Source organism: Rhinopithecus roxellana, chromosome 13 (assembly GCF_007565055.1).
Source record: "Rhinopithecus roxellana isolate Shanxi Qingling chromosome 13, ASM756505v1, whole genome shotgun sequence".
Lineage (NCBI taxonomy): Eukaryota > Metazoa > Chordata > Mammalia > Primates > Cercopithecidae > Rhinopithecus > Rhinopithecus roxellana.
The window spans coordinates 133,005,809-133,129,353 of record NC_044561.1 but is presented as its reverse complement, the minus strand read 5'-3'; the positions used below and the strand labels follow the sequence as shown (position 1 = coordinate 133,129,353).

General features: G+C 53.9%; 3 protein-coding genes across 3 annotated transcripts; all 3 read left to right on the top strand.

The window, feature by feature from the left end:
• Window positions 1-3,151: 3,151 nt before the first annotated feature.
• LOC104665962 (trafficking protein particle complex subunit 10) lies at window positions 3,152-27,482 on the top strand. Its single transcript, XM_030914893.1, has 10 exons — window positions 3,152-4,603; window positions 6,050-6,191; window positions 8,709-8,867; window positions 9,598-9,827; window positions 11,392-11,492; window positions 13,486-13,612; window positions 15,640-15,810; window positions 19,936-20,113; window positions 24,274-24,468; window positions 24,787-27,482. The coding sequence occupies exons 1-10, from the start codon at window positions 4,109-4,111 to the stop codon at window positions 25,023-25,025; spliced, it is 2,037 nt and encodes a 678-aa protein (XP_030770753.1). The 5' UTR covers window positions 3,152-4,108; the 3' UTR covers window positions 25,026-27,482.
• A 1,242-nt stretch (window positions 27,483-28,724) lies between these two features.
• PWP2 (PWP2 small subunit processome component) lies at window positions 28,725-52,367 on the top strand. The gene is made up of 21 exons (XM_010367931.2): window positions 28,725-28,918; window positions 30,464-30,576; window positions 35,139-35,233; window positions 35,560-35,659; window positions 36,010-36,153; window positions 36,608-36,743; window positions 37,035-37,261; window positions 39,117-39,260; window positions 40,063-40,133; window positions 40,627-40,763; window positions 41,568-41,716; window positions 41,850-41,997; window positions 42,171-42,321; window positions 43,386-43,566; window positions 45,757-45,904; window positions 47,134-47,242; window positions 47,985-48,050; window positions 49,011-49,229; window positions 49,327-49,477; window positions 49,637-49,711; window positions 51,787-52,367. Exons 1-21 carry the CDS (start codon window positions 28,901-28,903, stop codon window positions 51,959-51,961), a joined length of 2,757 nt encoding a protein of 918 aa, XP_010366233.1. The 5' UTR covers window positions 28,725-28,900; the 3' UTR covers window positions 51,962-52,367.
• Window positions 52,368-54,692: 2,325 nt separating this feature from the next.
• Window positions 54,693-66,432, top strand: GATD3A (glutamine amidotransferase like class 1 domain containing 3A). The gene is made up of 7 exons (XM_010367934.2): window positions 54,693-54,915; window positions 55,179-55,231; window positions 57,117-57,230; window positions 58,222-58,341; window positions 61,274-61,366; window positions 63,972-64,128; window positions 65,543-66,432. Exons 1-7 carry the CDS (start codon window positions 54,775-54,777, stop codon window positions 65,669-65,671), a joined length of 807 nt encoding a protein of 268 aa, XP_010366236.1. The 5' UTR covers window positions 54,693-54,774; the 3' UTR covers window positions 65,672-66,432.
• The last annotated feature ends 57,113 nt before the right edge of the window (window positions 66,433-123,545 follow it).

Here is a 123,545-nt window from a genome sequence, read left to right as displayed (position 1 = left end):
ACGAACGAAGAAAGAAGACGGAAGAAGAAGACGAAGAAGAGACGAAAAGGAAGAAGGAACGAAGAAGATGCGAAGCCGCGCGACGAAGACGCGACGAAGACGTACTCTAAAGACGACGGAATACTATAATGATGCTATCGTAGTTTATTATACGCGTCGTCTTAGGTAGCCTCCTCCCTCATTACTACTCCTCCTTCAATCCTCCCTCCTCCTCCTCCCTTCCTCCCCTCCTTCTCTTCCTTCTCTTCTCCTTCTCCTTTCTTCTTCTTCTTCTTCTTCTTTTTTTTTTTTTTTTTTTTTTAGACAGAGTCTCGCTCTGTTGTCCAAGCTGGAGTGCAATTGTGTGATCTTGGCTCACCTCAACCATCGTCTTCCGGGTTCAAGCAATCCTCCTGCCTCAGCCTCCCGAGTAGTTGGGATTATGGGCACCTGCCACCATCCCTGCTAATTTTTTGTATTTTTAGGAGAGACGGTGTTTCGCTCTGTTAGCCAGACTGGTCTCAAACTTCTGATCTCAGGTGATCCATCCACCTCAACCTCCCAAAGGGCTAGGATTACAGGTGTGAGCCACCACACCTGAACTTTTTCTTCATTTTTTAAGACAGAGCTTTTTTTTTTTTTAAATAGCATTATTGTGATATTCGCAAACTACGTAATTCACTCATTTGAAGTTTATAATTCAATGGCTTTTAGTCTGTTTCAGAAATGTGTGCGACCGTTGCCACAGTCAGTATTGTTTTGTTTTTTTCTTTTTGACAATCCTTCTCTGTTGCCTGGGCTGGAGGACAGTGGTGCGATCCCAGCTCACTGTAGCCTCAACCTCGCAGAGTCGAGAGATCCTCTTACTTTGGCTTCCTAAGTGGCAGGGACCACAGGTGTGGTAACCACACCCGGCTATTTTTTGTCTTCTCTGTCACCCAGAGAATCATGCAGTGGCATGGTAGCCCACTGCAGCCTCTGCTTTTTGGGCTCAGTTGCTCCTCCCGCTTCCACCTCCCGTGTAGCTTGGACTACAGGAGCACACCACCATGCCTGGCTAATTTTTGTATTTTTAGTAGAGACAGGGTTTTGCCATATCGCCCAGGCTGGTCTTTAACTCCTGAGCTCAAGGAATCTATACACCTAGGTCTCCCAAAGTGCTGGAATTACAAGTGTGAGCCACTGTGCCTGGCCACCACAGTCAGTTTTGAAACATATTTATCACCCTAAAAAGAAACGCCATACTTAACCCTGCCACCCCCTTCCTACAGCCACGAATCTACTCTCTGTCTCTCGAGATTCCTATTCTGGATGTTTCATACAAATATAGGTGGAGTGTCCCTAATCTGGAAATCTGCAGTGTTTTAAAATTCAAGACTTTTTGAGGGCCAGCATGACTCTCAGAGGAAATGCTTATTGGAACATTTTGGAGTTTTAGATGAGGCTGCTCAACAGCGTGTCGTGCAAACATTCCCAAATCCACAACCGTCAGAAATGTCGAACGCTTCTGGTCCCAGTCGTTTTGGATAAGGGATACTCACCCTGTAGAATCTGTCAACCTAAATAGCACACATAGGGAGTCTCTCTCCAAAAGGGCGTTTATTTGGAAATAGGGCATTGCGATGCGATATACGGGCCAGAGTAAACTGTGTGCATATTCAGGAAGGGGCTTTAAAGGGAAAACGAGGATGACATCACTGGTTTGGGGTGGTGGTTCTCGGCTGCAAGGATCAGCGGGGTGATGCCAGTCAGGGTTGGACAGCAGTTGCTGAGCAGATGTCTTGGTGGAAGAGTGTTTCGTATAAGGTTGCAGTGGCCTTTCTGCAAGGCTGTGGTGTTTGCAGACTCGCTGTGACATTTTTTGTTACCAGGCATTCATGCATGAGAGGCCTCCGTTCATGGCCTTCTCTGGCTCTATTAGTCAAGGTTTTGTTGTTGTTGTTTTTTAGCACAAGTGACTCCCTTTTGATTCTGACAACTTTCACACGTGGTCCAATGTGTGGTGGTTTGTGGCTGAGTTCTTGACTGACCGTCATGTTTTCGCGGCTCATCTGTGTTGTGGCCTGTGTCAGTGCTTCCTGTCCTTTCATTGCTGAATCCTCCAAGCTCCAAGCCAGTTGTCCTACAGGCTGGCCTGCCTTCTGGAATTTGTCTCAGTGTTTCCTCATAGGAGCATCTAAATGGAAGTTAGAGTCACATTAATTGTTTTGGAAAATATACTTGTAGATGATGCTGTATGGTAAGATTAAATTTATTGCGAAGCTGAGCTCCTCACCTTAGTTTTGAAGTGTGCTTATTTAAGGTGGTTACTGTGTTACTCTACTCGGGCTAACATAAACAACAGGCGTTTACTTTCTCACAGTTCTGGAGGCTGAAAGTCTGCTATCAGGGTGCCACAGGGTCGGTTTCTGGTGAGGTCTCCCTTCCCTGCTTGGAGACAGCTGCCTTCTCGCTTTGTCCTCACATGGTGGGAAAGAAGAGAGAGTGAGCTGTCTGATGACTCTTCTTAAAGGACAGTAAGCTCATCATGCGTGCCCTACCCTCACAATCTCATCTAACCTCAGGCACCTCGCAGAGCCGGGTTCCAAATACCATCACACAGTCTCATCTAACCCCAGGCATCTCACAGAGCCCAGTTCCAAATACCATCACACAGTCTCATCTAACCCCAGGCACCTCGCAGAGCCCGGTTCCAAATACCATCACACAGTCTCATCTAACCCCAGGCACCTTGCAGAGGTGCCTGGGATTAGATACCAGATACCATCAGGTTGGGGGTTAGCGCTCAGCACATGCAAGTTGGGGAACACAGTAGTTCAGTCATAGCCATGACTAACTGCTTGAAAACCAGTTTTCCTAGAAGTTTCAGGGTCAGGTTGATATGGTTATTGACTGCTGGCGTGTATTCATGTATCGGCATCTGCGGCCTGGTGTGGTGGGGTGGCTGACACCGGTAATCCCAGCACTTCAGGAGGCCGGGGCAGGCAGATCACTTGAGGTCAGGAGTTTGAGACCAGCCTGGGCAACATGGCGAAACCCTGTCTCTACAAAAAGTTAGCCAGGTGTGGTGGCGGGCACCTGTAGTCCCAGCTACCCAGGAGGCTGAGGTGGGAGGATCACTTGAGCCCAGGAAGACTGGGCTGTAGTGAGCCAGGATGGTGCTACTGTACTGTTGCCTGGGCGACAGAGCGAGACCCTGTCTCAAAGAAAGGGGGAAACGAGATCCATCTGGTTGGGTTTCTCAGAAGCATCATGACATTAATTTGGCTTTGTAGAGTCTTTAACATGCCCAAACTGATTGTTGGTAGAGCCATGACCACATCTGCTGCTTTGTATTTGAGACTATTTGAGTTGTGATTTTCCTGCCAACGTTCCTTGGTATCCCTATATGAATAAAATATTCCACAATTGTTTACTGTTTCTCATGATCGGTGGCATCAGTCTTGGCAAGTCCTTTAGTTGATGAATATTTAATAAATACTTAACTGGTCAGTTCTGCAGCCTTGTGGATTTTCTAGACAAAACTAGGGTACTTACAGTTTGGTCAGAGTGAGAAGGGCCCAGAGAGAGCATTAGGCTCTCACTTCAGCAGCGACTGACCTGGCTGGTAGCTACCGTCCTGAGCCTGGGGCACAAAGGGGTCCTTGTTTAATCGGCTGACTTTGTAGACTGGCAAACACCTGGGGTTTATTTCCACATTACAGCAGGGCACTTGGACATCTTCACTGAGCATGTTTTTAAGTAGGTGAGAAAATATTGGAATCTCTTGAAAATAGCTCTAGAAAGTAGACTATTTACAAATCTTAGTTTGGAATTGAGAGGTAGTTTACCTGTATTTCTCTTAGGTTTGTCAAAGCAGACTTGAGAAGATTAACTTCTGTACATTTTATGATTTCTAGGCATTACGTAGGTATTTGTTCATATTTTGCTTTTGACACAGTAACTTTTGGGGGGTGTGAAGATGGCAAGAGGCTGGGCTTGGCTGTTCTGCACATCACTGCTGCTTGCTCCAGTACGCTCTCAGTAATCTTACTGTGTCCACGGCCTGCTGCTGCTTACTGCCAGGAAGTGTGACTTGGGGAATAAGTTATGATAATGTCTGTTTACAGGTCATAAGATAGTGCTACCCATGCAGTCCTTTGCACAACTGCGAGATCTCCATTTTGATCCCTCCAATGCCGTGGTCCATGTGGGCGGTGTTCTGTGCATTGAGATAACCATGTACAGCCAGATGCCTGTGCCCGTTCATGTGGAGCAGATTGTGGTCAATGTCCACTTCAGCATTGAGAAAAACAGCTACCGGAAGACTGCGGAGTGGCTTACCAAGCACAAGACGTCCAACGGGATCATTAACTTTCCACCCGAGACCGCACCTTTCCCTGTATCCCAAAACAGTTTGCCCGCCCTGGAGCTGTATGAGATGTCTGAGAGAAGCCCATCTGATAACTCCTTGAACACGACCGGGATTATCTGCAGAAACGTCCACATGCTCCTGAGAAGGCAGGAGAGCAGCTCCTCTCTAGAGATGCCCTCGGGGGTGGCTCTGGAGGAGGGGGCCCACGTGCTGAGGTGCAGCCACGTGACCCTGGAACCAGGGGCCAACCAGATAACCTTCAGGACTCAGGTATGCGTTCAGGGTGGGAACTTGACTTTCAAGTTTGTAAAGAAGGGCCATGGAGCTTGCAAGAACTGTCTGGAGTGTGGTGAGAACTGAGTAGAGTCCTTCGCTCTCCTAACCCTGTTTTTGTCTCTATCTTTATACAAAAACACACTGATGTTTTCTTTCGTATCTATACAATTTTCTGACAGTCGATACATTTTGAGTGAAGTTCTTAACATAGATATTTGTTCTTAGATTAAGTTAGCTTTTTAACTCATTGGATTATTGGATTCAGTTAGCTTTCCCCCCTGGGTATGAAAATATACACCCTCATTTGTTAAAATGAGGTTTCGGCCGGGCGCAGTGGCTCAAGCCTGTAATCCCAGCACTCTGGGAGGCCGAGACGGGCGGATCACGAGGTCAGAAGATCGAGACCATCCTGGCTAACCCGGTGAAACCCCGTCTCTACTAAAAAATACAAAAAAAACGAGCCGGGCGAGGTGGCGGGTGCCTGTGGTCCCAGCTACTCGGGAGGCTGAGGCAGGAGAATGGCGTGAACCCGGGAGGCGGAGCTTGCAGTGAGCTGAGATCCGGCCACTGCACTCCAGCCCGGGCGACAGAGCGAGACTCCGTCTCAAAAAAAAAAAAAAATGAGGTTTCAAGAAGGTGGTACACTTTCCCACTCAACCTTATTTTCCCTTTGTGGCTGGCTGGGTGTCAAAACTGGTGTTTCTCACCCACTCTAACGTGAAGTTTTCTCTGACACAGGATGTCCTGTAAGTTGCACTAACCTAACAGGATTTGGCCTGTGGAAAGTACAGCTGTTTGTCACGCTTTTAGTCTAGAGCAGGGCTTAAATCTCGTGCTGAATGTCTAGTAAATACACCCGTCAAAGAAAATGCCACAGGCCGGGCGCAGTGGCTCACACCTGTAATCCCAGCACTTTGGGAGGCCGACGTGGGCGGATCACGAGGTCAGGAGATCGAGACCATCCTGGCTAACGCGGTGAAACCCCGTCTCTGTTAAAAATACAAAAAACTAGCCGGGCGAGATGGCGGGCGTCTGTAGTCCCAGCTACTCGGGGAGGCTGAGGCGGGAGAATGGTGTGAACCCAGGAGGCGGAGCTTGCAGTGAGCCGAGATGGCACCACTGCATTCCAGCCCGGGCGACAGAGCGAGACTCTGTCTCACACAAAAAAAGAATGCCACAAATACAGTTTATAAAGTTGAAAATACCTTATTAAAGTTAAATTTAAGCATCAGTTACTCAGAAAATCATGAATTGGGAGATTCTGAGGGCCTTCTGAAGAGTCCCTCAAAGGTTTGGGCACAAGAGCAGGGGTCCAAGAGGGAAGGAAGTACAGGCCTTTCTGTAGTTGAGAGAGAACACTGCATACAGCACTACCGCAGGGAGCTCCTAACTACAAAACTGGGTTGACGTGGTTTCAGATGCCTGATTTTTTGACTCTAGGCCAAGGAACCTGGAACATATACACTCAGGCAGCTGTGCGCCTCAGTGGGCTCCGTGTGGTTCGTCCTCCCTCACATCTACCCCATTGTGCAGTACGACGTGTACTCGCAGGAGCCCCAGCTGCACGTGGAGCCGCTGGCTGGTGAGTGGGGTCCCCGGCCCTTCAGGAGGTGCGCTGCAGGGGCGATTCTGAGGAGACCTGCTGAGATGCCAGGCTTCTCGTAGTGTTTAGCTGTGTCTGCCTTTAAGAGGTGTTTCGGGTAACATAATGGGAAATTTGCCTGGGAACTAGCTGACTGCCTCTTTTGTTTATCTGAGTATTTGCTTTCCTATAATTGCTTTTTCATATTTAATAAACATGGTGTATCTGAAAATAAGAAACATAGAAGAATTAGCTCTGAGAGTGGAAAAAAGAAACTCAAAGTATTTTTTCTATTGGCTCCCTCAACCTAATAATCAGTGCAGAGGACTTCTGGACCTAAATGTGCAGGAATTTCCCCCTGCCAGCAAGCAAGCAGTCAGCCCTGCAGCGGGGTCCTGCAATTCTGTTCTGACCCTGTCTACTGGAGCTGGCGTCAGACATCACAGGGTGAGGGCTCAGTCCCCAAGACAGTCCCCCGCTTCCCATGCCAGCCGCCAGCCCAGGGTTCTTTTACTTGTGCTTCTGACCGACTAGCTAGAAATCAGGGCTCCCACAACCCCCGTTCAGGGTTTGAAGAATTTGTTAGAACAGCTCACAGAACTCAGGGAAGCACGTTGACTGGATTATTAGAAAGGATATAGATGAAGAAGTGCGGAGGGTGAGGTATGGGGAAAGGGGTGCAGAGCTTCCACGCCCTCCCTGGGTGCCACCCTCCAGGAATCTCCATGTGTTCAGCTGCCCGAAAGCTCTCCAGATCCTGTCCTTTGGTTTTTATGGAAGCGACATTACACAGGCACGATCATTTACACCACTAGCCACTGACGAGCAAGTCGACCTTCAGCCCCGCTTTCCTCCCTGGAGGTTGGGTGGCGCTGCTGAAAGGCCCCACCCTCTCATCCTGCCTGGGTCACGCTGGTGGCCAGTCCCCATCTTGAAGCTACCTTGGAGCTGCCAGCCTCCAGTCATCTCATTAGCCTACAAAAAGACATCACTTCGGAGATGGTGAGGAATTCGGGAGCTAGTGCGCCTGGAAATGGGCTGAAGACCACACGTGTATTTCACAGGGTCACATTAGCCAAGTAGCAGCTCATGTCTTTCATACGTGTGTATATAATTTCCTGCTTAGAAGTACGTCTCAAATGCTAAACACTAGATTTACTTACCTATACTCAGATCCCAGCACTTTGGGAGGCCAAGACTTTGAGACCAGCATGGGCAAGCCAGTCGGGGCAGGGATGACAAAACCCCATCTCTACAAAGTTAAAAATGAAGTCAATTAGCCGGGTGTAGTGATGCGCCATGGCCTCTAGTCCCAGCTGCAGGCTGGAGCCTCAGCTTCCTGACCCAGGAGTTTGAGGCTGCAGGGAGCTCTGATTGCGCCACTGCTCTCCAGCCTGGGTAACAGAACAAAACTCCATCTCTTAAAAAAAAAAAAAAGTTTTCCTTTGAAAGGGATGATTAAACTTGTCCATCTGGTATGGCATTTGAGAAACTCAAAGCTATTGTCCTTTCTGATAAGTTCTAAAATTGGAAGGAGTTGCTGTAAACAAATGATTGCAGAACATGTGGCAGCTGAACAAGAGTGAGTGAATGTCTCCTGTGTTCAGGAACAATTTATTTATTTGCCTGTTTCTTCTGTTTGGAAGAAAAAATCACAAAGAGCATCTTTCTGTTATTCCCCCATTCTCCCTATTTTTCCGCATTTGTGCCTCTTGCGTGGCCACCAGCAAAGGCTGTCAGATGGGGGGGGGACACAGCAGTCGGTCTCTCCAGTGATTCTTCCATTGGAACATTGTGTAGAGAAGCTGAACTTGATTCCCGCAGGGGAGCTGAAGCACTAGCCAGCAGGCCCTGCCCTCCCCATGGCCCAGCGTCTGCAGTGCCAGGCTCATGGCCTGGCTCCTGCTTCCCGCCTAGTGTCCGCTGTCTCTGTCCACTCTCCCCCCAGTCCTGGTATCTTGCCTGCCTTCCCTGCGACAGGATTCTCAGAGGCCTCAGCTCACTCCTGCCCCTCACTGCTGTCTGGGAGTGAGGGGGGGGGCACCTGACTGCTGTCTGCTCTTAAGCCAAAAGCCTGTGGCCTGAAGCTGAAAAAGCCAGAGAATGTCTTGAATATTTGAACAGCACCAACACAGTCAAGTTTTGTTTACAGTCTTTTCTTAAGCTTCATTATCTGATTCTCTCCTACTGCTTATTGGCAGGCAAATTTTGTGACCCTCGGAGACATAGTCATGATCATAATCCCTGACTTGCTAAACCAAGATGGGGATAAGACTCCTTGACTCACAGAATTCTTTTTTCCCCAGCAAGGTTCTCCTTCAGCCCTGTAGTCCACATCATTGACATGAAAAGTGAGGGCAGAAGGGAATGGAAATAGACGGAATTCATGGAGATCCCAAAGGAGCAAATCTTTCATAGTAAATAAAAGAAACAGAGCCCCTTTTCACCCCATTGTAGGCCCTGAGTTGCTGTCTTCTGGTTGGCAGTGGTGCTGAGCCGTGATCTCTTTTCCTTTAGATAGCCTTCTGGCAGGCATTCCTCAGAAAGTCAAGTTCACTGTCACTACCGGCCATTATACGATAAAGAATGGAGACAGCCTGCAGCTCAGCAATGCAGAAGCCATGCTTATTCTTTGCCAGGCGGAGAGCAGGGCCATGGTCTACTCCAACACGAGAGGTGAGGTGCCGTCCACCCAGGCCCGAGGAGGACACCCACCTTGCCCTGCGCTGTGTGGGTGTGAGGGTGAGCCTGGCCTTGCTGCCGTCCTGCTGAGTGCCCCTCAACAGTGTCTGGAATCAGTGTTCCATAGCACTGCGGCCTGGTGCCCGTGCTGGGGTCCCATTTGAGGTGGTAAACCGGCAGTGGTTCACACGCTGAGTGGCCGAGCAGTGCTTGCCTGATGGAGGATAGGAGATGTGGCGTCACGTTGCACAGCGATGCCTGCCAGACCCTGTCCACCCCGGGCTGGCCCTGCTCCCGAGAAGCAAAAGCAGAGCAGCCCTCGTGGGTGCTGCTGAGAGCCCTGAGCACTCCATCCTCCCAGCCCCAGCCATGAAGAAGGGGAAGGGGAGGACCCTGCTCCCCTGGGGGTGGGGGTGGATCTGCAGATGAGACGGAACAGGAGAAGGTCATGCAGGGACATACGTAGGGCTTGGGTGGTCCCCGTGGGAAATGTCCTTTTCCTGTCTTCAGCTTGTGAGCAATGATGGGTCTGGGCTTCTGCCTGCCGGCTTTCACACTGGGCCGCTCTCTCCTAGGGGCTTTGTTCTTGGGTTTGCCTGCCAGGTGCTCAGGAGCGGGAGAGGTTGAGCAGTGGCCTCACTGCTGGGCCATCACCTGCTGTAAGGAAAAGGACAAGTGAAACCGAGAGAACCAGCTTTGAAGTGACTTTTTCTGTCTTTCGCAGAACAGTCTTCTGATGCCGCGCTCCGGATTCAGTTCTCTGACAAGGTCACGAGCATCAGTCTGCCTGTTGCGCCTGCGTACCATGTGATCGAATTTGAACTGGAAGTTCTCTCTTTACCTTCAGCCCCAGCACTCGGAGGGGAGAGTGACATGCTGGGGATGGCAGAGCCCCACAGGAAGCATAAGGACAAACAGAAAACTGGCCACTGCATGGTTACCACAGACCACAAAGTGAGTCGGGGCAGTGGAGGAGCTTACTTAGCTTGTGGGGCCTCCCCGCCTGCCCACCAGCTGGGAAAGGCGATGTAGCGATGCCTGCTGGTAGCCTGACTCCTTCCGATTCCTGACGCCCTGGCCGTGTGGTTAGCAGTTCTGTGAATCACCCTTTCTTAGATAAGGGGTGCATTTTTTGCAAGGACAGAGGCAAGCCAGTTCTACCTTTCCCTTTCAGTTCCAGGGGCCAGGGAGTTTCCTGTAAGAGGTATAGGGCAGGCCTAGGCATGAGGGGCATCAGACTTGGGTCATGTCTCTTTGACCAGTGACGAGGCCAGAGGAGGACTGTGTCATGTGTGCCTCGGTGTCTGTCCACTGAAACATCATAAGCTCAGCCAGGGAGGAGCTGTCTCGTTTTAGGCTTTGGTGCTGGTACTCGTTGACAGTTACTTGAGAAAGATGTGATTTCGGTCCCAGATCCACAGGAAATCAGCTCATGGAATGTGTCACTACATCATATTACTCAGGGTGTGCCCAAGTCTTGTAGCCCAGAAATGAATCCTGAGGGCTCTGAAACAGCCCGAGGGTCGCAGTAGATGCCCAAGAGCAGTGGGGGAAAAAGGGCAAGGAGTGCCATCTTGCCGAAGCACGAAGTTACCAGACAAGTTGACACCTGAAGAAGAATGTTGTAATGTTCAGTTTTTGAAGATACCTGAGGAAGTGTCTTTCCCTTAACTCACACAGACGTTCACCATTCGCGAAGGTGGCGCTCAGCTCAGCAGGAACGTGCAGCACTGGTGGTACCTGTGCTGTGTGCCCGAGTATCCCGCTGTTCCCTGGCACTGGCGGCACCTGTACTGGGTGCCCGAGTATCCCGCTGTTCCCTGGCGCTGGCAGCACCTGTGCCGTGTGCCTGAGTATCCCGCTCTTCCCTGGCGCTGGCGGCACCGGTGCTGTGTGCCGTGTTATCCTGCTTTTCCCTGGCACTGGTGGCACGCACACTGCGTGCTGGGGTATTCACCTCTTCCCTGTGGGGAATAAGGCTTGAGACTTGCCTCATTTCTGCCCTTAAGGGATGTAATATCTTTGTCCTCCCTGTGCCCCTAAACTGATCTGGTTTTCAGTTACATATTCAGCCTCACGTGGATTAAATGCTTAGATAACTCATTAAATATGGAGTACTCATTGACTAATGTCATCTGGAAATATATGACTGAAAGCACTGTGTCAAAACCCTGTGCACATTGAAACATGGCTCTGTGGTCCTGCGTTTATGGGAGCAGCAGGTGGGTCTGCTGCTTAGGGGACGGCTGTGCTCTTCCGCCATTGAGATGATTCTGGTGACGGGTGCACGTCTTGCCAGTTCTGTGCTCGCTTCTCTTGTCTGTAGACATAGTGTCCTATTTCTCGTTGGTTTGTGTATGTGTTAGGTAAGGCTTTGCTTCCTGGAGAACGAGTGGTTGAAGCCATAATAAAATAACTAGGGTGTGGGCAGGCACTGCAGGTGTCTCTGGGCAGCAGTGGTGGTGGCTGTGCTGTCCGTCGGGCGAGTGGTCAGAGTGTCTTTATGCTTCCTCCTCAGGTGTCGATTGACTGCCCGTGGTCCATCTACTCCACGGTCATCGCACTGACCTTCAGTGTGCCCTTCAGGACCACGCACGCCCTGCTGTCCTCAGGAACACGGTAACAGAGGCGTGGTGTGCAGGCCCTGGCTGGTTTCCCAGGACTTTTCTAAGTGGAGGTTCCTAATGTTCAAAGCTGGCCTTCGTGATGACAAAGGATGTCTTCTAATGTGACCACAAGGCCATTGTTCGTCTCTTAAAATTCACAATTCCCTGGTATCCTGTGACACCCAGTTCATATTCAGATTTTCCCAACTGTCTGAAAATGACCTTTTATGGTTGGTTTGTGTGACTTGGGATCCAAAATCTCCATCAGACCACTAGACCTCTGTTCATCCTTTCTTCCCTGTTTTCAAGCCATCGACTTGTTCACACGCAGGCCAGGTTTCCTCTGGAGGCCCACCTTTCTGGATCTGGCTGGATTTGTTTAATTCTCGTGTCCCTGTATCTCTTGTCAATTGCCTACAACCTCTAGAACAGGAACTTTTAAGCTCAGCATGAGTGACATTTTGGGCCAGATAACTCTGTTGTAGGGGCTGTCCTGTGTGCTGTAGGGTGTTGAGCAGCACCCCAGGCTCTCCCATGAGATGCCAGTAGCACTCCCCACCCCCAGGTGTGGCAGCCAACGATGTCTGTAGACACTGCCCAGTGTCCTCTGGATGGGGCGGACTTGCCTCGGTGGAAAACAGCCGCTCTAAAGGCTTGAGTAGACTCCGATTCTGCTTTGAGGCAGGCGGGGCTGTGTGCTTCCTATTGACTGCACTGGGGGGCCCACAGTGTCCAGGTGCCCCACCTTAGTGACGGTGCTAGCGTTGATCACTGGGCTCGGGATGCTGGCCTGGCCTCTCACCGCAACTTTTTATCCATTGATGATGATTGGATAATTTGGAAACAAAAATGTCAGAACCATGTTTAGAATGGAACATTATACTAGCAGCTTTTCTTCCCCTTCAAATCACAGCAAAAGGAGCTGTAGATATTAATGGTTAAAAACATCAATAATCTCTAAAAGAACCTTATTAAAAAATTATTTTTCATCTGGGCACGGTGGCTCACGCCTGTAATCCCAGTACTTTGGGAGGCCGAGGCAGGCGGATCACGAGGTCAGGAGTTCAATACCAGCCTGACCAACATAGGAAAACCCCATCTCTACTAAAAATACAAAAATGAGCTGGGCATGGTGGTACGCACCTGTAATCCCAGCTACTCCAGAGACTGAGGCAGGAGAATTGCTTGAACCCGGGAGGTGGAGGTTGCATTGAGCCAAGATCGTGCCATTGCACTCCAGCCTGGGTGACAAGAGCAATACTCTGTCTCAAAAAATAATAACTTATTATTATTTTTCAAAGCTTTGCATGTAATGGAAATGGAGATAAGCCCCGCCTTTCATCTCTCAATGGAGAGTCTTCACCTCTAATGAGGAGGGCCGCTGCTCTCTCCCTGTGGCTCCCCACAGGCCAGTGAGGGTGACCAGCCATGATCACTTTATAATAAGGCTGGTCAGAAACTATATTCTTTCTTCCATTTCCTCACAGAAATCGCCTCTCTAAAAATGTTTATTTTATTTGTTATTTTTTTGAGACGGAGTCTCGCCCTGTCACCAGACTGGAGTGCAGTGGCACGATCTCAGCTCACTGCAACCTCTGCCTCCTGGGTTCAAGCGATTCTCATACCTCAGCCTCCTCAGTAGCTGGGATTACAGAATTACAGACACGTGCCACCATGTCTGGCTAATGTTTGTATTTTTAATAGAGATGGGGTTTCACCATGTTGGCCAGGATGGTCTCGATCTCCTGACCTCATAATCTGCCCACCTCGGCCTCCCAAAGTGCTGGGATTACAGGCGTGGGCCACCGTGCCCAGCCAAAAAGGTTTATTTTTTTCTGACACTTTTCGGTGTGAGATCTGAAGGAGAAACATACGCAACAACGTAGCTTGCTTTGCTTTGCTGCTTTTTTGATTCCCCAGACAGAGAGGGTCTCCTTAACAAAGCTAAGATATATTTAATAAAGTTCTTACATATCAAAATAATACTTCTTGTTTTTCCGCTTTAGGAAATATGTTCAAGTTTGTGTCCAGAATTTGTCAGAACTTGACTTTCAGCTGTCAGATAGTTATCTTGTAGATACCAGTGATAGCACCGACCTGCAACTAGTACCACTGAACACGCAGTCCCAGCAGGTAAACATTGTGTAGACCTGAGCATCACTTCTCAACAGAGAACCAGAGTGTACGGAAATGACGTAGTATGTGTTGCGATCGAGCCTTGAGATAGAACAGCTACACTGCTGATGAGTAAAGGCTCCTGTGCAGCTCCTCCGGCTGCCCTGAGGCTGGATCGGGGCTTGCTGCTGAGTAAGTGGGTGGCTGGATGGATGAATTCTTCTTTTTAGGCGAATTAAATCTGAAACTGGTCCCACTCTATGCATAGATGTGTGCAGGTACAAGCTTCTGTTTGAACGCACTGTTGATTGCATGGGCACTGCTCCACTCTGCCCGGAGCGTGATGCCTGCCAGTGCCAGAGCGATGGTGCCTGACACGTTGGTGCCTTTGTAAAAGAGCCATGCTCGTGCCTGCATCTGGACCTTGCCTTTTCTGTTTATGCCTCGCTGCCTGGCTGAATCTGGACCTTGCTTTTTCTGTTGATTTTTCACGTATGTTTTTAGGCACTAAATGCTGAGTGTTTAGAGCTCGAAGGCTTTCTTAATGGATGTCTGAATCTTCAGCATTTTCAAAGGATTCTCCCCCACTAATCCTTCAGCTCTTTCAGATAGTCCTGGAGCTTGTCACTGTGCTTTTAGGTGTGGATTCTACATGTAATAGCGGTGTTCAACCCATACATCAGGTTGTCCTGGTTCCTAAAATAATTTAAATATAAAATAATTGGCTGGATATAAAGACTTACTTTTTATTTTATTTTTTAAATTTTTATTTATCTTTTTTTGAGATGGAGTTTTGCTCTTGTCACCCAGGCTGGAATGCAATCGCGTGACCTTGCCTCACTGCAACCTCTGCCTCCTGGGTTCTAGTAATTCTCCTGTCTCAGCCTCCCGAGTAGCTGGGATTACAGGCGCCCGCCAACACACCCAGCTAATTTTTGTATTTTTAATAGAGACGTGGTTTCACCATGTTGGTCAGGCTGGTCTTGAACTGCTGACCTCAGGTGAACCACCCACCTTGGCCTCCTAAAGTGTTGGGATTACAGCCGTGAGCCACCACCTCTAGCCAAGATGTACTTTTTAATTAATTGATGATCTATTCCCCTGTTTTGGTGCTGCATGGGATATACTATATATTAATTAATATCCATTAATATTCTTTGGGCATGGTGGCTCACACCTGTGATTCCAACACTTTGGAAGGCCCAGGTGGGTGGATCACTTGAGCTCAGGAGTTTGAGATCAGGCTGAGCAACATAGCAAACCCCCATCTCTACAAATACAAAAATTAGTCAGGCATAGTGGCACACACCTGTATTCCCACCTACCCAGGAAGCTGAGGTGAGAAGATCTCTTGAACCTGGGAGGTTGGGCTGCAGTGAGCTGTGATCGCGCCATGACACTCCAGCCTGGGTGATAGAGTGAGACCCTGTCTCTAAAAAAAGGGAAAAAAAACTGATGGGGCGCGGTGGCTCACACCTGTAATCCAAGCACTTTGGGAGGCCGAGGCAGGTGGATTGCCTGAGCTCAGGAATTCAAGACCCTCTTGGGCAACACGGGGAAACCCCGTCCCTACTAAAATAAAAAGAAAGTTAGCTGGGCATGGTGGCATGCGTCTGTAATCCCAGCTACTTGGGAGGCCGACACAGGAGAATCACTTGAACCCAGGAGGCAGAGGTCGCAGTGAGCCGAGATCATGTCACTGCACTCCAGCCTGGGCAACAGAGGGAGACTCCGTTTCAAAAAGAAAAAAAAAAAAGTGAAGCTACTTTTTAATCTCATATGATATAAAACTTATGGAATCATACAAAATTAAAGATTTACCAATTTTGTACAATCTTCTGCTGGGACAAGGCCAGGCAAAGGGAGTCAGGACAGGGACAGGTGCTGTGGGGCCTAGAGCAGCGTGCAGAGGCGTGCTGTGAGGCAGAGGCCTGCCCATGGTGTCTGCTCCGCACCCTTCGCATGGCGTGTGTTTCTCTGCAGTGTCTGTGTTGTCTTTGCGGTTATGGTGCTGTGTGAACAGTGACCCCCGACTCTCTTTCCAGCCCATCTACAGCAAGCAGTCGGTGTTCTTCGTCTGGGAACTCAAGTGGACAGAAGAGCCTCCCCCTTCTCTGCATTGCCGGTTCTCTGTTGGATTTTCCCCAGTTTCTGAGGAACAGCTGTCTGTCTCCTTAAAGCCGTATATTTATGAATTTAAAGTGGAAAATTTTTTTGTAAGTGATGTATTGTTTTGGGAGGGTGGGGTGGAAAAATGAAAGATGGCATTATGTTCTTTATCATCTGAAGAACTGAATAGACAGCTTCTGCCAACATAATGAAGGAACAGCTGGAGAAAAACAGGTGTTGGGGTAGTTGAATCATCGACTGTCTTTATTTTAGAACCCCAGGTCCTTCTCGAGTGACACATCTGAGATGCCCACACTCCTGGGGGCGTCTCTAAGAGGAGTGTTTGTCATTTGGAAGCCCCAAGACTCCTTTTTTTTCTTTTTCCCTTTCTCATGTTGACTTAGTAACTCCCTGGAAATATTTCTTGGAGTCATTTCATCTTCAGGGGCATTGCTTTCTAAGGCATATCTCTAGTTTTTCAAAGAAAAGCTAAAAACTTGCTAGCTGAATATTGTGAAGATTTTCTTAGAACTTGTGCATCATGTTTTAGAAGCCAATTTGAGTGTGGAATGAAGAGTAGCCTTGAGCTAGGTGAGTAGATAGAGGTGTGTGCTGTGTTCCTTTAGGGAGATTATTCGACTTAATGTTTTGCAATTTTGTGATACTTCCTTTTCTTCTCTTTACTGTTTGAAATTGTCAAACCATGTTGATTTGAAGTGTTTGTCTTTATAGTTTTGATATTAGCAGTTTTTTTCTATCTTCTTCCAAACAAGACAAATTGTTTTGACCTTCATGTTTTATATAATGCCTTATTTAATACATTTAAATGAATAAATAAAATCACAAATTATTAAATAAATAATAGTGTATATTATAATAATAATTTATATATAAATAATTTATTTATGAGACAGGGTCTCACTCTGTCGCCCAGGCTGCAGTGCAGTGGCACAATCATAGCTCACTGCATGCAGCCTGGACCTTCTGGGCTCATGATCTTCCCACCTCAGCCTGCCAAGCAGCTGGGACCACAGGCATATGTCACCACACCTGGCTCATGATTTTTATTTTTATTTATTTATTTTTTTGAGACAGAGTTTTGCTCTTGTTGCCCAGGCTGGAGTGCAATGGCACGATCTCAGCTCACTGCAACCTCTGCCTCCCAGGTGCAAGCCATTCTCCTGCCTCAGCCTCCCGAGTAGCTGGATTACAGGCATGCACCACCACACCCAGCTAATGTTTTGCATTTTTAGTAGAGACGGGCTTTCTCCATGTTGGTCAGGCTGGTCTCAAACTCCCAACCTCAGGTGATCCACCTGCCTTGGCCTCCCAAAGTGCTGGGATTACAGATGTGAGCCACTGTGCCCGGCCAAAGTACAGGTTTTTTTTGTGTGTGTGTGTGTGTGTGTGTGTGTGTTTTTAATTTTTTAAATTTTATTTTATTAATTGTTTTTTTTTTTTTTTGAGACAGAGTCTTGCTCTGTCTCCCAGGCTGGAGTGCAGTGGCGCAATCTTGGCTCACTGCACCCTCCACCCCTCTAGGTTTAAGCAGTTCTCTGCCTCAGCCTCCGGAGTAGCTGGGATTACAGGCGCGTACCACCAGGCCTGGCTAATTTTTTGTGTTTTTAGTAGAGACAAGGTTTCACCATCTTGGCCAGGCTGGTCTTGAACTCCTGACCTCGTGATCCACCTACCTTGGCCTCCCAGAGTGCTGGGATTACAGGCGTGAGCCACTGCGCCCGGCCCAAAGTATGGGTTTTATGTGACCATATCTATTCAATTCTCTTGGTAAAGACCTGAGTGGAATTTCTGGGTCATATGGGTAACTCTATGGTTAGCTTTTTGAGCAACTGCCAAACTTTTCCCAGAGGGCTCTGCATTCCCACTAGCAACATAGTGGATTCCAGCTGGGACCCAGAGAGTCCCAGCTTCTGTGTGTCCTGCCAGCACTTGTCTCACTGTGTTTTGGGTTGTGGCCGTTCCAGTTGGCGGGTGTTTTCCCAGTGGCTAGTGATGTTGTGCTGCTTCTCGTGGGCATGTGGCCCATTTTTCTGCCTTCTTTGGAAGGATGTCTGTTCAACTCCTTTCCCCGTGTTTAAATGGGGTTATTTGTTTTTTATTATTGAATTGTAAGTTCTTTATATATCCTAGGTACCAGGTCCTTATGCATGATTTGCAAATATTTTCTTCCATTTGTTGTCCTTTGAAGCACAAAAGTTTTAAATTTTGATGAAATCTAATTCAACTCTCTCTTTTATTGCTTGAATTTTTTGCTTTGGACCTAGAAAATCATTCCCTTTGGTCAAAAAGATTTTCTCCTGCATTTTCTTCCAAGATGTTCGTAATTTCAGCACTTATATTTAGGTCTGTGATCTACTTTGACTTAATTTTTGTGTATAGTAAGAGGTAGGGTCCAAATTTGTTCTTTTCAAGTGACCCATCAGGTGTCCCTATCCCATCTGTCATAACGATGCTTTCCTCCCTGTGGGGTGACCCTGGCCTCGCTGTCAGAGACCAGCTGGCTGTAAGCGCTCGCATGTCTCTCTGAAGAGGCTCCGCGGTTCTGGTCACTGTGCCTGAGCGCCAGGTGCTGCCAGGTGAGGCCCCTGCTGCTCACCCTGGGCTGTGCTTTCTCCCAGCCACTCTCCTTCCAGATGCAGCCGAGAGGAGTGTTCAGGCACACGCAGGTCTCAGCACACCCCACTTTGTCCTACTGCAACTCTGGGTGTCCTTCAAGCCCTTAGGCCAATCTGCATTCTTTGCTGGATTCAGAAACATTCACACTGTGCTCCAGCCAGAAGCTTCTCAGAAGGAGGAGGTGTTTCAGGGGGCCTCTAGCACAGCATTCCACTGCTTCCGTTCCCAGGACCTATGGGTATCCGGGCCCATGGCAGGCATTTTGGCATCTGTGTATTTGGGATCCTTTCTGCCCTGTGGCTCGAGAACATCAGGAAGTTCCAGCATGACCCCTCTTGAGACTGGTGGGAGTTTGTCCCATGTCTGAACAGAGGTGATTGGGGATTTGGTAGGAGATCACCTAGAAAGGCCGCTCTCGGGACTGCTGTTTAGGCTGTGAACTCCCAGCAGACGACTTCATCTTGGCCTCAGACTCCAGACAGACACCTCTTAATATATTGAAATATCTTCTTTGAACGTTTTACAATGCCAATAGAACACTTTTAAGTCAAGTTGTACTGTATTACACACATGCGCGCGCGTGCACACACCCGCTTCCCTTCAGAAGTGGAGCTGCGTGAGCCCTTTTTTCATCTTTGCGGTGGCGGATGAGTTGTGATTGTTTGCCATGGGTGGTGGTAGAATGTTAAGCGTGTTTGAATAACCACTGAGAATAGGTTGATTATGGAAAGAAAACATGGACAAAGTAGATTATGGACTGAATTGGGTTATACCAAGGAATTCCTGTTGCTTTTGCTAGTTGTAATAATAGCTTTGTGTTTTGGTAAGAAAAAGGCCTTAGTGTTTAGTAATGCATACTGAAGTAGATGGGGCAAAATAACAGGTTATCTGAAATTTGCTTTATTTTTTTATCTTATTTATTTATTTTTTTTGAGACAGTCTTGCTCTGTCACCCAGGTTGCAGTGCAGCAGCGTGATCTCAGCTCACTGCAACCTTTGCCTCCTGGGTTCAAGGGAGTCTCCTGCTAAGTAATCCAAGTAGCTGGGATTACAGGCACCTACCACTGTACCCGGCTAATTTTTGTATTTTTAGTAGAGATGGGATTTCACCACGTTGGTCAGGCTGGTCTCAAACTCCTGGCCTCAAATAATCTGCCCACCTCGGCCTCCCAAAGTGCTGGTATTACAGGCGTGAGCCACCATGCCTGGCCTGAAATTCGCTTTAAATTACCTCAGGCAAATACAGAAATGTACATGGCTCGATCGGTGATGCTGAGGCATCAACATGCTGAGATCTCGGGATCCGGGTGATAGGCGGCTGGAGGGTCGCTGTGCTATCCTTTCTTCCTGCAGTTGGAAATGTTCATAGTTTGAAGAAGGATGTTAAGGTTGGGGGTGTAGGACTTCCGAAAACATTACATCTCCCATGGGAATTGTTGAGCGTGAGTGGCCACAGTTGCTCTAAGGCCAGCCGAGCAGATAAGTGTCTTTCCTCAGCTCTCCAGGGTCTGCAGGCAGCTCTTCTTTTGCCCTAGTTGCATTTCTTGAGAACAGTTAGGTACATTTCCTTTCTTTTCTCTCCCTTTCCTGCCCAGACATTATACAACGTGAAGGCTGAGATCTTTCCCCCTTCGGGAATGGAGTACTGCAGAACAGGCTCCCTCTGCTCCCTGGAGGTATCGATCACGAGGCTCTCAGACCTCTTGGAGGTGGACAAGGATGAAGCACTGACCGAATCTGATGAGCATTTTTCGACAAAGCTTATGTATGAAGGTAGGTGGTCTCGAACCCATGGGCTGAAGCGGTCCTCACGCCTTGGCCTCCCAGAGTATTGGGATTACAGGTATGAGGCACTGCACCCAGCCCATCTTGCATGTTGAGTGGCTCTTTTACCCAGGCATCATAGCATGACACCCTGTGCCGTTAGTCACGTGAGAAGCATGGCTTCCTGAGTTGTGCAGATCTTCCAAATGGGGGCACCTCTTGTTTGACAATATTTTTTTAAAATCTGCATTTGTGATCTCTCAGGGAGAGCTTGGAGCATCAGGACTCTTAAGCTCACAGTGGCAAGTGTAAGTTTTCCAAAATTCTGATTTTTGCTCAAAGTCTCAGATGGCATCATTGGCAGCAAATACTCATGTTGTTTTCTTTGAAGTGACAGGCTTACATCATTCATTTTTAATCAAACGTCTGCCAAATACCCAACACTGAATAACTAGCTTCCCCAGCACTCTTGCAAGTGGAAAGGGCGTTCTGTGAAAACAGCGGCTATTTCGGCTCACAGCACCGAGCGCTCCCCACGTGCTTTCCCTGAGCCAGCTGTCATTCTGCAGCAGAGACCCAGAGAATGTCAAGAACACAAGCACTCAAGAGTGGAAATAACTCAAATGTCCTTCAGCTTGAGAGCGGTTAAACAAACTGGCACATCTGATTCCTCCTCAGCAATGAAACAGAAGGGACTGTTGACACACGTAGTGCTGTGGTTGGATCTCAAGGGCATTGTACTAAGAAAAAGCCAATCCTATAAGGAGGTGTACTGTGTGATTCCATTTCTAAATGACACCTTCAAAATGCCAGCCGCAGAAGGAGGGCGGGTCAGTGTTGCACAGAGCAGCAGGAGGCCGTCCTCTGTGGTAATGGAGAGTTCTGGGCCAGGGCCGCTGTGGTGGTTACAAGAATCTACACATGTGACAAATGCCATAGAATTAGACCCAAAGAATGCCTGCAAAAGGTGCTGAAATCCAGTGGGGTTTGCAGCCTGATTCATCCTGTAGTGAGGTCTACGTTCTGCTTCACTCCATATTGAAATCCAGTGGGGTCTGCAGCCTGGTTCACTCTAGTGAAATCCAGTGGGGTCTGCAGCATGGTTTGCTCGGTAGTGAAATCCAGTGAGGTCTGCAGCCTGGTTCACTCTAGTGAAATCCAGTGAGGTCTGCAGCCTGGTTCACTCGGTAGTGAAATCCGGTGAGGTCTGCAGCCTGGTTCATTCTGTAGTGAAATCCAGTGGGGTCTACAGCCTGGTTCACTGTATGTTACCAATGTCAGCTTCCTGTGTTACATGAGATGGCACAGTTGGGTGAAGCTGGTGATGAAGGTTTGTGACCCCTCTACTATTTTTACAACTTCTTGTGAGTCTATAAACATTTCACAATTAAAAAACAAAAAAAGTGTACTCAGGAGCTGAATTTAATAAAATGAACACTTTTGACTACTTTGTGAAGCGTGGCATTTTGTTTTGGTTTTTTGCTGTGAGTTCATGGCAGTGATCTGGCTCCTGAGTCACGCCATTGTGGTTGCCCCAGCAGCACCGAGGTTAGCAGCGTGGAAAGGCAGGAGTGTGAAAGCTGTGAGCTTGCGGGTGCCCTGAGAGCCACACTCTGAGAACCGTCACTCCATTGCCTTCCTCCGGACACTCCTAGGGCCTCTGTGTGTCCTGTAGTAGCCCCTGTCCTCAAAGGTCTGCCATTCCTACCTACCGGATGTCCATCTCCCTGAGCCCTTCTCTGCTGCTTATGGCCTTCTGGTCACTCACTCCCCCTGGGCGGTTGCTCGGTGTCCTCATGATGGGAAGCTGTGACCTCTTTGCCAGGCCAACTACTACTGGATGGCAAAGATCCTGTCTTGCTTACTGGATGGCAAGGATCCTGTCTTGCTTACTTTCATTTCATATCTCCAGGGCTGGTCCCAGTGAATGATCACTTAGGTGTTTGAATTGCATTGAATTACATGAGGGTTGTTTTAATAATCAGTGTTAATAATAACACCTGCCATATATTAAGACACTACCATGTCCCAGGAGTGAGACTAAATGCTTTACATACAAGGGTTCTTCAAACAAATCACGGAAGATACATTATGAAAAAACTATGCATGGATTTCAATACTTTTTGCACCAAAATAAGCTCCTCCTCACTGAGCAGGATCGAGTTTGAGGCACTAAGAAGGAGAAGACGTCAGTTTAAAAGCGCCCCTCTCAGAGCAACGTGAATTCTGCTAAAATTAAATCAGGAGCCAACACTGGCCGGGCGCGGTGGCTCACGCCTGTAATCCCAGCATTTTGGGCAGCCAAGGCAGGCGGATCACCTGAGGTCAGGAGTTCGAGACCAGCCTGGCCAATATGGCGAAACTCCATCTCTACTAAAAATACAAAAAATTAGCTGGGTGTGGTGGTGTGCACCTGTAATCCCAGCTACTTGGGAGGCTGAGGCAGGAGAATCACCTGAACCCAGGAGTTGGAGGTTGCAGTGAACCGAGATTGTGCCATTGCACTCCAGCCTGGGCAACGAGAGAGAAACTAACTCCGCCTCAAAAAAACAACAACAAAAAAAAAAAACATCAAATTTATGGTGAAGCTTGGGTGGAAGAATGGTGAAATCATTGATGCTTTATGAAAAGTTTATGAAATTCTTTGGACAGTGCCCCAAAGAGTTAAGTAGTTTGCAAATGGATACCTTGTTTTAAGAAGGGACGAGATGATGCTGAAGATTAAGGCCACAGCAAGCAGACCATCCACATCCATTGTCAAGGAAAGAATTCACCTTTTTCATGCTCTAATTGGAGAGAACTGACAATTAACAGCAGAAATGAGAGCCAACACCGCAGACATCTCAACTGGTTCAGCTTATGCAATTAGGACAGAAAGGTGAGCAAACGTTCCACTCAGTGGGTGCCAAAACCCTAACACCCAGGTCCACGGCCAACCAGAGCAGAGCTTCCCATGGAAACTTCAAACACATGGGATCAAGATCCTGAAGCATTTACTCAAAGAACCTTAACAGGAGATGCAGTGTGGCCTTCCCAGTACCATTCTGAAGACAAAGCAGACATGGCAATGGCTACCAAGAGGTGGGGTGGCCCAGCCAGAGCGGAAGCAGACCGATCAAGAGCAGAGGCCACAGCAACAGGTTTTTGGGATACTCAAGGCATTTTGTTTATTGACTTTCTGGAGAGTCGAAGGACAACATCATCTGTGTGTTATGAGAGTGTTTAGAGGAAGATAGCAAGAGCTTTGGTAGAAAAACCCCTGGGGAAGCTTCACCAGAGAGTCCTCCTCCACCACAACAATGCTCCTGCTCATTCCTCAAACGAGCCCAACTTTGCGAGGGTTTCTATTGGAAATCATGAGGCATCCACCTTATGGACCTGATTTGGCTCCTTCTGACTTATTTTTGTTTCCTGATCTTAAAAAGTTTTTAAAAGGCACCCATTTTTATTCGGCTAATAATGTAGAAAAAGACTGCCTTGACATGGCTAAATTCTCAGGCCTCCCAGTTCTTCAGGGATGGACTAAATGGCATTGTAAGCAATGACATCCATTGCTTACAAACATGTCTTGACTTTAGTGGGGCTTATGTTGAGAAATAAAGCTTATATTTTCTATTTGCATCTTTGGATTCCATTTTTGCGTGAACTTTTTGTAGTTCCCTCATACATACCTCTTTCCATCCTTAAAAAGCAGCTCTGTGAGGCTGGTGGTGTTCTCCCCACTATACAGAGGTCATCGAGCCTGGAGGCCTTGGGATGCTCTTCTGAGTGGCAGAGTTGGCTTCAGACCCAGTGGTCTTGGAGACTGTCACTTACCAGACAGAACTCATTTAACTGCCAAAGTAACCATACTTTGGAAGATGACACAAAAATTTGAAATCAAAATTAATTCATTTATTAACCTCACAGGAAAAATGCCGTTTTCTGTACATGTCCAGCATAATTCATTCTAATCCAGAACGAATTGAAGTTGGACTCAGTGAAATAGGTGTTGTCACCGTGAAAGTGCATGGCTATATCTTCAGGTGCAGCTACAAGGCACTGGGCTCTGTGTCCGCGGTGTTTTGTCAGACACCGTTGGGTGAGAAGATTGGGTAACGATGGCTGTGACTCTCGCCCAAGTACTTGAAGGCCCGTCCTGGGTGACACAGCGCTTCCTCTCGTTGCAGTTGTCGACAACAGTAGCAATTGGGCAGTGTGTGGGAAAAGCTGCGGTGTCATCTCCATGCCAGTGGCTGCTCGGGCCACTCACAGGGTCCACATGGAAGTGATGCCGCTCTTCGCGGGGTATCTCCCTCTGCCCGACGTCAGGCTGTTCAAGTACCTCCCCCATCATTCTGCGCACTCCTCCCAACTGGACGCTGGTAAGGACTTTTTAAGAAAAAGTTTACCTTCAGTATTCGAGCAGGTGATGACTTTGTGCGAGAGCTGATACGCTTGTGAGTGAGCAGGTGTGAGAACTGGCGGCATGTTTTCAGTGCCAGGAGAAACTGGTACCAGAAACCTCGTCTGCTGTTAGAATCTCAGGCACTGCTCTGAAATCAAGCCTCTGTGCGCAGAGTGCTCTGTAAAGGGGCAGCGTCGGGTGGCATTCTGCACATTCAGCCTGGTTCCATGTGGCTTTGCCAGTCCCCAGGTGAGTGTGGGCACAGCTTGGGTCTAACTTACTGTGTGTTTTGCAGACAGCTGGATAGAAAATGACAGCCTGTCAGTAGACAAGCACGGGGACGACCAGCCAGACAGCAGCAGCCTTAAGAGCAGGGGCAGCATGCACTCAGCCTGCAGCAGCGAGCACAAAGGCCTGCCCATGCCCCGGCTGCAGGCACTGCCGGCCGGCCAGGTCTTCAACTCCAGCTCAGGCACGCAAGTCCTGGTCATCCCCAGCCAAGATGACCACGTCCTGGAAGTCAGTGTAACATGACAGCGCTGGGGTGAACACATGCCATGGCCCAGCTAGGAGTGCACTTTATGGGACTGTGACTGGACTCTTCTCCGTTCTGGCTCCAGCCAGACCTTCAGTGGTCCTGCCTGGCTGTGGGGACGTCAGAGAGCATCATCATGCAGCTGGCCAGCGAGTTCTGTTGTTGTTTTCATGCCGCCTGTGATCTCACATTCCTGCTTTTCTCACCCCGTCCCCATGCTGGTGTCCCACGCCACTTACTCAGAGCTCCAGCCTCCCTCCCCCTACCTCACACGCTGCTCATGAAAGTTGCCACCCATGCTGTCTCCACGAAGCAGCCTCTGTCTGCTGGCTCTTTGTGGAAGGCCATTTGTCTTTCAGGTAGACACTCAGCAGGCCTTGCATTCTTAGTGACATGTGTGTGCCTTTCTGGTCACACAGCTGCCCAGGTTCCTGATCGGGGTTTATTTGTGTCCCCTAAGGGGTAAAACAGCCGTTTACCGCAGATCCTCTCGTTGTGCTTTTCTAGAGTAACACCCTTCTAGGGGAGGTGGGTGGGGGGAGGGAGGGATCATAACCCCTTCTGTGCCTTGGGATGCCGGAGCTGGGGGACCTGGAGGCCCATCAGCCGGAGCCACGTGAAAGGTACTGAAGAAAGCTGAGACCCGGCTGTGAGGAACTCCTCGGCGGTGAGGTGGTTTAGGGATAAATGTTTCTAGAACCCTGTGGTCCCCTATAATGTTGATAGAATATCATATGCACTGGGAGTTAAATATGTATTTAATTTAATGATCATTATATATGTGGGGGTTAATACGTTTTTCTGTCCCTTTAAAGTCTTTACATGTAATTGTAGCTGTATAATCATTATTTTTCTTTTGCACCTTAAGTCTTAGAAATTAAGATGTTCCATCGTGAGGATGAGAGAGGTCCTCAGTGGGTTTTCAGTCTGGTTGTAGGGAAGGACTCAAGTCCTGGAATGTCCTCCGCTGGTCTACTGAGTTGCAGTCACACTGTTCCAATGGAGTATTTGCTTTCGGTTGTAAATTTAATTGTACATATGGTTGATTTATTATTTTTAAAAATACAGACTAACTGATGTAATGTTTATGTGTAAGTTGCACCAAAAATCAAGGACAAAAATAAGTGTGTTTGTTTTTACAGGTGTGAAAGTCACAGCTTGTAAATAAGTGTTGTACGTATTAAACCTTTTCCAGCTCTCCAAAGCGATGTATTTTTGTACATATGAAATAGAGTACTCTTAATTTCCTGGGCAAGCGTGCTTGGAATTGAACTTGACAAGATTAGCGCGAGCAGATAGAATCGGGTCCAGCAGCGAGTGGCCCTCGTGTGAATCCCCGTGGATATGCAAGTCGTGGAGAGAAGGAGCACCGGGTTCCCGCCCAGCACGGTGCTTGCGGGAGGCAGTGGGGCGTGGGAGGAAGGAGGCACAGACTGGGGAAACGTGACAGCTGTCATTTCCAGTATTCTCTGTGTTATCTTTTAGCTCATTCAATAAATAAAGGTGATGTGATTTTTTTTTTTCCTTCTACGTCTTTTTCATTTGTAGAAATTGGAGACATGTAAAGAAGATAAATAATTGTGTATTTAAACTTCCCAGAAATTTATCTTCCTCATGTGCAGTTTAAAACTAACAAACTTGGTCAAACTAGTTAGCAAATTAGAACTTCAGAATCTAATGATAGTTTAGGGTTTCTAAAATAAGGTTTTTTTATCGTAAAAATTGATGATTGCCCTGCATTTCTACCAAGTCCTGTGAATAAAGAGATGGGAGATTTGATTCTGTCAGAAGAGCCTGTAATCCGTGTTGTCAGCCTGGGAGGCTTCCCCAGTCTATAATGTAGCTTTCCCTCTTACCCTTTCTCTCTTACCTTCTGGAAGAGGGAATGTGATTAAATGTTTTATTTATTACTCTCTGATATTCTTGTATCTAGTTCTACTCCTAGGATGAAATTATCCAACTTCACATATATTTAGAGGAAGAAAGTGAAGGAGAAATTTAAAATGTTTACAGTGCTTTCTTATTGCCTGAAAATGGAATGAAATCAAATTTATCAGTTTTTTCCCCCAATTACCCAAAAGATCTTTTGCAAATTATGTTACATGAATGCTTCTGCCTCTTTAAGACAAAGAAGGTTACCCAAAATTGTCATTTTTTTCTTAATGTTTGTCATAAAAGTCCTAAAAGAGTAACTGTAATTGGATTTTTATTGTTTTATGTAAAGTAAGGTCTATGTGTTTGAGACAAGCTGGTTTTGTTGATAAAGATGTAAGAGATGTTAAATAATTGTGAAGCCGGATATACAATGTGTATCTAAAAAGCAAGGAATTTGCAGCCATTTTACAAATATCTGTGGAACATGTAAATACTGTGAAATGGAAAATAAAATAAGTTATAATTTTTGTGAATTTCATGGGATGTCCTATGATTGGAAAAATTATAACTTCTGATTCTAATGTGGAAATTGTATTTAATCAGAAAATGATTTTACCTACAACAGTTCCATTGTCAGCACAGCCCAGGAGGGTCAGATTCCTGTATTAATTACTCTTAGTGGAGAAGTTAGATATCCTATACAGAATTAGCAGAAAAAATACAGGCTTCTATTCAAATTATCTTTAGTGCTTAAAATTAAGTTTTACAATGAAATCAGATACTCTAGGTTTGTATATAAAATGAAAAGCTATACTACTTTTTATAAAAGGGCAAACTGGGCTGATCTAAATGTTTTACTCTCAACTGTGTTCTTTAAATCCTACCTGGTTTTTAAATTTTATTTTTCATGAAAATGCTCCTTTCTCTACATTTACTCATCCTTTATACATCAGGCTGTAAGACTCCCAAGCATTAATACAATGTGTTGGGACTTTGTGACTGGAAAAGGTGACAAGTTGGTGACTTTGACACTGCAGGTATTCCATTTTCATGGTTTACTATGAAAAGTCATTTTTCATATTATGTAATATATTGTTACATTAAAACCATTGTATTAAGACTTTAAAATGTAAGCATTGTAATTCTGAAAATACACGTTTTAAGAAGAAACTGCTGTTTTGCACTGGATCTTTTGCTGTGACATGGTGTGACAACAGTATGTAATGTGAAGATTTTCTTGTTTTACCTCCCTAGTCCTTGTTCCTGACTCTTGGCATAGATTATTTGCTTTTTGGGAAGCATTCGGAATTTTTTTTTTTTTTTTTTCTGAGACAGTCTTGCTGTGTTGCCCAGGCTGAAGTGTGATGGCGCGATCTCTGCTCACTGCAAACTCCGCCTCCCAGGTTCAAGCCATTCACCTGCCTCAGCCTCCTGAGTAGCTGGGACTACAGGCATGCGCCTCAGTTTTGTACTTTAGTAGAGACGGTGTTTCACCATGTTGGCCAGGCTAGTCTCGAACTGCCGACCTCAGGTCATCCGCCCTCCTCAGTCTCTCAGGCGTGAGCCACCGCACCGGCCAGCATTCGGAACTTGATTCATAATTCCTTACCCAGTAGCTCACAAGAACGAAGACATTTGGGTGTGCAGGGCTCTCGGATGTTGTGGACGCTGCTGTGCCAGGCTGGGCCTCGGTGCGGAGAGCGCCCTGCAGCGTGGCTCCGGGCTGTGGGCGGGGCCCGGAGAAGGCCCCGCCTCGGGAGGGGTTGGGCCGCTTGCGTTCAAACTCCGCCTCCGAGCCGGGCGAGAGCGAGACGGGTCCTCCGGCCTCCTGGGGCGCTGCGGACAGTGGTGCGCGGCCCCGCCCCGGAAGCGCTCGCTGTGGGCGGTGCGCGCCGTCTCTTCCCGGAAGTGCGTGCTGTGGACGGTGGCGCGCGGACCCCGGGAACGGTCTCTGTGGGCGGCAGTCGGCTTGAGCTGCGGCGCACGTGCGGTGGCAGTGATGAAATTCGCCTACCGGGTGAGCGCGGGCGGCGGGCGGTCTGTTCGATCGGCGCGGCTGTTCCGGTGGACGGCACCTGGGCTGGCGCAGGGCGGGCTGGGGCGCGTGGTCTGCTTTCGCGGCGTCTGGCCGCGTGGGGGTCGCCGGCGGTCTGCGCGCCCGTGGCCTCGGGGATGCCGGGCTGTGGTGGGGCTCCTGGGAGAGCTGGGACGGAGGCGCCGACGGCTCCTCGGAGGGAACAGGGACATTTGTCGGGGTCCCGGGGTGTTTTTAATCTTAGTATGGCCCCGCCCAAAGGCTGGAGTTGGTGCCGTCGGGGAGGGCAGAGCACCCTCGGGAGGGATGAGGAGGTGGGACGGGGCGGGGGCGCGAGCAGGAGGGGTGAGAACAGGAGGGACCCCGGGCCCGGGGCTGCTCGCTAACGAGCGAGCGTCCAGGTGAGCAGAAGAGCAGGGAACCGAGGTGGGAGCCCTGTTTCCCGAGGCCGGAGAATTCTTGAGGAATTCCTGAGGCGGACACGCTCAGTCTCGAGAGCCAGGGAAGACTTGTCCCAGATGTGAAGTGCAGGAGGCGGGTGGGACAGGTAATAAGAGGGGGCCGTGGAGCCAGCCTGGGGGTCTCTGAGGCGTTTGCTACAGCTGGCTGGTTATGGGGACGCCCGTGTTTCCCACAGTAGCCCTGACTGTTGGGCCTCCAGGGTTGCACGGGCTTCTGCTGCTGAGCCCACCGTGTACTACACTTGCCCTGTCCGAAACTGAGCGTGGTACTGGCCCCTCAGAGTGCTGCTCCTGTGTCCCCTGTGGTGGTGGAGGCACCGCTGTGTGCCCAGCACCACACCAGAAGCCGTATCCACGTCCTCGCAGGCCAGGACTTCTTCCGCACCATATTCTTATATGGCAAAAAGTGTCCCTTGAAGCCTGCCTGGCCGCTTGAAGTCATTCTGCTGACCAGGCTCCTCCCTGAGGTCCTGAAGGCGCTGCCCACCCACGGCTTCGGAGCCTGACTGGTGCCTTCCCATTTAGATTCCAGCTCAGGTGACGCTTCCAGGTGGCTCTCCGTGACCACCCTCTAAAGTAGCCCTTCCTCCCACGCTTCTCATCCCCCTCCTGCTAGAGTATGAGTATGCGTGTCTGTGCACATGGCAGTCTCCAGCGAACGCTCGTTCTCGTGAATTAGTAAATAAGTGAATAGTGTGCTGGCTTGCAACACTTCTGGATGCCCTGAGCTCTAAGCACTTTCGGGGTGCTGTTCCATTGTTGCAGCTTTTTTCTTGGTGAAATGAGGGCTCCATGCTCCTCTTCACCTGGCAGGCGCCTCCTGTCTTGGGAGGCTTCCTCAGTGCTCCCGGGGGCATCTTACTCATCTCTGCGGGAGCTTGGGCCCCCCCGGGCTCCTCTGGTCTCCTGAGGATCAGGCTCCCTTCTTCCTCTCTTACCCAGGAAATGTGAACGGGCCCCCAAGGTGAGGTTCTCTATGCCATCTCTCTGCCCAGATTCTTCACTTAGTACTTTTCTGGGAGTCGACTGTTTTCTTTGTGTTAAGACAATTTTGGTTTCTTTTCAGTTTTCAAATTTGCTGGGTACGGTGTACCGGCGTGGGAACCTAAATTTTACCTGCGATGGAAATGCAGTTATCAGTCCTGTGGGCAATAGAGTCACTGTATTTGACCTTAAAAAGTAAGTATGTGAAGGTGCTCTTCATAATGGTGATACTGATTACTATTATCGGTATTTTTAAAGTAGCAGATGAAAGCTGACAGTGTCTTCTGTGCCTTCTTTTTAATGGCACACCCGTTAATTAAGGAAGCCCAGGACAGGACTACAGGACAGGTTAGGGTCAGCAGATCAGTTGTGGAAATTGGCAGCCAGACCCAGTTCTTCGTTCTAGTGCCTTAGCCAGGCCCGGTAAAATGGTGTGTCGCTTGGCTCTGTTACCTGGGAAGGGACCCTGTCTCTGCGCTGTAAAGGGTGGGTGGGGAAGAGGTGTAGCTCAGGGTTAGCCCTTCCCCCATCAGGGACGGCCCCTCAGGGCCGAGAGGCCAGGGCTGCTGGGGGAGTTGAAGGTGCCTTGGACTCCTGCTGGGGAGCCCTGCTGCCACTGGGCCTCACCAGTTCGACGGGCAGGCCCAAAGCTTCCAGCTCTGCAGCTGGAGATCAGTTCCTGTGTGCTGTTGCACTTTGCTTCATGGTTCTGTGTGAATGCTGTTTTACCACAAAGTGAAGGTGTGTCGAAACGCTGCTTGGAGCAAGTTGGTCGGTGCCGTTTTTCCAGCAGCGGGGGCTCACTTCATGTCTCTGTGTCACATTTTGGTAATTTTTGCAATACTTCAAAGTTTATTATACCTGTGAGGGTGTTCAGTGATCATCTTTGCTATTACTCTCGTAATTGTTCTGGGGTGCCGTGATCCGTGCCCATGTAAGACGGCGAGCTTAATCCGTAAGCACTGTGTGTGCTGTGACTGCTCCACTGACCGGCTGTTCCCACCCCCACCCCCCCGTTTCTCTTCCTCTACTTGGGTCTCCCTATTCCCTGACACAAGCGATATTGAAATTAGGCCAGTTAATAATGGCTTACAGTGGCCACTGCGTGTTCATGTGAAAGGAAGAGTCACACAACTCACCTGAAATCAGAAGCTAAAAGTGACTCAGCTTAGTGAGGAAGGCATGTGTGTCAAAAGCTGAAATAGGCCGAAAGCCAGGTCTCTGCCACCAAACAGGCAAGTTGTGAATGCAAGGAAAAAGCTTTTGAAAGAAATTAAAAGTGCTACTCCGGTGAACATATGAGTTACAAGAAAGCAAAACAGCCTTATTTCAGATATGGATAAAAGTTTGAGTGATCCAGATAGAAGATCAAACCAGCCACAACATCCCCTTAAGCAAGTCAAAGCCTGATGCACAGCAAGGCCCTACCTCTCCTCTGTTCCGTGAGGGCTGAGGTGAGGAAGCTGCAGGAAAAAAGTTGGAAGCTAGCAGAGGTTGGTTCATGAAGTTTAAGGAAAGAAGCCATCTCCACAACACAGAAGTGCAAAGTGAAGCAGCAAGTGCTGATGGAGAAGCTGCAGCACGTTATCCAGAAGATCCAGCTGAGATCATTGATGAAGCTGACTACACTAAACTACAGAGTTTCAGTGGAGACAAAACAGCCTTCTATTGGAAAAAGATGGCCAAGCGCAGTGGCCCATGCCTGTAATCCCAACACTTTGGGAAGCTGAGGTAGGCAGATCACTTGAGGCCAGGAGCTTGAGACCAGCCCGGCCAATATGGTGAAACCTCATCTCTACTAAAAGTACAAAAATAAGCCAGGCATGGTGGCATAGTCCTGTAAATCCCAGCTACTCAGGAGGCTGAGGTTCAAGAATTGCTGGAACCCGGGAAGCAGAGCTGAGATGGTGCCAGTCCACTCCAGCCTGGGCAACGGAGCAAGACTCTATCAAAAAATAAATACATTTTAAAAAAAGAGAAAGATGCCATCGAGGACTTAACATAGCTACAGAGGAGAAGTCAATGTCTGGCTTCAAGCAACAGGCTGACTCTCTTATGAGGGGCTAATGCAGCTGGGGCCATTAAGTTGAAGCCAGTGCTGATTCACTGTTCAGAAAATCCTAATGTCCTTCACAGTGATGCTCAAGCTACTCTGCCTGTGCTTTATAAGTGGAACAGCAAAGCCTGGATGACAGCACATCTGTTTACAGCATGGTTACAGCATGGTTTACTGAATCTTTCCAGCCCATTGTTGAACCCACTAAGGTTCCTTTCAAAATATTCCTGCTGATGAACAACGTACCTGGTCACCCCTGAGCTCCAATGGAGACGCATAAGGAGATGCTGTCTTCATGCCTGCTACCACCACATCTCTTCTTCAGCCTACAGGAGTGACTTTAACTTTCAAGTCTTACCATTTAAGAAATATATTTTGTAAGGCAGTAGCTGCCATAGATAGTGATTCCTATAATGGATGTGAGAAAAGCCAATAAAAAGCCTTCTGGAAAGGAGTCGCCATTCTAGATGTCATTCAATGAGGGTGAAGTGTCAACATTAACAGGAGTGTGAAAGAAGTTGAAAGTCCAAGCCTCATGGATGACTGAGGGGTTCGAGACTTTGGTGGAAGAAGTTACTGCAGATGCAGTAAAAATAGCAAGAAGATTAGAAATGGAAGCAGAGCCTGAAGATGGGACTGAATTGCCACAACGTCACAATAGATATTGAATGGATGAGGAGCTGCTGCTTATGGATGAGCAAAGCAAGTGGTTTGAGGCAAAGTCTCACTCTTGTCCCCCAGGCTGGAGTGCGATGGCGTGACCTCGGCTCACTGCAACCTCCACCTCCCAGGTTCAAGCGATTCTCCTGCCTCGGGCTTCCCCTCACCGAAGTAGCTGGGATTACAGGCGCTTGCCACCGTGCCCGGCCAATTTTTGTATTTTTAGTAGAGACGGGGTTTCACCATTGTTAGCCAGGCTGGTCTAGAACTCCTGACCTCAGGCGGTCCACCCTCCTTGGCCTCCCAAAGTGCCGAGATTACAGCCGTGAGCCACCACCCCCGGCCAGCAAGTGGTTTCTTGAGATGGAATCTACTCCTGGTGAGGATACTGTAAAGACTGTTGAAATGACAACAAAGGATTTAGAATATGACATCAATTTAGTTGATAAAATGCTGGGAGCATTTGTGAGGATTGACTCCAGTTTTGAAAGAAGGTCTGTTGTGGGTAAAATGCTATCAAACAGCATCATGTGCTACAGAGACATCTTGTGAAAGGAAGAGTCCATCGATACAGCACACTTCGTCGTTGTCTTGTTTTAGGAATTGGCAATGGCCACCCCATTTCAGCAACCGCCACCGTGCCTGGTCAGCAGCCATCCACATCGAGGCCAGCTGTTTACCAGCAAAAAGATGAAGACTCACTGAAGGCTCAGATGATCATTAGCATTTTTTAGCAGTAAAGTGTTTTTAAATTAAGGGATGCATGTTGTTGCTTTAGACAGAATGCTAATACTGATAGATTATAGACAGAATGCTAATACTGATAGATTATAGCACACATGAGTAGACAGCAGCGCACACCAATAGACTAAAGTACACACTTAGACGACAGTACACACGAACAGACTGCAGTGCACACGAATAGAGCACAGCACACACTTACAGACTACAGCACACACTAGTAGACTGCGCCATACTGTTTACGGTATGGTGTAAACACAGCTCGGCTATGGGGAAGCCAGAACCTGTGTGCCTCGCTCGATTGCAGTATAAGCGTTATCTGTAGCATCTCCGAGGAGTTCCTGTACCCACTTATTTTCCATTTTTCCAGCAACAGTGTTACATGGGTGCGCTGTCATGGCAGTTAATTCCTGTTGAGCATTTAGCTTGCTTCTGGTATTCTAATGTCACAGTGAGGCGGAATAATCCTCTCATCGTACCATCCTGGAAGCAGAATTGATGTATCCAATTTCTTTTTCTTTTTTTTTTTGAGACAGAGTCTTGCTCTGTCGCCTAGGCTGGAGTGCAGTGGTGCAGTCCCGGCTAACTGCAACCTCCGCCTCCCAGGTTCAAGCGATTTTCCTGCCTCAGCCCCCTGAGTAGCTGGTATTACAGGCACCTGCCACCATGCCCAGCTAATTTTTGGGTTTTTTTTTTTTTTTTTTCTGAGACGGAATCTCCCTCTGTCGCCCAGGCTGGAGTGCAGTGGCGTAACCTCGGCTCACTGCAAGCTCTGCCTCCCGGATTTACGCCATTCTCCTGCCTCAGCCTCCCGAATAGCTGGGACTCCAGGTGCCCACCACCACGCCCGGCTAATTTTTTGTATTTTTAGTAGAGACGGGGTTTCACCGTGTTGGCCAGGATGGTCTTGATCTCCTGACCTCATGATCTGCCCGCCTTAGCCTCCCAAAGTGCTGGGATTACAGGCATGAGCCACCACGCCCGGCCGATTTTTGTTTTTTTAGTAGAGACAGGGTTTCACCATGTTGGCCATGCTGGTCTCAAACTCCTGACCTTGTGATATGCCCGCCTCGGCATCCCAAAGCACTGGGATTCTAGGCGTGAGCCAATGTGCCTGGCCGACAGTGTCGTTTCTTTTTCAGGAGTGGGGGGTATCCACAGATGAGCTCTGGCACACAGGGTGCAGTGAGATTGGAGGTGCTGCTTGGGGAGAGTGGGCCGCTGGTCCTGGGCCAGGCTTGGCCTGTCTCCCTCGTGTGACCTGAGGACCAATAGCACACCGTGGTTTTTGTCTTATCAGCAACAAATCTGACACGCTGCCCCTGGCCACTCGGTACAACGTCAAGTGCGTGGGGCTGTCCCCGGATGGCCGCTTGGCTATCATCGTCGATGAAGGTATTCGCCTTTGATGTGGGCGGGCACTGAAGGGACCAGTGAGGAGGACTCAGGGCTGTGCGGGTCTGAAATGATCCAGTCCCCAGTGGCATCCATGTCAGGGCGCTGGTGGGGGTTGGGGATGAGGGTGTCATGAGTGAGGCTGCGTCCCTGCCGCAGGCTGTGTCTGTGGCATCACCTGTGGCAGTGCAGGGCCTCGGGGCCTTGGGCATTCTCAGTCCTGATGCCTCATGGTGGACATGAGAATGACCTTTCGGTTTTTCCTGTGCTGTGTATCTGGGTGGCCCTGGGGTAGCTGCGCGGTGGTCACCTCTGGCGTCCTGCAGGGGGCGATGCGCTGCTGGTCAGCCTGGTCTGCAGGTCTGTGCTGCACCACTTCCACTTCAAGGGCTCTGTGCATAGCGTGTCCTTCTCCCCCAATGGCAGGTAAGGGGGGCGGCTGGGGGCAGGAGGGGGTAGGAGAGGGTCAGCCGTGTGTGCCAACGGTGAGGCCCACTGCCCAGCTCTTTTCCCTGGGCCCCGGGTTGTGATGTTGGGCACATGGCCCAATCTCTGGCATCAGTGACCCCTTTTCTGGAGCAGAAGACTTGGTGCAGCCAGGCTGCCCTCCCTCCAGGGCTATTTCTTCCCTGAATTCCACTTGCTCTGCTCCTGGGCCTCCATCCTGCAGGAGGCGGGACTCTGGAAGGCACAGGTGGGCACAGACTGAGACTCCACAGGGGCCTTAGGGCCATTGCTGGTCTTGAATATCAACTGTGTCCGCATTCCTTCCATAGGAAGTTTGTTGTCACGAAGGGTAACATTGCCCAGATGTATCATGCGCCTGGGAAGAAGCGGGAGTTCAACGCCTTCGTTCTGGACAAAACCTATTTTGGGCCCTACGATGAGACCACCTGCATTGACTGGACGGATGACTCCAGGTGCAGCCTCGGAGGCGTTGGGGGAGCGAGGCCTGAGGGAGGCCCTTTGGATGGGTCCCCCTGCTTGAGCCCTGCAGCTTCATTCTGCAATGGCATCTTGGCCTCCTTTGGGGCTGGGCACTGCCTGCACCATCGGGACTGGCTGGGTGACTGGTCGAGTCTTCGTGGCTCTGAAGTACGTGCTGTGGCTGAGCCTCCTGCCCCTGCAGCGCCCTTTCACCTGTTTGTCCCGGAAAGAGGGAATGCTGCGGTTGGCTCGGGCAGCGTCTGGGAGGCGTGAGGAAGGCAGACAGGGCAGGGGCTGTGCCAGGGTGTCTTCCTGTGCCTGGAGGCTTCACGGCTCACTCTGAGACCACGTGGGGCTGTAGTGGTCTCCGTGAGGCCCTCTGGAGCGTGCACCTGGCTGCTTTGTGGTGGCCACGCCCTGAGGAGGTGCCATCTCCCTCTTTTCCAGGTGCTTTGTGGTTGGGAGCAAAGACATGTCCACCTGGGTGTTCGGAGCTGAGCGCTGGGACAACCTCATCTACTATGCACTGGGGGGACATAAGGATGCCATCGTGGCCTGCTTCTTTGAATCCAACAGCCTGGACGTACGTCCCTTTGCCAAGTTCCCTAGCCTGACGGTGGTCAAAAGCGGCTAGTTCAGGGAGACCCCAGGCTGCAGGTGGCCTCTTCCTTCGGTTTCTCCAGGCTGTTCCCATGTGGCCTGGGGGCATCTAGGGACCAACAATAGCTGTTGCAGCCCATTGAAAATTGTTCTCAGAGTTCAGAGGAGCCTTCGGTGCCGCTGATCCCTGGATCTGAGCTGGAGAGAGGTGTCAGGTTGTGGCAACTGGGCCAGTGTGGCTGGGGCTGGGGTGACCCTGTGCTTTCCCTTGCAGCTGTACTCACTGAGCCAGGACGGAGTGCTGTGCGTGTGGCAGTGTGACACGCCCCCCGAGGGCCTGCGGCTGAAGCCCCCTGCGGGCTGGAAAGCAGACCTGTTGCAGCGGGAGGAGGAAGAGGAGGAGGAAGAACAGGAGGGGGACAGAGAGACCACCATCCGGGGAAAAGCCACTCCGGCCGAGGAGGAGAAGACAGGAAAAGTGAAGTACTCACGGCTGGCCAAGTAGGTCTCCGAGGGTGCGGTGGGCTGCGGTGGGCTGCGGTGGGGCACTCCTATGGGAATCTCTTGCCCTCAGAGGGATCTGGATGTGGGGTCCTCAGGGCTGAGGAGTGGGAGGTACAGAGAGCAGGCCCACGTCTCAGGGCCCTGGTTTGAGCACCCTTGAGTGCTTGGGTGTTGACCCTGCCCCTTAATCAGGGTCCCTGCTTCAGCTGTCTGAGCTGCCTGTGTGCCCAGGGCAGGGCAGAGGGCAGTGGGTGGGGTACATGGGGGCAGGGAGGTGTGTGGTTACTCTGTGAAGGGAATACAGCACCTTGGGCCCTAAGGGGGTTGGGAGTTGTCTGTGGCCCCACTAGCTCCTGTGGAGTTTGGTGTGGGCGATGGTCCCTTGGCCTCTTGCAGGGAGACGCTGGGAGAGCATTTGGCAAGGCTGGAGGGAGAGGCCGGGCTGTGAGTGGGTGCAGCGGGTGCTCTGAGTCCTGCTTCGGGGCCCGCTGGTGGGTGGTGCTTGGTGCTTTTTCGGGCACTGAGCTGGGCTGTGCAGCCCCATGTCTGAACTCAGTGCCCCAGACGAGAGGAGACTGAGCCCAGCCCCGCAGCCTGCCCGTGGGACGGCCTTAGCTGTGCCCGGAGCCCTGGCAGAGATGCGGCCCTGATTCGGGGTGTCCTGCATCTGGGCTGTGGGGGAGGCTGGTTGGGATCCCATGAAGGCAGAGTTACCCACAGCTGTGGTGTCTCCGTCACCCGGGTATCCCAGCCTGGGCCCCTCCTTGCTGCAGTTACTTAACACCTGCTGTGTGCAGGGCTCTGAACTTGGCACTGAGACACACTGCCTGCCCTTGTGAAGCCTCCTCTCTGCCGGGGAGGAGAGATGCAGTGATGAGGTGGCTGCGTGCAGAGGTGGGTGGCAGTTGGGGTCCCTGGGCGAGGAAGGCTTCCACACGAGGCCCTGCCTGTGGAGGGAGCCAGGGAGCCAGAGCAGGCTGCATTTGGAGTGTGTTGGGGTCCGACGGGTAGGTGGGAGTTGTGGCCATGAGAGTCCTGGGTCTGAGGAGCGGGGAGGGCCGGCTGGACTCCAGTGGGAGGAGGGTGCTTTGCCAAGGGCAGCGGAGTTGGAGGGCGGCCAGAACAGGTCCAAGTGGGTCAGTGTCTGCAGGTGGGTCAGTGCCTGCGAGGACTTGGGGTTGTTGTGCTGGAGTCAAGACTTGAGCGGGGACTGGAGGAAGAAGAAGGGACGATGGGCCCCCCAACCCCTCCCTGAGGAAGAGAGGTTCCAGGCAGATCCAGGAAGACAGTGTGCGTGCTGGGCAGGGACTGCGGGCTGTCAGCGCAAAGCATGAGAAGGCAGGGCCTCCTGCATTGGCAGCCAGTGGTCCCTGTCACTTGTTCAGGAGGGACGGGAACCAGAAAGAAGAGGGAAGGACCAGGGCTGAGTTACACTGTGACTCGGGGAGGTTTTGAGGGCGGAGGCGCCATCAGGGTCACCGTCGTCTGTTGATGGGGACTGAGGGTTCCTTAGAGGAGTAAGCAGCAGGGGGTGATGGGATTCGGGTGTGCCCAGCGGCCATGCCGCGCCTCCCGCACCTCCTCTGCCTCCTGTGGGCACTGCTGCCTCTGGATGCACCACCAGCTCTGCTGTGGGGCCAGCTGGCGACAGTGGAGACACTGTGTGAGGTTCCCTCGGGGTCCCGAGCTTGGGATGGAGGCGGGCAGCTTCAGGGCCTGGGATGGAGAGGGCGAGGGCAGGTCTGGGACCTCCTGCCTGGATCTGTGTCCTGTGTCCTGGAGCCCAGAGCGAGCTGGGGCGGCAGCCGGGCTCTGCGCTCCTCCTCACAACTCTTCTGTTTTGTCAATTCAGGTACTTCTTCAATAAAGAAGGAGATTTTACCAACCTGACAGCTGCAGCATTTCACAAAAAGTCTCACCTCTTGGTCACTGGCTTTGCTTCTGGAATCTTCCATCTTCATGAGCTGCCAGAATTTAACCTCATCCACTCCCTGAGGTAAGCCTTTGCTCACGGTGGGGTGTGGTTTTCATGCACTCACTGGCCCTGAATCTGAGGGCCCAGCCGAGCCTGCCCTTAGAGGTGGGGGCTGCAGAGCCACCTGGAGTGCCAAGCTCAGGCCACAGGACGCCAGCCTGAAACCTGTGCGGCTGCTGGTGCTGGTCGGTGCGACTGTGTTGCCACCGCACCCCGGCAGTCAGCAGCACTGGTCTCAGGTCAGTCACGGCCTTTCGAGTTTTTGCCTCTGCTTTTCTTCATCTGTGAGACACAGAAAACAAAAATACTATGCTCATAAAATTGTGAAGTTGCAAGTTTTTGAACCCTGGCCACCTCTCTGGGCCTTTTCTGATTCTTTTCTTTGAGACAGTCTTGCTCTGTCGCCCACGCTGGAGTGCAGTGGCGCGAACTTGGTTCACTGCAACCTCCGCCTCCCGGGTTCAAATGTTCCTCCCACTGCAGCCTCCTGAGGAGGTGGGACCGCAGGTGTGCGCCACCACTCCCGGTTAGTTTTTAAATTTTTTGTAGAGATGGGGTCTTGCTGGGTTTTCCCAGGCTGGTCTTGAACTCGTGGGTTCAAGCAGTCCTTGCCTCTGCCTCCCGACGTGCTGGAATGACAGGCATGAGCCTCTGCACCCAGCCCTCTGATACTTGAACTGAAGTGAATTGTTGGAGTCTGGTGAGTGGGTGGGGTAAACTCGACACACAGGGCTAGAGTCTGGTGTGTGGGGCTGCCCTGAGTGGGCACTGGGGTTTCAGCCCAGGCAGGCTGGCCTCCCACTTACAGGCCCATTCTCTGCAGCATCTCAGATCAGAGCATCACCTCAGTGGCCATCAATAGCTCGGGGGACTGGATTGCTTTTGGCTGTTCAGGTTTGTCCCCAGCCCGGGTGGTAGAGATGGACTCCCCATTAGGGACTGCTGCTGCCCAGCTACAGGCCTGCTCGACAGCCGCCCACTGGGGGTGCCCTGCCCTCCCCCAGCCGCCTTTCCGAAGGGGCCCTCCCCTCCCCCAGCTGCCTTTCAGGGGGTGCCCTCTTTTCCTCCAGCTGCCTCCCGGGGGTGCCCTCCCTGCCTTGGTCCTCCTCAAACATCTCTCTGTCTTAAGCCCTCTTGCTCAAGGGTGTGGGGGTCATAGCCCTGTCTCAGTTGTGACCTGCAGCCACTGGGTTGCACAGGTGGGGCCCATCACTGGCTGGTAGAGCTGCAGCATCGGGCAGTGGTCCCTGTCTGTTCTTGGGGGTCTGTGCGTTTCGCCCCCTGCCTGGCAGCTTTCTCAGGCCTGTGCCAAGTGGGAAGGTGGGCTGAGCCAGTCTGACCTGGGATGGGCCTGAGCCGGGTACCCCAACTTCCCCCATGTGCACAGGCCTGGGCCAGCTGCTGGTGTGGGAGTGGCAGAGTGAGTCCTACGTGCTCAAGCAGCAGGGCCACTTCAACAGCATGGTGACCCTGGCCTACTCGCCCGACGGACAGTACATCGTGACTGGCGGGGATGACGGCAAGGTAGGCTCCTGTCCCCGTCCTGTTGGCCTCTGTGCCTGGGGGTTCTGAGGATGCAGTGGTCTGTGGGGCTGTGCCCCTGTGGCTGGGCGCTGACAGTCGGGTTGGAGTTCACAGGTTCACCCAGGCTCATGAGCTCACTAGGCGTTTAAAAACATACAAAAATGTGAATGGAGAGGGTTGGGTGTCCTCCTCTCCCCTTTCTGACTTGGTCTCCTGCACCGTGGTAGCTGCGTGGCCAAGAGTGGGTCTGTGGTGCCAGCAGCTGGCATCCAGCCAGCATCCAACGGGCTCCAGTACGTGGCTGAGGGGGGGTCCATGGTACCGGCAGCTGGCATCTGGCCAGCATCCACAGGGTTCTGGTGTGTGCAGTGCCACCGCGGGCCATCTGGGCCTTAAATGGGCTCCTCCTGGAGGTGACAAGAAGAGACTGGGGTAGATGGCCCACTCACCACCCACTCAGCACAGCCTTGGGCCTGTCGGGGAGGCTGGGTGAGCCAGGGCAGCTGTGGGCACAGGGGCAAGGCTCTCAGGATACGGCGTCACATGCGGGGGTCTCAGGGATGGGGTATGAGTCGCAGGCAGGGGGCTCAGGGATGGGGTATCAGTCGTGTGGGGGTCTCAGGAATGGGGTGTCAGTCACAGCTGGGGATCTCAGGGATGGGGTATTACTCACGGGTAGGGTCTCAGGGATGGGGCAGTACAGGGGCAAGCATCTTAGATGGGGCGGCATGGGGACAGGGATCCTGGCTGAAGCTGTGGCACACAGGGTTGTGGTCTGCCCCTGCCCCTCCTGTCCTGCCGCAGGTCAAGGTGTGGAACACCCTCAGCGGCTTCTGCTTCGTCACTTTCACGGAGCACTCTAGTGGGGTGACCGGTGTGACCTTTACTGCCACCGGCTACGTTGTGGTGACCTCATCCATGGACGGGACTGTGCGAGCCTTTGACCTTCACAGGTGATGTCTTTGCTCTGGGTTGGCTCGGGGCAGGCTTCCCCACGCAGAGGTGAATGTGGAGGGTGAGGCTGCAGCGCAGCTGCTGGGGCAGGGGACCCTGGCATGTGACGCTGACCTTGCCTCTTCTCTGCAGGTACCGAAACTTCCGCACCTTCACCTCTCCACGCCCCACCCAGTTCTCCTGCGTGGCGGTGGATGCGAGTGGCGAGATCGTCTCTGCAGGGGCGCAGGACTCATTTGAGATTTTTGTGTGGTCCATGCAGACAGGCAGGCTCCTTGACGTAAGCACCCTGAGGGGCTGGGCTGGGGCTCGGGAGGGGCCCTCCTGTCTCTTGGGAGAGGAGCTCAGGGAGCTGAGGTTACACTCCGAGGGCCCATGCCCCTGGCCCAGACCTGCCCAGAGAGCCGCCTCAGCCCCCAGCTCCACTTTTCCCACCTCCTTGGTCTACGGTAGGTTTTGTCCGGACATGAAGGGCCCATCAGTGGTCTGTGTTTTAACCCAATGAAGTCCATCCTGGCCAGTGCCTCCTGGGACAAGACGGTGCGCCTGTGGGACATGTTTGACAGCTGGAGGACCAAGGAGACGCTCGCCCTGACCTCTGATGGTGAGCACGAGGCAGCAAGCAGGAGCAGTGGCCTGGGGACCAGCGGCATGCTCTCATACCCGCTGCCTTGTTCCTGGTTGTGGGTTTGGTGTGAACCTTCTGGTGGGAAGCGGGGGGTGGTTCTTAACCCAGACCTGCTGGTGTGGCAGCCCTTGAGGTTGGCAGTACCTAGGAGACAGCAGATTGGCAGGTAGGGCCAGCGTGGCTTCCACGAGTCCTCGTGCTCCCGCTCGCTGGGTGCCAGGCAGGAGAGAACAGCTCCCCGAGTGTGACAGGCTGCTGCCGCAGCTGCTTCCTGATTTTCTGAGTTGCTTTGGATCTCTGCCAGGGTTGTGTCGCTGCGAGAAGGACACAGGGACCGTGGGGGGGGCCCAGACACTGGATGGGGCCCGTGCTGGGATCTGCAGACTGGGAGGAGAATGAGGGGCGTAGGTGGGCCCAGACGCCAGGTGTGACTGCCCAGGGATCTGCATACTGGCCTCAGGCCCCTGTCTGGCTTTCTGACGAGGGTGTACTAGAGGCGCCCATGGCCTCCTGTGTTCATATTCTGTGTGTGTCAAAGCCTCAGCGGCGGCGTTGGAAGACCACACGGCTCACAAAGCCCCAGCCCATCCATGTTCGGGTGTGGACAGAGTCTGCCATCCCAGGAGCCTGGCTCTCCCTGCTTCCCACTGCCTCGCCCCACCCCCGGCCTGGCATTGGCCAGGGTTTTCGTGTCACATGTGGCTTCTTTTCAGAGGCTCTGTATTCTAGTCTGTCCAGCCGCCCTCAGTAACCACCATTACTCACCTGTCAGCCTCGCCTCCCCAGCGCCCCCTCCATCAGCCTTCGTGGGTCCTGCAGCCCCAGCTGGACTGCCTGGTGCTCTTCACTGGTGCTGAGCTGTTCCCTCACCCACCTGGGTTGGAGCTTCTCCTGGGAGGAGATTCTTGTGTATCAGACCCAACAGGCGCTGGTCTCTTAGGGGTGCCAGGGAATGGCCTGGTCTCCAGCCGAGGGTGGTTGATGGCCTGCCTGCGGGAGACTGGGGTCTTCGTTGGGCCTCACTTTGCATCTCTGTTTAGCTCTGGCTGTGACTTTTCGCCCTGATGGTGCGGAGCTGGCTGTGGCTACGCTGAACTCACAGATCACCTTCTGGGACCCCGAGAATGCGGTGCAGACAGGCTCCATTGAGGGCAGGCATGACCTCAAGACCGGCAGGAAGGAGCTGGACAAGATTACAGCCAAGCATGCGGCCAAGGGGAAGTGAGTGTCGGCGTCGGGCCCTCCTGATTTGAGACCCCAGCCAGCCACCGGGCTCCTGCAGCTTCTCCATTTTTGGCCTTGTCCTTCGTTCCTGAGACGGCTGAGTCCCTGTGGATGGAGGCAGGTGGTCCTGAGCCCTCTGGGGAGAGGCATGTCCTCCTTAACTTCTGGGCTCGCTCAGCCTCCAGCACAGGAGGACGTCTGGATTTGCTGAACATAAACTTGTTCAGCTGAGAGCCTACATCCACTTCCAAACCTTGATCCTGAATTACAACATCGTCCTGGTGTGCAGAGGGGAGAGTAGCTGGGTGCCTGAGCTCAGGCCGGAGACCCAGCACTTGGGGAGACTGAGGCAGGTGGATTGCTTGAGCCCAGGAGTTTGAGACCAGCCTGGGCTACATGGCAGAACGCCATCTCTATAAAAAATACAAAAATTAGCCAGGTGTGGTGGCACATGTCTGTGGTCCTAGCTAGTCAGGAAGCTGAGGCAGGAGGATTGCTTAAACCCGGGAGGTCAAGGCTGTAGTGAGGATGGTGTCATGCCATTGCACTGCAGCCTGGGTGCTAGAGCAAGACCCTGTCTCAAAAACAAAGCAAACAAAAGCACCCCCCCCCCCCCAAGAGTAAAAATGCAGGTCCTCAGTCACCTCACCTGGCTGGAGAGTGCTACATGGATGGGGAAGATGTGGTGTCCCCTTGTCTCAAGGAGTCGGGCCAGCACAGCACTGACCGAATTGCCTGCTTGGGGTCTTGGCTGGGCTGTGAGGCTCACCTGGATGGTGGTCAGGCTTAGGAGAAGGGGGAGGATCTGTGGGGTGCACCCGGGGTGGTGTAGCTTTGGGGCCTGGACCTGTGTCCCAGGAGCTGGGAAGCCTGTTCAGCAGAGGGTCTTCCTCCAGAAGGAAGTAGCAACCCTATCTCGGAAGTGGTACGAACGCCTGTGTGCAGTCCCCGTGGGTTCGCCCTGAGTGTGGAACTGCTGGGTGCTGGTGGTGGTGTTTCCGGCTTGGAGGAGCTGCACGGTTGCCATTCTCATGAGGACGCTGTTGGCTTCTGGCTTCTGCACCTCCTCGCCAGCACTTGTTGCTTTATTTTATTTTTTTTTAATGAGAGCTGTTCTGGTGGATGTGAATTCGTATCTCATCGCAGTTCTGGTTGTAGTTTCTCTAATGACATTCAGCATTTTTCACATGCGGCTTGGCCATTTGTAAGTCTTGTTTGGAGAAATGTCTGTTCAGGTCTCTTGCCTGCTTTTGAATTGGGTTGTTTGGTGTTTTGTTTGTTGATTTGAGGGGTTTCTGTGATGCCCGATGTGCAGATACTTGTTCCGCTTTGGGAACTGTCTCTTCTGCCGTTTTGGTGGCACTCTTAGTTCTGATGATGCGCGGTTCGCTCATTTTTTCTGTTGTTCTTTGTTCTCTACTGTCATAGCTAAGGGACCTTGCCCACCCCAGGCGCCTGTTGAGCGAGGCGGTAAGGACTGGTTTCTGGTTTCTGCAGGACTGAGCAGACGTGACTGAGAGTAGGCTGCCTAGGGCGGAGGCCAGCTGGCCGCTGTTGTGTGCTGACCTCAGCAGGGAACACCGTTCCTTGAGCCTCTTGTTCCTTTTGTGAAAAAGACATTGACTCTCGGGAAACCGAAGCATTTAAGGGTGGTGCTGGCTCAGAGTGGAACCAGGTGACAGTGCTATTGGACATTGTGGGTTTTAAAAGTCTCACGTGAGTTGAGGCAGCGAGCCTTGGCAAAAGTTGCTGAGGCTGTTTGCTTCCTGAAGAGCTGGTGCAGGATCTCCTCTATTTCCTAAGGTTGGTTTTTGTTTTATTTATTTTGATATTTGATTTTTGAGACAGGGTCTTGCTCTGTCACCCAGGCTAGAGTACAGGAGTGTGATCATGGCTCACTGCACCGTCTAACTCCTGGGCTCAAGTGATCCTCCCACATCAGCCTCCTGAGTAGCTGGGACTATAGGCATGTGCTGCTAATTTTATTTTTTGTAGAAACAGGATCTCGCTATATTGCCCAGGCTTGTCTTGAACTCCTGGACTCAAGCAGTCTTCCCAACTCAGCCTCTCAAAGTACTGAGGTGTAACAGGCAGGAGCCACCATGCCAGCCTAAAGTTGGTTTTTAGAAGCCATATGCTGAGGTTTCTGCGGTGGCCACCTTAAGTCTGTGTCTCCTCTCCACCCAGGGCCTTCACCACCCTGTGCTACTCTGCAGACGGCCAGAGCATCCTGGCGGGAGGCATGTCCAAGTTCGTGTGCATCTACCACGTCCGCGAGCAGATTCTCATGAAGAGATTCGAGATCTCTTGCAACCTGTCTCTGGACGCCATGGAGGTGAGCTGGCAGCACAGGGCTGGATGGATGTTGCTTCCAATACAGTTGGAATGCGTCGGGCTCCTGCCTTCTGCACTCCTGGCTCCTCGGGGCCTTGGGCACAGTCATGACACTTGTCCTATATCTATGCACGGGCCCCTCACCTGCCCCAGCAGAGCCCTGCCGTGGAGCCCTGTGCCTCCCTCAGCTGTGTGTGGAGCCATGGTCCTCATCCCTTATGGCATTTGGGACCAGTTTCATGGAAGGCAGTTTTTCCACAGACAGGGTTGGGTGGATTGGTTTTGGGATGAAACTTTCACCTCAGATCAAGATCACCAGGCATTAGATCTCAGAAGGAGAGCACAACCTAGATCCCTCACATGCGTGGTTCACAGTAGGGTTTGCGCTCCAGTGAGCATCGGATGCTGCCACTGATCTGTCAGAGGCGGAGCTCGGGTGGTAATGCGAGCAATGGGAACAGCTGTAACTTCAGATGAAGCTTCACCCACCTCCTGCTGTGCAGCCCCTTTCCTAACAGGCCATGGGCCGGAACCAGGGGTTGGGGACCCCTGTTGTGGATGACCCTGCCGGGGCCGGTTGCTGTGAGGCTGGGGCTGCGGGGGGCAGTGGCCAGCACATGCTGGCTCAGGCAGCACGGACACCTGTCGGGGAAGGAGTGAATGAAGAGGGTGCTGGCAGGCCCTGCCCGCTGGCTTCCTGCCTGGGATCCCGAGTAGAGGGCTCTGCCCTCACTGTCCCCGCTGGTGCCTGCCCTCCCCGCTCAGCACAGCCCTCGGCCCAGGTCCCATTCACATGCTGGCTCCCGTAGGACCTCAGGATGTGAGGGAGCCCTGGAAGCCTCTAAGCAGGGCTGTGGCTGCTGGGTTCACCTGCCCACTGCCCCCCCAAGTGTTTCTGGGGGAAAGTGTCCTTGGCATTTTCATGAGGGAGCAGACGGCCATCCTCGCTGTGAGCCCCAGCCCTTGTGGTGGCAGGAATGTTGGCATGTAGACCTCAGTCCATCCCCCTCCACAGCCTCCACACCTGCCCCCCTGCACAGCCTCCACGCCCACCCTGTCTGCAGCTAGCTCTGCAGGAAGGTCCCTGGGATGCTGCAGGGCTCTCTCCCCGTCCTCCTGCTAGGCGGGGCTGAGACCGGTCTGGTGTTGGGGTCAAAGAGCAAGGGTGGGAGAGGAGGGCCAGGCGGCCGGGCTGTCAGAAGCAAGGCGCCCACTGCTTTTCTGTTCTAGGAATTTTTGAACCGAAGAAAAATGACAGAGTTTGGCAACCTGGCACTAATTGATCAGGACGCTGGGCAGGAGGATGGAGTTGCGATACCACTGCCAGGCGTCAGGAAAGGTGAGCAGAGGTTCCTCCCGCATCTGCCTGCCACACGTGCCTGGGTGACTGCACACTTGTGCAGTCACTGGTGGCATTTGCTGGACACTGAGGGTGTCGAAGGCCCAGTGGGTTGGTGTTGGTGCCATCAGCCCCTGTGGCAGGAGAAGCTGCCCACGTGTTGCTGCACGTGGCCTCCCTGCCCTGGCGGGACCCATGTATTTGCTCTTGGGACTGGGTGCCCCATCTGCTGCACAGCACACGGAGCATTCTGGTGTGAGGCCGTGTGTGCCACACAGAGAGCCAGGTGCTCTAGAAGACCTGGGACTGCCTGAGTCCCAGGTAGACCATCCTGATGGGACACTCACCAGCCAGAAACCCTGAGTGCTTCCATATGCAGGCCCAGGGTACCATGTTGAGCGCAGCAGACCCACTCCTGGGCTGGGCCGGGGCCCTTTTCTGGGTGGGACACATGGTCTGCTGGCTGGGCCAGCTTTTCTGGGAGCAGGGGCTGGGCCATCTGTTTGACAGCTCACCTGGAACAGCCTCTGTGGCCCCAGCACAGGCCCACCTGCCACAGCTGCAGCGAGGGAAGGGCTGCTTATGCCTCCGCTTTGTGCAGGGCCCAATGAGCAGAGGCTGTTGCTCTTGATGGGGTTCCCAGGGCACCCCCAGCCAGCCGGGGGCCGCAGGATGACCTGTGTCGTGGGGAGAGCAACCTGGATGTGCTGCTCAGTGACCCCTTTCGGTTCTTTTTCCCCAGGTGACATGAGTTCTCGGCACTTCAAACCTGAGATCAGGGTGACCTCACTCCGCTTCGCTCCCACTGGTGAGCACCGAGCCATGGGCTGTGGGTGCTGGTGGGCACTGGGGCATCTGTGCCGGGGCGAGGCTGGCCACCATGGTGCTGCCTGCAGGCTCTGGTCTGTGTCCTATGCCCCTGGGTAAGAACATGGCCCTGCAAACCCTGCAGGCCACAAGATGGCTGTTGTCCCTGAAGATAGACAGCTGTGATGGCTCCAACCTCAGATGCCCTGAGCTTTGAAACATGGCAGGCCTGGCATGTCCTTGCCCTGGCAGCTCCCCAAGTGCCCTGGACATGCTGCCTGGTTGGGGTGGCTCTGCCGCCATGGAAAGCCCGTCTCTTCCACACCGCCCCCATCTTCTCACGGTGGGGAGGAGGGTCTGTGCCACAGGCCTGTGGAGCCTGGCGGTACACACGGTCTCCACACAGAGGAGCCAGGAGCAAGGTTATTGGCAAGCGCGCTCCAGCCTAGACTGAGTGTCAGAGCCAGGGGTAGAGAGGCCCACGTGAGCCAGGGGTCTGTGCCCTGGGGCCCAAGGGCCAAATCGGGCTGGCCACCAGCTTTGGTCATTGATGTTTTACTTGGACATTTTACTGGGCGTTGTCTTCGTTGGCGGATCCTGTCTGGCTAGCTCTAGTGCACCATGCAGCACTGAGTAGGTGCAGCAGAGACCACAGGGCCTGCGGAGCGCCAAGACGCCTGAGCTTGACAGAAGACTTAGCTGGCTCCCGGTGTTGGGAGAGGAGGGCGCGTGCGTTTACATATTTGTTATATGTGCATCAAGTCCCTGGGAGAGTAACTTCTGGGATGATCCATTTAGTCCTTCCCAGGGGAGTTGGGGGGTGGGGGCTAAAGGCAGACGTCCCGGTTCCTGTTGACTTTTGCACTTTGTCCCAGGAGAATGTACTTAATACTGTTTCTTTAAAAAAAAAGTTGGGAGGAATGAACTTAAATTTTTAAGAAGGCACTGTGTAATTGCCCAGGGCGCTGCTGGGCAGCCACTACCACGGAGGGACTCCTCATCTACTCCCTGGACACCCGTGTGCTTTTTGACCCATTTGAGCTGGACACCAGCGTCACCCCTGGGAGGGTGCGCGAGGCACTGCGCCAGCAGGACTTCACCAGGGCCATCCTCATGGCCCTCCGGCTCAACGAGAGCAAACTGGTGCAGGAGGCTCTGGAGGCGGTGCCCAGGGGCGAGAGTGAGTCGGGGCTTTGGTGTCGGGCGCCAGGGGTCATCCTCTTTTGCCCTGGTTTGAGTTGTTGGCAGAATAAGCATGTTTTTTTCTCCTTTTGCAGTTGAAGTGGTCACCTCCTCCCTTCCTGAACTGTATGTGGAGAAAGTGCTGGAGTTTTTAGCTTCCTCCTTTGAAGTGTCTCGCCACCTGGAATTCTACCTCCTCTGGACTCACAAACTGCTCATGTTGCATGGACAGAAGCTGAAGTCCAGGTAGAGGGTCTCCCCCGCAGTTCCTCTGTGGCTCAGGTCACTGGACCAGCTTGTCCTGCTGGATGAAAGGGAACGTTGACATGCAAATGCAGCATGAAGTGAGCCCACTGTACCCACAGCATGGGTGAGCTCCGCACGCTTAGGGAGTCTCCCTTTCAGAGCCGGGACGCTGCTGCCTGTCATTCAGTTCCTCCAGAAGAGCATCCAGCGGCACCTGGACGACCTGTCGAAACTGTACGTGCGGGTGCAGGGCCTGGGGGTGGACAGGGGTGCATGGTCCCCTGCTGGTCCACGCTGCTCCTTATGTCATCTGATTTGAGGACAAAAGGAACCAGTGCTGGAGGCTTGTCTTCTCACTGGCGGGTGAACTGCACCTGCCTGGCCACCCTGCTTGAGACATGGTCTGGCACTGAATGGAAAGCAGCGAGCACTGTGGCAGGCAGACAGGCTGCTGGTGGCACGCTCCAGGTGCAGCCGCAATCCTCCAGGCTCTTGGAGGGATTGCCACATTCGTAGGACCGGGCAGCCTTTCCTGGATTTGCAGGTCACCTGCACAAGCAGCGGGGGTGGTCACAGGACTGTGAGGCTGGGCGGCCTGGAGTCCTGGAGGTGTGGCTGCCCTGAGCCATGGCTCCCCTGGAAAAGGGTGCTGCTGCTGCGAGGATTCATCCACAGGCCTAGGACAGGGCCCGGCCCTCCGCAGTGCTTACTCTGCAGGGGTGCCCGCCTCTTCTCCTGTCATTTCTTTGTGGTTTGTGCCTTTTTTGTCCCTAGCAATTCACCCTTCCTAAAGGTCCAGCAGAGCCTGAACTAGGCAGGCCGCAGAGTAGCCATGTGAGGGATAGCTCCCTCTGTTGCCAGTCAGTTGCCAGGTTTCCCAGCTGCGTTTCTGAAAGGTCTGTTCTCTGCCATGTCTGCAAGTTGCTGTGTCCAGGGTTCAGGGGCTGAGGCCTGAGCGTGGGCCTTGTGGGTTCATGTGGCCCTCCCATCTGTGCTTGAAGTGTCTCAGTCTTTGGAACACGTCCCAGAGTCTAGGTCGAGCCTTTGCTCCCCTCTTGTTCTGGGTTCCCTACAGAAGGCTGGGATGCGCCCTGATCCATGATTTTGGTGCCAGGCCTTCCCTTGGCTGAGATGTCCTGGACTTTGCACAGAGCTCTCGAGGAGGAGGAGGAGGGCTGTCTAGCTCCTTTATTTCTTTTTAAAATTCATTCTTTTTTTTTTTTTTTTTTTGAGACAAAGTCTCTCTCCATTGCCCAGGCTGGAGTGCAGTAGCATGATCTCGGCATATTGCAGCCTCCACCTCCTGGGTTCAAGCAATTCTGCCTCAGCCTCCCAAGTAGCTGGGATTACAGGTGCACACCACCATGCCCAGCTAATTTTTGTATTTTTAGTAGAGACAGGGTTTCACCATATTGACCAGGCTGGTCTTAAACTCCTGACCTCAGGTGATTTGCCTGCCTCTGCCTCTCAAACAAAGTGCTGGGATTATAGGTGTGAGCCACCACACCCGGCCAAGCTCCTTTAGATTTATTCCCTCTTATGGGATGTTTTTAGAGTTCATGTAAGCACATTGTTCCTTGGACCTCCTGTCTAGGCGTTCACTGCCATTGGCTGTCGGCAAGAGTCCTGCATAGAGGATCCTGTGACCTGCAGATGTGGCGGGGCGCTGCCTTCCTTCCTTTCTCATCCATTTACCTTTCAGTTCTCCTTTACAAGGTGCTTTTCTATGTAAAGTGATGGTGGCGTCACTTTTCTCCTTTATTCTGTTAACTCAGGAAATTAACTGATTGAGAGTGTGCCTTCCTCCCCTCTCGCTCCAGAACACGCATAGCTCTGCAGCAGTCTCTTCCTAAGTGTTTGGTGGAACTTGCTGGTGAAGCTGTCTAGATTGGGCCCAGTGGAACGGCTGAGCTGCCAGGATGGGCCCAAAGGGATGGGATGTTACAGTTGGGTCCTTGGGTCCTTGAAGGCCTTTGCTGCCCCAGGGCTGGATGGGGCAGAACCAGATTGTTGGGGCAGGGAAAGGAGGAAACAAACAGCTGCTGGGGTGGAGGGACTGGCATGTCCAGCCCCTGCTGCTTTTCTCAGGGGTCGCAGAGGAGGTGGTTGGGTGCAGGCCAGGCCAGGGCCTGGGTGTTGCTGGCACTGACCCCTCCCTGTGTGTGATTGACAGCTGCAGCTGACCCCTCCCTGTGTGTGATTGACAGCTGCAGTTGACCCCTCCCTGTGTGTGATTGACAGCTGCAGCTGACCCGTCCCTCTGTGTGATTGACAGCTGCAGCTGACCCGTCCCTCTGTGTGATTGACAGCTGCAGCTGGAACCGCTATAACATGCAGTACGCACTAGCAGTTTCCAAGCAGCGGGGCACGAAACGCTCCCTAGAGCCTCTGGGAAGTGAGGAGGAGGAAGAAGCATCTGAAGACGACAGCCTGCACCTGCTCGGTGGAGGAGGCAGAGACTCAGAAGAAGGGATGCTGGCCTAGAGCCAGCCAGTTGCAGCGCTGAATTGTGCTGGCTAAGACCTGCCAGGGAGATGGGACCCTTGTGCCACCTGGGCCAGCAAAGAGGAGGGTCCAGAGAGCAGCTGAAATACTGTCGCTGGTGGTAGTGACTTGCTTTTCCTGTGCAAACGTGTAGCCCATCGGGACAGCGAGCCGACGGGTCATGCCAGGGGCTGGCACACACTGGTACCTGGCGCCAGGAGCGGGGCCATGTGAACAGTGATGAACATTGAAAATGCCTGTCAGAGAGGGATTCACGTGAACTTTGTGTGAGACTTATTTATATCTTTAATATAAAGGTTTGATAAACAACTTAGGGATAAAAAAGAGGGGGTTTTCTAATGTGAGGATGAAGTCTATGCTTCAGATTAAAAAGGGTTATGTTGTATCCTGGTGTCTTGTGGGGGCTCAAGACCTGCCTGCCTGCCCACCAGGGCTTCTGTCCTGGGGAAACAGGCTGGCAGAACAGGGTGGTCCTGCTGTCCAGCGGGGCCCCTGCCCTGTGACCTGTATCCTTGGGGTCGGGCATAGAGCCTCTCCCTGACCTCTCCGGGACGCTTTGGAGTCGGGCTGGGATTGGCCTGTCTTGGTGAACTCACTCAGACCTGCACCAGCTCTGCGTGAGCCACACGGAGGAGGGGACAGCTCCTCCCCTCTGCAGTGCCCTTGGGAATGGTCATCATGAGAGTGGCTTGGGCCTCCATCATGGCAGGGCATCGTGGTCCCCACAGCTCAGTAACAGCAGCCTCCAGGGTCAGGACCTGAGGCCGACCCAGTGTGGTGGGTGCTTCACCGACTGCCAGTGCTGTCTGCCAGGCCCAGCCTGTCCCTCACCAGAGGTGTGGCCCACAAGACCCTGGGTGGTACCTGGCTCCTTTGCTTATCTGGGAAGTGGAGCTGGTATCTGCCTGCCGGCCTTCCAGGGGTGGTATGAGGCCACGTGCTAGAGAGCGGAGATGAGTATGACAGGCGGTGCCTTGTGGCCCACAGTGCTGTGCTCGGATGCCTGCAGACCAGAGATCTTTGTAGAAGGGAGGAGCTCAGGGCCTGGTGCCACTGGGTGTTCTGTGGCTGCACAATCTCTGTGTGACCTGGACTGGAGAGAATCCTTAGCTATCACCTGCCCAAAGCACAATTTCCAGCTTTCCCCCTCCTCACCTCACCCTTTTCTGTATCACATGTGCATGGTAATGGACACCTGAGTAGTCGCCCTGGGACAACTGGAGCTGTGGCTCTGCAGTGCGGTCCATGAGCTCCAGGCCAGGGGCAGCTCCTGCGCATTTGGTAGAGGGTCCTGGCTGCCGCACCGACTGAGTGAGAGTCTGCATTCGGCATTTCCTTTCTGGGTGGCCCTTGGAGTTTTTTTGCGCCATCCCACAACCCCATCACTCCCACCAGCTGATGCTCCCTGGCTGGCCGTTCCCCAGGAGCTGAGAAGCCTGAAGAGGGCCAGGCACAGAGGAGCAGGAACGAGGACGGTCAAATGTGCCAGGTTCATCTTTGGTTGTAACTGGTAACGTCCCATGTCTGTTGCTCTAGTTCCCCGCTATCTTTCAGGGATTGGCAGTAAAGTCCTAGTGATGGATGATGTGACAGTGGGGAAAGTGACAGCTGTGGGCTGGCTCATCAGATGTGTCTGCAGAATCCAGCGTGTCCCTGTGAACATCCTCCAGCAGTGACCACATTATTTCAAAAACCCGCATTATTGGGTTGAAAATGGGTAAATTGGGGGAGAAAAAGCCAGCACTTACCCAGCCATTCCTTTGTGAACCAACCCATGCATAACAAATAGATTTTAATGGAAGAATTCCAGCTAAGATCTGAACAGCTGGGATCTTCACGCTGACCATCCATGCTGTGAACAGAAAGAAAAACTGCCCGATAGTGGTGGCTCACGCCTGTAATCCCAGCACTTGGGGAGGCCAAGGCGGGCAAATCACCCTAGGTCGGGAGTTCAAGACCAGCCTGACCAACTTGGAGAAACTCCGTCTCTACTAAAAATACAAAATTAACCTGGCGTGGTGGTGCATGCCTGTAATCTCAACTACTGGGGAGGCTGAGGCAGGAGAATCGCTTCAATCTGGGAGGCGGAGGTTGCGTTGAGCCGAGATCCAGCCTGGGCAACAAGAGGGAAACTGCCTCAAAAAAAAAAAAAAAAAAATCAGCGGCCACCTGCCCCAGACTAACCCAGATCAAGACCCTGGGTGGAACGGCAGTTTCCAAGGTACAACATCCCGGGGTCAGTAAAACCCGAAAGGGTCGCTCCGCGGGAGCGGGAGCCGCGAGGAGACAGTCATGGAAGCGGAGGGGTGGTCCCGACCCCGCGTGGGTCCTGATGCCGAGATTAAAATGAGTGGCCATTTAGGAGGATGTGGACCCTGGGTGCTCGTGCTGGTGAGTTGAGGATGAGACTGAGGTAAGGTAAGAAGCGCCGGGCTGAGCCGCCCCGAGGCAAGGCTGCTCCGCAGATGACGGGAACGGCGCGCCGTCTGTGGAGGCGTCCGATGGGGGCGGCGCTGGAGACCCCGGGAGTCACCAGCATCCCTCAGCCTGGAGCCCGAGCCCTCAGCCACCACCGGAAGGAGGACTGGGTTCCCGGAACTCTACCCGGAGGTTCTGCGCAGGCGCGGCCCCGCCCACAGGCCCACTCTCGGGATTGGGCTGAGATGGGGGCGGGTCTTGTCTCCGCCCCGAAGGCTGCGCAGGCGCGGTCCCCACAAGCAACGGGTTTGTAGGCAGTTAGGTGCGCACGCTCTGTCCCGGCGTGACCTTCCGACCCCGCTGTCCTCACTGCAATGGCGGCTGTGAGGGCCCTGGTGGGCTCGAGGCTCGCTGCGGCGTCTGCGTTCGCGTCCCTGTCCCCCGGCGGTCGGACGCCTTCCCAGCGCGCAGCCATTCACCTCTCCGCGCCGCACCCCGCGGCCAAGGTCGCGCTGGTGAGTGGACGGAGTGGGTGAGGTCAGCTCCCGCCTCCAGAGATCAGCCTTCGTTGTTCCCTGCCCAAGGTCGGCCCCTCTTCCTAGGTCTGCTCCCGCCGCCCCAGGTCGGCTCCTTCACCCGGAGTCAACTCCTGCGGCCCAAGTCGGCCCCATTTTCCCGGGTCAGCTCCCGCCGCCCAGGTCGGCCCCTTTCCCCCGAATCAGCTCCCGCCGCCCAGGTCGGCCCCTTTCCCCCGGGTCAGCTCCCGCTCCTCTCGCAGGTGCTGTCTGGATGCGGAGTCTACGATGGGACCGAGATCCACGAGGCCTCGGCGTAAGTCCTCAGGGGCAGCTGGACCTCCACCCCGGGGTCCTCGAGAAGGCCTGTCTACCAGTGCAACTTACTCTTTTTTGAACAGTTTAGAGAAAGCATGTATCTTATTTTATTTTTGTTTTTTGTCTTTTGAAACAGCGCCCAGTCTGGAGTGCAGTGGTGTGATCTTGGCTCACTGCAGCCTCCGCCTCCTGGGTTCAAGCGATTCTCCTGCCTCAGCCTTCCGAGTAGCTGGGACTACAAGCGTGCACCACCACACCCCACTAATTTGTGTATTTTTGGTAGATATGGAGTTTCACCATGTTGGTCAGGCTGGTCTCAAACTCCTGACCTCGAGTGATCCTCCCACTTCGGCTTCCCAAAGTGCTGGGATTACAGGCATGAGCCACCGCACCCGGCCTAGAGAGCTTGTATTTTAAATACCCTACTCTTGGCTAAAAAAAGCAAACACAACTTGCAAAACTCAGGGAGACACTAAGGAAGCACAGTTTTTAAGTGTCATTTATACTGTCACCTAGAGGTGATCACTCAGCTTTTCACTTGCATGTTTTCAGGACACACACATTTTGAAAACACTGAGATCATGCTCACCCGTGTTTTGCAAATGTTTCTGACGCGTGGGAACTAATTCCCATTCATCCAGTTCTCAACGTCATTTTAACAGTTGCTTGGTGTTTCTGGGTCCTAGACAGGTTACCGTTTATGTAACTGGTCAGCTGTTGCTGAGTGGTTGGTGGTCTGATTGCCTATGCTACTGGAAATGACTGCAGGCCGAACTGGTAGGGCAGGAGGCCTCCGCGAGCGCCAGGTGCCTGCAGTTCCCATGTGGTTCAGGGTGAACTGGAGAGGGGAGAGCTGGGTGGTGGCGAAGGGGTGTCAGGCCATGAAGAAGGGCCTGAGGCTGGTGGCTTTGTAGGAGGCCCGACCCAGCTGGTTAGAGTTGGCACTAGGCAGAGTGAGCTGGGGGAAAGGGCCAGGATGTGTTTCATTTTGGCCTTGGTGGGATAGCAGATAACCTTAGAATAGCTTGAGCCCTCCCAGGCAGAATGGCAGGGTCTTGTGTCTGGGGTGTCTGGGTGGATTTCTTATGGGTAGCGGAACCCAAGTGCCAGGGCCAGGTCCTGACCTCTCCCTCTGGCAAGTCACTGATACGGTTTCCTCCTCCACATAAGGGGCAGTGAGGACTTAGTGTGTGGGTGGGCTCAGCGAGCTATCTCCTGTTGGCACCGGGAATTGCGGATGCCAGCGTGAGCCCACGTAGTGTCGGCTGTTGTCTCCAGGAGGAGCTCCTGTTGCCCTTGCCCTCGGGGAGATGGAGCTGCCTGGCCTGTAGTGTTGTCCTGGGGTCTCTGTGTCTCTCCCACCATCTGTGATGGGAAAGTTGAGGGAGACTAGAAGTTGAACTAAGTAGTGACTGAAAGCGCCCTCATACCCTCTGTGCATGTGGCCCTCTGAGCACACTGCTGCTTCTCACTCTTGGTGCTCGCAGCAGTCAACTGGAGGAGGGCAGCCAGGCCCTGGTGTCGGCAGAGCACTCAGCAGCCGGGGACCTGCATGCCTCCAGGCTGTGCCCTCAGTGGAGTCACCCGGCCCCCATACCCCAGCTTGCAAAGGGAGCTGTTGGGACCAGCTAATCTCCATAGCCTACTTTTGAGGGTCTGTCGTAGTCGTAACCCACCAACCGACAGTGAATTGGAATGGGGGTGTGAGGGACATTTGGCTTGGTATGGAACCAACCGTAACTTTTTGCAGAGCAAGTAAGATATTAATGTACATTAGGAATTTACTCCTGGCACTTAGTTAAAATCCTGTTTTTAAAACTGTGTTAACACAAATCTGGATGGAACAGATTTTGAAGACTTGTCTCTGGTTTTCCCCTGTGCAGGATCCTGGTGCACCTGAGCCGTGGAGGGGCCGAAGTCCAGATCTTTGCTCCTGACATCCCTCAGATGCACGTGATTGACCACACCAAGGGGCAGCCTTCTGAAAGCGAGAGCAGGTGGGGGTGGGATTGGAACTTGGTTCTTGTCCACCTCCCACGGTGCAGCTTTTTTTGCTGGCTTAGCTTAAACCAAGTCGTGTGTGCAAGTGAATGTCCTTCTGAGCAGTTGTGCTCAGGCTCTTCTGGAAGTAATGCTGCCAGGGCTCAGTAGTGCCTTCCTTCCAGTACTCACAGGAGTGAGAATACCAACCGTATCGTTTCCCACTGAGTAAAGCTGCTCACACCTTTGTCTTGAGCAAAGGTGGTGGTTCTCAGTTTGGTTGCCCACCTTCTTCCCCTGCCTGGGCTCCAGATCTGTGTTACTGGTTTCCAGCAACATGTCTGTTACTGCGGTGTGTGTGGTTCTGGCCTGTGTGGCCCGAGATCCGCTTCCCTTGCCCGTCCTGCCCGACAGCCCTGTGCAGGCCATTCCCAGGTGCCTTGCAGCTGGCTTCGGACCGTGAGAGGTCGGGGCTGGAGACTGGAGGAGGAAGCCGCCGCTGCCTCCTGGGGCTGTGCTTCTCACCAGTGGGGGGTTTCTTTTCCTGCCTTGGACCCTGGCTTCTGCACCTGGACTTGCACCTTCGGCCCCCACACCTGGAGGCTGGCAGCTCCCTGTGGTGGCTGGCCTTCGTGTTGCCTCACTGGTCCTGAGTCCTGGCTTCTTACCTTCCCCCGACGTCCCACCGTCCTGATGAGTGCACAGAATTCTGTCTGCTTTAGACACTCAGAGAGACTTCATTTCCCGTGGGCCTTGACTGACGGTGCAGGAGATTCAGAGTGATTTGGTGCAGGTTCGGAGGTGCTGATCTGAAGAGCCCAGCATAGATTTAGCGTTGCTAGAACCATGTTGCCTTTCTAGGTAGTGACCAAACATGCTGACCTGGAAGTAAGTCCCTGTGTGTCTGAGAGCCGTGTGTGGAGCGTGTCGCCTGTGGGCTGTGCCCCTGCCCCGCTCCACAGCCCTCCACCAGCATGCTGAGGCTTTTTGCCCTGTGCTCTTTCCCAGGAATGTTTTGACCGAGTCTGCAAGGATCGCCCGTGGCAAGATCACAGACCTGGCCAAGCTCAGTGCAGCCAACCATGATGCCGCCATCTTTCCAGGAGGCTTTGGAGCCGCTAAAAACCTGTGCGTATTTGAGCTTTGAGGTCTTCCACTTTCCATGTGGAGATGGGAAGGGGGTGCTCCTGCCTGCTGTCCGATGTGGGCAATGGAGCGGTGATGGGAGGGGTGGTGATAGGAGCAGCCTCTGGGTTTAGGGTCTGGGCAGGGCATGTGACTGCTCTCTGATTTGGGAGCCGTTCTTAGGGTTGGGTCTTAGGTAGGATTTTAGCAAGACGTGCTTTTTTTTCCTGCTTCTCTGCTGTCTTGTCTCTGAGCATTCCTGGGACCCAGTAGCGGTCAGAGTGAGTTTGGGGCTCCCTCTTCTTTAGTCATTGTGCTGGTAGGTCTCGTCACATTGAAATCAGTCTCTGAGTATTTACTCGTTGGAGATACCACTTTTTCCTCCTTTTATTTCTTTTTTCTTTTTTTTTCTCTTTGTCAGTAGAGATGAGCTCTTGGTCTGTTGCCCAGGCAAGGATGCAGTGGTACGATCGTAGCTCACTACAGCCATGATCTGGGCTCAAGCCATCCTCCAGCCTCATCCTCCTGAATAGCTGGGACTATAGGTGCATGCCACCATGCCCATGTGTCTTGTTTTTGTGTTTGTTTTTTGTAGCGTTACATGTAGACCAAATTGGTCTGGAACTTCTGGGCTCAAGTGGCCCTCCCGCCTCGGCCTCCCAAAGTGCTGGGATTCCAGGCCTGAGCCACTGTGCCCGGCCCCAGTTCTCTTATGGAACCTTGCAGCATCAGGAATTGGTTTCCTTCGTGGTAGTTTAGGTGGAGGTCCTGACCAGGAAGAAGGCGGCCGCCTTGGCGTGGCTGCTTGGGTTGGTTCCGTGGTAGCTGGACCGTGAACTGTGGAGGCCTGGCCGGCTCCCACATGGTGGTATCCTTGAGTTCCAGATCCTCTTTCTGTTCTCTGTGTCTCCTCTCTCTCTTCTCACATTCATGGAGATTCTCTTGGCACCACCCCCATGGCCCTGCCTGTGAGGTGGAGGTGGTGCCGGGCTAACCCTCCAGGGAGAGCTCTGTCACCTGCAGGAGCACTGGCCACAGTGCATCTGAGCGTGCAGGTGGCTTCTGTGCCACGGTATGGGTGGCAGCCCCAGCAGGGCCGGCCCTGGTCGGCAGCTCCTGTTTCGAGGGCAGGCTGGAGCCTGGCTGGCCGCTCGCCCCGCCCTGGGCAGCCTGCACCCAGAGTCGAAGGGCAGACAGTCTCCATCCGAAGAATGCGCCCTTCCTATCCCGAAACCTTGGAGGTCTCCTTCCTCAGATGCCAGCCGTTTTCTCTGCGCCCTTGGCCATGCCCTCACCCCCTCCCACCGGAAGCGCCACCCCAGCCTGTCATCCCCCTTCTCCTCAAAGCCAGCAAGCTTCGTTGGTGCTGCCTCACGCAGTCGCACGTCAGTCTCCATGTTTTGTCCAGTTGTCCCCGCGTCGCCGCCATCTCCACGAGGCTCTGACTGCTCACACCGTGTGTGGCGGGGCCCAGGGGCAGCTGAAGGGTGTGCTGGGGGCTGTGTGCCCTGGCATGGCTCCTCCACGTTTTGCCAACCCGGAGGCACAGGCATGAGGTGTGTGGAGGTTCTCGGGGTCAGTGGGTCTTGCCTTTGGCTTTCAAGGTGTTGATGGGCCCTGGGACCGATGTGCCCGTGGATCTGAGCCCACGTCTCCTGGGCGAAGCTCCCATTTTCACTGACCTGTCCAGAGCATTCTGGGTGAGCCTGCCCTGCGTGTTCACAGTGCGGTGCTCTCTGATGAGCTGCAGCTGTGGCCGCTGTGCCCCCTCTGAGACAGTCACCCGTGGGGACGGTGAACACCACTGCCTCCAGAAGATTCCCAGTACTCTGCCAGCAAAGCCGTGTGGAAAATGCTGGGGCGGAGGACTGGGGTGCGTGAGCGGTGGCGTAGAGCCCGGGGGTGGTGTTCGTGGGAAGGTGTGTCCACTTGTAGATTTGGTGGCATTGCCAAATACACGCCCCATGGGCAGTGTGGAGAGACCTTCCCCGCCCCGCATGGCCTCCACAGCTCCTGCTCCTCGGCCTGAGGTGTGGATGCTGGTGTGTTGGGTAAACTGGCCTTTCTTTCACGGTCACTGGAGCGAGAGTGCTTGTTACGCCTGGAGGCCGATTGCGTTGCTTGTTTCGGAAGCTCTGGAGTTTCTAGCTGCCGCTTTGTTTTAAGGAAAAACACACCGTGTTTCTCCTTCTCCCACCACAACAGTCGTCCACACAGAAGGCTCCTGTGAGCGGGTTTGAAGGGTCTTCCCCACGCACCACGTGGGGGTCGCTGCTGTCTTCTCATTCAGTTCCAACAGTGTGGACCCGGGGCAGCGTCCGACCCCACGGGTTGAGGGCTCCGTCCCCAAGACTGCCCCCCCAACACACACCAGTGACCAGCCTGAGCCTCTGGAACTGACTGATTCACTTCACTGAAGTTGGGGTTCCCACAACCCTGTTTGCTGGAGTGGCTTACGGTGCTCAGGGAAATATGACGTCAGCATTCTCCCCCAGGGAGTGGGGGACCCTCTCAGGAGAAAGGTGGGGAACATTACAGTCCTGCTTTGGGGCAGGTGAAAGGCGGGCAGGAGATCAGAGGCTGCCCGAGGCCCAACACAGCCAGCATCATAACAGAAAGCTAATGAGCACCATGGGAGTCAGGAGCCGGAAACCGGTGTCTGAGTCTCAGCACCGCAGCCCGGGTTCCGCCGGCTGCTCCAAAAGGTTCCAGGGCGTGAGCCCTCTCGGCCTGGTGGCCTCCCGTTCCACCCTTCCTGATCCTCCTGCTTTCTGTTTAAAAAACAGGAAAAGACGTTCACATCAAACGCGTATGTGCAGCCATGCCCATGTCTCTTGCCACAACTGACTGAGGGTCTGGAGCTGTGCCTAGGAAGCCCCCCAGGAGTAGACCCTGGTTGTGAGGCTGTCTGAGGAGGCCTTTTCTCTCCCGGTAGGAGCACCTTTGCCGTGGACGGGAAAGATTGCAAAGTTAATAAAGAAGTGGAGCGTATCCTGAAGGAGTTCCACCAGGCCGGGAAGCCCATTGGGTATGTACCGCCGCTCAGGCCTCGGGCAGTGAGGGAGGAGGGTGCATGGGCCTGCGGCCTCCATACTCAGTCAGGAGCTGCCACTGATCCTGAAAACTCACAGCTGGTTTTCTTGTTTGAGCTGAGGGGATTTCACGCGATGTCACTGGTGACTGAACAGGAAGGAAAGGGCACACTCCCTTCCCTAGCAGACGCCTGTGATTCTCTCGGCCCCAGAGGCATCCGTAGGCAGTCCCTCAGGATCCCAGCCTCTACTAGACCCTTCTCCCGGGCAAGCTCCTTAGCCACAGTATCCCCAACCCCGCTGACTTCCGGCCAGTCACTACAGCACGTGCACCGTCCCTGACGCCATCCACTCCCAGCAGCCTCCCTCCTAGGGAACCACAGCCGACCATGCCCCTTTGCCCCTGCTCAGACAAAGCCTGGGTCCTGAGGCTGGTGGCACGAGTCGGGTGCCCACTCCATCATCAGCACCTTGGCTTCCGTGACGGGTCACAGCCCTGCAGGGAGTGTGTGCTCTTCACCGTGTGCAGCCGGGAAGTCACCCTCAGATGAGTGACGGTGACCCAGCAAGGCCGGGTTCCGCCTTGGCAGGTGTGATGCTTCCACGAGCCTCCCCGCACCTGCTCCTTGGTGGTCCCGGAACCCGGTGCTGCGCTGTCCGGGTCTCAGCTGCGTCTGGTGCTGGCATCTGTCCCAGGTTGGAGAAATCCCTGGAGCAGGGCGAGAGCCACACTTGCGTTGATGAACATCAGTGAGGCACGTGCAATGGCGCAAGGGCGTGTGGGGCGTGGGGCGCAAGCCTGTCTCCTCCCCGGTCCAGCCACAAGGCTCCCCTGGAAACAGCACGGGGCACAAGCCCGTCTGCTCCCGGGTCCAGCCATGGGGCTCCCATGCACGGTGACCACAGGCTCTTTTTCTCTTTCCTGAGGAAACCTAAATCCTTTCCCGCTGCAGCTTTCCCTTCCTAAGAGGAGAAGGGGCGTGGCAGTGGTTCTGTGGCTGGGCACACAGTTTCCATGTCAGTCTGCCTTGAGGTCCCTCCTGCAGCCGGCCCCACCCATCCCTCAGCCTGGTGCCAGAGGCCTGCGTGGCCAGCCAGGGGCTGTTAGGTGGCCCGGCTGCTTAGTGCTGGGACCCCTTCCTTGAATGCAGTAGTCGAGGTGGGTGCTGGGCTGTGCCAGGAGCCGCTGTGGTATCTGTAGCTGGCACTTGATGGCCAGGCGGCTGCACACAGCATCAGGAGCCCTGCTTCCCGGACTTCCTGCCTGCTCGGAGGGCGGCAGGGGCCTTCATCTCACAGGCAGCCAGAAGTTGCTTCAGGTTTAGGACATGCAGTTTTGGGGGGTTTTGTTCTGAGAGAGTCTGTCTCTGTTGCCCAGGCTGGAGTGATCTCAGCTCAGTGCAGCCCCCGCCTCCCAGGGTCAAGCCGTTCTCCTGCCTCAGCCTCCCAAGTAGCTGGGATGACAGGCGCCTGCCCCCAGGCCTAATTTTTGTAATTTTAATAGAGATGAGTTTTTGCCATGTTAGGCTGGTCTCGAACTCCCGACCTCAGGTGATCTGCCTACCTCAGCTGCCCAAAGTGCTGGGATTATAGGCGTGAGCCACTGTGCCTGGCTGTGACATGTGTTGTTAACAGTGTTTTGTTACAGCCCATGGTAGCAGTTTCCACCTGGGCCTGTTGGAAGTGGGTAGGACTGTAGATGGCGGGAAGAGGGATGAAGGAAGACAGGTCAAGGTGTGGGGTATTGGGGGCAGGATGGGACCTGACAGCTGTGGGCCACACCACAGGTTGCCAGGGGATGGGGCTGCTGTTTGATGAGGCCATGCCCTTTCCATTGTCGCCCCTGGGTGGCCATGAGGTGCTGGACAACACAGGTCACTGAAGGTGCTGCTGCTGTGAGCACAGTGGCTGGCACACAGAGGGGCCTCTGTTGACTGGGCAGGAAGGGGTTCCTGGTGAAGCAGAAGCAGGATCCAGGGGTGGGCATGGTGGGACCCTCAGCTTCAGGGCCCGGGTGGAGCTGTTGTGGCCTGCGTGTCAGGGTCGGGCGTGTGCCACCAGCCTGCACTTGCTGAGACTTGCGCTGCAGGTCGGAGGCTGGTGAGGCTGCTCCTGGCCCGCTGTGCCTCCGCTGTGAAGGGGGTCTGGTGTGGCTGGTCAATGTAGCTGTGATCCCTGTTCCTGGGTCACAGAGCATCCCACAACTCAGGGCTGGGGCAGCCGCACGCCTTTACCCCCTCTGTGAGTGGACTTCAGCAGCCCGGGACTCCCGCCAGTCTGTGGTGTCCTGGGGCTTGGGGCTCATCCGTGACTGTTGGGGGCTCCCCTCGGGGTTCCGTGGCCTGGTGCCTGAGTGCCTGCAGGGAGTGCTGGGTGGGGAGTGGGGCTGAGGACACCTCACTCAGCCTTGAGTCACCTGGTGCCACCTCCACCACATCCCATGGGCCACAGCCTCCGGGCAGCCCAGGCTCACAGCGGGCAGGGACAGCAGGGTCCCCATGGCAGGGCAGCCTGGGGTCATGGCGATGGTTATTTCTGTTCTGCAGGCCGTGCAGCCTGGGGTCCCGCACCCGCCTGACCCGTGTTCTTCTCGCCTTTCAGCTTGTGCTGCATCGCGCCTGTCCTCGCAGCCAAGGTGCTCAGAGGAGTCGAGGTCACCGTGGGCCATGAGCAGGAGGAAGGTGGCAAGTGGCCTTACGCTGGGACCGCGGAAGCCATCAAGGCCCTGGGTGCCAAGCACTTCGTGAAGGAAGTGGCCATATCCTTCCTGGTAGCCAGGCCCCAGCCCACAGTTGCGCTTGTCCCTGAGACGTACACAGGGACGCCCTGCCTCTGGGCGGCCTCTTCACCGGGAGCTGCACCTGCTGCTCTCCCTGTGGGGCCTCCCCTGGTGGGCACCATGGCCATGTGTCTGAGGGTGTAAAGCAGATGGTTGTGACGGCCCAGCTGGTGCGTGGTTGGCAGGTGGTCCAGGTCCCTAGCCTGACTGTTGAGTCTGCTCAGCAACCCCCAGACAGCCACACTCGGGGCCTGCATGGGGGGAGGGGGCAGCACCCTGCAGGGGAAGCTGTGGGACCTCAGGATGCTCCAGCCCAGGGGAGGGTGAGGAAAGAGTGTGTGCGAAGTGTGGAGGGAGAGCGGCTGGGCGTGCAGGAGGGAGGGGCTGCCTGGCTTTATTTGGGTGGAAGTTCTCAGGCCAGTGTGAATAGCCAGGTGATTCTAGCCAGCCTCACAGCCCCCGGCCCCTCCTCTTGAGGTGTGTCCCCTGGATTCTGAGACGATGGACCGAGAGCACCAGTGGGGCTGTTCCCAGAGAGATTTGGAGGGAGGCTCCTGGGAGGCACTGCCTGGATCTGGAAGAAGGTCCATGCGGGCCCAGTTGAGAGAACAGAACAGTCCGGGGTGCCGGGAGGTGCTAGAATGAGTACAGCATGGACCCGGTCCCCTGCAGCTGTGGTTCTGGAGGGTGCAGTTCCTCTCAGTGGGGCAGCGTTTTACTCACAGGCAGCTTCCGACATCAGGCCCGTCTCCCCCTGCGGCTTTCCTGCCGGGCAGGAATGTGGGGCAAGGCTGGCCCCAGGCCGCTGACTGCTTGCAGGAAGGTGGGGACACATGTGTTGGTTGGTGTGGAGGCTTGGCTGCTGGTTGCGTGCGTGGCGTTGGGGAGGCTCAAGTCTGGCTGGCCGGCCCCGGTTGTGTGCCTGCTGCCCTGTTGCCTGTTTCCCCGCAGCATGAGGACCGGCTCCCTCACAGCCAGTTCTTCCTCTGAAAAGTGGAGGCGCTGCCACTGCCTCCCGTGGTGGTTGTGAGGACCCAGGCATGTGTGCGCCCCCGTGGCGGGACAGCTCGTGGCCATGTGTGGGTGTTGGGCGTATGTGATGCTGGCATGAAAGGTGCCCTGAGGGCATTGCCCCGTTCCCTGGAATTTCCCGCTGCTTCCTTCCTCTAGAATGCATGTATGTTGGGAACAGGTACATTCCTATGTCGTTCAGCAGCATCAATTATACAGAAAGCGGGGTCCTGCCAGCACAGACTACACCAGGAGCGAGTTCTCCTGTTCCAAGTTACCTGAGAACAAAGTTAGGACGTGCGGTGAGGGTGGGGCGGGGCCGGGGCTCCACACCTGAGTCCCTCAAGTCCCTGCGGGGTGGCTTTTCCGTAACTCTGCACACGAAGCTCATGTGGACCAGAAAAACAAGGTGGTCACGACCCCAGCCTTCATGTGCGAGGCGGCACTCCACCACATCCACGACGGGATCGGGGCCATGGTGCGGAAGGTGCTGGAACTCACTGGAAAGTGACGCGCACGGACGGGGTCCCAGCTTGGTGCCAGGACTTGGCCTTACCCTCTGGCTGAGGAGCTGTCAGCTGCTTTCCATCCAGCTGGGAGTCTGGCAGGCCCTTTTTTTTTTTTTTTTTCTGAAACCTGCAGGCGTTCTCTCTGTAAGGAGGGTGGGCTGCAGTGCCTGGGGGGTGCGTTTCTTCCTGGGCTTGGCTGGGCTGCTCTCACATACAGAGGCCGAGGGGCCAATTCATTCTCTGCCACAGGGACTTGCCTCACTGTGTCCCAAAAACAAATCGCAGCCAGCTTTTCCAGAAACAGAAAATTCTGCCATCCGAGGTTTTATACTTCAGGTTAGGTTTTAGAAGGAAGAACATTTTTAGGTTTGCAAGTCTCCTGATGAGGAAACCAGAAATACCACATTTATGGACCATGAAAAGTTGGTTCTCTACTCTGAAGGGACTTTTGAGTTAATCGGCGTATGGGGGTTTCTAAAGCAGGCAATCCCTGTAGCCGCAGAGAAGAAATGCCTTCCCAAAGTGGCAACTTCCCACAGCCACGTTTCAGGCCAGCTGAGACTGCTGAGTGAGGAATGGCAGTGAGGTTTCTTCAATTAGTCTCAGTTCTCTTAATTTTCAGGAAGAAAGGGAAATTGCAGCACCTCAGCCCCCGAGATTGACCTCTGGGGAGTGATGGTAGCATTGGTGCCAGGCTGTGGGTTCAGGTGTGGCAGAAGCTTGCAGACGCGTCCGAAGGGAAATAAAGTGTGTTGGCGTTCGACTTTGTACTGCGTTCATCTGTGTATGCAGGATTGTTTTGGCGAGAAAGCACTTGGGATGGGAGTCAGGTGTCTGCATGCTTCACTCAGTGTCATATATCTGTTGCCTTTTGGGTCTATCTCTGCCTGAGCAGCCAGGGCCAGGCCAGCCTGAGAGGCCCCACGCTGCGTGGGTGGCAGGAACTGCCCAATGTTGGGTTGGGGGTGTGGGAAATGCCCGCTCTGGCTGCTGGCACGGCTGTTCCCTGTGGTCTGGTTTGCATCTCCCTGTGTGTCGGGTGCTGGGCCTGGAACGGGGCCCCTGGTCCTGCAAGACTCGAACCCTCAATTGCACTGTACCCACCACACCCCCTTGGCCCTCCCCACCCACCACATGGAATCAGCAGATTCATTCCATCACCTTGAGAGGGCACGGGGGACCCATGGGTAAGGCAGGAAGGCCCCGGTGCACCCCGCACCTTGGCCCGATGCTTCTGGTTCTTCCTCCGTGGGAGCTGGGTTCTCCAGTGGCCTTCCTCCCACCGAGGCCAGGCCTCAGGAAGGCCTCACAGGTGTCCACGCCCACTGCACATGCCCACAGCACTTGCCTTGGGGCCAGGATTACCCTGGCCCGGGCAGCAGAGGAGCCTTCCACGCCCGGGGTAAGGTGAGGCTCCTCCCCTTTCTCATAGGCTGGTGTGGACACATTTTGCGTGGTGGGGGGCTACCCATATACCACACATGTATATTCACGTGTGCGTGAGTGCATGAAAAGTGCACAATCACAAGCATTCACTTTGGGGTTTCCACCAAGAAAACGTGCAAAACCATCCCTTGGGCTTGGAGTGGCGGCAATGTCCCCAGAACCTCTCAGCCTCGTGCAGGCCCCAGCTGCACGCTTGTTTGCTCACCTTCACGCACGCTTGCTCTCTCTCTCTCTCTTTGTCTCTGAGGTGATCCAGTGTGGCACCCCACACTCAGGTGCTTTTGCTGGGCCAGGCCTGTTCTCACCTGCGTCTGCCCTTAGCGCAGGCGGCCCTGGGAATTCTCAGTGTCCCCACTTGCAGATGAGGCTTTGCTCTGCCCAGGGCCCTGCAGCTTGTAGGGCTTGACTGGAACTCAGCTCTGAGCAGCGTAGCACCAGAACCTGAGCCCTAGAAATAGATCTTGGTACATTGGGAAGCCCAGAGAGGGGCCATGGCAGAACCGGAGAGCTTGGTCCCGGGTTCACTGGAGGAGAGCTCGGTCCTGGGTTCACTGGACAGTGGCTCCGTGGCTGCTGCGTGCCAGGCACCTTCAGGTACCAAGGGCATTGTCATGAGCATGCCCTCGTCCTGGAGCTCAGGCGGGGTGGAGGCAGCCAGTACGTGGCCCGGTGAGCCGTGGAGTCCCCCAGCAGTGGTGGGGGTGTGGACATGCTGGGAAGGAGGATGGCAGTGCCAGGCATGCATAAAGTGATCAAGGAAGGGGACAAGAGGCCCAGCGGGAACAGGAACTAACCAGGGGTTCAAGGTCAGGGCGTGGGGAGGGAGGGACGCTGGTGGCATGTATGGTTCCGGGGACCAGGCCCTCCTGCCGTCCCAGAGGCCTTTGCATCCCGTGGCCTGTGCGCCCTGGAACATGGTTGTGGCTTCAGACGCTGCCACCAGGGGGCGTGGCAGAACTGTCTTTGGGGCTGACCCTGGGCAGGCGGTCCCCCCCAAGCTGCTTCCTGTTGGCGCCATCAGAGTCTGGGCTGTCTTCTGAAGCCCTCCCTGGTCTCCACACGCCCCACCCCTTTGCTCTGTCCCTCTTGTTTCTTTCCAGGGTACCCCCTTACCTCCTGTCCAGGTTCACCAGAGCTCAAGCTCTGGACATGCCCCATTCCCCAATAATCTTTTCTTCATTCTGTTTCTCCACCACTCCCAGCTCCCCCACCACTCCCAGCTGCTCCACACTCAGTCCCCAGCTCCCCCACCACTCCCAGCTGCTCCACACTCAGTCCCCAGCTCCCCCACCACTCCCAGCTCCTCCACACTCAGTCCCCAGCTCCCCCACCACTCCCAGCTCCTCCACACTCAGCCCCCAGCTCCTCCACACTCAGCCCCCAGCTTCCCCACTACTCCCAGCTCCTCCACACTCAGCCTTCAGCTCCCCCACCACTCTCAGCTGCTCCACACTCAGTCCCCAGCTCCCCCACCACTCCCAGCTGCTCCACACTCAGTCCCCAGCTCCCCCACCACTCCCAGCTCCTCCACACTCAGTCCCCAGCTCCCCCACCACTCCCAGCTCCTCCACACTCAGCCCCCAGCTCCTCCACACTCAGCCCCCAGCTTCCCCACTACTCCCAGCTCCTCCACACTCAGCCTTCAGCTCCCCCACCACTCTCAGCTGCTCCACACTCAGTCCCCAGCTCCCCCACCACTCCCAGCTGCTCCACACTCAGTCCCCAGCTCCCCCACCACTCCCAGCTGCTTCTCCATTCCCACCTATTCTTCCTTCCTGGTCTTCTCCCCAGACCTGGTCTGACTGTCCGTCCCAGTCCCTCATCTACCTAGGGATGGTTGTCTTCCACCCTGACCTCCAGGCTCTCTTGGATGCTGCTCCTTCCCTTTCCTCCCCTCGAGCTCCTCGCTGGCCCAGACCCCTGCCCAAGGAGGCCTCTAACTCCAGCCCTTCTCTGTGCATTACACTTGGAGTGGAGCACCGCCCACTCAGCATGTCCAGACCAGGCCCCCCACACACGCTTCTTCCTGTCTCTGTCTTGGGGACCATTGTGTGCCCAGCTCCCCACGGGAAACTGGTCCCAGCCACCTATGTCTCTCTGCCCCTCCCTCTACCCAGCTATGGGTTTTGCCTCCAAACATTGTCCAAGCCACCCCCTTCCTCTCCTGTGCCTAGACCAGGTTCATGCCTCCTCCCCATGTCTGGTCCTGACACCCTCCATCCCTCCCTCCTGGGACGACCAGCACCCCTCTTTGTATTACTGGCTCCCCTTGTCTCTCAGCTCTCAGCGTCACTCTGCAGAGAGGACTTCCCCACATGCCCTGGCTGAGGAGGGGCCCCTGAGCCACTCGTCTTGCAGATCTCGAGGTCTGTGAGTACACACGTAGCACAGTTTTACCATCTATCTCCCCACTGCACTGGGAGCGTCAGGAGAGAGGATGGGGGCCTCATGGGTGCCCCTCCATCTTCCCCAGCCAGGCCTGGGCCCTGAGGGTGGTGGGCTCTTGGCATGAGCTGGCCAGTATGTGCTGTGAGGCTCGAGGCTCACGGACCTGACATGCCACCTTGGCGCCCGCCCGCCCCCAGGCCCTTTCCACCTACTACTGGCCAGCGTCCTCCTCTAGGGCTCCCTTAACATCACCTTTTCTGTTTTGTTTTAAATAGACTTTTTTTTTTTTTTTTTTTTTTTTTGAGGCGGAGTCTCTCTCTGTCGCCCGGACTGGAGTGCAGTGGCGGGATCTCAGCTCACTGCAAGCTCCGCCTCCCGGGTTTGCGCCATTCTCCCACCTCAGCCTCCCGAGTAGCTGGGACTACAGGCGCCCGCCACCTCGCCCGGCTAGTTTTTGTATTTTTAGTAGAGACGGGGTTTCACTGTGTTAGCCAGGATGGTCTCGATCTCCTGACCTCGTGATCCGCCCGTCTCGGCCTCCCAAAGTGCTGGGATTACAGGCTTGAGCCACCGCGCCCGGCCGTTTTAAATAGACTTTATTTGCTAGCACAGTCTTAGGTTCATGGCAAAATGAAGCGGAAGGTACAGAGAGTCCCACACACTCCCTGCCCCCACGCGTGCACAGCCTTCCTCACCATCACCCTTGCCCCACCCTGGCAGAGCACACATTAATTATAGGCAACCAACCCACGCAGACACGTAATCACCCCGAGTCTGCGGCATCCGTTAGAGTTCACTCTTGGTGTTAGCGGTTCTGTAGATTCAGACAAATACAGGACATGGATCCGCCATTTACAGAGAATGCAAAATGGTTTCATTGCCCTGAAAACCCTCGGCTCTGCCCATTCCCCCCCACCCTCCACCCCCATAACCACTGATGGTTTTTACTGTCCGCACAGTTTTGCCTTTTCCACAATGTCATGTGGTTGGACTCAGGCACTACGTGGCCTTTTCTGATTGGCCCCTTTCGCCTGGTAATAGGCATTTAAATTTCCTCTCTGTGTCTTCATGGCTTGACAGCTTATTTCTTTTTAGTGCTGAATCATATTCCATTGTTGGACTGTACCACAGTTTATCCATTTACCCTCTCAAGAGCATCTTAGGTTTGTCCCAGTTTGGGGCATTTATGAATAAAGTTGCTATAAACACCTGTGTAGAGGTTTTTGTGTGGACATACATTATCAACTCCTTTGGGTAAATATGGGGGAGTGTGATTGCTGGATCATATGGTGAGAGTTTTACAAGAAGCTGCCAAACTGTCTTCCCAAGTGGCTGTACCATTTTGCATTCCCAGCAGCAATGAATGGGTGGGTGTTCCTGTTGCTCCACGTCCTCACCAGCATTTGATGGTGTTTGTGTTTTGGATTTTGGCCAGCTGATAGGTGTGTAGTGGTATCTTGTTTTAATTTGCTATTTCCTAGTGACATGATGCTGAGCCCCTTTTCATGGCTTATTTACTATCTGCATATCTTCTTTGGTGAGGTATTGGCTCAGAATTTTTGCCCATTTTTAAATTGGTTGTTCATTTTCTTTTTGCTGAGTTGTAAGAGTTCTTTGTAAATTTTGGATCGTAATCCTTTAATGATATCTCGTTTCTAGTTATTTTCTCCAGATTTGGGGCTTGTCTTCTTATTCTTTTGACAGTGCCTTCACAGAGCTATTTTTAATTTTAATGAAATTAAGTTTATCACCGTTTCTTATTGGATTGTTCCCCCACCCCACCCCCCGCTTATTAAAAAAAGAAAGAAAGAAACAGGGTTTCACTCTGTTGCCCAGGCTGATCCCAAACTCCTGAGCTCAACTGATCCTCCTGCCTCAGTCTTCCAAAGTGCTGGGATTCCAGGTGGGAGCCACTGGGTTCTGTCTTGTGTTGTTAAAACTCATCACCAAGCCCTCGGTCATCTAGAATTTCTCCTGTGTTATTCTAGGAGTTTGATAGCTTTGCATTTCACATTTAGGTCTGTGATCATTCTGAGTGAATTGTGGTAGGGGTGGAACGCGTGTGTTGGGATTCATTTTTGGAATGTGAACGCCCCGTTGTTTGGCTCCATTAGGTGGAGACTGTGCCCCATTGCATTGCTTTTGCCGTTTTCTCACAGACCAGTTGACTCTCCATGCAGGTTTGTTTCTGGGCTCTCTCTCCGCTTTCATTGGTCTGTTTTGCCAGCACCGTGTCATGAGTAATGTAGCCTTTTAGTAAGTCTGGAGCCTGCCAAGTCATCAGAGTTGGAATCTGCCCCTATCAGATGTCCAAACCATGTCCCCAGGACCCTGAGATCAGGTCCCCAGGAGGGCCTGGCTGGAGTCCCTATAGCCCTGAGCGCCAGGAGAGCAGGGTCTGCCCGCTCTGGGACGTCTGTCCTCGCAAGGCCGGACACCCAGCCCCAGTTGTCCTAGTCCACCTGGGATGACCCTGCCCTGTTCCTGCTTCTCCCAAGCACCCGTGAGCCTGGGAAGCCTGTCACAAACACCTCCCTGGACCCCTGCTGTAGAGTGCACCACTTTGTTCCCGCCACAGCCTCAGGCAGCACTGGCACCCACAGCAGGGGCCGCCCTCACAATGTCACATCGTAGGAGCCCGGGTGTGACGCTAGCCAGGCTCCCCAGAGGAGGCTTTGCCGGCCCAGGCAGCTGCATCTCTCCAGGACCCCACTGCTCCCCGGGTCCAGCCCAGGCCCTGATTCAGCAGCGACTCCATAAAGAAGTAAAATGAGAATATGCACGAGGCCCACACTTAGGGGACCCCGTCCCATCGTGTCCAGCATGGCTCATAGGTGAGGACAGCAAAACCACCAAGAAATGACCCGAGAGGCCAACAGCAGCTCCCTGGGAAGACCACACTCTCCAGGAAGACGTAGCCACTCTGAAATACACAACGTGGGTAGAAATCTAACATGGTATGTACAAGACCTGTGAGGAAATTATAAAACTTTAATAAGTCAAAGAAGTAAAATGGAAAGCTATTCCACACCCCTTATTATGCATACCTCCCTTTATCCCTGGTAAGCTTCTTTGCTCTGAAGTCTGCTCTGAAATTAATATAGCTATTCCAGCTTTCTTGTGATTAATGTGAGTATGGTATTTCTTCCTTTGTTCATTTACTTTTCATCTATGTGTGTCTTTTTATTTGTTTATTTAGAGACAGAGTCTTGCTCTGCCACCCATCTCTACAGTGATGAGATCTCGGCTCACTGCAGCCTTCGCCTCCTGGGTTCAAGCAATTCTCCTGCCTCAGCCTCCTGAGTAGCTGGTACTACAGGCACACGCCACCACGCTCTGCTTATTTTTGTATTTTTGGTAGAGATGGGGTTTTGCCATGTTGGCCAGGCTGGTCTCGAACTCCTGACCTCAAGTGATCCACCCACCTCGGCCTCCCAAAGTGCTGGGGTTACAGGCGTAAGCCACTGTGCCCAACCACTGTTTTTATATTTAAAGTGGGTTTTGTGTAGATAACGTATAGTTAGGTCTTATTTTTTGATCCATTCTGACAATCTCTGTCTTTTAATTGGTGCATTTATACCACTGACATTCAAAGTCACCATTGATATAGTTGGATTAATATCTACCATGTTTGTTCTTATTTTCTAGTTTTTGTTTTTTATTTTTTCTGCCTTTTGTGGTTTTAATTGACCATTTTATGATTTTATTTTCTATTCTTTCTTAAACATACTTTTTCACATTTTCAGTGGTGACCCTAGATTTTGTGATACACATTTCCAACTATTTCAAGCCCACTTTCAAATAACACTGAACTGCTTGCTAATGGGTAGCACAAGTATCTTTGTTTTGTTGTTTTTTGAGACAGGATCTTGCTCAGTCGCCCAGGCTGGAGTGCAGTGGTGTGATCATGGCTCACTGCAGCCTGGAACTCTTGGCTCAATCAGTCCTCCCACCTCAGCCTCCCGAGTTGCTGGGACCACAGGCGCATGCCACAGCACCTGGCTAATTTTTGTATTTTTTATAGAGACGGGGTTTTGGCACATTGCCCAGGCTGGCATCAAACTCCTGGGCTCAAGCAATCCACCTGCCTTGGCCTCCCAAAGTGCTGGGATTATAGGCGTGAGCCTGTGTCCCACCAAAAGTATCTTTTAATAACAGCATGTTCCCAGTTCTTCACTCTGGCCCCCTGTATCACTGCTATTATTAGTTTCACTTATACACAATCATATATAATCAAGTACATTGTTATAACTTTAACAAACTTCTGTCTGTTCAATTAAGATTAACGGCCAGGCATGGTGGCTCATACCTATAATCCCAGCACTTTGGGAGGCCGAGGTGGGAGGATCGTTTGAGGCCAGGAGTTCACGACCAGCTTGAGCAACACAGAGCCCGTCGCTCCAAAAGTTAAAAAACTAGCTGGGCAAGGTAGTGTGCACCTGTGGTCCCAGCTACTTGGGAGACTGAGGTGGGAAGCTCGCTTGAGCCCAGGTGATCAAGATTGCAGTGATTACACCATTGCACTCCAGCCTGGGTGACAGGACAAGACCCTGTCTCAAAAAAAGAAAGAATAAGAAAAATAAAAGCTTTTATTACCCTTCTCATTCCTTCTCCAGCACTCATCCCTTTCCTTATGTAAATCCAAGTTTCTGACTTGTACATTTTTTCATTTTTTTTTCTCTCTAAAGAACTGTTAACACCTTTTGCAAAGCAGGTCTACTAGTAACAAATTCTCAATTTTTGTCTAAGTCTTTGTTTTTCCTTGACTTTTGAAGGATAATTTCGCTGGATACAGAATTCTAGGCTTGTGGATTTTTTCTCAGCACTTTAAATATTTCAGTCCACTGTCTTTACTTGTACGGTTTCTGAAAAGTCAAAACTAATCCTATAAGAAATGAATGTATTCTTTTTTTTTTTTTTTTTTTGTGATCCGCCCGCCTCAGCCTCTCAAAGTGCTACAGGCGTGAGCCACCGCGCCAGCCCAAATGTATTCTTATTCTATAGCTTAGGTGTTCCTCCCCACCCCGCCCCAACCCTCTGCTGGCTTCTTTCAAGATTGTTTGTTTAACTTTCTGCAGTTTGAATACTAAATGCCTAGGTGTGGATTGGGCATGATACCGCTTTTAACCTGCTCTAAAACACAAGGAGGACTTAGTGCCTGGACAGGCACCCAGCAGGGCAGGCGGTTCCAGGACTCACCCTGGCTGCTGCGAGCGTTTCCCTGCAGGAATGCGATGTGGCTGCGGAAATCCTTCCAGGCTCCTGCTGGGTCTGGAAGTGCCCCCTACCCCTGTGTCTGTGTTGTTTTCCTGGGGCCTCCAGCGATGGTGAGAAAGGTGTGGGTGGGGGCTGAGGGAGGGGCTGGCTGGCTTTGGACTGTGCTGCTGTGTCGATGGGTGTCTGGCAGCCTCCTTGGGCACAGCCGTGGAGGAGACGGTGCCGTCTCCGTCAGCCTCAGTCACCCCGACCCTGAGGCCCAGAGGCTGCCCCAGAGGGGAGGAGCTGGAACCTAGGAAGTCAGTCAGGTGTGCACCACGGGGTCATTGGCCGGCACCAGCCACCAAGTGGCTTCAGGGGTGGGGGCAGCCTGGGTAGACCAGGCCAGGAGACCAGCCCAAACCACACGGCTGACTCACGAGATTGTGAGCAAATATAGTGATGGTTGTTTCAAGCCACTAACAAAATCTCTCGGCCAGGCGCAGTGGCTCAAGCCTGTAATGCCAGCACTTTGGGAGGCCGAGGTGGGCGGAACACGAGGTCAGGAGATCGAGACCATCCTGGCTAACATGGTGAAACCCCGTCTCTACTAAAAAAATACAAAAAAGCTAGCCGGGCGAGGTGGCGGGCGCCTGTAGTCCCAGCTACTCGGGAGGCTGAGGCAGGAGAATGGCTTAAACCCGGGAGGCGGAGCTTGCAGTGAGCTGAGATTTGGCCACTGCACTCCAGCCTGGGCGACAGAGCGAGACTCCATCTCAAAAAAAAAAAAAAAAAATCTCTCAATTTCACTCAGCGTCATGTCCTCGGGGCCCGTCCGTGTTGTAGCATGTGTCAGAATTCCCTTCTTGTGGCTGAAAAATATTCCACTGTGTGTGTGGGCCATGTTTTGTGTGTTCATTCCTCTAGCGATGGACACGGGCTGGTTCCATGTTTCAGCTGGTATGAATAATGCTGCCGTGAACATGGGTGCCAGGTGTCTCTCCAAGACTCACTTTCGGTTCTTCTGGGTACCCGCCTGGAAGTGGAATTGCTGTGTCATGCGGTCGTTCTGACTTGAGGAACTGCCTTCCTCTTCTCCCCGCAGCTGCACTCTCTTCCATCCCAGCAGCACTACACAAGGCTTCCGGTTTCCCCACATCCTTGCCAACACTTGTCGCTATTTGTGTTAATAATGGATGTGAGGTGGTTGTGGGGATTTCTTGCTGGGCCTTCCCAGGGAGCTGCTGTTGGCCTCTTGGGTCATTTCTCAGTGGTTTTGCTGTCCTCACCCACGAGCCATGCTGGACACCACATGACAGGAGTCCCCTCAGTGTGGGCCCTGTGCATATTCTCATTTTACTACTTTATGGAGCAGCTGCCGAATGCCGGCCTGGGCTGGACCCGGGGAGCAGCAGGGTCCTGGAGAGATGGGGCTGCCTGGGCCGGCACAGCCTCCTCTGGGGAGCCTGGCTGGCGTCACACCCGGGCTCCTACGATGTGAGATTGTGAGGGCGGCCCCTGCTGTGGGTGCCAGTGCTGCCTGAGGCTGTGGCGGGAACAAAGTGGTGCACTCTACAGCAGGGGTCCAGAGAGGTGTTTGTGACGGGCTGCCCAGGCTCACGGGTACTTGGGAGAAGCAGGAACAGAGCAGGGTCATCCCGGGTGGACCCAGACGACCAGGACTAGGTGCCTGGCCTTGAAAGGACGGACGTCCCAGAGCGGGCAGACCCTGCCCTCTTGGTGCTCAGGGCTACCAGGACTCCAGCCAGTCCCTGCCCCGCCCCTCCTGGGGACCTGATCTCAGGGCCCTGAGGGCGTGGTTTGACGTCTGACAGGGCAGATTCCATCTCTGATGACGACTTGGCAGGCCTCCAGCGAGAGGAGTGCAGCAGCTGGTGCTGCAGGAGGGGCAGGGGAAGGCGGGGCAGGGCCTTCTTCCCACGGCCACCGACTTGCCTGGAGGGCCCCATGAGGAAGGAGTTTCACTGCCCAGACAAGCAGTGTTGACCAGCCAGGCCCAGTACCTGATTCCAGCTCAGCAGCTGACTCTCCTGCCTCAGACAAATCACGTGCCCGCTGCGACTCCAGAGAAAGGGGCAGAGGACACCTGCTCATGGGGCTTGCGAGGACTTGAACTGCGTGTGTGTGCAGGTGTGCACACAGGCATGTGTGTTGTGTGTATCCATGCACGTGTGTGCAGCGCACCTGTGGGCAGCCAGGCATGTGTGCACGTGTGTGCACATAGGCATGTGTGTTGTGTGTATCCGTGCACGTGTGTGCAGCGCACCTGTGGGCAGCCAGGTGTGTGTGCACGCGTGTGCACACAGGCATGTGTGTTGTGTGTATCTGTGCACGTGTGCAGCGCACCTGTGGGCAGGCGTGTGTGCACGCGTGTGCACATAGGCATGTGTGATGTGTGTTTCTATGCACATGTGTAAGCCACTGGGACCAGGTCCGGTAGGTCCCAGCCTGCAGGTGTGGCATGACTGACTGGTAACTATTTTTATTGCCTTGCAGTGTGAGTTACCTTCTTAGAAACCACTGCAGCCACAAGAAAAACAGCAGCCAGTCATTTAGAGACACAGGCTGGGTGCTGCGTGCAGCAGAGCCTTTCAGTGGCGAATGCACAGCCTGTGGCTGGCAGGAGCTGGGCAGGCATCGTCTCTAAGCCTGGAGCTGGCCGGGCGCTCCCGCTCCTGTGGTGGTGGCAGTCCAGGGCCACCAGGCACTCTGGCTGTCCCGGTTCCCGCCTCAGCCTGCTGGGCAGAGGGGAGGATTGGCAGTTTGCTCCTGCCATGTGGCATCTGGCTTGTGGGGGGCCCACATTGCCGGTCCTCAGGCTGTGGCTGGGACACACACTCTGAATTTTCCTGAGGACCAAGTGCGGTCACACACAGGACCATGCTGTAAACTTGCGCAGCTCCAAGTGAGTGCACAGGGCTGGTGGGCCCTCGATTCGTCAGCAGTCGGGGCTCAGTGCTGGCCCAGAGCCAGGGCGGCTCGTGGGTGTCTGGGAGGTTTGAGGTTGCTCAGAGGAGCCCCCAGGTCAGGCTTGGTGCCCCAACCCCTTCTGGAATTCTTTGGTCCATCCCAGAGCTCAACTCACATTCTTCTCCCATCTTTTAGGCTTTCTGGAACCTTCCAGGGACCTGTTACTCCCACCGCTTCTTCCGAGCGCGTGCCCACCACGTGCTGACTCTGTACATATTTGACCTCATTTAGCCGTCGCTGCAGACGTGCATCGTAGCCGTATCGGCAACCCAGTGCTGCTGTGGCAAATCAGCACACACCCAAACCAGCAGAGATTCCCCCTCCCTGGCTCTGGGGCCAGAAGCCCAAGATCAAGGTGTGGGCAGGGCTGGCCCCCCGAGGCCGTGAGAGGGGTCTGTCCCAGGCCGCTCCTGGCCTTGAGGCCCGAGGTCTTCGGTGCTCCTTGGCTGGTGGAAGTGCTGCCGCGGCCTCGGCCCCGTGTCATGTGGCTCTCGCTCTGTGTGTCTGGGTGGGTCAGGGCCCACCCGGCTGACCTCGTTTAACCTCATGACCTCTGTGCAGACCCTGCCTCCAAATAAGGTCACATTCACAGGTCCTGGGGTCAAATAAGGTCACACAGATACTGGGGTCAACTAAGGTCATACTCACAGGTCCAGGGGTCAGGACCTCGACACATGGCTGTGGGGGACACAGTTCAGCCCAGGAGGGAAACTGAGGCACAGAATGGGGTGCATTTCCTGAGGCCCCATGGCTCACAAGGAGACAAGGAGGAGCTGCAGGCTGGGATCCCAGATGCCCTCTCACACAGCAGCCACCATCCTGGCCAGTCCCAGCCCCTCCTGGGTCCCCCCGTCTTTACTCAGGGTGGCCCCACGTGCCCAGCCTGTGCTGAGGTCACCCTGACTCTAGCGTGGGACACCCCACCTCAGAGGGCACCTCCTCAGGGTTGGGTTATGGTTTTTTCAGTCTCGTGGAACGCCCCCCGACGGCGTGGGCCCAGCTGTTGAGGAGGTGGGCCATGGTCTTGGCTGACGGTGCAGCACCCGCACACCTGACCCGGTTAGGACCTCCGATCTGGAATGGCTCTGACTCAGTTTCCCCACATGGAAACCACCCCTCATGCCAGCCTTTCCTGTCCCCTGCTGCAGCCTCCCTGGTGGGTCTCGTGCACCCTGTGTGGCCTGGGTTCTTGGCCCCAAGGGAAAAGGGGGCTCCTGCTGTGGGCAGAGAGGGAGGGACAGGGCGGGGCCTGGAGAGAGATTGCAGGATTGTCTTCGGATGGCACGGCGTGGTCCTCAGCTGCTGATCATTTTCTTCATTTTCACGACTCCCTGCACTTCCTGGTTTTGGGTGAGGTCAAATAGCAGAAGTATTAAAATATTCCTCCTTGAGCGTCTCGTGGTGTTTCTGATCTGGGCCGAAACAGGAAGCTCTGTGAGAGGTGTCACCGGAAGTCTCTGGGAGCCTGGGCTGCGATCCCGCCCAGCCCACCCTAGTGGAGAACGCGTCCCGGGGACCGTGCTGGGTTTTGGGAAAACACTGGGTCACCCCCCTCCCATTGAAAGACAGCCTGGGGGAGCTGGGCCCTGTCTGCGTGAGTTTGCTGGGGCCGCGTCGCACACACCACGGCCAGGCACTCCACAGCAGGTGCAGGTTCTCTCCAGTCCCAGGTCGAGGTGCGGCGTGGCTGTTAGGAGGCCGCTTCTCAGCAGGCAGGCGGCGCCACCTCCCCGTGTCCTTGCGTGGCCATCCCTCCTGCGCGTCCGTGTCCTCCTCGTTTAAGGACGCCGGCAGCTTGGGTCAGAGCCCACCCTGGTGACCTTGTTTCACCTTCGTCGCCTCTGTAAAGACAGGCGGATCCTGAAGTTGGGACTTCGCCCTGTGAATTTGGGGGACACAGTGCAGCCCATAACCTTACCGTGTGTGTGTGTGTGTGTGTGTGTGTGTGTGTGTGTGTGTGTGTGTGTGTGTGTGTGAATCTGTCAGAGGGCTGACGGCAAAGCCGTTAGCTGTGTTGTGTAGACAGCGCCGTGGGCAGAACAGAGCTTGTTCTCGGGCAGAAGGACAGCAAGGAAGCTGAGCAAGGATGACGTCCCAGAGGCCTTGAGGGCCCTGACATGGTCCAGGATGTCCCCCAGGAAGGCTCTTGCTGTCCCCAAGCCCAGAGGTTTTCAGGGGTATATGTGAATGGTCACTTTTTTTCTTTTTCTTTTTTTTTGAGACCGAGTCTCACTCTCTCGCCCAGGCTGGAGTGCAGTGGCCAGTCCCGGCTCATCGGAACCTCCGCCTCCTGGGTTTATGTGATTCTTCTGCCTCAGCCTCCCAAGTAGCTGGGACTACAGGTGCCCACCACCATGCCCGGTGAATTCTTTCATTTTTTTTCTTTTGTTTTGGTAGAGATGGAATTTCACCATGTTGGCCAGGCTGGTCTCTAACTCCTGACCTTGGGTGATCCTCCCACCTCGGCCTCCCAGAGTTCTGGGATCACAGGCGTGAGCCACCACACCAGCCTATATTTTCTTTTTTTAATTGGTAGAATCTATAGGGAACACAAGGTTTACCACTTCAGCCACTTCAAAGAGCTCACTTGGTGTCCCCAAGAGCCCCGAGGTGCCACCACTGCCAGCGAACAGGCCCGGCCGCCGCCCCTCCCCCCGCCCAGGCCTGTCTGCCTCTAAAGGCCCGCTGTGGCCGCACATGGACTCCACACCCTGGAGAACCTGGGCTTGTCCTCAGAGGAAGAAGTAATGACAAAGAGCCCACCCGGTCTTGGATCCCAGCTCTGCACCAATGGCTGTGAGACCGGGGCCCGTGCCTCAGTTTCATCGGTCAGCGAGCTCGGACCAGGGTAGTGAGGTAGTGTGGGGGCCATCGCATTCCTGGGCACAGCCCTGGGGGCCAGGAGACGCCGCCATCAGCTCTGGGCCCAGGCGCTGCCAGCAGCAGGGCAGTCCCTGAGGGTCTTCCCGGGAGCACTGCAGACCCCCTTCCCCTCCGGGTCCCTGTGCGCCTCCACTCCTCAGCAGACAACAGGCCAGCTGCTCTCCTGGGCTGGTTCTGCAGCGCCAACTGAGATGAGAGTTCCTGTGCAGATGACACAGAGGAGGGATGTGCGGTGTGCAGGTGAGGGGCCAGGTGAGGGCCGGGGCAGGGCCTCCCTTAACCTACCCCCCATGGTCCTGGCACAGAGGTTCCAGTACCTGGGCTCCAGGCAGAGTATATCTAGCAGCCCAGAGGCCCAGGTGGGCTGTACTGTTGGCTGCTAGGAGCCAGACCCCTGGCTGGGTAGGCAGGGGACGGGGAGGGGAGAACATGAGGGGACCCTCCCAGCAGCCTCTGCATGCGGGCAGCCGGCCTGCCACCCTGGGGAAGCGTGAGGGGCTGCCTTGCCAAGGGACCCTCACAGATGAGGTGTGGGCGACAGAGACCCCCGGTCACTGCTGGAGGCGCCCACAGGACTCCCTGGAGCCTCTCTGTGGTCCTGGGTCCCCTTACCCACCCGGCGGTTCCTGCAGGAGGGGCCAGCACAGGGCAGGTGCCCAAAGAGCAGGTGCAGCCCAGGCAGCAGGGGAGGAAGTCCGTCTCCTCGGGGGTTTCCAGACAGGGACCGTTTTGATTGAGGGCACAGAATGTCTCCGAAAGGTCGGTTCTTTATCACATGAGTCACCAGAGAGAAGGGGACAGAGAGAGGAACACTGCAGCCTCCAGTTCCCCTTCAGCTGGGGGAGGGTGGGAGCCAGGCTCCCTGAGAGGGCAGCAGTGGAGGCTACATGTCCCTGTCCTGCCCCTGCACCTGTCCTGCCCCAAGTCCCTGCCCCTCTCCCTGTCCTGCCCCGCTTCCCTGCCCTGTCCCTGCCCCTGTCCTGCCCTGCATCCCTGCCCCTCTCCCTGCCTTGCCCCAAGTCCCTGCCCTGCCCCTGTGCCTGTCCTGCCCCATGTCCCGTCCCTGTCCCTGCCCCTGTCCTTCCCTGCATCCCTGTCCCTCTCCCTGCCCTGCCCCACGTCCCTGCCCCATCCCTGTCCTGCCCCGTGTCCTTGCCCTGCCTCTGTGCCTGTCCTGCCCCGTGTCCTTTCCCTGTCCTGCCCCACGTCCCTGCCCCATCCCTGTCCCTACCCCTGTCCTGTCCCGCATCCCTGCCCCTGCCCTGCCCCACATCCCTGCCCTGCCCCCCTCTCTGTCCTGCCCCCCCCGTCCCTGCATGTGTCCTGGGCCTCAGCACCAGGTTCTGGGCCCGCTTCCTTGCAGCCCCTTCCCCAGAGCCCACCAAAGACCCCAATCCTCACACTCCCGGGACAGATGGCTGTGGGCGGCTGAGAGAGACCTGGCCCCTCCCCGGCCAAGTCCACAACGTCAGGACCCTCGCTGCGCTCCTGCTTTGGGCTCAGCCCCGATGCCCCCGATTTGAAGTGAAACTGCCCAGTGCCCTCTCTGGGGCCCTCCCAGGAGATGCAGGCTGGAGGGGCTGCCCTGGAAAGCCCTTCCTTTCCCTAGAGAGGTCCCCGCCCTGAGAGAGAAGGGCCCGGGCGATGATTCCAGGCTGGGAGCAGGAAGGTGCGTGCCAAGCGCTCCTCGGAGCTGGTGCCCTGCGGCGTAACGTGCAGCTGCTGCTGGAGAAGAGACGCAGGCAGATTACTGAACCCTGAGACATGAAAAAGCATGATTGCGGTCTTGCCAGCCTAGGCGGCCGCGGTCCATGTGTACAAGTCTGAGGGCGGAGGAGCCCACTGCTCGCTTCTCATGAGCCCACCCCTGTGATCCAGCATCTGTGAAACTCCCTGGGAGGCCACGGCCTGCCCTGTCCTAGCCCCGGGACTGCTGAGGGCCGTGTGACGCTTTCTCCAGTGGCATTTACAGAAAACTTCCCTCCACCCCACCATGTTAGTTGGCTTTGGGATAGTTTGCAGTATTTCCTGATTAAAATAATGTTGAGAAGAACATTTTGGCCTCTGAGGCCTTTTCCCTCGGGTATTTTCTGAGAAATGACATGGATTCAAGGGCTGGGAACATTTTGTAGCCATGTTGCATTAGAGAAAGGCATGTGGGTTCCCACGTGTGGCTGCTCTTCTGTGGGATTCTTCAGACTGGACGCGCGGCGGGGGGGGGGCTGGACACGCGGCTGGGGCCTGGACACGCAGCTGGGGGGCTGGACACGCGGCGGGGGCTGGACACGCAGCGGGGGGCTGGACAGGCGGCGGAGGGCTGGACACGCGGCGGGGGGCTGGATGGGTGGCTGGGGCTGGACACGCGGCTGGGGGGGCTGGACACGCGGCGGGGGGCTGGATGGGTGGCTGGGGCTGGACACGTGGCTGGGGGGGCTGGACACGCGGCGGGGAGCTGGACAAGCAGTGGAGGGCTGGACACGTGGCGAGGGGCTGGACACTCAGGGGGCCCGGATACATGTGGCGGGTCTGGGCAGGCAGGGGGCCTGTGTGTCAGGTGCCTATGGCATATGGTATGAACCCTGCTTTTCTTTTCTTTTTTTTTTTTTTTGAGACAGTTTTGCTCTCATTGCCCAGGCTGGAGTGCAGTGGTGCGATCTTGGCTCACTGCAACCTCCGCCTCCTGGGTTCAAGCGATTTTCCTGCCTCAGCCTCCCAAATAGCTGGGATTACAGGTGCCTGCTCCCACATCCAGCTAATTTTTGTATTTTTAGTATAGACGGGGTTTCACCATGTTGGCCAGGCTGGTCTTGAACTCCTAACCTCAGGAGATCCACCTGCCTCGGCCTCCCAAAGTGCTGGGATTACAGGTGTGAGCCACCACGCCCGGCTGAGCCCCGCTTTTCTAGATCTTGGGCTGGGGGAGAAAAAGGAAGCCGTTTCCTCCACTCCCAGGGCCCAGGGACAGGGAGGTGGCCTGGACCCCTGGGGAGGGAGGGACAGGGAGATGGCCCAGCCCCTGGGGAGGGCAGCACCTTGGTTGTAGGGTTGGTCCGGAGAGCCAGCAGCAGAAAGGATCTCCAGGGGTGCTGGTGGGTCCTTCCCCACGGGGCTCTGCTCAGCCTGTGGTGGCCACGCGGCAGGGGCCCCACTCCCAGACCCTCAACCAACCACAGGCCTGACACAGGCAAACCTCCCAGAGCCCACACCACTGACCCCAGCCCCCGCTGATCCTCCTAGAAGACGTTCCTGGAAACCCACTCTGAGAATGCTGCTCCAGGAGCTGAACTAGCGGTATCAGCGTCTTAAAGCTGACCTCCCTCTCGGCTGTGCGATGCCTAGGGGTCCGTCCCAGACGAGCATCCCCAGGGCTGACAGGTCTGCAGGGCACAGGGATGTGGGACCTTCTGTGTCTGTGCCCCACAGTGGCCATGCCGGGACACAGAGCTGCTGCTTGGGGAAGGGACAGATTCAGACACAGTAGTGGGTTCACCTGAGGCCCTCTCGAAAGACACGCCCACCTCTCAAAAGACACGCCCACCTGGAACCTCGGGAAGGGGCGCGCCCGCCTGGAACCTCGGGAAGGGGCGCGCCCGCCTGGAACCTCCGGAAGGGGCGCGCCCGCCTGGAACCCCGGGAAGGGGCGCGCCCGCCTGGAACCCCGGGAAGGGGCGCGCCCGCCTGGAACCCCGGGAAGGGGCGCGCCCGCCTGGAACCCCGGGAAGGGGCGCGCCCGCCTGGAACCTCCGGAAGGGGCGCGCCCGCCTGGAACCTCCGGAAGGGGCGCGCCCGCCTGGAACCCCGGGAAGGGGCGCGCCCGCCTGGAACCCCGGGAAGGGGCGCGCCCGCCTGGAACCCCGGGAAGGGGCGCGCCCGCCTGGAACCTCCGGAAGGGGCGCGCCCGCCTGGAACCTCCGGAAGGGGCGCGCCCGCCTGGAACCTCGGGAAGGGGCGCGCCCGCCTGGAACCTCGGGAAGGCCTTTGCAGATGTGATCGAGTTAAGGATCTCAAGATTCAAGGTAAGGTCACTCCAATTTGCCTATGTGGGCCCTGAGTCCAATGGCGTGTCCTGGCAGGAGACCAGCAGAGGTGGAGGGCGCGTTCTATGGGCTGAGACGGGCAGGACTATGACAGGAGGGAGGCGTGAGGCTGCTCCCTGGAGCCACCGCCTCCCCACACTTGACCTCAGGCTCCTGGCCCCGGAACTATGAGAAATAAACTGTCTTTTTAAGCCCCCGCTGTGTGATGATTGGCAGCGCCAGCAATGGGAGCTGATACAGACCCTGATGGGGACCCAGACACCTGGCAGCTTGGGCCAGGCCCCTTCGGGTTAAAGCTGGCCCTGCCGCTAAGGAAGGAGACCACTACTTCTCCTGCTGCCCTCCTACCCCAACCTTGCCTAGTTCACAAGACAGGCGGAGAGAAAAAGCAAAAAGTTGGAAAAAAACAAAAGATAAAGAGCCAGACAACCTTGGCACTGCCACCTGGCCCTAGGAGTTAAAAAAAAAGTAAGCATAACATCAACCCCTGACCTAAACTACTTGTGTTATCTATACATACCAGACACTGGAGGAAAACAGCATTGTAAAACTTTCTGTTCTGTTAGCTGATGCACGTAGCCCCCAGTCATGTTTCCCAGGCTTGCTCGATTTATCACTTTTCACGTGGACCTCTTGAAGTTGTAAGCCTTTAAAAAGGCCAAGAATTTCTTTTGCAGGGAGCTCGGCTCTTAAAACACGAATCTGCCAAGGCTCCAGGCCAAATAAACCACTTCCTTCTTTCATCTGGTGTCTGAGGAGTTTTGTCTGCATCTTATCCTGTTACATTTCTTGGTTCCCTGACCGGGAATCGAGGTGATTAACAGACAGTCGAGGCCGGGCGCGGTGGCTCAAGCCTGTAATCCCAGCACTTTGGGAGGCCGAGACGGGCGGATCACGAGGTCAGGAGATCGAGACCATCCTGGCTAACACGGTGAAACCCCGTCTCTACTAAAAATACAAAAAAACTAGCCGGGCGAAGTGGCGGGCGCCTGTAGTCCCAGCTACTCGGGAGGCTGAGGCAGGAGAATGGCGTAAACCCGGGAGGCGGAGCTTGCAGTGAGCTGAGATCCGGCCACTGCACTCCAGCCCCGGCGACAGAGTGAGACTCTGCCTCAAAAAAAAAAAAAAAAACAGACAGTCGAGGCAGCCACTTAGGCAGTTTAGGCGTGCCCTGTTAGAACATCCCCGCGGTGAACTCTGGCCAGCTGCAGCCAGGCGGATCCCGAGAGCACACCCAGGTAGGCATTTGCCCCGTGGAACGCCTCGCCAGAGCAGTGCACAGCAGACCCCCGCGGAGGATCAACACAGAGGCTGAACACCGGGAAGGAACTGGCACTTTAAGTCTGGACGTCCGAAACTTGGTACAACTGGTCTTGGGGACTTGCCCACTGCATTTGAGTGGAAGCGTGGCCTGATCACCCACAGCGTGCCTGTACCTGCACTTTGGTTTTTGACTTGGCTTGAATTAATTGCTTGATACTTTGGTTTTAGTTTCGATTTTGACTTGACTTGACTTGAATTGCTTGATAAACAGGTGTGCCTTTATTGACACTTTGGTTTTGGTTCTGATTTTGACTTGGCTTAAATTGCTTGACAAACAGGTGTGCCTTTAACAGCACTTTGGTTTTAGTTTTGGTTTTGATTTAGTGTGAGTAAGATGAGTGAGTGATCTTTTAGCCTTTCCTTCTTGTAGTGTGAATGTTGTTTTGTCTCGGGAGAAACATAGGTCAGAACAAAGTAAGCCCACTCTGCTAGGAAGTGTGTTAAAAAAAAGTTTCAAAAAGAAAAATAAAAGGAAAGTCATCAAATCATCAAGACTTACTCTATTAAAATGCATGTTATAGAGCCTTAAGAAAGGTTTTGCAAGAGATTATAGAGTTAAGTTAACCCCTTAGAGGTTAAGATCTCTGTGTGAATTAGAACTGCCCTCTTTTGGTGTTCGATGGCCCACTGAAGGAACTATAGACAGAGAACAATTGGCCATGTATTTAAGGTGGTGACGGGTTGGAGGACAGCCAGTGTACCTAGATCAAATTCCTTTATATTGACTTGTGGTTAAATGTAATATAGACAAAACCGGCATAAATTTAGCCCTGTTTAACAGCTTATTACAAAGAAGCCAAAAGGAAAAGTAAGAGCAGCTTCACCAGCAGACACAGAGTTAAAAAAGGAGTCCCAGAAACAGCAAGAGAAGCCAGTTTTGCAGGAGCTGCCAGAGAGAACAAAAATTCTTTCTCCATATGTCCCAGCCTACCTCGCTTTACCGAGGCCAACAGCCCTCTCAGAAACAAGATTCAGGAGCTAACATGCCCCAGGTCTCCCCTCGAAGGGGAGGATCGGAGCCTCGAGAGGCCAAGGAAGGAAGTCGAGATAGTCAAGTGGGCCGTCTAGGATCTGGTCTTGCTCGAGCTATGAAAATGCCTCTCAAGGAGATGCGAGGACCTGTCTATTATAATGACGAGGACTACATCCGTGGGAGCAACAGACTTTCATCTATCAGCCCTTTTCAACTATTGATCTACTAAACTGGAAACATCCTGAACCCTCCACCTTGCTCCCAGCAGCTACAGCCCTGTCGAGCATGACTGTGTAGAGGTGTTGGACTCAAGTTTACTCTAGCAGACCTGACCTCCGGGACCTGCCTTGGGCATCAGTAGACTAGGAGCTATACGTAGATGGGAACAGTTTCATCAACCCACAAGAAGAGAGATGTGCAGAATATGCGGTGGTAACCCTGGACACTGTCGTTAAGCTGAGCTCATTGCTTTAATTCAGGCCTTAGAACTCAGTGAAGGTAAGACTGTAAACATTTACATTGACTCTCGGTATAATGCCTGTTTAACCCTCCAAGTGCATGGAGAATTATATAAAGAAAAGAGCCTGTGAAACTCAAGGAAAAAGGGGGAAAAAAGGCCCAGAGAATGCAGCTCAGCTTCAGTGTTTGCAGAGGTACTGAGAAGCACTTCTGCAGAGGCTAAGAGTTGGTAGAAAAAAGCAAATAATAGAAAAAAGATTTCAGAAATGCTTCAAGGAGCTGACAAGAGCCTGAGTCAGTTTTATAAGAGTCTCTATAAAGCATTCTGGCTTTACACCCCATTTAACCCTGAGGCTGCTTAAAATCAGTATATAGTAAATACTTTATTTGTAAAACAAGCATGAATACCACCTAGTCTATAAAAGTGGCCACCAAGGTGTATGTTAACTGTGACCAAGGAACAAAACTAAGAAAGAGCAAAAGAAAAAGAAAAAGAGTGACTGTAAAAAAAAAAAATCAAAAAGCAGATCATCCAACCCAGCTGATCCTGAGACGAGACCAAGCTGCTGCTGAGGACGACAGCCCTGCCCTGGTCACTCCGGAGACGGACCCGTCTACACACGGCTGAAGCTTGAGGAGACAACAAGCCCTGCTCTAGTCACACACCGGCAGCTGACCAGTCTACCCATGGCCGAAGCTTGAGGACTCGTCAAGCAAGTAAATGTAGTTAAAAATCTTAAGACTAATAGTTTTCCTGTAATACTAACTGTTTTCCGGTTGTTCTGTCGCTGTATTCAGCCTTTTTCCCAGGTAAGGATCTCTGTTGTCCTTGCTGGATATGAATATACTGTACATTGTTTTGCTATTGTTACCCCCTGTAACCGTGCTAGAAGAAACACCTATGTAAGGTGTCCCCACTGTGCACATACTACTGGGAAACCCAGACCTGTCCAGCCCAGCAACAGTTCCGAGTCTTGCAGTCATTCTTTAAACATAGAAACCAGGAGTTACCAGAACCTCCTCCTTTAGCAAAAACAGAAAAAACCTATTTGCTCAGCTGGCTGAAAACACTGCTAGCAGCCTGGATGGTTCTTCACGTTATGTTTATAAAAAGGCTAACATAAGCGGCCAGGCGCGGTGGCTCAAGCCTGTAATCCCAGCACTTTGGGAGGCCGAGACGGGCAGATCACGAGGTCAGGAGATCGAGACCATCCTGGCTAACACGGTGAAACCCCGTCTCTACTAAAAATACAAAAAACTAGCCGGGCAAGGTGGTGGGCGCCTGTAGTCCCAGCTACTCGGGAGGCTGAGGCAGGAGAATGGCGTGAACCCGGGAGGCGGAGCTTGCAGTGAGCTGAGATCCGGCCACTGCACTCCAGCCTGGACGACAGAGCGAGACTCCATCTCAAAAAAATAAAATAAAATAAAATAAAAGGCTAGCATAAGAGACCAACGGCCTTGAGAAGCAAAAGAGTTAATGCCTCATGATAACTTTAACTCTTTCCCTAAACAGACGCCCCAAGTGCAAGCGTCTGGCTCTTGAAAACTGCTATTATTAAAAAATACTGTTTTAAGACCCAGTAACAAAACTAACCTGCTTAAGACATGACAAATTTGGTACATGTGCCTGTGCAGGTTTAACTCAGGTTTGATCCTAGGTCTCCATCTAGAAAATAGTTTCCAGCTGTAAGAAAATGTAAAACCCTCACTGCGAATGTATTACTCGGAATAGAAACTTGCTTGCTGCTCCCCTGTGTGTTACGCTTGCTCCTTCAAATGATAAAAGGTTTTATAGCTACCATGGTTCCTCAGAAAACTTCAACACAAGTGTATTACATAAAACACTATCACTCTGTCTCACAAAAAGACTCAAAAAGTAAAAACAAAAGAACTCCCACTAATTTCTGAAAATTCTCAAAGCGGGGGATAAGGAGGGAGACCACTACTACTCCTGCTGCCCTCCTCCCGCCACCTTGCCCAGTTCACAAGACAGGAGGAGAGAAAAAGCAAAAAGTTGGAAAAAAACAAAAGTAAGATAAATAGCCAGGCAATGTTGGCACCGCCACCCGGCCCTAGGAGTTAAAAAAAGTAATAGTAATAACATCAACCCCTGACCTAAACTACTTGTGTTATCTGTACATTCCAGACACTGGATGAAAACAGCATTGTAAAACTTTCTCTTCTGTTAGCTGATGCATGCAGCCCCCAGTCACATTTCCCGGGCTTGCTCGATTTATCACGACCTTTTCACGTGGACCCCTTAAGTTTGTAAGCCTTTAAAAAGGCCAAGAATTTCTTTTTCAGGGAGCTCCGCTCTTAAGACGTGAATCTGCCGAGGCTCCCGGCCAAATAAACCACTTCCCTCTTTAATCCTCTGTCTGAGGAGTTTTGTCTGTGGTTCGTCCTGCTACACCACCACCCGTCCCTCACTGAGTCCTCGCCGCACAGTGTGGCTGCACCTGGCAAGCACAGGGAGCTCCTGGGGTTCTTTGGGTGCAGACGTGGGTCCCTCCATCTGGGCTGAGACGGAGCTCCTCCCCAGCTCCAGGGAGCACTGGGTCGAGGATCACCCGTGAGTGGTGAGTGTCTCTCCCACTGCACCTTGAGGTCACCCAGGAACCTTCGGAAGTGCTGATGCGGGGACCTCCCCGCCCCACCGTCCAGGGTGGACTGGCGAGGCGGTGACCTGGGCGACCCCCTCCCCACCATCCAGGATGGACTGGCGAGGCAGTGGCCTGGGCGACCCCCTCCCCACCATCCAGGGTGGACTGGCGAGGCAGTGGCCTGGGCATCTGGACACATTACAGCTCCCCAGGGAGCGCGGTGTGCAGCCAGGATGGAACCCGTGGTCCTGGCACTGAGGATGGCGGGCGCCTGCCTCCATCTCCACGGGCCGGCCTTCTGTGCCTGGAGCTGCGAAGGCTTCACATGGCTGTTGAGCTGCGGAGGGAGGGACCCTCTCTGCACCCCATCCAGAGTGGGCCGAGGAATCTGAAGGCACAGGGAGGGCAGGGTGCAGCCCAGGTTGCAGAGAGGCGGGACCCTGAAACCTCAGGAGTTCAACTGGCCACAGAGGAAGCGGCATCCGGGAAGCCGGCCGGGAGCTTTCTCATCTCAGCCTCCTTTGCTGGCCTTAGGTGGAGGGGCCTGTGGGGCGGGCGGTGGCCGGAGCCTGAGGGGCCTGTGGGGTGGGCGGTGGCCGGAGCCTGAGGGGCCTGTGGGGCGGGCGGTGGCCAGAGCCTGGAGATTGTTTGTTGTTAGAATTGTGGCACAAGTCATTGAGACACAGTGACAGGCAGATGACTGCCCAGGCCACGGCCTTGTCTGAGCCTGCCTGAGCATGAGGAGAGGCCCCCACGCTGGTCACCCAGGGTCCAGGTGTGCCCACAGATGCTGCCCCTGCGCTGTGGGCAGCCCTGGCCCAGGCGGGTTCTCTGGAGCTGCTCCCGCCCAGTGCAGGCAGGCCGTGTGCAGGACCTTTGTTTATGCCCCTGGATGTTGAACTTGGCCAGCGTACAGCACTGAAACAAGGGCCCTGACTGCTGCCTGAACCCGCCCAAGGCTCACTTCCATGCCCAGGCCTGTGGGAGGGGCTGGGGTGTGCAGGAGAGTTGGGCGTTGGGAGGCCGCCCCACCGCATGCCTGCAGTGCCCTCTCCTCGGCCCCAGCCCCCAGCATATGCATGAGGTGCCTTCAAGTGTGGGTTTCGGGAACTTCCACATTCCGGCCTGAAGTCCTGGCCATGGGGAAGGGATGCCCACTGCGCTCATCCCGTGCAGCTGCCTTGTGCCCATCAGAGGCTGCACCAAACCCCGTGCGCCCTCCCAGCGACCAGAGCCAGAGGCCTCAACTGGCCCAGCCCTGCCGGCTGCTGAGGGACCTCAGCTGCTGTGGGGCAGGCGTCTATGGGTTCCCAGGGCCCTCCCCTCCCCGCGGGGGTATGAGGAGGTGCAAAGGGGACGCCTCCTGCCCTGACCCCACAGCCAGACCAGCGCTGTGTGTCCTGAGTGAGGATGCCTGTCCCTGAGCCCCAGAGACTCACCAGGAGGCAGGTGTGAGACGGCCGTGTCCCAGCCCCTGCTGCAGCCGGCCCACAGCAGGCCCCTAGAGGCTGGGCGGTGAGGGGATGGCTCAGACCGCCCACGCCCAGGACCCCGCGTTGGCCTCATCCTACGCCTCAGCCCCAAACCCTGCAGCTTGCAGGCCCCTGGCACCCGGTCACCCTCAACAGCACCTCAGGGCTCCTCTGATCTGACCCTTGTTGCCAGCCCAGCCAGAGTCTGACTCCTCCCTGGTGCCGCCCCCACCCCCAGGAATGGCATGCTGGGGGCAGCGGAGCCAGGCCCTGGGCCGAGGGGCAGGACAGGCAGGGACAAAGAGCGGCTCCATGGAAACCCTTCCCTAGGGCCTCAGGGGCCAGGCGGGACCCCCACTTCTAGGAGGAGACCCCAGTGCCCCTCACGCTCAGGGGAGCAGTAGGTGGAGAGATTAGGAGGTGGGAGCTGGGGGCTCTGGAGGAGGGGCCGTGGGTGAGGCCCCATCTTCGAGGCTCCCTTTGGCTGCAGCAGGCAGTGAAGCTGCATCAGGGGCTCCACCCTGCTGACCACAGTCCTGGGGCACCCAGTGGTGGCCGGAGACACCAGCAGGTTCTCCTGGTCACATGGCCCCACCTGCCCTGGCCCCCAGAGCCCCCCAGGCTTGGGACGAGCGGCGAGGCAGAGGGGTCGGACAGAGGGCACAGGACACAGACGCAGAGTAGGTGTGGCGGCTGCCCCCAGGGAGATGTGGAAAGAGGCCCCAGGGCACCCTGGAAGCGGAGGCGGTGGCTCTGCGTGTCCCAGGCCACAGCACCGCTCCTCACAGCCGAAGCTCTGATCCCTCGGTCTCAGGAACCACTCGGGAAGTGCAGGGCGGGCACGGGTCTGATTTCAGGACAAGGGAGCTGGCAGCCCAGGAGCGAGGAGGGCTCCAGTCCCCTTTCACCAAGCCCGTCCTCCTCTTCCCGCTGCCACGACACCCACGCCTGCAGCCGTGCAAGTTGGGGGGCGACGTGGATGGACTTTCTCTCTAGAAAGGATCCTGGGGTCCGACTGAGAAGCTGGCCCGAACGCTGGACGCTGTGGCTCAGAGCACTGGGTAGGCAGGCACCCAGAAGCGGAAGTGCTCATCATGTAGCAATTTTTTTTTTTTTTTTTTTAAAGAAAAAAGATCTCACTCTTTGCCTAGAGCAACCATCTTATTTATCTTTGCATCCTAAGGGTCTACAACAATGACTGGCATGAAGTATACAAACTATAAATTGCCTAGTAAGTGGATAAAACGATTAATTAATTTGCCCAACATTCAAAATGCGATGGGGTTGGGATTCACAGTCATGTCTTCTCATTGCAACGCTCAAGCTCCTTGTGCTGCTCCACACCGCCTTTCAGTAAACGAGAAACTGTAGGATCCACACCGCCTTTCAGTAAATAAGAAACTAGGATCCACACCGCCTTTCAGTAAACGAGAAACTGTAGGATCCACACCGCCTTTCAGTAAACGAGAAACTAGGATCCACACCGCCTTTCAGTAAACGAGAAACTAGGATCCACACCGCCTTTCAGTAAACGAGAAACTAGGATCCACACCGCCTTTCAGTAAACGAGAAACTGTAGGATCCACACCGCCTTTCAGTAAACGAGAAACTAGGATCCACACTGCCTTTCAGTAAACGAGAAACTAGGATCCACATCGCCTTTCAGTAAACGAGAAACTGTAGGATCCACATCGCCTTTCAGTAAACGAGAAACTGTAGGATCCACACCGCCTTTCAGTAAACGAGAAACTAGGATCCACACTGCCTTTCAGTAAACGAGAAACTGTAGGATCCACACCGCCTTTCAGTAAACGAGAAACTAGGATCCACACCGCCTTTCAGTAAACGAGAAACTGTAGGATCCACACTGCCTTTCAGTAAACGAGAAACTGTAGGATCCACATCGCCTTTCAGTAAACGAGAAACTGTAGGATCCACACTGCCTTTCAGTAAACGAGAAACTGTAGGATCCACACCGCCTTTCAGTAAACGAGAAACTAGGATCCACACCGCCTTTCAGTAAACGAGAAACTGTAGGATCCACATCGCCTTTCAGTAAACGAGAAACTGTAGGATCCACATCGCCTTTCAGTAAACGAGAAACTGTAGGATCCACATCGCCTTTCAGTAAACGAGAAACTGTAGGATCCACACCGCCTTTCAGTAAACGAGAAACTAGGATCCACACCGCCTTTCAGTAAACGAGAAACTGTAGGATCCACATCGCCTTTCAGTAAACGAGAAACTGTAGGATCCACACCGCCTTTCAGTAAACGAGAAACTAGGATCCACATCGCCTTTCAGTAAACGAGAAACTGTAGGATCCACATCGCCTTTCAGTAAACGAGAAACTGTAGGATCCACACCGCCTTTCAGTAAATAAGAAACTAGGATCCACATCGCCTTTCAGTAAACGAGAAACTAGGATCCACATCGCCTTTCAGTAAACGAGAAACTAGGATCCACACTGCCTTTCAGTAAACGAGAAACTGTAGGATCCACACCGCCTTTCAGTAAACGAGAAACTGTAGGATCCACATCGCCTTTCAGTAAACGAGAAACTAGGATCCACACCGCCTTTCAGTAAACGAGAAACTGTAGGATCCACACCGCCTTTCAGTAAATAAGAAACTAGGATCCACATCGCCTTTCAGTAAACGAGAAACTAGGATCCACACCGCCTTTCAGTAAACGAGAAACTAGGATCCACATCGCCTTTCAGTAAACGAGAAACTGTAGGATCCACACCGCCTTTCAGTAAACGAGAAACTAGGATCCACACCGCCTTTCAGTAAACGAGAAACTAGGATCCACACCGCCTTTCAGTAAACGAGAAACTGCAGGACAAATGACCTTATGCCCAGGTTCCAATGGCAAGACGCCACACCCCTTATGATACTATCTTTGTGCACACAAGATGTTCATTTCTGTCTAAGAAATCAGTGACTTGTAATTAGTAATAATAAGTAAGTGATTGCTCAATGACTTAAAGCTACAGTATCTCTAATTTCTTCTAATGGAAACTTCTCAGGCCATTTAGGGACATCCACAGATAGCGAACGGCGACATTGGAAAGAGGACATTGAGTGGGGAAGTCTCCACAGTTCCACCTGTTTGATTGTTTGATGTGTGGTGGTGCAGACATGGACACGACTCATCTTGTTTTGTTTGTTTTGTTTTGTTTTGGAGACGATGTCTCGCTGTGACACCCAGGCTGGAGTTCAGTGGCGCGATCTTGGCTCACTGCAAGCTCCTCCTCCCAGGTTCAAGCAATTCTCCTGTCTCAGCCTCCTGAGTAGCTGGGACTACAGTCACATGCCACCACGCCTGGCTAATTTTTGTATTTCTAGTAGAGACGGGGTTTTACTGTATTGGCCGGGCTGATCTTGAACTCCTGACCTCAGGTGATCTGCCCGCCTCGGCCTCCCAAAGTGCTGGGATTACAGGCATGAGCCACTGTGCCCGGCCAACACTATCCATTGTAAAGAGGGTTCATGCTGTTCGACCCCAACAAAGAATGATTCCCTTTGCGGTCCTGGATGGGTAAGAAATCAGCCTTGGCCACCTAAGGGTGTAGCAGGGCTTCTGCATTAGGTGACAATTTTAATAACCCTCTGTTTTCCGTTCACACCTAAGAGTCTGTTTCTGCCCTGGGACGAAGACCCAGAGGCCACTTTGATGTTATGGAGCAGGCTGTATCCTCAGTCGTCCTGCTGTAGGGAGTGCTGCCAGCTCTGCCACCACCACTGGCATCCAGGAAGCTTGGTCTGTCCGTAGTGACAGATCTGATTCCAGAGAACCAGGAGCGTGTCTGATGCATGAGGGCAGAATTCTACCCATTACCCACAGTGCGGAGATGAGGGAGGGGATCTAACCTTGCAAACACTTTTGAAAAAAACCTAGTGTATAAAAAGAAATTCGGGAATCAAACCTTTCTTAAGGGGCACAGGATGAGACAGTATACACCAATGTGACCAAAGTTTTTATTTCTGCTGAAGAGTTCAGCTAAAGTGCAGCTGCATAGTCATAGCTCATGGGAACCTCCGTCTCCTGGGCTCAAGCAAGCCTCCCAGCTCAGCCTCCCAGGTAGCTGGGACTACCGGTGGCCATCACCATGGCTGGTTACGTTTTTCATTTTTTTGTAGAGACAGAGTCTTGCCATTTTGCCCTGGCTGGTTGTGAACCCCTGACTTCAAGTGATCCTCCTGCCTCGGCCCCCCAAAGTGCTGGGATAACAGGTGTCAGCCACTGCCCCTGGCCTGGCAATTCTATTTTAATTGTCTTAGGGACTGCATTCCTGCTTCCCACGGTGGCAGCACTGTTCTACACTCCTGCCAGCAGTACACGAGGAGTCTGGTTTCTCCACATCCTTGCCAGTACTTGTGATTTTCTGTATTTTGATAATAGGTGTCCCGATGTGTGCGTATTGTGAAAACTGTGACGTACGTAGAAAAGTGTAAAGAATAAGAGTGTGGACGCCCAGCCCGTCCCCTCAGGAAACACGTGAAAGTCACCCAACCTCTTTCAGGATCCGTGTTCCATTCACATTATTTTTTCATGCACCATTTTTTTTTTTTTTTTTTTTGAGACGGGGTCTCACTCTGTCGCCCAGGCTGGAGTGCAGTGGCCGGATCTCAGCTCACTGCAAGCTCCGCCTCCCGGGTTCACGCCATTCTCAGGCCTCAGCCTCCCGAGTAGCTGGGACTACAGACGCCCACCACCTCGCCTGGCTAGTGTTTTGTATTTTTTAGTAGAGACGGGGTTTCACGGTGTTAGCCAGGATGGTCTCGATCTCCTGACCTCGTGATCCACCCCTCTCGGCCTCCCAAAGTGCTGTGATTACAGGCTTGAGCCACCGCGCCCGGCCTCATGCACCATTTTTGAACACAAGTTGCAGACATTTGAACACTGGCCCTAAAAACATCAGTCAGCCCGGCTGGGACCTTCTGGGAATGCGGACGCTCCCCACGTAGCTGCAGTAACATCAACGCCTTCGGAAAACTCACACGGCATCTAGCCTCCCTCTCGCGTTTGGATGTCCCAGGTGCCCTCACTCGGTTCCACGCCTCGCCTTTCTAGAGTCGTGCCCCAGCTTGTTAGAGCGGCACTGACTGCTGGGAGGGTGTCCTGCTGGAATCGTGCCCCAGCTTGTTAGAGCAGCACTGACTGCTGGGAGGGTGTCCTGCTGGAATCGTGCCCCAGCTTGTTAGAGCAGCACTGACTGCTGGGAGGGTGTCCTGCTGGAATCGTGCCCCAGCTTGTTAGAGCGGCACTGACTGCTGGGAGGGTGTCGAGCAGCACTGACTGCTGGGAGGGTGTCCTGCCAGCAAGGTTTGTCTGATCCCACGGCCGCAGCGTCTTTTGTAACAGCTTGTCCCTCCTTCCCCTCCCTGGGTTTGTGATAACCTGGAGGTTAAAGCTTAGAGCAGCCGTTCTTCACCTGGGGACTTTGCCCCAGGAGGCGTTGGTCAACTCTCTTGTGCCTGGAGGAGGAAGGCAGGTTGTGCCTGGAGGGAAGAGGCTCTGGGACGGAATGGAGTGGGTCAGGTGCTCTGCCCAGTTCTGCTCCTGCGCGTCTCTGCCACCTCTGCCTCCCTGCTCACTGCCCTGTCTGTTCCCAGCCTCTCCTCTCACCCTCAGAGTAAAGGTCACTTCCCAGAGGGCCACTAGTGCTCAGGCCACCTCTCACCCTCCCGGCCTGCTCCTCCCTGGACTCCAGTTTCCCACGTCTGCCCTGCCTGGGCCCCTTGGCTCCACACCCAGGACCCCAGGCCTGGCACTGTTGGGTGTGGCTGCACGCCTAAGGGCAGAGGGCTTGGGTAGGGGGTGAACGGGGGCTGCGGCTGTGACCCTGCTCTCGCCGCTGCCTCAGCGGGAGAGGCCCTGTGGGCAGCCTGAGAGCCGAGGCCTCAGTGGTATTTCCTGGGAGGGCAGCCCCCAACCTCCCGCACCCACAGAGGGGCTGGAGCAGGACGCAGGGTCGCTGGTCCCGGCCTTGGGAGCACCACAGGGCACAGGCCTGGCCCGGCCGTAGCCTGGTGCTGACCTTTCCTCGTTGACTTGTGGTCCGGGACTTTCCAGGACAGGCTTCTTGCCACAGAGAAGGTTCCTGGGGAAACCCCGGGCGTGTGAAAGTGGAGCGGCCCAGGTCCCTGCCCTGGAAGAGCTGCCAGGAGCCAGGACACCCCCTCCCAGGAGCCCCTCCCACCCTCCAGCCCCAGCTTGACCCCAGACCTCTGCCCTCAGCCCCCTGGTGTGTCTGAGCACTTCTGCCCCGGGGCCTTTGCACGGACAGTTCTGCCTGGAAAGCTCTTCCCGAGATCTGCTCGGCCATATGCTCGCTAAGGCCTCCTGCCGCCACACACACGGGCACTGCCTGCCTCCCGGTCTCGTCTCTCTCCAGAACCTTAGCTCCTGGGGGCAGGGACTGCCCGAGAGCGGGTGTTCCTTCTGTGCTCGTTGAAGGAAAGCGAAGTGGCCAACAGCAGACTTCTTCTGAGGAAGAGAGAGAGCAGAGACCACAGCTGAGGCCTGGGGGACTCTGTGACCCCGAAGGCCACCCAGCTGGTTCCCTGCAGACAGCCCTGGGTCCTGCCTCTCCCAGCCAGGGACCAGGCCCCACCAGCCAGGAGCCCGGGACACATCCGTGTTCTGGGACTTGACCTCCGTCTCCCCACAGCCTGCATTCCCACCCTGCCTGGCTGCAGCCCTGATGGGTGGGAAGGGGCTCCAGGCGGCCCCACTCTGCTCTGGTATGTGCAGACATCTGGTGTGCAGTGACCTTCATCCCAAGCAAGACCTAGAAAGGGGGAAATCAAGGCAGCATAGAGAGCTGGCCCAGGGCAGCCTTCTGTGCTGGAGCATGGGGGTGTGAGGGGGCTGCCAGCATGGTGGGGGTGGCCCGGCCCCTGGTGATGAGTGTGTGGGGTGGGACTGGGTCTCTGCATGTACGGCCTGCTCAGTGGACCTGCCCACTCTCTGGAGACGTCTCTGTATGGTTGTGTTACCAGAAAGGAGTCCTGATCCAGATGCCAAGAGAGGGTTCTTGGACCTCGCACAGGAAGGCGTTCAGGGCGAGTCCGGAAAGTCAAGTGAGAAGTTTATTAATAAAGTAAAGGCATAAAGAATGGCTACTCCCCAGGTGGCGCGGAGGCCTGGGCTGCTCAACGGAGTACCCTTATGCTTATTTTGGTCATTTCTTGATTATATGGTAAACAAGGAGTGGATTATTTATGAGTTTTCTGGGAGAGGGTTGGTCAGTTCCCGGAACTGAGGCTTCCTCTCCTTTTTAGACCATGTAGGGTAACTTTTGGACGTTGCCATGGCATTTTTGGACGGTCATGGCACTGGTGGGAGTGTCTCTTAGCAGCTAATGCATTAGAATTCGCGTATAATGAGTAGCAAGGATGACCAGAGGTCACTCTAGTCACCATCTTGGTTTTGGTGGAATTTGACCAGCTTCTTTCCTGCAGCCTGCTTTACCAGCAAGGTCTTTGTGACTTGTATCTTATGCCAACCTCCTGTCTTGTGACTAAGGATGCCTTAACCTGGGAACACAGCCCAGCAGGCCCCGGCCTCATTCCACCAGCGCCTATTCAAGACAGAGTCGCTCTGGTTCAAACACCCTCTGACAGTTGGACAAGTTGGTGACAGCCAGGAGGGCCCAGTGTGGACATGTGACAGACACCGTGTGGCCATCAGATTCTCAGGAGGAAGAAATCCCCTTCTGAAATAAAGCACCCTAAGAACCGGCGGGAAGGAGCGGGGACTCCGTTGGGGCTTTCCAGGGAAGCAGCCAGGGACTTGCCCTGATTTTGGTTTCTCCAGGTCGGAGCTGCCCCCAGGCTGCCTTGGCTGGCGGGAGGAAGTGAGCAGCTCCCGCAGAACCTCTGGCTGGCACAGAGCCCGGGGGCGGGGGAGTCCTCCCTGACAAGAGAAGCTATCAGGCAGAGGACACCGCACTGACTGGGCCAGTGGGGCGTTCTCCAGCTGGGTCAGCCGTGGCCCCCGCCTCAGGCTGGAGTCCGGCAGGCACTGCTGCAGAGACGGAGGCAGAGCCAGGTGGAGGAGCTGCCTCCAGGTGGAAGAGCCCCAACAAGATGGGACGCTGGGGTTAGGCTCAGGCTATCAGCCCTGGAATCCAAGCATGTCGCCCTTGTGCTAACCCAGCCTCACTAACTGGCAGCCGGGGCACCCTCCCAGCCTGCCAGGGACACCACACTGGGCACACACCACTTCGGATGCAGGACCCCATCCTCACCGGCTGTGGCAGGAGACTGGTGAGCCGTCCTTGCAGACGGGACTCCCCCTAGGGTCCTGAAGGACCGTCCCGGGGGCTGGGGAGCTGCTGGAGGCAGCAGCCTGGGCCGGGAGATCATTGCAGGGGTGGTGAAGGGGAGAGGGTTAGGGCTTCGGTAGGGGGACCCCCTATAGACCGGACAATGGAATCCACAGCCACCACCCCCACCCCTGGCTGACCCCACCTTCTGCCAGGGACCCAGTCCTGGACAAGGTCACTGAATTGCTCCCCCCCCACCTGTCCCCACCCACCGGAGACCTCAGCCTACCGGCCAGTCTGTCCATGCGGCACTGGCCAGTCTGTCCATGCGGGGTGCCCAGGGCAGGAAAACAAGTGCAGGTTCCTATTTTACCACATCTCAGGACTCCAGTCTGCGCCCCTTCTTGGCGTGCATTTAAATGTCTTTGTTAGGCCACTCATTATGATCCCTCCTGTTCTAATGGAAAAATCTTCTAAACACTGGGAGGACCAGTGGTCTTCTTCTTTCTTAAATAGAGATGAGGTCTCACTGTGTTGCCCAGGCTGACCTCAAACTCCTGGTCTCAAGCAATCCTCCTGCCTTGACTTCCCGAAGTGCTGGGATTACAGGCGGGAGCCACTGGGCCCGGCCTAAATTCTTCTGTACTTGCTGGTTTTCCCAAAATGTGCCCACACTGATGTTAGCATCAGAAGGATATCACTCCTGTGACAGAAGTGGGAAGGTATGTGTCACAGCACAGATGTCCACAGGATAAAGTCTCACAGCAACAGACATGTGCTAATGTGGGTGCTGGAGCTTGCACCCTACACTGGGCACTGCCCATTCCTCCCCAGTTCCCAGACCGGCTACACTAGGGATCCAGAGTCCCCTTCCACGAGTGTGACGAGGACAGGCAAGGTCTCCTGAGTCCTTACCAGCAGGTCGGGCACCCTGCTGAGTCATCTTCACAACCCTGGAAAGTGCACATCCCCGCCCCGTGGGTCTGGGCCACGATCCCAGGACACAGTTGTGACTGCTGACATCCTGAAAGATCAAAATCCCAAAACTGTAATTCGGAAAGAGTAATTCGAAAACATTCTGTAAAAAACATTTATTTGGCCGGGCGCGGTGGCTCACGCCTGTAATCCCAGCACTTTGGGAGGCCGAGGCGGGCGGATCACGAGGTCAGGAGATCGAGACCATCCTGGCTAACACGGTGAAACCCCGTCTCTACTAAAAATACAAAAAATCAGCTGGGAGTGGTGGCGGGCACCTGTAGTCCCAGTTACTAGGGAAGCCGAGGCAGGAGAATCGCTTGAACCTGGGAGGTGGAGGTTGCAGTAAACTGAGATCACGCCACTGCACTCCAGCCTGGGTGACAGAGTGAGACTCCATCTCAATAAATAAATAAAAGGCACTTATGTAGTTACATTTTTAAGGGGGATTTATTTGAGAAACTGAAAAACACGGCAGAACCCTTCATGGGCCACTTTACCCAATAAAGCCGGCAATCCTAACATTTTCTCCAGCACAGAGACACAGGTGTGCTCACTCAGTCACGTGGATATGAGTTACATGCAGATGAACCATTCACAGAGAAACTGGTCAGGACACCAAAACGTTAGACTTTGATCTTTCAGGAGTTCAGGATTTGGGATGATGGTGTTCGGGGTCAGGTCCTTCGGGGTTCTGATCAGCGCCGTCTCACCATGCGAACCAATGCTGAACAGGGAGACCCAGGCCGTCCAGGAGCTGGACACAGCCAGAACAGTCTGTCTGTGTCAGACCCCGGGTCCCTCATGGGGGACTCAGGCTTCATTTGGGTTTCCTGCAAAAATGGAGAGCTTTGTTTTAAGTAAGGATGCTAAGGATGGCAGGCATGAAGCGGGCAGGCAGAGGTGGGAGCTGGTTAGCGGCATCTCCGATTACCGTGATGGGCAGAAAGAAGGTTCTAGACAACAGTGTCTTGATGAGGTCAAGAGGAACTGAAACCCCCACCCCACTTCCCCTGCCCCATCTGGTTCTGGGAAAGGGGAAATACAGGTGGGGGCTGTGCGTGGGGCAGTGGCCTGCCCCCGCCTCTCTGCCCGTCCAGACTTCCGAGGCCTGGCTGTCTGCAGGGCGGCCATTGCTGTGCGTGTGTGTGCGTGTGTGTCTGTGCACACATGCATGTGTATAGTTCAGGGAAGAGGCTGCATTTCACAGAGACTCTGTCCCAGGAGGGAGGCATTTTCTTTTCTCTCTTCTCTTCTCTTCTTTCTCTATTATTCTCTTTCTTTTCTTTCTGTTTTTTGAGACAGAGTCTTGCTCTATCGCCCAGGCTGGAGTGCAGTTGCGCAATCTCGGCTCGCTGCAACCTCCACCTCCCAGGTTCAAGCAATTCTCATGCCTCAGCCTCCTGAGTACCTGGGACTACAGGTACGCACCACCATGCCCAGCTAATCTTTGTATTTTCAGTAGAGATGGGGTTTCACCATGATGGCCAGGCTGATTTCGAACTCCTGGCCTTAAGTGATACTCCTGCCTCGTTCTCCCAAAGTGCTGGGATTACAGACATGAGCCACCATGCCCAGCCGACATTTTCATCTGGACTCTGCCATGGGGCCGAGCAAATCAGATGTGACCTGATGACAGGTGCCAAGAAGGTCTGGTGACCACAGGTTTCTTGTAGGTTTCTGCCTGGGACCCCCCCCCCCCCCCACCTCCTACCAATATCCCCAACCCAACCAAAGACCGACCAAGTGCAAACCAAGGGCAGCCCTGAAGCCCAGGACCGTGAGGCCTGGGAAGGCCCCAGGGCAGGTGATCTGTGGCCTTGGTGTCTCAGGTCAGGAGCAAGGCAGAGCCACCTTCCTCCCTCCCCCTGCCGGGCTGCATGAGCTCAGGGACCCTTGGATCTGAGAAAGGTCAGGCTCACTTCCTCCGCGTGCCCGCGGTTGGCCGCGGGGGGAATATTCTCCTGACCTGAGTCCCGAGGTTCTGAGTGTGGAGTTTCCCTGGACTGGGAGAAAGTAAACACCAAGGGACTTGCCAAGAGGAAATGGACAAGCCCAGGTGGTCTAGACGGAGCTAAGTGTCCCGCAAGGGGTTCCCCGGCTCCTCGTCTCTGGTAGAACAAGGACAGCTTTCCCCAGGGCTACGGCCTCATGCTCCCCTCCCATCACGGCCGGGCCTTTAGATGGGGATGAGTGTCCCACAGAAGAGGGGGCTTAAAGCTGCAGGAGTGCTGGGGGCTGGAAGTCAGGTCAGCCTGTGAGGGCTGTGGTCGCTCTTGGTCCTAAGCCCTCCCTGCCCGGCTGCTGGTATCATGGGCACTCCTTGGGGTTCCTTGGCTTGTGGGCGCATTGTGCCAGCCCTGCCTCTGTCACAAGGCTGTCTCCCCTTCTCTTCTTGAAGGACACCTGCTAGGGTGAGGGCCTCTACTCCAGGCTGACTTCATCTCATTCTTCACTAATCACAGCTGCAAAGACTTATTTCCAAATAAAGTTGCCTTCCTGGGTTCCACGGGACCTGAATTTGGGAGGTGCTGTTCCCCCAGCACAGGGGTACAGCAGGCCCTTGGCTTCATCAGACGTCTGGTGCCTGTGCGCCCTCTCGCTCACATTTTCCAGGCTTCTGCCCTTCTCAATACCCGAATGTGGGCATCCAGGTGTCCTTCCTGCCCTGGCGTATGCCCCACTTAGCTGAGTTGGGGGCTTAGGCCTCCACCCCACCTGTAGTGCTCCTGGGGTCTGCCAATCAGACCCCCTACAGCTGCCTGGTTTTGGGACATTGCTGTTGGGCCCTGGGGCCTTTCTGAATCCATCTGCAAGCTGGAGCTGAGGCTGGGAGCTGAGGCTGAGGCCACTGGAGCTGAGGCCAGGAGCTGGGACTGAGGCCAGTGGAACTGAGGCCAGGAGGTGGGGCTGAGGCCACTCAAGCTGAAGCAGGGAGCTGGGGCTGAGGCTGGGAACTGAGGCCAGGAGCTGGAGCTGAGGCCAGGAGTTGGGGCTGAGGCTAGGAGGAGGGGTTGAGGCTACCTGGAGTTTGGGAGCTGGGCTGAGAGGCCAGGGAGGAGAGCCCTGCTGCCAACTTGCCGCCCTCCTGACGCCCCCGCACCACTCCCCTGCCGCCACCCTGCTGCCACCCTGCCTCCTGTTTGCAGCCCTCTGGCCAGTCTCTGTGTTCATTTTCTGTTTTCTACTTACCAGAAACTTAGCAGCTTGAAACGGCACCCGCTCGGTACACATTGCTGGTGGGAGTGTGAAGTGGTGCAGCTGCTGTGGGAAATGGTCTGGTGATTCCTTGCAAAGCTAAATGGTTGCCATAGCACTGTCGTTCCACACCTGAGGATGCACCGCCAGAAATGAAGTCAGGCGTCCGAGCAAAAACTCGGACATGAGTGTTCACAGCAGCGTTATTCACAGGAGCTAGAAGGTGGAGAAACCCAAGTGTCCTTGGACCGAGGAACGGGTCAACAGGCTGCAGTGCCAGTGCTATGGAATACTGTGCAGCCGGAAAAAGGGTGGAGCTCCCTTACACATTACGGCATGGGTGAGCCTCAGAAACATGGTGCTAAGCGACTACATATATATAAAAAGCTTGCACTGGTGTAAAGTGTCTAGAGCAGGGAAATCCAGGAGATGAAGTGGATTGGTGGCTTCCAGGGTCTGAAGGTGGAGGGAATGGACTGGTGCTGATGAGTCTCCGTCTGGGAAGATGAACGAGTTCTGGAGCTTGCTTGAGGCGGTGTTTGCACGACAGTGTGAATGCACGAATGCTGCTGAATTGGATTCTTTAAAACAGTTCAGATGGACAATGTTATGTTATGTGTGTTTTACTACCATATAAATAAGTAAGTAGACAAGCCTGCACCATCTTGTAGCTCACATTTGCAGGTCAGGAGCCGGGGGGACCCAGGCCTCCTCCCGGGCTGGTTCAGAATCCAGGTCCTTGTGGGTTTGGGACTGGAGTCCCTGTTTTCTTGCAGCTGTTGGTCAGGGACTGCCCTCAGCTCCTAGAGCTTGCTCTCGAGTCCCTGCCTGGTGGTCCCGGGTGGCCCCTCCATCTTCAAGCTGCAGGGGCTGGTGGAGTCCTCCCATGAGTGGCTCTCTCTGGCCATCCCTTCTGCACCGCCAGAGGAAGCTCCACTTCTAAAGCATTGGTGTGATGAGGTCAGGCCCAGGGGCACCTCCCTGTTTTAAGGTCAATGGGTTGGTGAACTTCACCATGCCTTCAGAATTCCTCTGCCACATAATGCAGCCATCTTGGGAGTAACACTGGAGGCAGAGACCACGGGTGACCTGCAAGGTCTGCTTACAACAGTCGTTTCAACAGAGTTGAGTTTGCCTGGGGCTTCTCCAAGCGACTGCACACAGGCGTCGCTGGGGTCCCCGGGGTTAGGATGCTGACGCTGGCTCAGCAGGTCTGGGAAGGGCCAGGATTCCAGTGTCAGGTCCACACCATGCCCCAGTGGACGTTCTCCAGCCCTTCCCTGAGGCTGGGGCCCTGGGATGAGCTCGATGGTGTTCAGATCAGAGTCCACCCCCTCCATGCCTAACCATGGTCCTGATGTCACCAAATGCATTGCAGTCCTAACCCCGTGGACCCCCCTTCATGGGGTGGTGCAGGCAGCGTGTTCTCTGAGGGTAAGGACAGGACCCAGCAGGGGCTGCCCCAAGGAGCCAGTGGAGCCGTGGTTCCCCATCTGCCCATTCATCTGCCTACCTTCCCCTGAGTGGAGGCAGAGCAGCCGAGAACGGCCTGCTGGCCAGCCCCGGGGGAGCCAGGCTCCTCATGGTCTGCTCAGCCACAGAGCTGGAGGCCCCTCCCAGCAGCTCCTGCCTGCCCACTGTGCCAGAGCTGCTCCATGCAACTTTTCTGCAGCATGGTCCTATTGCACAAACACCTCTCTCTGCTTTTTTCTTTTTTTTTTTCTTTAACCATATCTGCTGTATCATACAAGCACTTAGGATCTTGGTTGCAGTGAATGGAAACCAATGCTAAACAACTTTCTCAGGGGACTCTTGGGGCTCTGGGAACCAGCCAAAAGGCTGGAGAATGAGGGCTAGGTGTAGGCAGGTCCAGGGAGGCCAAGAGGGCAGCCTGGCTGTGAGGCCGCTGCTGGTACAGCCCAGACTGTCCCTGCTTCTGGGTCATTTGCTCCATACCCAAAGCTCTGCCTGGGAATGTCTGGTGGTCAAACTCCAGTCATGTGGCTCCCTCTTTTCAGAGGTGAACTCAGTCTTCACTGATAAGGTTAAGGTTCCTGGTGGATCCTGCATCCCCATGAGTCCGAGCTGAGCCTGCAGGGCTCCCAGACCCAGGCCTCCATGGAGAGGAGATGAGCCGGCCCTGCTGAGCCCTGCCCAGACTGCACATGCATGAGTTAAAGAAACGGCTATTACTGTTTAAAGCCATGCATTGTTGGGCTGGTTTGTTAAATAGAAATAGATTACCCAGGCTGGGTGTGGTGGCTCATACCTGTAATCCCAGCACTTTGGGAAGCTGAGGTGGGTGGATCAATTGAGGTCAGGAGTTTGAGACCAGCCTGGCCAACATGGTGAAACCCCATCTGTACCAAAACTATAAAAAATTAGCTGGTATGGTGGCATGTACCTGTAACCCAAGCTACTTGGGAGGCTGAGGCAGGATAATTGCTTGAAGCAGGAGGTGGAGGTTGCAGTGAGCCGAGATCATGCCACTGCACTCCAACCTGGGCGACAGAGTGAGACTTTCTCAAACAAACAAAGAAACAAACAAAACAAAACAAAAACAAACAAAAAAATATCACCCACCTCCACAGATGATCATCAAGTTCATGAAAATGGACCTTCAGGTGGCAGGGGCTGTGTGTCTGTCTCATTGGCTCAGTCTCCTTTTTTATCCTCAAGGGACTCCCAGGTGTTCCAGTGCCCTGGCACTGAAGACTCCAGCCACACCTTGCCCTGTGTGTGTTGCAGCCTGAAGTGGTCCACTGGGCCTGGCATGTCTCGAAAGGAAAAAGAGACTCCTCATTCAGTGACAGTATGTCAGCTGCTGGAAGCCAGCATCGGTGGGGGTGTTTACACCATGGGAATGGGCCCACTCTGCAGACTAGCGCTGTACCAAGAGAGCCAGTTTGGTTTCTAGGGGTCGCTGGGTTGTAGGTCCTCATGCTTCTCTCAGACCCAGTCCCTAGGAATGTCCCCCACCCAACCCCCACTGTAGCCTGGATGGATGGGGATGGCTCTGCGGGCCTCCCACCTGAGCCATCTTGTCTTCAGCTGGGTTTGGGCTGTGAGCTCCAGCCATGCTGGCTCCATGACCCAGGATGGGATTCACGCACTAACGTGAAGAGAGTGACCTCCGGAACAGAGGAAGAAGTGGGCCCTGGAGGAGCCGTGGCCCTGGGTGGTGGCACCAGGCAGCTACGGGACCAGGGGCAGCTGCAAGGCATAAAGCCTCAGACTGGGTGTGGTTCTCACTCGTCCTCGATGGAGAAAACTGCCTTTCCAAAGCATAATTCGATCAAAAGGCTTTTTGTGGAGCCCAAACTAGAAGGTTCTGGGTTCCAGCTCTGTGCCTCAGTTTCCTCATCTGGAGCATAAGGATGGGACCGTCACTGAATGTGGATGTGGGGTCCCGGGAGGTGTGCAAGGGCCGTCTTTGGGCAGGTGCCTAGAATGGAGGAGGCCTTGGTGAGCATTCATGAGCGAATGCCCCCGCCGGCTCATGTGTCCTGCTCCCTCGCGTGTGGGCTGGCGTGTTGTCACCCTCTCCGTGGGGAGGAAACTGAGCCCAGCAGTCTGGGCAGCCCGGCTCCAGAGCCGGGCAGGGTGACTATGCCAGTGCCCACGGTGACGGGCGGGCTGGGGCCAGCTTGCCTGGGGTCTGCCTTGCCATCTGGCGACACCACATCACTCCTTCCATCCTGGCATTTGGGTTTTATTACCAACAGCTTCACCAGACCGCCTTTCATGGCACCCAGGACAGCCACGACGCTGCCCATGCCCTGCTCCAATGGGACTTGCAGCAGCTCAGAGGCTGGAGGGAGGTCTGGAAGCCCCTAGTGCTCAGGAGAGCAGTGAGACGGGAGAGAGGCAGCCGGGGAAGGAGGCCAGGTGAGCATGGTGGGAGGCCTCTCAGTCTCTGCATGCTTGGGAACATTCCAGAGTGACTGGCGCTTCCCACGACTTTTTTGAGATGAAGTGAGGCTGAGAATGTGAAGTTTCCAAGGGTTACAGAGGCTCATTGTTGCAGACACAAAAGACTAATCATTCCATCACGGGACAGTTTTCCTTTGGAAAGAAAATGACCCAATTTCCTTTTTTTCTAAAACTTAAGTCATTCTGCCAAATTTCAACATCCTAATTTTAAATCACTGGTAGAAACTCCATCCTGAAGTCTATCTTGGCCTCACTACAAGACCCCTAAAGAGCCGTCGTCCCTGATAAGGTGGAGGTTTTAAGTTTTAGTGATTGTTATTTTGCAATTCTTAGATTTTATTCACAAAATTCACGTGGACTCAATTGTAGCTCCAGCCATCTCCGTGTCCTGGCCACCACTGCCTGCCTGCCCTTCCCTGTTTGTGGGTCTTTGTTTGGAGTCACCTGTTTGCCTCAAATAATCAATTTTGAGTTGTTTCTTTTGGGAAGGAAATGTTCTTGGTGCAATTTCTGGCCTCCATGTGGCTGAGAATGTTTTTTTCTGTTGCCTGGACTGGTGCAGCAGGTCTCCCTATAGTGGCCTGGCCAGGCACAGAAGTTTGGGTTTGCAGCTGTCAGGCTCCAGCCATCGCCCCATGTTCTCCTGGCATTGGTGGATTTGCAGCTGTGAGGCTCCTGCTGTCGCCCCGTGGTCTCCTGGCACTGGCACAGGACGCCATTGGGCTACTCAGTTTCTCTCTGTGCTTGTCTGGTGTTTTATGCTTGAAGTGGAGGATTTCCACCAGATTCATTTTCATTAATTGTGCTTGTCCCCATGAGCCGTTTGATGAAACAGATTCAGATCTGTCTTCAGTTCTAGAAGTTCCTTCTCTCACATACTCTATGGCTGCGCCGTTCCGGTTGTTCGAGTTTATTTATCTGGAAAATTGCTCCTCTGCCCGGTGGGTATCTGGCTTCCGTCCTCCCTGTCTGCTTTCTCTCTCCTTGTCTCTGCCTTCCTCCTCCCTGGGGCATGGGGCATGGGGCATGGGACGTGGGGCGTGGGGTGTGGGGCATGGGGCTGCTGCCGCCTGTGTCTCAGCCTCCTAGTCCGGCTCTGTGCCACATGAGTGCTGTTCTTTCAGCTCCCAGTGTCCTTGAAAGCTGCCGCGGGGTCTCTCCTGAGATCGCCTCCTCACACCTGCCCTCAGCTAATTCATGCCCATCCACCAGCTCCTGTTCCATTCCCATCTATTTCATCTGACATCTCACCACCTCCCGCTCCATCCCTGTCTATTCATCTGACATCTCAGCACCCAGTGCCTGCACTTAACGATTTCCTGAATTTATCCAGTGAAACCAGCAGCCTAAATGTATTCTTTCTTCCTTCAGAAAGTGTTTTTAATCTGTAGGTTGTTTGAGTACTGTGTTTTCCTGGTTTGATAAACGGAATATTTTTATAGCTCTGCAAGTTTTCCTTTTCTTCCTCGTGAATAATCAGAGTGTGATTCAGCTGGGACTTTCCCCATCTAACAGGGAGAGTGGGTTTTTCCAGCCTCTCCTCCTTTTCACTCCGCTGTGGTTGAATTCCTACTTGCTCTTTTGGCAGATGGTATTTGCCAACTTGGTTTTGCAGCTGCCTGGGGGTACTGGGGTGGAAGCAGCCCCGGGAAGCCCCATCCGGGACTTTATGGCTTTTACTCCATCACAGTGGGGCTGGGCCAGGCCCTGCCCTTTGGGAACAGGCTCCTCTGGTGCGAGCCTCGGCCTTGGCTCCACTTCATCCTGGCCCCTGCCCAGGCTCCCAGCCCCCCACCCACAGCTGCCACCTCCAGGGGCTGCCACTGGCCAGGTCAGGGAAGGCTCTTGCTACCTGGGGAGAGGATGCCCTGGCCAGGAGCTGTCCCTCAGCTTTCTGTGGTCTCTGTGTCCCCTGTGCCCTCCGGGTGCCCTGCCGGGGCCCTGCCTCCCCTCGTCGCTCAGCCTTCATGTTAGGGGCTGCAGGTCCCAGCGCCCCTCCTCCTCCTTGGTCACTCACCTCCCACTGATGCAGCCTCGTCTGCACCAGTGTCCGGGAAACCCCAGTGAGGCCCCTCCCTGCCAGCACCCCAGGTGTGGGGGCTTCTGCTCCACCTACCACGTCTGCCACGGGGCCCTTTGATGAAAGTGTTTTACCCAAAGAGGCGAGTCCTGGTGATGCTGGAGCCTGGCCCTCATTGCTGTCAGCCCTCAGCGCCCGGTACAAAGGCCACTCATCCCAACCACTGAGCCCTGAAGACAGTGGAGGGCAGCATGAGACACAGGACCCTCTCCCACCAGCTCCGGGGGCCAATGCCAGCCTGGCCAGCGGCCAGGACTAGCACAGAGGCTGTGGATGGGGAGGGTGGTGCTGGAGGCAGGGGACATGCCGGCGGTCTTTTGGGGGTGGTGGACAGCTCCACGCCCTGCTTACAATGGTGCGTCAGGCAGCGGCCCACGGTGGTGGCTGCTTCCCCAGCAGTGACCTTGGCTTCTCTTCTGCAAGCCCCTGCCTGCCCCGAGATGCCAAGCCCCAGATCCTCCAGAGCTGTCCTCACCCCCTGTTCCCCCAAGCGCCCACTCTCGGGGCTGGACCTTTGCAGGAGAACAAGACATGCCAGCCTCAACTAGCGGAGACCTCTGTGGCCACCCATGGGTCCTTTGCACTGTGTGTGGGGCAGTGAGGATAGAGCTTCCTGCCCTCCGGGGCCTGCTCTGCTCCTGCTCCTTGGACCTGGAGGAGCTGTGTCCACACAGACATGATGAACGTGGCCACAGACACGCACGATGAATGCAGCGTGGTGAGCTAGACCCAGGATCGTGCCTCTCCCCGGACAGGAGCAGTGGCCCGAGCCTGGCCCTGGGTGAACTGCACTGCCTCAGTTTCCCATCTGAAGTCAGAGCACTCCCTCCACAGGCTTACGCGAGGACTAAGATCGGGGCAAACCCGTGACCCTCAGGGGAGAGTCCCCACAGGCACGAGCTCCTTGGGTTTGTTTCACAACGATGGTGACCACCAAGCAGACATAAAGCATCCCCTTAAGTTTAGGCCCCACCAGAGCATAGCCTTGGCTGATGTGGTCCTCACCCACCATGCCTGGCAATGACGTCTGCTGGCCTCTGCTGAGGGGCCGAGAAAAGATGAGGAGTGGGGAGGGTATTCTCTGCACCTGCCCTCTTGTCCACAGGACACCGGGCCCTGACCTTTTACTGAGGAGGGCACGGGTCCCCGGCAGGCCCGTCCGAAGCCTGCCTCGGGAGTGTGAATCTGTGGCTAGGGCCACCTTTCTAGGACACCTGGACATCAGTTGGCTGAGGTCCCCACCCCTGGAGACTGGATCAGAGGGGACCAGAGGAAGGAGGCAGCGTCCAGCCCCCAAGAGGAGCAGGGAGGAGGGATGAGGCCACAGTCTGAGGATGGTGGGCCGCCCAGGGTCCACTGCTCCTGGCCTGGTTTGGGATGCACAGATCACCCTGCTGACATGCTCCCTGTCTGATTCCACACGGAGGACTTTGCTGGCTGTGGCCTGCAGCTCACACATCCCAACCACAGACACGCCCTTTCCCCACATTTTGGTCCCTCTAACAACTCAATGCCCAGAACTTTCTATTGCCCAGGACTCTCATGGTCCCTCCGGAGGCTGGACAGACCCTCCCTCCCCAGGCCTTCATGCAGCCCCTGCTGCATGCCAGGCCCACCTTGGTGAGGCTGTGTTGGGGCCGAGCTCCTGGTCATTCTGTGGCTGACTGGGCCCAGCCCCCTTTCCAGTTGCCCTCAGGCCACCCAGGAGCAGCTGCATAGGATTGCTAAGTCTGAGTTCTCTGCATCTTTCTTCTTTCACTAACTTCTTTTCTTTCTCTCTCTCTCTTTTTTTTTTTTAAATGGAGTCTCACTCTGTCACCCAGGCTGGAGTAAAGTGTCGTGATCTCAGCTCACTGCAACCTCCACCTCCCGGGTTCAAGCGATTCTCCTGCCTCAGCCTCCCAAGTAGCTGGGATTACAGGCGCCTGCCAACATGCCTGGCTAATTTTTGTATTTTTAGTAGAGACAGGGTTTCACTGTGTTGGCCAGGCTGGTCTCAAACTCCTGATCTCAGGTGATCCACCCGCCTTGGCCTCCCAAAGTGCTGGGATTACAGGTGCGAGCCACTGTTCCTGGTCCGCTAATTTCTTTTTCATGCTGATAGACTGTCCTGTTCTTGAACTATCTTTGCATTCCTAAAATAAACCACCTGCTTGGGGGTGGTATGTGATGATTTTGACACATTGGTAGTACTTTTTTGCTAATATTTTATCCAGACTGTTTGCATCTATAGGTACAAGCAACGTAGCTTTATCATTTTATATGCTCCCTCCCCCCAACCTTTTTTTGTTTTGAAATGGAGTTTCACTCCTGTTGCCCAGGCTGGAGTGAAGTGCAATCTTGGCTAACCGCAACCTCCACTTCCTGGGTTCAGGTAATTCTCCTGCCTCAGCCTCCTGAGTAGCTGGGATTACAGGCATGTGCCACCACACTTGGCTAATTTTGTATTTTTAGTGGTGACAGGGTTTCTCCGTGTTGGTCAGGCTGGTCTCGAACTCCTGACCTCAGGTGATCCACCCGCCTCGGCTTCCAAAAGTGCTGGGATTATAGGCGTGACCCACCTTGCCCGACCCTATATGCTCCCTTGACAAAAGGTATGCCTTCACAAATAGGAGGTTTCCCATCTTTTTCTGTGGCCTGGAAAAGTTAGAATTATCTTTTTAGATGTTAAATAAAATTCAGCTGGACTGCATTTTCCTTAAAGATAAGTATCCATCACCTTTCTAATTTCTCCTATGGAAATTGGACTATTCCAATATTCCAGTTCTTCTAGGATTGAGTTTGGTGATTTCTCTTCTGCTGGAAAAGCAGCCCTCTCTGTTTTCATGAGGATGGACTTGACTATCTTCATCAGTCCCAAAAGTCCCAGGGCGGACCCTACTGCCAAGCCTGGGTGAGATGCCCACCTTCAGCTGCGTCTCAAGACAGGGGCTGGGGCAGGCACCAGCCTGGGTCCAAGATTTCCCGGGACCAGCGTAGGTGGCCACGTGGCCGCCCTGCAGGAAGGACGGCTCTCCCTTGTGTTTGGGAGGTGACTTCCATGACAGTGACTGTCATAGACACTTCTGGGAGAGATGAGAAGGGGAATGGATGATTTTGCGGCCGTTCAGGCTTCACACACGGTTTTAGTCCCGATATTGCAATCCTCATCAGCAAATGCGATCCCTCCCCCGCCGCTTCGGAATATTCTGTACCAGGTTGTATCTTATTGTTTGAAAACAAGTTCTGCTAGTTAATCGGTTCAGGAGCAGCACAGGTAAGTAACCTCCTCATCTTCCCAGCTTGGAATGTCTGCCTCTTTGTAGACGTATCATTGTTAATAGGCTTTTTATTAAAATTAAATTCTTTTTATGTTTTTAACGTTTGATTATAATTTAATGTATTCATTTTTCTTTTTAAGCATTTCAACTACCTGACAGGAAACATTTGCAAAACAGACAGCCAGACTTGTCAAACACTTAAGTTACTCTTATCCTTTTAATAAATGAAGCTTATAGCAAACCAAATGTACTTAAACATTCTAATAGCTTCACAAACGTAATCAATTCACATCTCCCAGCTTAAAGTCAGAACTCTAATAGAAATAATACATTATCCCTAAACTTTACTTTAAAAATGACTATGCACTTTGGGAGGCCGAGGCGGTGGGTCACTTGAGACCAGCCTGGGCAACGTGGTGAAACCCTACCTCTACCGAAAATACAAAAATTACCCGGGTGCCTGTAGTCTCAGCTAGTTGGGAAGCTGAGGTGAAAGAATCACTTGAACCCAAGAAGTCGAGGCTGTAGTGAGCAGTGATCACACCACTGCACTCTAGTCTGGGCAATGGGAATGAGACCCTGTCTCAAAATAATAATAATAATAATAATAATAATAATAATAATAAATAATGACTGATACAAAGAGTTGGCTCACTGTATTATTTCTAGTAAATTTTTCTTTGTTTCTATATATTATGGTTTAATGCTAACTTTGACATATCTGTAAAGAATTTAACATTTTGGCCAGGTGCGGTGGCTCACGCCTATAATCCCAGCACTTTGGGAGGCCGAGGCAGGTGGATCATCTAAGGTCAGGAGTTCAAGACCAGCCTGGCCAACATGGCAAAACCCCGTCTCTACTAAAAATACAAAAATTAGCCAGGCATGGTGGCAGGTGCCTGTAATCCTAGCTACTTGGGAGGCTGAGGCAGAAGAATCACTTGAACCTGGGAGGCAGAGGTTGCAGTGAGCCGAGATCATGCCATTGCACTCCAGCCTGGGTGACGGAGTAAGACCTCGTCTCTGCCAATTTAAAAAAATCATATTCTGGGCCGGGTGTGGTGGTTCATGCCTGTAATCTCAGCACTTTGGGAGGCCAAAGCAGGAGGATTGCTTGAGTTCAGGAGTTCAAGACCAACCTGGGCAACATAGCAAGATCCAGTCTCTATATTTAAAAAATAATAGTAATCATGGCTGGGCACAGTGGCTCACACCTATAATCTAGCACTTTGGGAGGCTGAGGCAGGTGGATCATTTGAGGCCAGAAGCTTGAGACCAGCCTGGCCAACGTGGCAAAACCCTGTCTCTACTACTAAAAATTAATTGGGCATGGTGGCACACACCTGTAGTCACAGCTGCTTGGGGGGTTGAGGCATGAGAATCGCTTGAACCCAGGAGGCAGAGGTTGCAGTGAGCCAAGATTGCACCACTGCCCTCCAGCCTGGTTGACAGAGCAAGACTCTGTCTCAAAAAATAGTAAAAATAAAATAATCATACTTTGCATATTCATCCCATATCAGATGTACAGTTTGCACCTATCTTCTCCCATTTCATGGTTGTGTTTTCACTGTTCAGTGTCCTTGGTGCACAGATGGTTTAAATTTAATGTCTTTTTCTGTTGTTGCTTGTGCTTTTGGTGTCATATCCCAGAAATCCCTGCCAAAAGCAACGTTGTCAAGCTTTTGCCCTGGGTTTTTGTCTGAGAGTTCTACGATTTCTGCTGTTACCTTCGGGTTGTTGGTCTGTTCTGAGTTAGTTTGGGTACATGGTGTGAGGTAGGGGTCTAGCACTATTCTCTTGAGCGTGGAGATGATGATGGGCTTTTCCAAGGAGAAGTAGTTAACCAGGATTTTTCCCTGTAGATGGCTCTGTGTTCTTGGTTTGCTTTGCCTCTGGCTGTAAACTACTGGCAGAGCACACTGTGGACATGAGATCAAATGAAGGATTTAATTAAGGCTATTTGTTTAATCTTGGCTTGGATTTGTAAGTAAACAGACTTAGAGACAGACCCAGACATCTGAAACCACTTGATTAATCTAGTCTATGAACAACACAAATTCCACACACAGATGGAAATTTGACCCTTGGGAACTTATCTTGTGTGCTGCCTTATCCTCAGCTCCTAGCAGGCTCAATACTGACTTGGATGACGGATGGATTGCATGAATCCTGCATCGTTGCTGCTTATGAATTCTACCCATTCCTAGTGGTTTAAAGGCTACCCAGCCAACTCCTTCTGCCTGGTCTCCCTCTGCCTGTCTGTCCATCCAGCCGGCAACACCATTCTCCCTCCTGTCCTCTGGCCATGGTGGCCCTGTCCCATAGCGTCACATGGGTGCATGTCTCTGTGTTCATCATCCAGGCCAGGAGCCTCTCGTCTGCTGGCCTTGGGACCTGGCTTGCTGTGTGCTCTGGGCCTGGGAGCCTCCCTCCATCCATAGACTCAGGCCATGCTTGCGCCCCATGCTCACCTGTGTGAGGGTCTTCAGTGCATGTGTGACGTGGTGTGTGCGGCACTCTCAGTGGCCCTTCCTGTCTTCTCTCCCCCGAGCTTAGGCAGTCCTCCACTGTGTTGGGACGCAGGACGCCAGTAAGAGGGATCTTATTTCTCCTTTGCTTGTGAAGCTTAGTTTGGCTGGATATGAAATTCTGGGTTGGAAATTCTTTTCTTTAAGAATGTTGAATATTGGCCCCCACTCTCTTCTGGCTTGTAGAGTTTTTGCTGAGAGGACCACTGTTAGTCTGATTCCACTGCTGTCCCATCAGTGGCACAGGGCCCTCCATGTCTTTGGTGCACACTGGCCCCTGGAGACCCAGACAAGGTGGGGCTGGGTGGGGGCTGGCGTGGGCTGCATACACCCAGGTCAAGCTGAGCCTGGCCCACACTGGCCACCTACAAGTCAGGAGGACCCCCACCCACCTGGTGCTTACACATCAGGGGTTCCCAACCCCAGGCCTCAGACCACTACTGGTCCATGGCCTGTTAGGAACGGAGCCACACAGCAGGAGGTGAGGGTGGGGGGCAGCGAACATTCCAGCCTGAGCACCCGTTCCTGTCAGATCAGCGGCCGCGTTAGGGTCTTATAAGACGCAGGCGAGGGGTCTCAGTTGTGTGCTCCTTGTGAGAATCTAATGCCTGATGATCTGAGATAGAACAGTTTCATCCCAAAACCCTCCCCCTACCTGCATCCATGGAAAAATGGTTCTCCATGGAACCATTCTTGGTGCCCAAAAGGCTGGGGAGTGCCGTTTTAGAGCACACAGGAAGCTCTGTGATTTGGGGCATCAGGACAGAGCCGAGGGACAATGGTGTTATTTCAAAAGGCTGCATGCGGTTTGTCCTTCTTCCCTCAGGACGAGGTGTGATGAGCTGGAAAGTCTGACGGGGCTTCCCAGCACTGTCCTAAGTCCTCCTCTGTAGGGCCTCGGGCTGCCCCTGGGCCAGGAGACCACCACTTGGCCAGTCCCCCAGACTCCAAGGGTGAGCCTCCCTGCCTGGGCATGTGCCTAGGGCTGCTCCCTGCTGGGCTACCTGGCCGGCTTTCTCTGCCCGCTCTGACGGCGAGTCATTCTGGGTCTCACTTGTGACCTCGAGTGGCTTCAGGACACAGGACACACAGTTCACATCTCAGGGCTTCAGGCTCTGGGCTCTCTCTGAACATCTGGGGGCCAGTGAGGGACCTCAGGTCTTTGTAATGGGAGGTGACCCTTCTTCTCTGGACACACAGCTGACATAGACCCCACCCCCCACCACCATGCGTGAGTGCACGGGGGTCCCCACCCAAGGATGTCACATGACAGGATGAGGGCAGGGACCCACAGCTTGGGCTGGCAGGTCGGGGTGGCCCTGGGCAGAGGCCCCTGGTGCTGGCCTCGGTGTTTAGCAGAGACTCAAAGGCAGGCAGGGAGGGGAAGCTTTGGAGTCAGAGAGTGGAGGCACAGGTGTGCCCTGGGAAGGCAGGTGGCCAGGGATGGGGCTGGATCACCAGACAGCAGGCTTCCTATGGGATTGGTGAGGGCTGCACAGTGCCTTTCTCCGGTTGGTCCTAAGTTTAAAGAGAAGCCGGCCACGGTCGTTCACGCCTGTAATCCTAACACTCTGGGAGGCCGAGGCCGGCGGATCACTTGAGGTCAGGAGTTTGAAAACAGGCTGGCCAACATGGTGAAACCCCATCTCTAATCAAAATACACAAAAAATAGCCATGCATGGTGGCAGGCACCTGTAATCCCCGCTACTCTGGAGCTGAGGTGAGAGAATTGCTTGAATCCGTGAGGCAGAGGTTGCAGTGAGCCGAGATCATGCCACTGCACTCCAGCCTGGGCAACAGAGCAAGGTTCTGTCTCAAAAAAAAAAAAGTAGGAGCAAAAATTAGGGAAGCTAATTAATGAATTAATTACATTTGTCATTTGATGTATTAATCCAGTCCCAGCTGTTTGGAGCTGATAGTAACAGGAGCTGTTGTTTAGCTTCCTGGATGCTTTCTGGAGATGACAGTCTCCCTTGCTGTGAGTCAACACAGCAGGCGGCCTCTGGGCTGCTCACCAGGGATGGGGCTGACCTCCCGGGCTGGTTATGGGGGTGGAGGGGCGGCCTCCTGGGCTGGGTGCTGCAGATGTGAGGTGGAGTTCCATTTTCATAGCTGGGCTGGCCGCTGTCCATGTGCACATTCAGTCTCTAACAGCTAAAATTTCTCATCATAAGTTTAGGTAGTTGCAAAGGATATAACTTCTGATATAAAATCAATGTGTAAGAAATAACCATGAAGTCACTCTTTTAAATGTATTCAAAATCCCAGTGATTTGATAGCCACCATTATCTGTTTTAAAAATACAGGCAAGCTGGGTGTGGTGGCTCATACCTGTAATCCCAGCACTTTGGGAGGCCAAGGCCAGAGGATGACTTGAGCCCAGGAGTTCCAGACCAGCCTGGGCAACACAGCAAGACCCCATCTCTATAGAAGTAAAAATAAAAAATTAGCCATGGTGTGGTGGCACGGGGCTGTGGTACCAACTACTCAGGAGGCTAAGATGGGAAGATCACTTGAGCCCAGGAGATCGAGGCTGCTGGGAGCCATGATCACATCACTGCATTCCAGCTGGGATGACAGAGTGAGATCCTGCCTCAATTCATCCGTCCATCCATGCATCCATACATCACTCAGTTTAAAAGAACAAAAAACCAAAGAAATCTGAAGAGCTTACAACGAAAAGATGCTCTGTATTCCCTTCTCCTCCCTGGATGAGCTGGGTGGGTGCTAGGTCATCACAGAGTCCTTGTAAGAGGAAGCCAAGGGGTCAGAGTCGGGCAGAGGAAGCCAAGGTCAGAGGGGAGGAGAGGCTGCTGACTTTGAAGATGGAGGAGGGGCCTGAGCCAAGGGGTACAGCGGATCCCAGAAGTGGGAAGAGGGACACGGATGCTCCCCTAGTGCTTCCAGGAGGAGTGGGATGCAGCCAACACCTGGATCAGAGCTTCTGACCTCCAGGGCTATAGGAGAATAAATGTGTGTTGCTGAAGCCACTGACTAGTCAGCTACTGCAGCCACTGGAAACTACAGCTGTTATCCCAATGCCCATAAAACATGTTCTAGCAGCGTGAGAACAAAGACAGTTGTGTGGTGGTTATGAAACCTCGCCTAACAAGACCATGTTTAAGAAAAGCCAAGTATAAACAAGAAGTAACTATTTAAGCCGTATCCCAATAAACAGCTTGCAAAAATATGTGAGCAAATGAAGTGGTCTCCGTCCAGAACCTTGATGCTGGTATTTATTTGGCTACTTAAAAGAGTAAGAGGGCCATTTGGATCACGTCATGGAGGGTATTTCAACATCAGGTCCCTGCTGGCAGCTGCAGAGTCAACACATTGGTCCACGCTGTGTAGCGGGGCTCCAAGCCGCTTCCCGTGGGGCAGGGCAGCTGCTCCAGGAAGAGGCTGAGAGCTGGGGTCTGGGCGGCCGGGCTGGGATCTGTACCAGGTGGGGAGGAGAAGCCCACCACACTGGGGTTCAGGGGTTCCCAGAAGAGGAGACAAAAGCCATGCAGGGTGCTTTGCAGCCTGAGTCTGAGCTGAGCTGGTGGGGAATCCCCAGTGCAAGGAGGACGCACCAGGTCACAAGGACTGTGCTCGCTGCACATCAAGGACAGGGCGGGCCTACCTTGCCGAAGCCATCAGCGCTCCCCACTGGGCCAGCGTCTGGCTCACAGCTGGGAGGGCTGGGAGGGGCTTCATGGGTCCTGGACACCCACCAAGAGCAGTGTTGCTGACTAGATGGAGCCGGGAAAACCAAAGTTACACTTTTTTTTCAGAACACAAGATTCCCTTGGAGTGTGGTTCTTTGCGGTTGTGATTTGGTTTAATGGTTACCATTCCTGCTGCTTCCTCCTAGGAAACAAGAGTAAGCCACAGTGGCCTATAAAACAAATACTGAAATCTCGCATGTACTCTTGGGACAGACGTTGTCTTGAGTGACGGCCTTCCCGGCCCTGACCAATGCCTGTGCACATCCGGAGCTTGTCTGGGAGCCAGAGACCCCTCTGAGAAGTGGGATGGCCCCAGCCAGAAAGCCCCCGCCCTGCGCAGGAATGCCAGGAGCCTCGAGCAGATTTGCTCTTAGACATTTATTTGTAATCAAGTCTAACAGTGATCGTTGAGCCTGTCTTTCTTTCTCTCTCTCTTTCTTTTTCTTTCTCTCTCTCTTTCTTTTTCTTTCTTTCTTTCTTTTTCTTTCTTTCTTTCCTTCCTTCCTTCCTTCTTTCTTTCCTTCTTTCCTTCCTTCTTTCTTTCCTTCTTTCTTTCTCTTTCCTTTTCTTTTCTTTTTTTTTTTTTTTTTTTTTTGATGCGGAGTCTCGCTCTGTCGCCCGGACTGGAGTGCAGTGGCCGGATCTCAGCTCACTGCAAGCTCCGCCTCCTGGGTTTACGCCATTCTCCTGCCTCAGCCTCCCGAGTAGCTGGGACTACAGGCGCCCGCCACCTCGCCCGGCTAGTTTTTGTATTTTTAGTAGAGACGGGGTTTCACCGTGTTAGCCAGGATGGTCTCGATCTCCTGACCTCGTGATCCGCCCGTCTCGGCCTCCCAAAGTGCTGGGATTACAGGCTTGAGCCACCGCGCCCGGCCTTTTCCTTTTCTTTTCTTTTCTTTCTTCCTTCTTTCTTTCTTTCTTTTGTGGAAGATCCCTCTGTCAAGAAGGAGCCATGAGTTGCCTTTCATGGAACGGGCGCTCTTGGTGGCCACATAGAAACAAAACCTGGTTGTGTGATCCTGATCCACCTACAGAAGTGGCGTAAACACCTTATTTATGATCTGGGACATTCAATGCCATCTTATAAAAGAGCCGCACAACACGCATTCACACACCCACAAAACCAAAACATTTTCCAAAAATGAGTGCAAGAAAAATCCAACTTCCAGGATAAAATTTTAGAACCAACAAAAGCGGTCCAGTAACAAAAGCGGTCTTGTTTAAAAATGTACCGATCGCACTAAAATCCATGCAAAACAGAGCTCTGGTTATGTAGAGTGTGATCAATACATGAGAAACTGAGGCGTTCCCGTGGGATCTGACACTTCCTAGGGGGACTGCTCCTCTCCACTGGTAATAAAGATATAATTAGGAATTTCAACTACCTGCGATTTTGTCAACTTACGGCATTTATTGAGAATTTCAGTCCCCGTGTTTATGCACACACCTTTCAGCCTTTTAGATTTGATGGTGATGGGTTAGTAAACGTCAATTCTAAAGTGGTTGTTTTCAACCAGGGGCGATGTTACCCTGCAGGGGACATTGGCAATGTCTGGAGACATGTTTGGTTGTCACGACTTGGGGCAGAGGTGCCACGGGCACCTGGAGGGTGGAGGCCAGGGTGCAGCTGAATACCCTAAACATACAGGATGGCCCCAGGACAAAGACGCCCCTGGTACTGAGAGAAGAGCCCTGTTCTAAGAGGCTGGTCCCCCAGATCCCTATCTGCTGGGTCAGGGGCCCACGTGGGCCTGCAGGATGTGCGTGCTTCTCTGCTGTCAAGATTGCATCAGCACAACACCCACAGCCACGACACGGGGGCAGGCACCTCAATGACGCCAGAGTCCGGATGGGAGGTGTGGAGATCTGGGCTTGCTTCCTCTTTTCAGTCCCAGGACAGCTCCCGTTTGGTGGTGAGAGGCCCAGCTTCAGCCTTGTCTGTGGCTTCCTGGTGGGAGGACGCAGGCCTTGAGGAGCGTTTGTCCAAGACGGTCCTCATCCTACTCGCGGGGACGCAGAGCACCAGTTCCTCTGGCCCCTCCAGGAGCAAGACACATGCACTGTTGAGGCCTCAGAAGCCTACACGGGTTTGTCACTCACAGCCAGACCTGTCTGTCAGTCAGGGAGCAGGTGGGGTCATCCCGCCCTGAAGCACAGATGAGCCGATCCTGGTCCCGCAGGGCGGGTGGGGACCTCTTGGCCGGACCATGTACATGTAGCACACACGGCTTTGCTGCCCATAGAATCCAGGGCCCCCAACGTGTGGCATCACTCTCCATCCCTGAGGCCAAAGCCTTACCCTGGAGGCAGGCTCAAGTGAGATACCCCTAATGGACCCACCTGGCAATGGACTGCTCTCAGGTCCTTCAGCTCATGCAGCCACCCAGGAGCCCTGTGTTCTGTCCTGGGGTAGAGGCTCAGGGTTGGTTTGAAGCCGTATAGTCAGCCCTCAGAGTCACAGAAACGTCCAAGGAAGAAAACACTGTCCGCTTACAGATTTTTTTTAGTTCATTCAGAGTTTAGTTAAGAGAACTTGGTGTTCCTGCCTCAAATTTCCTAGAATTGGTCTTCTCATAATTCACCACCTAGGATGGAGCCGTGGCCAAGGCTCCTACAGTGAAGAACCCGTGTCAGCGCTGACGAGGTCTCCTGAGGACGCGTTTCTCTTTGCAGCCCGGCACCATCTCAAGGCCATCGGCTGCGACAGCGTCACTTCCTGGGACCTTCCCCTCACCTATGGTCCCAGCGGCATGCGGGCCTGGTGGAGGCGGCCCTGGCCTGCCACCCAGGGATGGCCAGTCCAGGCACAGGGCCCCTCGTCCACTTCTGGCCCCTGAGGTGCCGGGAGGGCCGGTGAGCAGCATGTCTCACTCCGAGACTGGCCGGGCTGCTGGGGCAGGCATCTGATGTACGGTAGTTCCCACGTGTGATAATGACATGAACAAGAGCCATGTGTGATAAATTCAGGCCGTCCACTGTGGCAAGCCTGGGAAGGCTGATTCTGTAGGAAAGGATTGGCCTTGGGCCATCACTGTTCAAAGAAGAAATCCCTGGATCACCGTCTGATCCAACTCCAAACAGACACTCCAAACAGGATTCCTCCTGGGGGTCACAGCTCTTCTCTTGGCGGAGAAGAGGGAGGGAGAATGAGCCTAGGTCGGGGGTCTCTAGGCAGCCCACCATGGCCCTACAACTCCAAGAAAACTCACCAGTCCCTGGTCACTCGGATGCTCTTGGAGGCGCTTGGATTTCCTGCAGGGACCCCAAGAGTTGGCCACAGGAGAGCCCCTTTCTGCCAGCCCGCCAAGGACTCGGGGAGGGGACGGGACATTGCAGCAGAAGGGAAAGTGGCGTCCACCCGCAGCTTCTCGGTTTATCATTTTAGACCCTATGCTTTGGCTTCCTGCTACACGTTGTTACGTTTTAACTCCATTACCACCACATTTCCTCCCCGCATCCTCTCAATGTCATGATTTTTCTTTTGGAAATGGAGTCTCACTCTGTCGCCCAGGCTGGACTGCAAATGGCACATTCTCAGCCCACCGCAACCTCCGCTTTCTGGCTTCAAGCAATTCTCCTGCCTCAGCCTCCCATGTAGCTGGGACTACAGGCGTGCACCACCACGCCCAGCTAATTTTTGTACTTTTAGTAGAGATGGGGTTTCACCATGTTGGCCAGGCTGGTCTCGAACTCCTGTCCTCAAGTGATCCTCCCATCTTGGCCTCCCAAAGTGCTAGATTACAGGCATGAGCCCCATGCCCAGCCTCGATGTCATGGCTTTTACTCCACAGTGTGTATGCCGTTGGGATTGAATAAATATGGATTACAACAGAGACCAGGGTTGTGCTATGATTACATTTGTCAACTTAGATAACAGAGAGGCTCCGTGAAAGAAAACGACATTTATTCAAAAATACGGCATTGCAGTCGGAACACATGTGCCGTGGTAGACTATGTGCGTGTTCAGGGAGGTAAAGGGAGACAAAGGCTTTTAAAGGGAAAACGAGGATCACACCGTTGTTTTGAGGCGATTATCCTTGTCTACAAGCATCAGCAGGGGTGGTGCCAGTCCAGGGCTGGACAGCAGTTGCTGGGCAGATGTCCTCACAGTATTTTCTATGTATGGTTGCAGTGGACTTCATG

Bases quoted from the DNA above. Each gene is read 5' to 3' on its own strand.
- LOC104665962 (XM_030914893.1), top strand. From the start codon at position 4,109: ATGCAGTCCTTTGCACAACTGCGAGATCTCCATTTTGATCCCTCCAAT. The intron at 11,493-13,485 runs GTAACAGAGGCG...TTTCCGCTTTAG, and splicing joins CTGCTGTCCTCAGGAACACG to GAAATATGTTCAAGTTTGTG. The intron at 20,114-24,273 runs GTAGGTGGTCTC...CTCTCGTTGCAG, and splicing joins GACAAAGCTTATGTATGAAG to TTGTCGACAACAGTAGCAAT.
- PWP2 (XM_010367931.2), top strand. The intron at 39,261-40,062 runs GTAAGCCTTTGC...CATTCTCTGCAG, and splicing joins AACCTCATCCACTCCCTGAG to CATCTCAGATCAGAGCATCA. The intron at 48,051-49,010 runs GTGAGCACCGAG...GTAATTGCCCAG, and splicing joins ACTCCGCTTCGCTCCCACTG to GGCGCTGCTGGGCAGCCACT.
- GATD3A (XM_010367934.2), top strand. From the start codon at position 54,775: ATGGCGGCTGTGAGGGCCCTGGTGGGCTCGAGGCTCGCTGCGGCGTCT. The intron at 54,916-55,178 runs GTGAGTGGACGG...CTCCTCTCGCAG, and splicing joins CCGCGGCCAAGGTCGCGCTG to GTGCTGTCTGGATGCGGAGT. The intron at 64,129-65,542 runs ATATCCTTCCTG...AACTCTGCACAC, and splicing joins ACTTCGTGAAGGAAGTGGCC to GAAGCTCATGTGGACCAGAA.